The sequence below is a fragment of the Phoca vitulina genome, unplaced genomic scaffold (assembly GCF_004348235.1).
Source record: "Phoca vitulina isolate PV1807 unplaced genomic scaffold, GSC_HSeal_1.0 scaffold128, whole genome shotgun sequence".
Lineage (NCBI taxonomy): Eukaryota > Metazoa > Chordata > Mammalia > Carnivora > Phocidae > Phoca > Phoca vitulina.
The window spans coordinates 233,541-347,417 of record NW_022589831.1 but is presented as its reverse complement, the minus strand read 5'-3'; the positions used below and the strand labels follow the sequence as shown (position 1 = coordinate 347,417).

Here is a 113,877-nt window from a genome sequence, read left to right as displayed (position 1 = left end):
AAGAATTCCTCATATCAGTGAGGTCATATGATACATGTCTTTCTCTGTTTGACTTATTTCGCTCAGCATAATACCCTCCAGTTCCATCCACGTCGTTGCAAATGGCAAGATCTCATTCCTTTTGATGGCTGCATAATATTCCATTGTATATATATACCACATCTTCTTTATCCATTGATATGAGGAATTCTTAATCTCAGGAAACAAACTGAGGGTTGCTGGAGTGGGGGTTGGGGTGGGAGGGATGGGATGGCTGGGTGATAGACACTGGGGAGGGTATGTGCTATGGTGAGCGCTGTGAACTGTGTAAGACTGTTGAATCACAGACCTGTACCTCTGAAACAAATAATACATTATATGTTAAAAAAAAAGAAGAAGAACATAGTAAGAAGGGAAAAATGAAGGGGGGGAATCGGAGGGGGAGATGAACCACGAGAGACTATGGACTCTGAGAAACAAACTGAGGGTTCTAGAGGGGAGGGGGGTGGGAGGATGGGTAGCCTGGTGATGGGTATTAAAGAGGGCACGTTCTGCATGGAGCACAGGGTGTTATACACAAACAATGAATCATGGAACACTACATCAAAAACTAATGATGTAATGTATGGTAATTAACATAACATAATAAAATTAAAAAAAAAAGAAATCCAAGGGAGAAAAAAAAATCAATGTAAAAATGGTAGGGATATGGAGGTTCCTCAAAAAGTTGAAAATAGAGCTACCATATGATCCAGCAATTGCACTACTGGGTATTTACCCCAAAGATACAAAAGTAGGGACCCGAAAGGCTACGTGCACCCCGATGTTTATAGCAGCAATGTCCACAATAGCCAAACTGTGGAAAGAGCCAAGATGTCCATCAACAGATGAATGGATAAAGAAGGTGTGGTATATATATACAATGGAATATTATGCAGCCATCAAAAGGAATGAGATCTTGCCATTTGCAACGACATGGATGGAACTGGAGGGTATTATGCTGAGCGAAATAAGTCAAACAGAGAAAAACATGTATCATATGACCTCACCGATATGAGGAATTCTTAATCTCAGGAAACAAACTGAGGGTTGCTGGAGTGGGGGGTGGGGTGGGAGGGATGGGGTGACTGGGTGATGGACACTGGGGAGGGTATGTGCTCTGGTAAGCGCTGTGAATTGTGCAAGACTGTTGAATCTCAGATCTGTACCTCAGAAACAAATAATGCAATATATGTTAAGGAAAAAAAAAAGAAGAAGATAGCAGGAGTGGAAGAATGAAGGGGGGGAAATCGGAGGGGTAGACGAACCATGAGAGACGATGGACTCTGAAAAACAAACTGAAGGTTCTAGAGGGGAGGGGGGTGGGAGGATGGGTTAGCCTGGTGATGGGTATTGAGGAGGGCACGTTCTGCATGGAGCACTGGGTGTTATGCACAAACAATGAATCATGGAACACTACATCTAAAACTAATGATGTAATGTATGGGGATTAACATAACAATAAAAAAATTGAAAAAATAAATAAATAAATAAAAATGGTAGGGAACTAAAACTACAGAACTCTTACAAAAAAACATAGGGGAAAATCTTCAAGACATTGGATTTGGTGATAATTTCTTACATATTACACCACAAGAATAGGCAATAAAAGAAAAGAATAGATAAATTGAGCTTCATCAAAATAAAAACTTTCATATCAAATGACAACTCACAGAATAGAAGAAAACACTGGCAGATGATATGCCTGCTAAGGATCAATACCCAAAGGTATAAAGAACTTTTATAACTCAGCAACAACAAAACAAATTTTTAAATGGGCCAATTGCTCTAATAGGCATTTCTCCAAAGAGTACCTATAATGACAAATGAGCGTATGAAAAGATATTCAAAATCTAGTCATTAGGGAAATGCAAATCAAAACCACAATGAGATACAACTTCACATCCATTACAATGGCTACAACCACCACCACCACAAAACCCCAGAAAACAGCAAGTGTTGGTGAGGATGTGGAACCCTCATGTATTGCTGGTGGGAATGTACAGAAATACAGCTGCTTTAGAAAACAGTTTGGCAGTTCCTTAAAAAGTTAAACATAGAATGATCATATGACCCAGCAGTTTCATTTCTATCCAAAAGAACTGAAGCATCCGACTCTCGATTTCAGCTCAGGTCTTGATCTCAGGGTCATGAGATTGAGCCCCTCGTTGTCGGGCTCCACGCTGGGTGTGGAGCCTGCTTAAGATTCTCTCTCTCCCTCTGCCCCTCCCCGCTTCTGCCTCTCTATAAATTAATTAATTAATTAATAATAAAAAACTGAAGGCAGTGAGTCAAACAGAATTGTGTAGATCAATGTTCGTAGCATTATTCACAACAGCCAAAAAGTTGGACACAATCCTGGCGTTGATTGAACAGGTGAATAGTAAATAAAACATGGTATATACCTACACTGGAATATCACTGAGCCAGACACAAAATGTGAGTTCCACTTATACTGAGGTATCTACCCTAGGCAAAACCACAGAGACAGAAGGTAGAATAGAGGTTACCAGGGGCTGGCGGGAGGGAGAAATAGGAGTAATTGTTCAATAGGTACAGTTCCTGTTTGAAATAATGAAAATGTTTTGGAAATAGATAGTGGTGAAGGTTGCACAACACTGTGGATGCAATTAACACCAATGAATTGTACACTTAAAAAATGATTAAAATGGCAACTTTTGTATTATACATATTTTACCACAATTTTCTAAAAGCTAAAAACAAAGAATCAGTGCAGAATTGTAATTATAACTCAAAATCTGTTCAATACAAACTAGGTTTGCTTCATTTTTAAGTAAATGTTCTCAATTAGACCTTTAATTTAACACGTACTATTAAATGTTTACCATGAACTGTTAAAGGACTTTTTTTTTCTGGTGGTGATTTTCTGCAGAGCATTTCTGCTCAAGGTATATCTACCCTCTACTCTCCCCATGCTTCCTCCGCCTGCCTGGATGTGTTCCTGCAAGGGGAGTTTTTGCCTGCACCTGCTTGTGCCCGGAGGCCTCACAGAGCGGAATGTGACACTGGGTATGAGCAACGGGAGGAGAAGACAGGGCAGCCCACAACAAGGCCAGCTGTCCCAGATGGCTGTACACGGGACAAAGGGCTTCCGCTGGGGCACCTGAGGACAGGTGCCTGGGCCAGGGTGCTGGCAGAGCTGGTGAGCGTGGGCATGTGTCACAGTCGGCTGTGCAGGAAGGTGTGAGAGTACACAGAGTGCCTGCGACTGAGTGTGTGCAGGCGCCTGACCCTTGGGGCTGTCCCAGCATCCAGGCTGGGGGGTGAAGAGGGCCTGCAAGGAGCAAGGACCCCCCAGGGCTTCACCTGCCCAACATCAGGCCACCTCCATGCCACAGCACCCTTCCCTCACACCTCACCTCTGCCTGACCGCAGGGAGAAGCTCAGGGTGCGCTTGATGCCCTCACAGTTGCCCGGGTCTTCATTGATGATACCTACATTGGTGTTCCAGGTGGTCCAGTTGACCTCATCCACCCTGCAGGGCAAGGAGACAAGGGAGCTAGGAGCTGAGGGCCTAAAAGCCATGCCTAGCTTCCCAGGTTGAGGGCTTAGTGCCACAGGCCAATCCCAAGAAGCCCATAGACCAGGATCGGGAGACATAGCTGGTAGGGGGAGGGCTGAGAGGGGCCTGCTTTTTGGACACCACCCCCAAAGCTGTGTTCTCGGACCACATCATGAAGCCCAGGGACTTTAAATGCTGGATTCCTGGTTCTGACCCTGATCACTGGATGACCCCTTTTGGACACCTCACTTTCCAGTAGGTCTCCTATGCCCACAGTAAGTCCCTGATGCCCACAGCTGAGCCTTGGGGTAGCCCTTGTACCTACCTACAGCTGGCCTTGGGAGAGTCCCCTATGTTCATGACTGGTCCCACGAAGCCCTGAGACAGGTTTCTCTATCCACAGCTGGCTCTAGGTGAGTCCCCTATGCCCACAAAGCCCCAGAATGGCCTCTGTACCCATAGCTGGCTCGGGGTAGATCCCTGATATCTATAAGTAAGCCCCTGAGCTCCCTAAGTTTGATTTCTTGCCTGGGCATTACCTGAAACACCACCTGTAGTCATCCTTGCCGTCAGGTGTGTACCCCACTTGCAACAGCTTGCCTGAGCGGAAGGCCTTCCTCATACACTTAAGGAAGCTCTTCTCCGTGTCCAGGATGGTGATAGCTCTCTGTGAGAAGACACAGAGAGCAGAGGGGCAGAGGGCTCATCCCGGGGCTTCCCTTGGCTGCCAGTGGGGCTTCCAAGATCAGCCTCTCCAGAGTTTCTCCCAGCCCCCGTGCCCCTAAGCTAAACCCCAGGGCCTTCTATATCAGGCTTGTTTCTGTAGCCTGGCAGGTGCACAGTCCAAGCTCAGCCTATCCAGCCCAGACCTGCCCAGGCACTGCTGGTGCCTGCTAGCTCGGGTCGGGGCAGGGCCTCCCATGAGTGATGTGGAGTGTCCAGCCCCGGACTCTTCCCCGAAGTGCTCACAAAGGGGCAGATAGTGTAGTAGCTAAGAGCAGGGCCACAAGATGGGACCGCTTGGCTTGAATACTGACTGTGCTACTTACCACAGATAGTCCCCAACTTACGATGGTTCAACTTAATGATTTTCAACTTTACGATGGTGTGAAAGCAATACGCATTCAGCAGAAACCATACTTCAAGTTTTGAATGTGGATCTTTTCCCAGGCTAGCAAAATACGGTACAATCCTCTCTCGTGATGCTGGGCATTCCCAGTCAGCCATGCGATCACAACGGTCAACAACCAGTACACTTACAACCACTCTGTACCCATACAACCATTCTGTTTCTCACTTTTATTATAGTATTCAATAAATTTCATAAGATGTCCGACACTTTATTATAAAATAGGCTTTGTGTTAGATGATTTTGCCTAACTGTAGCCTAATGTTAAGTGTTCTAAGCACATTTAAGGTAGTCCAGGCTAAGCTGTGATGTTCAGTAAGATGGGTGTATTAAACGCATTTTTAAATTATGGTGGTTTATCGGAATGTAACCCCATTGTAGGTTGCGGAAGATCTGTAGTTACCTTGGACACAGATACCTAACTTCTCTAGGCCTCAGTGCCTTTATCCAAAAGTGGGAACAGTAATGGTAGCCACTTGATAGCATTGTTGTGAGAATTAAATGAGAGGATGTAACACACTTAGAACAATACATGGTATATAGAGTCAATGCTACTTAATAAGAATGACACTTTTATTATTAGGTGGGAGGGTAGATGTGGACCAGGGGCCTCAAAAATGCAGCTGTTAGGGCTCACCCCATTCTAGCTGCTGCCCCCAAGTCTGGTGTCTGGTGCCCACCCTAGACCAAGCTCCTGTGAGGTGGGCACCCCATGGGGCTGAGCCCTCCATCTCCTGACCCTGGGGACTGCCCAGCCACAGTAAGCACATGCTGTGAACACCAGTTGGGGATGCTTGGGAGGGAAACCCTGAAGGAGGGCCCAGAAGGGAGTCGACTGGGGGAGAGATGCTGCTGCTTGATCCCCCAGGGCTGCCTGGGCTCTCTGCCCTTCCTCAAACCCTGCAGGAGCTCACACACCTAGCTGTGTTAAGCAGCAAACAGAGCTGCAGACAGCCTCCTGCTGCGCACACCCCACCCACTGACCCACCTGTAGCTTCCAGATGTTCTTGCTCTCCTGCGCGATCTTGTTGACAGTCTCACCCATAAGGGCAATGAGCATGTTGAGCAGAAGGATATAGGTGAGAATCACATAGGCCAGCAACAAGATGATGAAGACAGCCTTGAAGTCATAGTTCTCGGTGAACTCCAGGTCGCCCATACCAATGGTGAACTTGAACAGCTCCAGACACGTGGAGTACAGGCTGTTGTAGGAGCTGTCGGGTGGCCGGCAGCCAGGCCCTCGCCACCTGTGCGATGTGGACTCAGCCGGCACAGAGTTATTCTTCCCATCCTCAATCAGTGTCACCACCGCTACAGGGCATGGAGAGGGACAGGTGCAGCTGGATGGAAGCCAAGACAGATCCACCAACAGACATACCCCATATCTCAGGATGGGTCTGCAGCAGGAATGCTGCTTGGCCATGGGACACTTTTTTGTGAATTTAAAAACAGAAAAACAACCCTCTTCTTCAGAACTATCAGCAAACTGTTGTAGTATAGTTGATCCTTGAACAACATGTGTTTGAACTGCATGAGTCTACTTATACACAGAATTTTTTCAATAAACACAGTATAGTACTGTAAATGTATTTTCTGTATGATTTTATTAATAACATTTTCTTTTCTCTAACTTACTTTATTATAAGAATACAGTATATAATATATAATATACAAAATATGTGTTAATTAACGGTTTATGTTATTGGTAAGGCTTCTGATCAGCAGTGGGCTATTATTAAGTTTTGAGGGCGTCAAAAGTTATTTACAGATTTTTGACTGTGCAGGGAATTGGTGTTCCTAATCCCCATGTTGTTCAAGGGCCAACTGTATACTGTTCTGTTACAATAAGAACTTTATCATCCTCCGCTAGGAGAAAACTGTTAAAATAAATATGCAAATCTATATATACAATGTGAATACAGTCACCTTTGTGCAGCACACAACCTGCCTAACTTTACATATCAGTTCTGAATCCATACCCAGCTTCTCAATCACCCCCTGTCTGCCTGTACCCCTTAGAGGGTGACCCAGAGCCAGCTCATTCCAGAATGATAGGGACTAAGCAGCTCAGAGCAGAAGAGTCTCTTGCTGCTTGCTACACCTTTCTTTGGGAAATATAATCTGGAGCCTGAGAGCTTCTCTAACAGTTGTGCCCCACGGTTACTGTGTATCCGGTATCCATTAACCCACTTCCTGTGGGGACCGACAGACTGGGTGCCAGAGCCCACACCCACCCCTGTCAGTCAAAGCTCCTAGTCAAAGCTGTCCATAACTCTGAGACAGAGATTCCAAAACAGGCCGTGGGGTGGGGACAGGGGAGGGTGTGCATATGAACCACGTAACTGCAGGACTCAGATGAGGATCAAAGCAGAACCAGGTGTCCGGAAATGCTGTGCGTGTGTCAGAAGGGCACAGGAACCAGCTTGGAGAGGCCCCAAGTAAATATGATTACTCAGACAATCTCAGCGTCAAGATAGGTGGTAATAGTAAAGATTATGACCCATTTAACAAAGTGAGAATCCACGAAAAAGAAACAAAACCAGAAAAGAATCTGTGAGGCCATGCTGATGTAAATAATAAATGAATGTAGGAGAATGGAAAGCTCCTCCCTACAATAGAATACCAGCTAATAAATGTCGAAGGGATGACGGAGTTAGAAAATTGTCGTCTAGCAACTATTAGGATTAAGTGATTCAAGTGAGAATCATCAGTGGATGTTAAAACTACCAGTCGAAAGTTTGATGAGAAATAGGATATCTACCTAGTCTCAAAGCATCTCCTCACAAATTACTTATTGATTCCAAAGGGAAAGGTAATTACTTGACAGTAATCTAGCAGACCTGTCAAAACCAAGTAATTAAAGCTAACATCACCAGAAATGGACTAAACAAACATTGTGGGACTCCTGATACAATGCACTGAGGAAGACACACATTACTTCCTTGACATTCTGATAAAAAAATGCATACCTGAATCTAACTGTGAGGAAACATCAGACAAACTCAAATTGAGAGACATTGTAAAAACTAGCCTTTACTCATTAAAAATGTTAAGGTCACAAAAAATAAGGAAAAACTGAGGAACCACTCCAGATTAAAGAAACCAAAGAGACATGACAACTGAATGTAATTCCTGATCTGGGATTTTCATTTCTCTAAAGGACGTTATTAGGACAATTGGTGAAATCTGAATAAGTTTGGTAGATTAGCTAATAGTACTGTATTGATGTTTATTTCCCTATTTTGATCATTATACATTGTTTATGTAAGAAAATATTCTTGTTTTTAGGAAATGCAGGCTTTATCCAGTGGTAAAGGGCTGATCATGTCTGCAGCTTACTTTTTTTCTTTTTAAGTATGGTGGTGGTGGTGGTGTGCATGTGCTCATGTGTGTGTGTGTGTGTGTGTGTGTGTGTACCAGGGAGAGAATGTGATTTTAAAATGTGGTAAAATTTGGGATAATAAGTAAAGAAGTTATTTGCATTATTTACAAGTTTTCTGAAAGTCTGAAATAATGTCAAAATTAAAATTTAAAAAGGGGCACCTGGGTGGCTCAGTTAAGTGTCAATTCCTGATTATAGCTCAAGTCATGGTCACAGGGTTGTGAGTCAGGCTCTGCGCTAGGCATGGAGCCTGCTTAAGAGTCTCTCTCCCCCTCTCCCTCTGCCCCTCTCCCTCTCTCTCAATTAATTAATTAATTAATTAAAAATAAAAAGTTTAAAAAAATAAGCCAAAATGCAGCTATACTTTAGGCAAGCAGCATTTCATACCTCTAAAATTGCTTACAATGTTTTATGAATTACATTTCCAGGTTCTCCTGCTCATTTCTCTGTGTTTTTTATTTTCCAGCTCTGTCACCTGCAGATACACACCCCAGCGGGCCTCTCCCCACCCAGCCCCTGCAGAGTCCTCAGGAAGCTGAGGTGAGCAGGATCTCTGCCCACCACCAGCCCTGAGCAAGCCCATTACCTGTGGAAAACCCGAACAAGAAAACAAGGTAGACAAACATGAAGCGACACAGGTCTCTCAGGATCATCTGCAGGAGAGAGCAGGCTTGTCAGAACCGAGTCCAGTCCCAGACAAGGCCAAGGGAAGGGTCAGGACTATGTCAGCCTGGGGGTTAATCTTGAGCCCAAGTAGAACTGGAGAACATGCAGGAGGGTTTGGTTTGGTGGTTTTCAGTTCTGGGGTCATACGGACGTCACCCACAACTCCCCCCTCCTTGGCCTTTGTTCTGGTGGGAGATGGGGGCCTGGTATGTAAAGGGGTCAAGTTTCAGCGGAGCCCCCAAACCTGGGTCAGGGCCAGATAGCCTGATTCTTGAGGAATTAGCTGGGAAAGTGGGTCCTGAACTAAACCAACACCTCCCCAGACATTACAGAGGATGGACAGTTTGTAGACCATGTCCCACACACCCATGGTATAGACGGGCTCTGTGGAGAAACTGCTTGGACACTGGCACCCACCTTCTCAATCATAACAGCATAGATGCCCATCTGCTGGAAGCCGCGGGTGTAGTAGAGCATGTTGGTCCAGCCCATGGCCAGGGAGAACACCATGGAGGCCACGTACTCCTTGTGGTGGGAGAAGTACAGCACCACGGTCCCCAGCATGAACAGTGACTGCACAAAACTGAAGGTGGAGGGATAGGAAGCTCTGTCTGTGAGCACCCAGAAGACCTGGCACCCCTCAGAAGCACAGACCACAGGCTGTGGTAGGAGCCAGGGTTGGCTGTCCTGCCTCCTTTAGCCAGTGGGAGCAACAGCAACCCCAAGAGGGCAAAAGTTGGTTAGGGGGGGTGCAAAATCTTACTCTCTTTTTGTAGAAAGCACAAATATTAACGCAGTACATAGACAACTATACAGTATATTTGTGGTACTAGATTTCATGGAAGGGGCAATTAGGAAAAAAACATCTAAAAAGGCAATAATGAAAAAAGGCTGACTTTATCAGTAAGGAGGGGCAGGCCATGCTCTCCTGAAAAATCACAGTGGAGTCTGCAGGTCACACCCTCAAACTCAGAAGCAGAGCCAGGGAAGATGTCCCTCAGCAACTTGGCCTGCTGAGGGCTACCTAAGTAGGATCCATGGATAAGGTAGAGTAAATCTGATAATCCTATGTCAGAGTCTGCCCAGGGCTCCCTTCTTTACATATTCATCCCAGGTCTCCTGTTCATCACAGCCTCCTCCTGAAAGTTCCCCCAGCTACCTTTACACTATAGACCACACTGACCACCTCAACTCCCATTGGTAGGAGAGAACCCAGCAAAAAGCACTGATGTGAGTTTACTGCAAATTGATGTCAGTAGACTGGCTCATCAATTCTGCTGCAAAGGAAAACTATTCATCTGTATTTGCAGAACTTTATTCCTCTGTATTTGCAGAACCTTAGCCAAGATAAGAACTGACACCAGTTGAGATAGGTAAAGAGTTGCCTTGGGTGGCAAATGGAGCCCCCACATATGAATTTGGGAAGCAGTGGACAAATGAAAACTGACTTAGCAGATGCAACAAAACCAAATCCAAATCTGTAGGGGGGAAAGTCTCAAAAGGCTTAGGGACTGCTGGAGGAGAGATGAAGAGACCTAAAATAAGGAAGAGTGGAGGTTTTGTCTCTGAAGAAGATAAAACAGAGGATCTTTGGACCCACTTTCATCAAACAACAGTGAAAGCATTGGTATTTTACCAAAAGCAGGAGACTATATGATTTTTATATAATACAGATTACAGAAATCCCTCTTTTCCACTCAGTTCTCAGAAATCTGGCAACCAGACTTCTTCCCTCCAAGTAGAAAATTGAAAAGATACAATCGACTAACTTTGGATATTCTTCAATAAAGAGCTTACATAGACTAGTTTATAGTGAAGCTCAAAATTGATAAGCCCTATTCACGCATTAAGAGCTTCTAGGGGCACCTGGGTGGCTCAGTCAATTAAGTGTCTGCCTTCGGCTCTGGTCATGATCCTGGTGTCCTGCGATTAAGCCCCGCTTTGGGCTCCCTGTTCAGTAGGGAGCTTGCTTCTCCCTCTCCCTTACTGCTCCCCCCACTTGTGCTTTCTCTCACTCTCTCTCCTGCTCTCTGTCAAATAAATAAATAAAATCTTTTTAAAAAATTTTAAAAAGAGCTTCCAACCAGCTTTTCAGTCTTCCACTCTTACCCATGAGCAGCCAGCAAAAATTTCCAAATATCCTCTAACATGAAAGATAGAGCAAAACAAGAAAATGGGAAACAACAACTTGGAGAAAATAAAACCTATGCAAAAAGAAAAAATTTACCAAAAACTATTTTAACAGTCTCAGAGAGACAAAAAAAGATTGCATCAATGAAACAAGAATAGAATGCTATAAATAAGGAACAAAGAATTTTTTAAAGAGTACTTAGAAATTAAAAACATGATACAAAAAATAATAAATTCAATAGAAGTGTTGGAAATTAAAGTTGACTTGAACCTCCCAGAAAGAAGAGCCAAAGATAAAGAGATAAAACCCAAGTGGGAAAAATACAAGAACTGGTTCAGACTAGGTCAGGAAGTTCAATATATATATCATAGGGTTCCAGAAGAGAAATCAAGAAATAAAAGATATAAATTTCCAGATTGAAAGAGCCCCCTAAGTGCCCAGAACATTGGATAAAAACACATCCACATCAAGACACATCATTAAGTTTAAGAACACTAGGAACAAATGGAGGGTACTACAGATTTACAAAGAGAGAAACAAAACAAGGTCTTAAAGGAGGATCCAGGATCAGAATGGTTTTGGACTTGTCATCTATAATACTGGACGCAAGGAAACAATGGAGAAATATCTTCAAATTTTTAGAAGAATTTTATACCCAACCAAGCTATCAACCAAACATGAAAGTATAGTAGAATATTATCAGACATGCCAGATTTAAAATAAATTTTACTCCCCCCTTCCCTACTATGTGTCTTCTCTCTATGGCTAAAGGATGCCTTCCCCCCAAACAAGGGAGTGAATCAGTAAAGAGGAAGACATAAGGTTCAGAAAATAAGGGATTCAAATCAGGAGAGAGGTGAAAGGGATCTCCAAGGTGCTAGTGAAGGGATAACACCTTGGATGTATACGTGGCAGCAATGAGACTCAAGAACCAGGTATGGAAAGCTGTCATCACTGTGTTCTCTACCATAAGACCATCCTTTTCACCAGATGACAATACTGAAGGATGTGCTCAAACAAAACAAGGAGGAAAATCAAGAAAGAGACAAGAAGTCTAACCCAGGAGGAAAGCAGTGAGTATCCCAAGGCTGGCAGCAAAGAGGAGTCCCAGGATGACAGCTAAGCAGCAGGCCCAGAGAGCAACCAGCTCAGTTAGAAACAGAGGACAGCACTTCAGGAGGAAATCTCTCAAGGAAAAAAAGAAAAGGAGCAGGGGATTCCGATCATATAATTTAGGTGACTGATTTTGAGAAAAATTGTACTGAGAGACTTCAAGATGTGTGGGACGAGTTAACAGTGGATACAAATAAAACTAAACAAATAAAAACAAGACAATTACTAACTTTAGGAGAAACAGGAAAAAAAGAAATATAGTATATCATGAAGCTTGACTGTGATTACTACATGTAGAGACGTAAGAACATAAATTACTCAATATCCAGGAAAACAAAAATTACTATGAACCATATTAGAAGGCTAGAGGAGTGGAAGCAGAAAGGAAGGAAGTACAAAGATGCTAAATCGTCATCTACTGGGTGAGTAAACATCAGAAGAAAGTTACGAGAATGAAAAGTGATTGTCCCTGGGAGGGAGGAATGCAAGGAATGGGAAGGGTTAAGATGAGGGACTCATATCCTGGCTATAAGCTTTTTAGTGCTCTTCAGTGTTTCCCTATGTGCATGGGTAGCTTTGAAAAATTAAAATAAAATAAATTTCTAACCTGCCTACAATGGGTATTCCTAGAAATAGAATCAAGTTTATTGGCACAATGCTATGTAGGAGAATATTGCTTCTCTTAGTAAAGCAAACCAGCATTGCACTAACTCTACAGATCCTGTTCTTTGGGGTTAAAGTGTAAGTATCTCAGAGAAAGACAAATACCATACGATTTCACTCATATGTAGAATTTAAGAAACAAAATAGATGAACATAGGGGCAGGGAAGGAAAAATAAAATAAGATGAAAATTGAGAGGGCAGCAAGCTGTAAGAGATGCTGAACTCTAGGAAACAAACTGAGGGTTGCTGGAGGGAAGGTGGGTGGGGGGAAGGGGTAATTAATTGGGTGATGGGCATTAAGGAAGGCACTTGATGTAATGAGCACTGGGTGTTATATGCAACTGATGAATCACTAAATTTGACCCCTGAAACCAATAAAAAACAAAACAAAATAAAAGTGTAAGCATCTCAAGATTATAGTAAAAGGATGGGGTTTGTGAGTCTTAGGGACAAGCTAGCTACAATTGGATGAGAATCAACTCCTTGCATTTGCCAGGAATAAAGAAAGAGGCCTCAGGAATGAGGGAAACCTGGAGATCAGAGTAAAGTCCATAGAAGAGATCCTAGGAGAAGAATCCATCCCCATCTGAAGACCCCCTCTGTATCCTGGGTCTTGCAAGGAAACTTCCTAAGGTTCCAGTTTATTTTGTGAAGGAAGGAGGTTCTCAGTGACAACCACATTGTTTTATAACTCTGTTTTTGCTCATCTGTCTCCCCATAAAGCAGTGTACCTCCCCAAGTGGGGGGCATTTGTCAATATCTGGATACATTTTTGGCTGTCAAGACTGGGGGACATCTGGAAGGTAGAGGCCAGGGATGCTGCTAAACATTCTACAATGCACAGGACAGCCCCCACAGCAAAGAGGCATCCAGTCCAAAATGTCCACAGTGCCAAGGCTGAGAAACCCTGCCTTAAAGATTGGAAATTCCTTGAAGATAGGAATCATATCTGTTTCATCTCAGTATCCCAGTGCCAACTCAGTGAATGCCAAATGGTCGGACGAATGTATGAAAAAAATGACCAGGAGCGTTCCGACTGTAACTCAGACCCCAAGCCACACAAGCCAAGCCCGGTCATTCCCTAGCACCTGGTGCATATCTGACATAGAGAAGAGCCTCAGCATCCACTCACTCAACACACATTTACTGAGGGCCTTCCATCGTTCATTCAACACGTTTGTGAGGTCCTACTATGTTCCAGGCCCAGCACATGTAAAAGGATGGGTGAGAACGGAGGGCTCTAATCTTAGGACGGGGCCAGAAGATGCTGTGTGCTGCTGAGGCATGAGAGTCAAAAGGTCACGTACAAAAGCATCTCACTGTAGCTGTCCACAAACAAGGTCTTCATTGATGGCCGCCTCTGCAGGAAATATTGAATCTGTAGGCAAACAGAGAGAGTGAGATCCCAGGAAAGGCTACATGGTGAACACTTGCAATGTTCCCTAAAGAGCCTACAATGGAACACAGGAGTGCATCAGAGCAGAGACTCTGAAGAGGGTAGAACAGTGAGGCTAACAGGTAATGTTATGTAACTCAGTTGGGAGAGATTTTTAAAAATAGAGAGTGGAATTACAACTATAGCTAGAAATAAAGACAGGAAGGAAAAGCATCAAAATATTATTAATTGCTGTGTTTGAATGATGAGATGGAGAGATTTTTTTCTCCTTCTTAATATGTGCATTTTTTCCTAGTTTTCTCTAAGAACTGTGCATTAGAGTAAAAATTTAATCAGCCTCCACTGACCTAAATCCCCAGACTAGGCGGGGCTCTCCACTCCCTGAAATCATTCTGACTGATGCCCACAGTGAGTGCTGGTGGCTAGGAGATCCTCTCCCGGACACGCACACACTCCACTCCCTCCCACCGGTTAATCCTGCTTGCCGAGAGTGCTTTTTGCCCACTACAACTTGCTACTGTGGCTTTGTATTTTATTATAATGGAAAATACGAGTGCAAAATAAAGATAGTTGCTTCTGTGAAGACAGAGTCCAATGATTTGGAAAGACTCCTTAATGGTGAGTCACTAAGAAAAATTGGGTGTAGCTTAGATCAAAAAGATTAAGGGGAAAAAAATCACAATAATCTCCAATTATTTGTAACAACGTAACCTGTAACAGTGGTCCCAATTTCAAAGAAAAGACTGTTCGTATGTTAGAAAAATTGCCAAAGAATATGCATGTATTTTCAGGTAAAATAAAATGATACCAGTATATGTGTAAACTTCTTTCATTATTTTGAACTTTAACAGACTGTTTGGATTAATTGAACAACTACCAGTCATGATCCTGTCACTTAAGACGCTTCCATTCTACTTCTGTAATTAAATATTACAGTTGATCCTTGAACAGCATGGTTTTGAACTGTGAGGGACCACTTACATGCAGTTTTGTTGTTGTTGTTGTTGTTTTTGGTAAATACAGTACAGTACTGTAAATGTATTTTCTCTTCCTTATGATTTTCTTAATAACATTTTCTTTTCTCTAGCTTACTTTATTGTAAGAATGTAGTACACAATACATATATCATACAGAATATGTGTTAATTGACTGTTTATGTTATTGGTAAGGCTCCCAGTCAATAGTGGGCTATTAGTAGTTAAATTTGGGGGAAGTCAAAAGTTATATGCAGATTTTTGATTGTGGAGGCAGTTGGCGCACCTAACCCCTGCAGTGTTCAAGGGTCAATTGTACATTCAGTGAGGGGTCCTGACTGTCTTCGAACGTGACTACCCTGGGCCTGCAGGAACCCACTGGGCAGACCCTCAACCCCCAGTCGTGAATGCTTGGAGGGCTCTCATCTTCACCTGTGTATCTCTCCCATGAATTAAAGAGTGAGTGAGCAATGAGTGAGTCTCTTGGCTTTTTGTTTTGGTGATAATGGAAACTCACAGTGTGGGAAGGAATGCTTACCCCTCGGAAAAAAAAGTAGACTCCCCCTGATACAGAAAGAATCTCGCCAGTGACTCGGAAATAGTCCCCAACGGTGTGTTTCAGCTTATAGGGAGGCTGCAAGGTGCAGAGAAGTTAGTGACTCCATTCACTTATTTATTCACTCAACAAACATTTACCAAGCCCTGCGATTGAGAGTCAGCCCCTGCCCAAGAGGCTCACCCTCTATCAAGAGAGAGGCATAGGGGTGCCTGAGTGGCTCAGTTGTTAAGCGTCTGCCTTCGGCTCAGGTCATGGTCCCAGGGTCCTGGGATCGAGCCCTGCTCAGCAGGAGGCCTGCTTCTCCCTCTCCCACTCCCCCTGCTAGTGTTCCCTCTCTCGCTATATCTCTCTGTCAAATAAATAAATAAAATCTAAAAAAAGAGAGAGGCATAATTAAAGACCATGCATTATTGGGGACAATTGCAAGGAGGCCCCTCTGTGGGACCCGATTCCCCAAGCGGCAGCCCCTAGGTGCCAGGCAGAGCATCCTCACCGTGCTGTGCTACCTCCCAGACAGCGTCCCGGCCCGGAGCTCTGCCGAGACGGGCCTGATGGCGTAGCTGCAGATACTCCTACAGACTCAATGCCATGTGCTTCCCGCTGCTCCCACAGCCACGCTGGGCCCCTGTCAAGGCTGCCCGCGGATGGCGGGAGGTGGGACGTCCCCCACACTGTGTCATCCTTGTGTCTCCGACACTTTCCTGGGGTGGGTTTCCTTTCTGCCGGCCATCGGTGGTTTGTAAACACTGCTTCACTAGCTTGTCTTATTAGCATGTTTCTCTTTTCTCATAAAATGAAATTATTAAATGGCCCTACTAGGTGGATAGAAACCAGGTTCTACCTAACTTGGAAGTGGAATTTTAAATCAAATTTATAAGCAAGGCACCCTGGAAATAAAGGCAACAAAGTAAGTGCTTCGGTATCGAATAGAAAGGATCCAATTCAGTAACTCAAAGGAGTCAATAGCTCCTGGCAAAGGAAGAAGTCTGGTCTTAAGCTGATGTGAAGGATGGCCCAGGGCCTGGCACAGAAGATGTGCTCAAGGGGCGCCTGGCTGGCTCAGTCGGTTAAACATCTGCCTTCGGCTCGGGTCATGATCCCAGGGTCCTGGGATCGAGCCCCGTGTCGGGCTCCCTGCTCAGTGGGGAGTCTGCTTCTCCCTCTGCTGCTCCCCCTGCTTGTGCTCTCTCTCTCTGTCTCTCTCTCTCTCTCTCTCTCAAATAAATAAATAAATAAAATCTTTGAAGAAAAAAAGAAGATGTGCTCAAAAGTAGACAACCAGGGAATGAAAAATGAGCGAGTGAGTGAACAAAAGTGGGCAGGTTAGCAGGATGGCAATGGGCCCAGGGCTCATGCTAGCCCATGACCCTGCAGACAGCCAACCCAAGGAAGAGCTGCTTCTGGAGCCCTAATTCCTCCATCTTTTCTAACCTGTTATCCCTCCTCTGCCATCAGGGACCTCGTAGACCACACACTCGGCCTCACAGAACCAGGAGGCTAAAGGAGGGACCGAGAAGGCTGGGGGAGGAGTGTTACCAGGACAGCCTGAGAGGTGGAGGGCTGAGCATGGGTACATAAGGAGCTCCAGGTGATCTTTTTCATCTCTCCACCAAGCTGGGAAGGAGTTCAGGGCCTGGCCTGGGCCTGGGTCTTGGGGGTCTTATAAGAATGCCCATCGCTCTCCCCACTCCCCTGTCCAGAAGCTGAGGCTCAGTCCTCACCAAGCCATCCACAGGCCTGTAGTAGGCTGCCGTGGTGAAGATGATCATATACAAGCAGTAGACGAAGAAGTTGAAGTAGAAGATGCGCTTGACAAATCTGTCCCATTTGTCCTGCAGGAGTCGGTTCAGAGGTTCCACCAAAAGCATGTCGTGGCGATTCTAAGGGGAGCAGAGAGAGATGAGGCTCACTCCCCAGCCAGAAACCACAAAATCTCATATCCAAGAGTCTCTGTTAAAGTTCCAGCTTCCCTAAGATGGATGAGCCAAAATCAGGTCATCCTAACCTTTGCAGGCCATCAAGTCCAACCCCCAGCCCAAGCTTAAGCTCCCCCAGTGAGGTCTCTGTTCAGTGACTTCTTCAATAGCTTTGGGGATAGGAATCGCCTTGCTGCCTCACACAGCCTGGGGAGAAATGGTAACTGTCAGGAAGATTTATCCTCTGGAGTAAAGTTGGTCTTCTCTGCTTTCCACCAGTTGTCCCAGTTCTGTACTCAGGGACCCCAGTACTGAATTTCTGCCCAAGAGAGCCTTCAGAGACATGAAAATGGCAGCCATGGCCCCACAGCCCTCTCCTCTCTAGGTCAAACACCCCAGCCTTTTTGGAGCCATTTCGGACATGGGCCAGCCCTCTCCAAAGCCCAGCTTCAGCGAGGCAGCCCAGATGGAGGCTGGCAGGGCGGAGCAAAGCAGGCTAGACCTCTCTCTCCCCTGAACTTTGCCCCTGTAAACACAGCCTCTGTCCTGTGAGATCCTGTGGCAGCCCCTCCTCACTGACAGCCCAGACCCACCCCCTGGGTCTGCCTCGGGGGCAGGTATCACCTTAGAAAGAATGGACAGGGAAGGTGGCCTTTCAAAGCAGAGGTCGTAGGACAGACTTTTCATTAAGTGGCCCTGGAGTCCTCATTTGGAAACAAAATAATTAAGTAAGATGCCTACCTCACACCTACACAAAAATAAATTCTAGATAAATTAAGGAACGAAACATAAAATATCTACAAAGGAGCTAAACAAAAGTATTGAAGGATATGTGTATAATCTTAAAATGGAAAAGGCCTTGCAAAGCAAGATACAAGTCACAGAAGCTATAAAGGAAAAAGACTAATTAATTTGACTCTCAAAATGAAAAACTTTTATAAGCAAATGATGCCTTACATGAAGTTAGGAGGCAAGAGACAGACTGGAAGAAAATAAAATATTTGCAACTTATGCAGTAGAGAAAGGATCAATTCATTCTATAACAAGAGCACCTACAGACCAAAAGGAATGGGGCCAACAGTCCAGTAGAAGAGATGGCTGAGGACAATGAATAGGAAATCTACCAAAGAAATATGAATGGTCAGATAACTATACGAAAAATTATCCACCTCACGTTAGTCAAGAAAATGAGAGTGAAGACATCAATAAGATAGTATTTTTGGGCCCAAGAACTTAAATTAGTTTCTGAGAAAAGATTGATGATACCCAGGTTGACAAGGACATGGGTAGATGTATACCCATTGGTGGTGGGCAAATGAATCGATGCAGTCTTTTTGGAGGATACTTGGCAGGAGCTATTAAAACGTTAAAACAGACATACTTTTTTGATTTAGCAATTCCAATTCCAGGCATCCTAGAAAAATTCCCAAACCCATGCCAAGTGGCCTGCAGCATTGTGGTAGCAAAAAACTGGAAATAACCTAAATGTCCTCCAATGGACGTTTACTCCCCATCCCTACTAGGGAACACCATGCAGCCGGAGTTTTTGAACGGAGCAGGCCCATATGTACAATATAAACTGATCTACGGACACACCAGTAAGTGAAAAAACTGCTTGTTCTACATTTTGTATAGCATGATCCCATTTATGTAAACAAAATGAAGCCACGTGTTTTTATATGGTATAAAAAGAGGGTTCTTTTTGTCTCTCTGAAATATTTATGTTTTTATGGGAAAACTAGCCTACATTATTTGTACGATGAAGGAAAACATTCAGTGGGAACAAATGGGGAGATGAGGCATCAGGGCCTAGGCCCCAGGCAGCAGGTTTCACTGATGAAAGGACAGGCAAAGCTGGATGGGGGCGGGGGCGCAGAGAGGCCAGAAGCCCGCCCTGCCCAGGCGCCACCCAGGCCCACTCACGGGGGTCTCACTGCTGCTGTAGGCGATCACCTCCAGCACCGAGTTCTTCTCACAAGTGTCGATGCAGGACAGGTCGTAGAGCGAGGAGTGCACGGGCCCGTACGCCCATTCGGTGAACTTCCTGGACAGATGCCTGCACTCAGGCTCCTGGATCTCCCTCTGGAGAATATAGGCCAAGACCTACCACAGGGATACAAGAGCCTGTGAGAGACCAGCCTGGAGCCCCGCCACGGGGGCATCCCCCCCAGGCCACCGGCTCTGCCTCAACAGTAGGTCTGCTTCCTAGGCCAGCTGGAGACCCAGCCCAGCCCCAGGAGAGCCCTCACTTCTATGCAGCAGCCTCCTGACCAACCTGCCCACTTACTCAGACCCCAGCTGTAGCCACATCAGACCCATCGTTGCCTGATCGCACTTGGCTGATCACACCCGGTCGCATCCATTTCACCCTTGGCCAACCCACCCCCACGCCCAGGCCCCAGCACCTCACTCCCACTCCGTGTCTGGCTGGTGCTGCTCAGAGGTGGAAACCGGAGAGAGCCAGGGGTGATGCCTGGCTTCTGCTCAGCATCTCACAATTCCTCTGGCTTACTCTAATAGCCCCCTACCCCCCACCCCTACAGGCTAGTATCACAGCAGCAGGGCTCTGCAGGGGGGTGACGCCAGGTGTGCAGCAAGGCAGGCAGTGCCCTCCCACAGCACCCTCGGAAGTCACGCCCCCAGCTCAGGCATGAAGCCTCCCCCGTACCCCAATTTTCCCACTCCTGGCGGCCAGAGCCAGTGGTGTCAGCCCCTTCTTGTTGGTGAGCTCCTCCAGCTTCAGTGTAGGGTGGAGCTTGGCCCCTAGGATCAGAATCTCGTTGTACATGCTCGTCACAAACTTGGTGTTGTCCGCTGTGTTGTCGGCCACCTCGACCAGCGCGTGCAGCACCGTGTTGCCCACGGAGTCCCTGGCGCTGATGTCTGCTGGCTGCCAAGAGTTCTGCAGCAGGAACTTCACAATGCCCAGCTGGTTGGTGCATGCAGCCAAGGAGAGGGGCAGCTCACCTGTGGCCAACACAGGCATATGATGGGCCCCAGGAATAGACTAGCTTGGTCCCTGGGCCACCCAGCCTCCAAATCCCTCTGTCTCCACCCCAAACCTCCCCTTAGCAATTGTCAAAAAGCCAAGTGTCTGCCATGTGGTCTCCCTACCAAAGTAGAAGCCAGGCCGCCCTTTGGTTTTCTTAAAGAAGTCCCCGTTGGCTGCAGCCTGGACGTCTGCCCCATTCTCCACCAGGAGGGTGACTAGTGCCATGTTCCGCCTCTCAATGGCAATGTGCAGGGCCGTCTGGCCTGTGGAGATGCGTGCCGTTGGCTTTGTGCTCACAGTCCTGTGCTTGGACAGGTGCAAGGGGGAAGACTTGGGCAGAAGATGCCAGATGACTCCCCCACAAAAGAGGAGAGCAGGCCGGAATGCCCAAAGGGGGCCCGGGGAGTCCCTGAGGCAGGAGTAGAGACCCCCAAGGGAACACCAGACCGGGGACTGGAGTAGTTAGAACTGCCCAACGTCAAGGAACAGTAGCAGAGAGAGTAGCCATGGCTTCCAGAGGCAAAGAACACCCAGTCCGCAGAGGGGAGGATGGGACCACCAGCACCGGGAGAAACCAAGTCCAGCAGGTGGGGGGGGCGGGAGCAAGGACCCGCTGGGAGCAGGACATGCCATCAGTGGCTGGTGCCGGGAGCAAGGAGCCGAGAGGCTTGCCCAGGCACGACAACGCCTCTGGGCTCCGGGTGTGCTTGTGGACAGAGCCGTGCCAGACCCCACCCCCTCCTCACCCTTGTAGTAACTGTCCGTGTAGCTGGCGTTGACTAAGTCCTTCAGGCTGTCCGTCTGCCGGGCAATCTCCAGGAGCAGGGGGATGGTGTCATTCTGCCCATCGTGCAGGTTGAGCATGGCTTTCAGCAGACAGGTCTTCCCTGTCTCTGGGTCTGCAAGACAAAGTGAGGGTCAGAGCAGGGCACGGCGGCCTCGGCCCCTCCCAGGAATCTGGCTGTCCGGGGCCACCTTTGAACTCGCTGTCCATGAGGTGCTTCTTGCTCCTCTGCAGGAAGAGCAGCAGGCTCTGCAGCTCCTCAGAGTTATTCTGAGCGACCGCTTCAAAGATCTTCCTGCGATCATAGAGCTTGAGGCTCTTCTCAGGTGCAGCAGTGACAGAATCCTGGGACGGCTGCCTGTGGGCCGGACAACACCTTCATCGGACTATTGTGATTTGCCCTCAGCGCTTGTCAGGGAGCACAGCGAAAGCCCAGGGCAAACCAAAACGGGGGAAAACGTGGTACAAAACCCATCCCTTAGTCTAGGGGACGGTCTGGGAAACTGATGTAACAAGGAACTGTGGAGTGCATGTGCCCTCAGTCCATCCCCACCCCGTCTGTAGGCACCATCTAGAAAGTCTTCCCTGCCCCCGCTTCCTCCAATGCCCTGGCCCCTCACTTCCCTGCTTGTTCAGCAGCTGGGGCTCTGGAGGCAGTCGCCTGGAGGGGGCTGGAGGCAGGGGTTTCAAGGGTTTGGATGGCCACTGCCAAGTGAAAAATTGTCCCCACGCTGGCCCGGAGGCTAGCTAGTAGTTAGCAGGTCACCCTCCCTGACCTGCCTTGGCGGAGGCAAGAGAGCTGGTGGGCTCCTCACTAGAACTGTTCTGCACTCTAACTAAAAGCATCCCGGCTTTGAGCTTTTCAACTGAAAGTCTAAATGTTTGGGGCTGCTGAGCATTCGAGGCCCGGACACCTACAGATCAGCCGGCAGCTAAGATCAGCATATATGCCAGCATCCATGACCATGTGTCCCAAAGCTCCTATGAGTGCAGATCCTGGGCCACAGGATTTCTGAAGGCCACCGGCTCCCTGGCTCTAGAACCTGCAGCCCAGAAGCTCGAGCACCACGTGATCTCCGTCGCTGGGGCCTTAGCCAGGTGAGCCCGTTCGGCTCCTGGTGAGGAGAGGGCCCAGGCTCCAGATACAGCTTACCTGGCAGAGGTGGGGCCGTCCTCCTGCTTCTGGATGATGACAACAGGGCTGACTGTGATGGCTGGGAAGGAGGCTGGCTGGCCTTCTTCATAAGAGCAATCCATCGGAGAAGCCTCCTCTGAGTCGCACTTCCCGAAAAGCCGGCTACGGCTCTTAGCCGTGGGGAAGAACTGGGGCTTGGCTGGAGCTGGCCTGGAATTACGGTCTCCATCCAGGGGGTCTGGGCAGGAGTCCTCTTGGGGTGGGTCCTCAGACTCCCCTGAATCTGAGCTCCCCCATTTCTTCATCCTTGCCAGATCCTTTGTGGACTAAGAGGCAGCCTGCGGGCAGCCACCAAAATCAGGTTTGTTCCCAGCTCGAGGACTACATGATTTGAGACCCCATCTGCCCTCCTTGCAAAAGCCCCTGTGAAGCAGTGCACCCCAGAGGTCCAATAGCTGTTGGCACTGGCCCCCCAGAACTGAAGCTTCCAGAGGTGCTGTACCTTCTAGCTCAGAGGCCCCAGGGGAGAGAGCAGGCCTAGCAGCCCCATGGGCATTGGGCTCAGGGGTGAATGTGCCCCCCAGCTTGGAGCCATCAGGCTCTGAAGGACTTGAATGTATTGCTCTCCTCTCTGGACCTCAGGTGCCTCAAGGGCAAGGTAGGATGGTAACCGCTGCTCTGCCTCCCTCCAAGACCAGAGTAAGGGAAACAATGGGAGTGGCCGTCACCGACTGCACATTCGGGGGAGAACTCGGTGATGAGGATGTCTCAACCCCAAAGAGCAGGGCAGGCTGTGTCTTCACGAACAAGGCGAGCGGCGTGTCCCTGTCACTAGCCATGTGCTCTCTTGCCTCTGCTCTTCGACCCAGGGGCTGCAACTGTCGAGTTGGTAGATTTTTTTGCACTTGTCGTCATTTTTGTGAAATTAGTATATTTCAAGCATCCCTGAACTTTTAAACTTTAAGTGATTCAGGGCTGGTCCAGGCCTTCCAGCACATATGGCTGTGAACTCGTTTTGAAACTGTTTTCCACTCGCTTCCTAACCTCCTCTCCCACTCTTCACTCCATCCAGTGGGGCATCCCCGCTCTCTGGTGCCCAGGGCTGTCCCACGTCTCAGGGGCCTTTGCTCCTGCAGTGCCTCCACTTGGGGTGCTTTTTTTCTTTCTCCTCCTCTTGCCCAAATCCTACCACCTTTCAGATGCCACCTCCCCTTGGAGTCCTCCACACCCCCAAACTCTGCACTGGCCATGCTCATAAACCCCTGCAGAGTGGCCCAGTTGGTTGTCCATCATCCTTCAGGGCCTTCTTAGCAACATCCATTATGCACTCTAGCAATTTCTATCTGGCACTGCCTTATCTCCCCCACACCCTGTGACCTCCTCCTGAGCAGGGAGCTCGCCTGATCCCCCTCCTTATGAAAAAAAGCTGTGCTGGTCACTGTGGGGGACATGAAGGAGATCAGATACAGACCTTTTTTGTTCCCATTTGCATAGGAAGTAAGTGAGAGTCATGTCCCAGCAGTGGCTGGATTCCAAAAAATAGCCACTGAAGGAATGGGAAGTGCCCCAAGGCCTGCATTTTCAAGTGCAAGTTCAGACAGTTATCACTCAGAGCACATGGTTGGGCCTTGGCAATAAACCAGCTACGATCTGATGCCCAGATCCTTGGGGGAAGAAAATGAGGCAGCCTCACCCTCTGCATCCTGTGAATGAGACAGCCCCGTTTTCCCTCCTGCCTGTTGTTCCTCTTTCAGGAGGGTCCGAGGCTTTCTCTGGGTCGTCCATCAGATGGAAACCCTGCAGCAGGAAGTGTGCCCGGCCACAGGGAATCCCACTTCTGACCACTCACCCATTTGTTCATTCCATCACTCAACACCCATCTACGGAATCCTACCGGGAACCCAGGCCTGTCCTGGGGGCACAGAGAGCGCTCAGGCCCCATCTGAGACAGAAACCGGGTGCTGGCTGGGGCAGGGCTCTTTTAGGAGGGGCCAGGGTACTGAAGAAGGCTTCATGGAGGAAGTGACAGAGGATCTGGGCCTGGAAGGAGAGCAGGGTTGGCCTGGGACTGGGGGAGACGATGGGGATCGAAGACTAGCTGATGAAGAGGAAGCCAGGGGGACTGGAAGACAGGCAGCAGGGTCAGAACCAGATGGCTACTGTCCTTGAATGTCAAGGAACAAGATGTGGATACAATTGTGTGGATGGTAGGAAGCCATGAGAAGCTTCAGAAGCGTGAAGACCGGCACTCGTCTATGCTTTCAAAAGGTAACTTCCTGTCCAGGACTGTTCATACTATGGGGCGCCTGTCATCTTCAAAAGGCAACAGGAGGCTAGTAAGAATGAAAATAATTGACCTGCTTGAGCATGTCCTGCGCAAAAGTGGGTACCATTCTAACACTTCACATGCACTCACTTCACTTTCCCATCTCTAAGAAGTAAGTATGTGACAGGTGAGGAGACTCAGAGTAAGTATTTGACAGCTGTTACATGAGGCCACACAGGCAGAGGAGGAAGCTGGATCTGGTGCTCGGCAGCCCGGCTCCTAGAGCTTCTCCAGCACCCCACCACCTCTCTGAAGGCTCAGGGCTCTTCTCAGCCATTAAACTCAGCCCTATATCTCACCCCGAGGTGGGGGGCTGATCAGACCAGGGTTCCCCAGCCCTGGGGCCAGGCGGGCAGGGACAACACCCTTCCCATCCGAAGCCCCAACATGTAGCACCTTCCTGCTCAAACAAGCATCCCAGGAAGCTCAAAGCCCAAAATGAAGTCTGAGTAAGATCCAGGCCACATGCCAGGCCTGGCTCTCCCAGGGCCATTCCCTTGGATAAGATTGGCCACAAAACCAAGAATAAACTTGCTGCCTTACTCACAGCTCTTAACATCCCAACAAGAACACCCATTAGCAGGAGTCTCCACAAAATCATTCTGCGATGTTCCTTTTTGCCTCTTCCTCTGACTGGTCCAAATCTAACCAAACCCAAGAAACATGAAGCAGCCCACACAGTCACATCATTCAGTAGATCAAGAAACCCCAAATCTGCACTGCATGCCTCGCACCTGATTCCCTACTGGAAGCCAGGCTTCTTCAGGAGCAGAGGGAAGGACAGGGACTGAGAGGCCATTTGCTTTGGGTTGTGGGATAGGACAGGGACAGGATGGCCTGCCACTGCCAGGCCTGGGTGTGTCTAGCACGTGAGTCCCGTGGCAATGTATCTGTCACAGCTGAATGTTCTGCAATGATGGGGGAATTTCCAGCCATGACTTGGGGTGTCTGATGGAGATGGTGGTTCTGGTTTATGCAAGATTCACAAACACCAATCCGGACTAAGGGACAGTCCTGAAAAAATGACCCGGCTCAGCAAAGACTTGGTTTGGCCTCTGGGTCTTCCTCAACTCCAGAGCCAGCAAGGACACTGTCCACCCCCTGGGAGAAGCCTTCCTCTTCTCCCCAATCCAGATGAGACATCCTGGGGTGCGACTCTCCTACTCCCTCTCTGCTCAAAGTATCTGTCTGCCTCTGGCCTCCCTGCAAGCTCTTGGGAGCTGGTCCAGGACCCAGCCCACATCGGTCTTGCCCTCTTGGCCTATCTGAGCATTTTCTAAAGAGGAATGGAGATCTGGGGGGCTACCCAACCTATGCATGAAGAGCCAGAGGAACTCTATGCAAAACAGAGAGTGATTGGAGCCTGGACAAGAACCCAGGGCTCCTGCCTCCCAGCCCAGCGCCCCGTTGGTACAGAGAGGGCAATGTGGCGAAACCTCCAGCCACAAAGCACTGGCCTCAGCAAGACCCATGGCCTCTTTGCTCCAGGATGAGGGTCCAGGATGACTCTGGTGCAAATAATACACATCGACAGAAGCAACCTCCACTATCACTTACCAAGTGTTCGTGATTAGCCACGCTAAGTGCACGATAGCTATAGCTTGACTTCAGCATCACCACGACCTTTGAGGCAGTCACTGTGATTACCCCATGTTCAGATGGGCTGGCTGAGGTGCTAAGAGGCTGGTTGAACCGCTCATAGTCACACAGCTGGACAGAGGCAAGGCCCAGCTTTCGACAGCTCACTATGCCATTCTAAAAGCTAACGACACTGGCCATCAAACAACAAAAAGGACTCACCAGCTAGACACGGCGGGTCCCGGAGCTCCGAGGCCGTCGTTCCTTGAGGGGAGAGCTGGAATGGTGTGGGGAGAAGAGTTGCCTCCCCAGGTCGTGGTGACTCGGCGCTGCAGGGACGAGCTGTGGGTCCGCTCTGGCACTCAAGGAAAACGTTTTCCAGCAATGGCCGCAGCTGCTGTTGCCGTGGCTCTGATTCCCAGAGGACCCCAGAGCTTTTCCCATCGTTTCTGCCCTTTTTCAGAAACCACTTAGCTGCTGCCCCGCCTCCCCCCGTGCCAGGGGCTGCAGTGCACTTAGCCACCCACAGCCCAGAACCAGCCAGAGCTTCCTCACAAGGAAGAGGAGGGCACTGCTCAGGCCTCCCAAACTCCACCAATTCACTGTCACGACCAGAAAAGCCAACCCCAGCACCATGTAGGAGGAATGGAAATGGTCACGTCACCCATCGTACAGTCCTGGCTCGGCATCTAAGGACTGGTCTCGAATGCCGCCTTTGCCACCAGCTCTGTGCGACCTCGGGTGAGTCCCTGCCTCCCTTGGGCCTCTCATTCCCTGTGGCACCCTGGTGTAGGCACTGAGGCGGGAGGCTTCTGGGTCTACCAGGTCCCAGCCTGGCTCAACTGGGATTCCTCGTGGAACCACAGAACACAGAAAATAATTTTCTGTGTCTATTTCCTTGTTTCTCTTAGTGCCATCCTAAACGCACAGGAGCAAAGTTAATACAGTAAGGCTTAATTCCCTCCCAGAATATGGCGGAGAAAAGCTGCAAAGTCTTTCTGGGTATGCCTGCAGTCGGCAGCCCAAAATGTCCTGCAGAACCCATCCTGGAAGCTGCCCACAGGAACCCTAGAGGACCCCACAAGCCACAGGCCCCACACAGCCTGAAATGAGCAGCCACGTACCAGGAAGACCCATCATAGCCCTACTTGGAGTAGCTCACAAGGATGACCCCTGAGTCAAGAGAGTAGAGTGCAGACGCTGCACGGGTTTTGCACGACATTTTACAGTTTACAGAGAGGCTGTGCAAGCTCACTCTCCCAGGCCACACAACACCCTGAGCGGGGGCAGGGCGGAGATTGCCGTGGTCATTTTACACGTGAGAAATCGGCGCAGCTAACTGACTGCCGGGTCGTGCTGGGGGTCTGGGCATGGAAGCCAGGCCCACCTCAGCACGCCATACCATGCCCCCTGCTTGGGCACCTTTTTACGTGTGTGCCACTTCATATGGGCCACTTCAGCTTCAATTAAAATGAACCTTGGAATTCACCTCTTTTTTTTTTTTGAAGTTTTGGTAAAATCCATATAACATGAAAAATACCATTTGAAGCATTTTAAGTGTACAATTTAGTAGCATTAAGTACATTCATATGCGGCCATTGCTGCCATCCATCTCCAGAACCGTTTTCATCTTGCGAAGCTGAAACCCTATACCCATTAAACACTAACTCCCAATTGCTCCCCTCCCCCAGCCTCTGACAACCATTCTACATTCTGTGTGTGAATTGGATTACTCTAAGACCATCATGTAAGTGGAATCATGCACCATTTATCTTTCTGTGACTGGCTTATTTCACTTAGCATAACGTCCTCAAGATTCACCTGTATTGTAGCAAATTGCAGAATTTCCTCCCTTTATAAGGCTGAATAATAATCCATCATACGTATATGGCACATTTTACTTAGCCATTCATCTGTCAATGGACACTTGGGGTGCTTCCAACTTTTAACTGTGGGATGAACTATGCTGCTGTGAACATGGGTGTACAAATAACCTCTTTGAGTTACAGCTTTCAATTCTTTGGGGCATACACCCAGAAGTGGGATTGCTGGATCATGGAATTCATTTTTTTTCTTTTTTTTAGTTTTGATGACCAGTTTATTAAATAATATAATAAAGGATACCAATCAACAGCCAGCTGAAGAGACATATAGGGTGAGGCCATGGAATTCATTCCTTCCCTGACAGCTTTTCCTCAACACACGGGGGCTCCCCATGACTGACCCTTACATCCTCCTACCCCTTTCTGAGACCCCCACTCCTCCAAGGACCCATCTGACATTCCCAAGCCAGGGACTCCCTCATCCAGGGGTCTAGCCCTACCCTCTCCCATGAGCTCCATCCCTATCTCCTGGAATGTCCAGATGAAGACCACAAACCCCTTCCACTCAGCACATTCAAGTAGACACCTCTGCCCTCCACATTCCTTCCCCTCGATGTTCCTGCCTAGAGAGGCACCAGCTTTGTGTGGTCATCAAGCCTGACATACTTTGTCATCTCCAGCTTCTCCTTCTCTGTCCTCACTGTCCTCAAATCCACCCTCTGTAGCTGGCAGCTACTTCCTCTCACCCGAGGCTCCAGAAGTGCCTCCCTTCCCTGGCCCAGCACCCCGACCCACCACCTCTCAATCCCCAGTCCCGGAACATTCTCCTGACCTTGCCCCCTTACTGAACAAGGCCTTATCCTTCAGCCTGGCACCCTGAGCCCATTCCCACCATGGCCCAGCTGTCACCCGGACACATCTCCTCCCTAGTCACACTAACTGTGCCTGCCTCCATGCTCTTCCCCTGCCCTTCTTCTATCCAACATGTTTGCTCTATGCATCCCACTTAACCCGTCTTTAAGGCCCAGGGGGCAGGTGAGAACTGTGGATGCCGAGATTCTATCATTCAACTCCCACCTCCTCCAAAAAGCCTCTCCACCAAGGGCCCAGCCAAAGTGCTCACCTCTAAACTCCTACACAAATCTCAGCGTATCACTTCCTGTAGCAACTGGTGCGTGTGATCACAATGACAACAATAATAGCAGTGGATGCTTATTAAGCCCATGCAGTGTGCCAGGTTCTGCGGTAAGCTCTTTGGGCATTAACTCATCAAACTCTCACAAAGTTTCATGAGGAAAGTTTGATTTTGGATTAGGAAATGAATTGTAGACAGGCTACATAACCCGCCCAAGGACAGTGACAACATACCAGTCTTGTCTGAAGCTTCCTAAAGCTTGTATTGAGCTTTAACTTCTCTGATGTTTATCTCTTAATTCACAGATTTTAATGGCTTCAGGGTGACAGGGCTCTTGTCCCCTCAATTTTCCTTCTCTAAGCCTACCTCCATGCCTTGCCCAAAGCAGCACACTGTAAATATTTATTGGCATAGTTTTATCTGAGCAAAATCTGCACTGAGTGGTTCTACTAAAACTCATGAAATGGTGGCAGAGACAACACCTTAGGGTTGAGCACTGCTGCCATCAGCCTAGTTTTCTGGGTCATAATGTGCAACAAGGTGTTCTTTCCCACCTCCCCGCCCCCAGCTTCCCTAACTCTTTAAGGGTGTTCTTGAATCTATGTAATGATGTACCCATCAAAATTCTTTGTAAGTAGATCACGTTTAAATGATGAATTCTGGGAGGGGGCACTAATTCCAAGCTCTGGTCTGATGGGGACAAGGGGCAGTGGAGGAAGGTGCTGGAGGCCACACCAGCAAGTGGGTGGGCGGAGTCAACGGGAACCCCCATCACCAATAGCTGCAGTTCTGCCATTGTTACCACCAGGGGGCACATTGACTTAAACTGAGCCCTTGACTCTGGCCATAGAAGCCTCATTCATTTTCTTCATCCATCTGGGTCCTCACCAATTTGAAGCCAGACTTTCTGGTACAGCTAGAAACCAGCAAACTCTCATGTGCTGAAAAAGCCTGATTACGCAAATCAGGAACTGTCAGCCTGGCATTTCTGGGTTCTAGCCCCAGGGAAAGTGGTTAAGGACACTGTAACCCACCCAAGGACAGTGTCAGCTCTACTAGTCTTGTCTTGAGCTTTCTAAATCTTGTGTTGACATTTAACTTCCCTGATTTTTGTGTCTTGCCTCCCAGATTTTAAATGGCTTCAGGGATCCCAGGTGCAGATGGCAAACAGCAAACCTACTTTCCTTTCTGCATTTGGTCTGTGCATTAGCATCACCAGGTACCCACGTGAGTCAGTTCCTGTGGAGGGCAGGGCTCTGTGAGAGGGGTCAGTGCACTCCAGAAGTGAATGGAGCTGGCCACCTAAGCCAGGGAGGGATGAGGCATCCACTCAGCACCCAAAAACTGAGCCCTGCTCTGCAGAGCTGGGACCCAGGGTGGGGACTGGAAACAAGAGGGAGAAGAGATCGGAGGGTCAGGAGCATGGGCAGAGAATGGAGGCGGGAGAGGAGGTCCAGCTGTGCCAGACGCCCACTGCATAAATTTGGGCTGATAGCTGAAGCTCTGGGCCTGCTTCCTCATCCACAAAATGGGTGAGAGCACCTGCCCTACCTGCTTTACAGGGCTTTTCTGGGGATTAATAAGGATGTGAATGGCTCTGTGGGCTGAAAGCTCTAGGCAGGCATGAGGGATTATGGTTCTCATCCTCATTATTTCAAATGAGAACCACATCTGCTGACTGTTGAGCTGTATCCGGCCATTAGCTTGAGGTTGTGACTAATTGTTTTTTAATGAAAAAAAAAAAACAAAAACCCCAAGATTTGCTTAATGTTTCATGACTCACACAGTGAGCATCTCTAAACCCAGAATCTCTCAATTTCAAAGATGTGATCTGTCCATCTGTGGCTGAGACAAGAGGTCAGGTGCAAACTGCCCTCTTTCCTGAAGGACCACTGAGTACTAGCAAACCCACAGCAATTGAGTAGGGTGAATAAGCTGGTCTCTGCCCTCAAGGAGGCCAGGATGCATGAGGAGGAAGACCTGCTAGGCTCTCTCTGACGCTTTACTGGGTGGGGGGCCCTGTAACAGGCACAAGCCAGGAGCCAATAGGCCATGCCAACAGCAAACACTGAGTGGGGTCCCGGATGTCAGCTGCAATCATAATCCAGTGAGAAATATGCTGCCAGGGAGTCTGTGTAGCAGGAAGATGGCATTTGAGCTGGGCCTTGGTATAATGTTCTGCCCCAGGAGGACATTCCAAACATGGGCATCAGCCCAAGATTAAGCAGAAGGACAGATCAGAGAACAGCTTAAGAGGAACCCTTCCCTCGAGCAGCTTTCAGTCCAGTTGAGAAGAAAAATAGAGAACATGAAAGCCACATAAACATATGGATCTAGTCATAGTCAAGGGCCAAAGGAAGGGTAAGGGAGACAGCCTCTGCCCCCAGGCTGGTTCGGGCCACCATGTCTCACAGGCTGCTTTCTAGGCCCCTCCAACTGGGCCCCTGCCTTCCGCAACACCCGTTCTCCAATCTAGAGTCTGCACACCGGCAGTTCTACTCCTGAAGCCCGTGAAGCCTGTCCTCCACTCCACTGCCCACAGGAGAAAGTCCGAACCCCGCCATCTGGCACCCAAGACCCCTCACAGTTTGGCTGACATTTCCAGTCACAAGGGCTACCACACCCTTTCATATGCCCTATGACCAAGTTACACCAGACAATTCATCACACCCTGCTCATGCCAGTCTTTCATGACAACACATTTGCTCTCTCAGCCCAGAACACTGAAGAAAGTGGGCTCTGGGGTTGAACCCTAGGGTTGTGATCTTGGGTGGGTTACGTAACATTTTTGTGTCTCGGTTTCTTCACCTGAGAAATGAAGATAATAGTACTCACCTTCTAGGATCACCATAAAGATCAAATAGGTCCAAACAAGTGGAGTTTAGATTAGCTCCTGGTACAAGGCAGGTACTCAGAAAGTGTTAGCTGTTGTTGGTATTGATGGACTGAAACTCTCCAAGGTTTAGCTCAGTGTCACTTACATAAAGAATGAATTGCTCCTCCTTCTGCACACACATAAATCTGTCCTAGTGTTTATTTCATTCCCTAGTGATGGAAATTCAACAACTCATCACTGTCCTGACAGAAAACCCAGCTCCTAGTGGGTGTTGATAAATGTGTCAGTCTGTGCTGGGTACAGCTGAGCCTAGGTACGGTCTCGAAGGCGGCTGTAGTGGTCAGGGTACACTAAGTTATGCTGTGGTAACAAACAACCCCCAAATCTCAGTGGTTTCAAACATCAAAGGTTTATTTCTTAGTCACACTGCACATTGCTCATTCGTTGGTGAGGGTTCTCCACCACACTGTCCTAACATGGAACCCAAGCTGACAGAGCCCTTCTCTGGGACACTACCAGTCACTGGTGGCAAAAGGAAGGGAATGTGACATATCACACACTGGCTCCTAAAGGCCCACACAACTGGCCTGAAGGCACAGAACAAGTGGCACACTTCTGCTCACGTTTCACTGGCCAAAGCAATCAGGTGGGAAAGCGCGAGCCTACCGTGTGCCTGTAAGATCCGGACACGGGCAGGCAGTCCTCAAGGCCAGTTCCTCATATGAGGATCGTGCTGGTATCAAACACTTACTGGTACCTTCCAGGAATGACAGCAAAAGCAGTGAGTGGTTTGTGACTTCAGGCTGAATAAACGAGGCCCTGGGAGCTGTGTTCAACCCCCCTGCAGAGGCCCAGGCCACGTGCAATAAATACAGCAGCAGGGCTCTGAGCTGACAAGCTTGGACGGCACGAGGCTCAGCCCTCAGAGATAGAGGGGACATGTGGAAAGGGAACAGGGAGTTCCAGTACCACACTGGGCACTGGGCTGGGCTTCCTGGCCTTGCATCCATGTTCTCATCTTACGTTGACAGACTCCATCCACAGCACTCTGAGGACGCAAGACAGGCTGCCTCCCTGAAGCCGGAGGGCCAATTCCTCCTGACAGACAGGGCTGTTATCTTTCGGCCTATCCCAAGGTGGCTTCTCTCTCATAGGCCTGCCACAGGGGCTCCAAAATAATGGTGTTGACTCATTCTAGCTGAGAGAAAACTCACATGACTTTCCTGAGTGATCTTCAGCCACTTGTCCTGGCAGAACTGTGGGGCAGGCAGGGGTTTTCTATAGTACAACCTACAAATGATCCTCAGGGCTACGTCCAACCTCCCAAACCAAGCTCTGCAGCTATGCCATAATTTACAACAATCCCAAAGAAGACAGGTGTGTCTTATTAAAGGTACAAGTCTCTGGCAGAATGAGCTTTAGTATCTAAAATCCAATCAGCATGGCTAGGCAGATTAATCTAAGAGCTTCGGACAATCACATAATTCATAAAGTGACATTTACAAAGAGACAACAAGACTGCTTCCCAGACTCATAGTTGCCCAGGTGCCTCAGAGTCAGGCCTGCCTGAGCCTTGGGATCACTCTTGGGAGTGTGGAATTAGATGCAGCAATGATGGCTTTCTCCTGGAAGCCATGCCATCCATGTTCATGCCTACCAACTACTGGAAGGTTTAAGATGCTCTGGGATCCCTGCAGGGATGCTGACTCCAGGGGAATGTTTCTGTGGGCCAGGACACATAGTGGCCAGGCAAGGCCTACAGCAAGAGAAAGAAAGGCTAGGGCCGCAGGATAAGGGGTTCTCTCTGGGTAAATGTCCACCCTCTCTGACAGGAGCATGCCCAGCCACATCCCTCTGTTGGAAAGATTCCCAAGAATGTACAGGGCCAAAAACACACTGCTGCCCAGACACACCCTGAAAAGGGGTCCTACTGGTGCCTGGTCAGACTCTTGGGAACAATATGCCTGAATGGTGGGGCCACGAAGCATCCATCTCCCTCACTAGTCATGCTACGCCCCCTTTCCTTCCCTGCTATGTGCCTTCGAGCCAGTTGTGTTAAGGATCTGGAGCAGCTCCAGTACAGTAGGCTCTCCTTGGAAGGGGGAGCACACGGTGAGAAGGCCAGCACAGACCCCTGCATCTTCATCTCAGCCAGTCTGCTTTACTATCTTGGGCCATACCCTGCCTCAGCTAACCAGCTGTGACCAAGGGAGAACAAGAATGGGAGGGGGACTGCAGGGACACATGATACAATCCAGTAGGGAAGGACTTTTCCAACAGTGCATGTGAGCCAAGTCTGGGCTTCATGTCCCAAAATACAATCATCCCAAAAGCTGGAGCAGCAGGGAGTGGGGGGTGGGGGGGGCCTTCTTTTCTTACTTGGAGACTTTTTGGTGTCTGAAGTCACATTTATTTTCTCTTTGTCTACAGGTGAATCACAGAAGAGCCTGCTGACCATGATGCTGGGCTACTGTCCCTTTTCTTTCTTTGTCCCTCTCTCTTTTTTCCACATTTACATTTGCGACCAATTCCCAAGTGAGTCTCTTGGAAAGCACTGATTTGGGATCTAGTTGATGAGTCCTGGCTGCATTATTAGAGGATGAAGGTAGGTTCTTGGTCAAGATGGTGCCCTGAAAACAAGCTTTGCTTAAAAGCTGCCCACAAAACTGTCCAGGAAAAGGATGACTCCAAGGTCATGTCAGGAATGTTAGTTAGATAAAATCTGCAACAGTCTTTTGGCCAAAGGATGCCCTGACTAAGACTCCCTCTGGTTAAGATTTCTCTGGAGCATGACCACAGCTGCCCCCACAGCTGCGTCCACATCCTGCCCAAAGGACACTGGGAAGGGAAAAGCTCTCTGCACCTCCTGCTTCAGCACCTCATTCCTGGACAGCGCACTCCCACTGCCAATCACCCGCTCCACACCCCACTCCTTGAGCTGTTGAAATGGAAGCATGGAGTGCAAGTTTTGAACAATGCCTCGGCACAGGGCCCGGGTCACGTGCCCCAGGGAGAGATCAGAGGAGGAGATTCTGGTCACTGAGGCCAGCTGGTCCGGCAGGTGCCTCTCGCCCAACACCGTCGGAGTGATAGTTAGGCAGGTGTCTCTTTGCTGTGCAGCTGCCTGGATCATACATGAATACACAGTGGATTCTTCGACCTCTAGACCTTCCAAGAACAGAAAAGACTTGTGTGAGTTCATGCACCCCTTGCTGTAGGCTGAGACAGTATAGAATTCCCAGGGGGCAGCATAGTTGTGTGCCTGGGGTAGGCCCCAAGATTCTGTAGTTGTTCTCCACTCCTAGAGGAAGCCAGTGCTGCTGGCCCAAGAACCACACTTCTGAAGTAGAAGGTTCTAGACCAGTGCTTACCAACACTTAAGGGCATAACAATCACCTGAGGAGCTTTTATAAAATGCCTACCCCACCCCACCCCATGGCCAAATCATCAGCATTCTGCAGGCAGGACTAGGACATCAACATTGTTTTTAAACCTTCACAAGTGTTTCCAGAGTGCAGCCAGTGCTGAGAGCCACCACCCCAGTGTCACCGTGAAGTCTCATTGGCAGCACATTTAACTTACACAAACTCAGCTATACACACTTGGGAATGAGAGAGAGGAAGAGGGAGAAATAATTTAAATATCATAGTCAAAATGTGATCAGCAGAACTCTGGTTAAATATGCCAGAATCAGGGCACCTGGCTGACTCAGTCAGTAGAGCGTGCGACTCTTGATCTCAGGGTTGTGAGTTCGAGCCCTATGTTGGGCATGGAGCCTACTTAAAAAAAAAAAAAAGAAAAAAATGCCAGAATGAATATTAGTGCCTTTCCCCTCCCTCTAGAAATTCTACTAAAATCTCAGAAAAATCACATGCTTGATGAATAACCTAGCACATGTGTACAAGTATACAAATCCGTAGGACTGAGTCCTTGGAGAACTGCTGGTTCAAAAGATATGCACATCATAATCGCCCCTTAGAAGCTGGACCAATTTACACTACTACTGCAGTGTATAAGAGGGATTATCTCTCCACATCCTAGGAAACATAGTGCATTGAAAACTTCTAAAAGAATAAAGAATATAAAACCATAAAATTATGGGAAAAAAAGGGAAAGAAGATGAAAAAGAAAAAAAAAAAAAACAGATCAATCAAATAGAAAGCTTTCAAACAGAAAAGCTCCACCTGACTGGCTCAGTCGGTAGAGTGTACGACTTTTGATCTCAGGGTCATGAGTTCAAGCCCCACATTGGGTGTAGAGATTACTTAAATAAATAAAAACTTAAAAAAAAGAATAGAAAGCAGAGAGACTGGAGATATGATGATTAAATGCAATGTGGTATCCTGAATTGGATCCTGGAACAGGAAAACGACATTAGTGGAAAACTGTCAAAACCCAAAGAAAGTCTATAGTTAAAAGAAGAAAACAATAAACGATGTGTTTGTATGTCCTTAATAAAAATTCCCAAAAGGATGTTAAGGAAATGTGAAAATAAAGCGTTCTTCCTCGCTGGAAAGCATTTGAGCCATGACCCCAGCCTTGGGGGGCACCTGAAGGAAGGAGTCTAGCAGCTGAAGGCCTCAGAGACCTGGCTTCTAGCCCTGTCTCTGCGTCCCTTGGCTTACCACCTCATCCAAATCTACTGTGGGGATTAAATGCTATGAGTTGCCAAATATTCACATCACAGGCTTAGACCCACAGGCCATCAGAGGTGAAAAAAACACCGAAGGGAAGGGACTTGCCAAAGCCACATAATGACTTGACAGAGCTGAGAACTGAGGCACTCTCCCGGGTTGTACCACCACTATGCTTATTTAACAAGCAGTTATACCACACTTATTATGGGCCAGACATCATTCTAAGTGCTCTGCAATATAACTCATTTGATCCCAGTTATTTAAGGTACATCTAGGATAATCCCTTTCCAGATGAGGAAAGTGAAGAACAGAGGGGACAAGTAACCTGCCCCAAAGCACAAGAAAGTGGCAGAGCTGGGATTCAAACCCAGGCCACCTAGCTTCAGAGTCCCTACTCTAAACCGCATGAGGGTGGAACTCCCTGTTTTCTAACTTCTGGAAAATAATGCAAACCTAGGGTATTCTGAATAGAGAGTTTTATTTTTATATCTTATGCTTTAATATTTCCATATCTGGTTAATAAATGTTATGTCTCTTATCTCAACAAACCTTATTGTATTTGCATCTATATATTTTTTAAAGATTTATTTTATTTATTTATTCATTCAGTCATTCATTTATTTTAGAGAGGGAGGAGGAGCAGAGGGGGAGAGAGAGAGAGAAAGAGAATCTTGAGCACACTCCCTGCTAAGCACGGAGCCCGACGCTGGGCTTGATCCCACAACCCTGAGATCATGAGCTGAGCCAAAATCCAGAGTCAGACACTTAACCAACTGAGCCCCCCAGGCACCCCTATTTATTTATTTTAGAGAGAGGGAGAGAGCACACGTGAGCAGGGGAAGGGGCAGAGGGAGAGAGAGAGAGAGAATCCTCAAATAGACTCCATGCCAAGTGCAGAGCCCTACGGGGGGCTGGATCCCAGGACCCCGAGATCATGACCTGGGCCAAAATCAAGAGTCAGACGCTTAACTGACTGAGCCACCCAGGCACCCCGGCATCTATATATTTTTTTAATCAAATGACATTATTGTAGAAATTTCTTAAAAGGTTAAGTTACATATAATACTAACCTTCAAAGTCCTCAGTTTCATCAAAACAAGAACCATGAAAATGCAAGGGACTTTTCTTTTTGAAAACATCTTACAGAGAAATTAAATAATATTACCATCTCTTTCAGGGGTAAAAATAACAGTCACTTCTGTGTAATGATAAGACCGGTAGGTCAGCTCAGTCAACAATTGATAGAGCCAAACAGTTAAAATAGTATCTAAATACAGGGCTTGCCTGAAGGTTCTGATGACTGGTTCTGCATCTTTTTTTTTTTTTTTAAAGATTTTATTTATTTGACAAAGACACAGTGAGAGAGGGAACACAAGCAGGGGGAGTGGGAGAGGGAGAAGCAGGCTTCCCCACTGAGCAGAGAGCCCGATGTGGGGCTCGATCCCAGGACCCTGGGATCATGACCCGAGCCGAAGGCAGACGCTTAACAACTGAGCCACCCAGGCACCCGACTGGTTCTGCATCTTGAAAACCTTTTCTGACACAAGGCAAAACAAAATCAGAGTTCTGTTCTCTTAATGATGCATTTCTGAGGGGATCTCAGCCAAGGGTCAGAATTCCCCTGAAATCCTGACATCCCTGGCCAGCCGGAAAGCACTGACATGGGTCAGCAACACTTGTCTGCACAAGCAGTGTGAGCTTCCCACGTGCTCCCTACCGCCCATGCCTCACCTTGTTACCACGCTGAAAGCTTCCTGGCGTGACCTGATTCAGAGCTCCTACAGGCGGACCAGTGATTTCCCCAGACCTGCATGGCTGACCAGTGATTTCATTTCTACCTTAAGGGCTTGGAAAGGGAACCTTTCCTGAAAGGAGGCTACATGTTTCTCTGCAAATGAAGAGCAGAGAAAGGCCCGATCTAGTCTACCCTGAAGAAAGCAGAAGGGCATCAGACTTTTCAGGGATCCCTTCCAAGAAAGGGAGTCAGGAACCACTTGCCAGGAATAAATGCTATAAGGATTTTATAATATTGTAAAATACCAGGAGTCTTTTCACTCATCCATGTTTGATCATTTTATTTTCAGCTCTCTGCAGTCATCAGAAAGGGATGGTGAGCTACTGACAAGTAACCAGTGGGCAGGGGAGAGCCAGGAGACCAGTCAATGTTAGAGGAAAAGGTGCTCCCTCAGAAAAAAAGAGGTGACGGCGGCTCAGAAGATGAGAGGAAAAAAGGCTACAGGCCCAGATCCCTAAAGAAGGAAGGGATGTGCTGGAGCCGGGCTGGGTCTGACACACGAATCTAGAAGCTTAAGTAACACAGGCAGCACCAAGACACTGCCACATCGAAAGGCCAAGCAGGGAACACATCACCGTGTGGGCGACACCTTACCTAGATCCGCCATCCACTGGACCAGCATGTGGACAAACGTGGCCAGCACGTTGCCCCCATTGAGTGACGCTGCCACCGCCAGGTAGGTCCTGTCAAAGTACGGGAAGTAGGTGACTGGAGCCGCAGGGTCTGGAGTCTGCGCCGGCTGGAATCCTGAACGCATGGAGGTTGCCAACTGAACTGAAGTGCTGATGTTGAGAACTAGGGTCCAAGGGAAGCAGAAGTTAGGCCTGTCCGGCTGACTCAGAGGTCACAGGTCACAAGAGGGCAAGGGGAGAGTGTGCTGGTTTACAAAAAAAATGTCGTCAAATTCTTTGAGACCCCTCCTTTCAGGAGGTAGAGCCGAACTTCCCCCACCCCATGAGTGTAGGCTAGACTTGGGGACTTGCTTCTAATTGAGAAAATAAAGCAGAAGTGACCCTGTGTGACTTTGGAGCCCAGGTCATAAAAAGGCACTGCAGCTTCTGTCTTGATCACTTGCTCTGGGGGGAGGCAGGCACCATGTCATGAGCAGCCCTGTGGAGAGGTCCATGTGGCAAAAAACTGAGGCCTCCTGCCAAAAGCTACATAACTGAGCTGAGAGGTAGATCCACCAGGCCTGGTCAAGCCTTTGGATGACTGCAGACCCAGCTAAGCAACAGCTCGACTGCAATTCCAGGAGAGACCTTAAACCAGACCATCCAGCAACATCCAGATTCCTGACTCTCAGAAACTATGAGAGATAATAAATGTTTGCTGCTTTAGGCTACTAAGTGACTTGTTATACAGCAATAGACAACGATGTACAGATAGTAAGACCTCTCTCAGCCCAAGTATTTCACTCTCTGGGGAGGTTTCATTCATTTTCAGCAAGTGCCACCTCCTTCTCATATCCATGGTGTTTTTCTTAACCTCCTCCACCAGCAGGGGAAAAGCTCCCAGACTCAGCACAGAGGGGATGATTTTCTCCTCTGGATTGAGGCCAGGGCCTATGGACTACCCTGGAAGTCTCTTCTCTTCCATTTCTCACAAGACCTGGCCAAAAAGCCTGTTCTTCTCAGTCTGTTGGGGTCTGAAATAACTGAGATCAGCATGTAACTCTCCTACGTACTAGGAATTTGGAAGCTAGGAGACTGAAAACAATCTTGGAAAGCCAATAACCTTTACTTTCTGCCACATCAAGCCTTTCACCATGACTCTATACCAGAAGCAACATGCCCTCCACCTGTCCCCTCAAGTGGAGGTGTCAAGGATGGAGGCCACCCAACTTTGCCCATGGACACAGAACAAGTGAGCACTGCCAGCAGACCCAGTCTGGAACCAGAGACTACAACCAGCTCAGTGAAGAGGGAGCCTAATACCTACTTTCTTCCCATTTGACTAGCCCCTCACTTACTATAGAGAAAGCACATTTGCATCCAGGCACAGGACAGCCTACGATTTGAAAACCACCAAGGTAGAAAGAGCCAGGCTCTTTATAGGCACCATCCCAGTGTGTCACCACAACTGTCCCATGAGAAACATATCATTGCCCTCATTTTGGATGATGACAAGGGCTCAGGAAAAAAAGCAACCTGTCCAAGGTCACACCGAAGGAGAAGAGGGGCTAAATTCTCACCCAGGCCAGTAGGCTAGACTCCAAAGTCCACGTGAGTTCCCTGACATTCACACTTTGAGATGAAGGGATATAGGCAAGAGATGACGTATTAGGAAAATTAAAAGTCACAGAATAAATTTAGCATATTTTCCTGAAGCATTGATTTTAGTTTCACTCATTTGTGGAACATAAGCAATAGCACAGAGGGCTACAGGGAACGGAGGGAAAACTGCAGGGGGAGAAATCAGAAAGGGAGATGAACCATGAGAGACTCTGGACCCGGGGAAATGAACTGAGGGTCTCAGAAGGGAGGGCGGTGGGGGGAGGGGGTAACAGGGTGATGGGTACTGAGGAGGACATGGGTTGTGATGAGCACTGGGTGTTATATGTAACTAATGAATCACTGAACACTCCATCATCAAAAACTAATGATGTACTAATGATGTAATGTATGGGGATTAACATAACATAAAAAAAAACTAATGATGTACTATACAGTGGCTAACTGAACATAATAAAAAAAATAAAAAAGGGGGCTGCTGACATATGAAAAAAAACTGGCGAGAAAAGGTTTTGAACAACTGTTGGCCTTAAAAGATTTCATCACATATATGTGCAAACAAAATAGGTAGAATTTCACTTTTCCCTCTCAGCTAATTTTGAAATTATGAATTTTATGAATAATGCTGCTAAGAACATCTTTGTGAAGTGTTTGTGTGGACATGTGTCCAGTTCTCTTGGGTGTGCACCTGGGAGTGGAAATGCTAGGTCAGGTGCTAACTCCATGTTTCACTTTTGAGGAACTGCCAGACTGTTTTCCAAAGGGGCTATAGCATTTTACAATCCCAGTAGCATGTTCTTACATTTTTTAATGGTTGAGAAGAAATCAAAAGGAGAAGAAAATTTCATGACACATGAAAACGCTATGAAATTCGTATTTTAGTGTCCATAAATGAAGTTTTACTGAAACACAGCTATACCCCTATTCATTTATGTATTAGCTATGGCTGCTTCACGCTTTAGCAGAGTTGAGCTGTTAGGACAGAAACTATATGGCTTACAAAGCCTAAAATATTTACTATCTGGCCCTTCACAGAAAAAGTTTACCAAGCCCTGCCCTAGACTCCGGCCTCCACCTCACTGTGACTCTCTTACCCTGAATGCAGAAAGACTGCACTCCTCATCAGATCGGATGGAACTTCCATTGACAAAGACACAATAACAAAAAACCCTAATCTACTAATCTACTTTTTGGGTCATGGAGTTATGTAGAAACCAGCCAACTAGAGAGAGTCAATTCCCTTACCTGGCCCTAAAGAAGAAAAACATAGACTGTGGTCAGGGACAGAACTTGCCCTGCTGGATTGTAAGCTCCAGGAGGGGCTTCACCCGCAGGAAGGAGGCTGTTTTTCATGTTCACAGAATAGCGATCAATGGGATGCTGAGGCTGCTGGTTATGGGTGCCCCTTGGGCCCTCACACAGAGCTGGAGCTTAGGAGGCACCAGTAGAAGTCTGAGGAGCCAACAAAAGCAAGACTTACCTGCATCTGTCCTTTTGGCCATACAGGAATAGACGGAGGCCTGTAAATCACCCAAGGCCACGCCCACCCGTGTCCCCTGTGGGATTTCAAACCAGGCATGGGAAGTTCTGCCCGCCACACTGCCGGCCTCGGCGATGTCTGGGAGCAGGTGCGTGGGAAAGCCTGAGGCCCTCAATCTGCAATCCAAAAATGGACAGTGCATTTACCCGGAGCTGGATTTTTGGGTCTTTGTTGCTTCCAGGAAGCTCAATGAAGGAAAACCCTACAGGACACACATACAAGAAGGGAGGGTAGAATCCAGTGTTTTGACAGAGGGCCTCTGTGGCTTTTTTTAAACAATGAGAAACAGACTTGCATTTTTTAAAAAGTGAACACTGGCTTTCAAAAGCTTGGGATTGGCCTTCCAGGGGCGAAAACCACCAGTTTAAGCAGGGGTGATCAGGAAGAGTTAGAAAGAGCCAGATGTCACCACTATCCAGCCTTCTGTGTTTGAAGGGAACATACTCTGCAAAGGGAGACAGAGTTTCAGCACACAGTCATAGTCAGTTAGCACTGGCCAAACCAAAGTCAGACCCGTCAGTCTCCTGAACACCAACTGCATTCATCACTCGGGGTTAGTAAACAGGGGACTGTCAATTTTACACAACATGCTAGAAAGTCCTTTACCTGAACTACCAGGTGCTTTTTGTTTTTTTACAGAGCTCAGAATTTGGACCCTGAAGGAAGTGAACTTAGAGGGCACAGGATTCCTGGATCTGAAATGGCAAATAATTCCTTAAAAAGAACTTTAAAAGACATCCCTCAAGACTACTACTTTCACTTCTTAACCTTATTTTAAAATTCATTACACTGACAGTTGTTCTTTAAAATCTGCAGGCTCGGTCCGAGTCACAGAGAACGGGCAAGCCCAACCTGGGTCTGGGCAGCTGTAGGGGAGCAGGACAGCAGGGTGTAAGAGGTGTCCCCCTCCGAGGGTTCACTTACAGCCAGGCCCACCCTTGCCTGGTGACTGGACAGGCTGAGGGGCAGGGGAACCTGATTCCTAGGCTCTTGGAATCCTCCACTATTGTTCCCAAATGGGAAAGCCCCACTAAACCCCTCACATTCAAGATTCTGGCCGTTAGCCTGGAGCCAGCTTGCAAGGATATACTCACATTTCCAAGTTCCAGCTTTGGCTCTGAGTGTTGAAATATCCCCAGCTAGCAGCATTCTGGTCGCACATCAGGGATCTTGGCAAGCCACACAGCATGGCAACCACATAGTCATGGATGGTGCCAGCAGCATCGTAGGACCTCAGGAACTCTGGGCTAGTTTTCATATCAAAAACAATTCAACATAGTCTAATAGCAACTTGAAAGCCTGTACCACACCTAGCTGCAGGCAGTGGACTCGACATGGCATAGCTGGGTGGCAGCAAGCACCCCACATGCTGAGCTTCCCAGGGTGAGGACCTCCCAGCCACTCACAGCAAAGCTGGCTGGAGTCGGCCTTCAGGGAGTGGTCTCAGGGGAGGATGCACCACGCTTGAGAAAGCAGGACACTGGCTGTTCTCAGCAGCCCTGACCCCACCATGAACTTACCATGGAACCCTTGGAAAGTCCCTTGCCCTCTGCCTTTTTCTTTCCCCCTCTGGTTTAGAATCAGATAACCAACAAAGAGCCTTCTGAGAAATGAAGCAGTTCTAGACCAAGTCTCGGTCTTGCGACCACACCCTGTGCCAGGCCACCTCACTGAGGGATGCTCCAGCAGTTGGAGGGATGCTGACCGGCTGCAGGTACAGTCCCCTGGCCACTCTCGTCTCCCTGGAAATTCAGCACCCGATTCAAAAATCAGTTGTCCATACCTATTCTCCAAAAGCCAGAAGATGGTTGCACAGCCAAACCCTGAGGCCACTCTGAGATGGGACTCTGGCTGGGGCAAAGAAGCCAGGAACCCACTGCTACACCGGCCATCCTGCCATGTGACCAGGTGGCTCACGGCTCCGGGCTCAAACACAGGAGAGGGCCCTCCCTCTGTCCATTCACAGCCTGGAACAAAGGAAATTACCAAAAACAGAGAAAAGAACATCTGACCAGCAGCAACATGTCCTTGAGACCACTCTGCTAGTGAGGTTACAGCAATGATAATACTTCACTCACGCACGTGGGTTCTGATATCAGAGCACCTGGCTCCACCACCAATGGCTGTGTGACTCATGCCAAGTCACCTACTCCCTCCATTTATCCCACTTCTTCTATGTTCCCTTTAATTCATTTTTTTAAAGTTGATATTATATCCCCTCCCACCCTGTAAGAAAAGAAATTTGGCACACTCAAGTCCCCTAGTCTCTGTCCTTCCAACCCTTATCATGATAATATTAGCTAGACTTGATTCTGGATGATGATGGATATATTTTCTCTTTTCCTTTGGTCTTAGCTAATTGATTTTTAGACATCAACTTTACTCAGGAATCTGGCCATCTTTACTTAATTTATCTCATTTAGCTCTTAAAATCTAGATTTTTTTTCTCTGCTCTTATTTAAATATTTTACCCCAAACTAGTTCCAGTGTAGTTCGTTCTGTGGCAAAGCATCTAGAAGCCTACATGGCTCAGAATATTTTTGAAGGATGGCTGTGATATTCTAGGTTCTAAGTTCCCTTTCTTCAATACTTAAAAACACTTTGTAGATTTGTGATAGATTGCCACAAATCCCTTGCTACTCCTCCCATTAAGGGGTAGGGTCTAAATCCTCTTTCCTTGTATCTAGGCTGGCCTTGATGATTTGCAAGAGCAAGAGAATGTGGGGGGAGTGACATCCTAGGACTGCCAAGGCTAGGTCATAAGAAGACTTGCAGCTCCCACCAGAGCCTCCTGGAGCACTCACTCTAGGGTAAGCCAGCCACCAGGTAAGAAGTCCCACTACCCTGAGGCTACCATGCTAGAGAAACTATGTGGAGAAATCACATGCAGGCATCTAGCAGGTCATCCTCAGCTGAGTCTAGCCTTCCAGCCTTCCCCACCAAGGCATCAGGCACTGAGTAGAGCTACTCTGGAACCCTCCAGACCAGTCTGTCCACGAGATGAATACTCCCAGGCAGCCTCTGTCAACCCCATGTAGAGCAGCTCAATCCGATATGTAGAAGTAGATCATACAAGATATGATAAAATAGTTGCTGTTTTAAGTCATGGAGTTTTGGAGGTAGTCTGTTATGCAACAATAGAAAACCAAAATATGATTCCATTGCATTTTTACATAGAATGTTGCTGTTGAAAACTATCTAGTCAATCTGCTTCTAATTTTTATATAGGATCTGGTTTTTCACTCTGTAAGCTTTTGGAATTTTCTTTGTCTCTGAAATCCTTAAAAGTTCACTATAATATATCCAGCTATGAGGTTTTCCTTCTCTCTCTTCTTTGACATTCTATGGGCACCTTTGGTCCAGACTGTTATATCTTATTTTGTCAATTATGGTAAGTAAATTTTCTCCATTAATTCTCCAAATATTTCCTCCTCTACCACTGTTATTTTTCCTTTTCTGGATCTCCTAGTATTCAGATGCTAGTGCTTCTACTTGTATCTTCAATATCTCTTACCTTTTGTTTTATATTTTCTACTTCTTTGTTCTTTTCTTCTTCCTTCTGAGAGGTTTCCTAAATTTGCATCTTTCATTCTCTAATTTGTTCTGAAGTTCTATCCATTCTGTTATTAATCCCATCTATTATATTCTTTATTTCAACCATTATATTTTTTTATATCTAATATTTCTGCTTGTTTTTTTTTTATGTTTTCTTCTTATTGTTTCTTGCTAATATTCTCCTTTCATATATTTTAGTATGTATGTCAGGCTAATTTTAAATTCTTAGACTGTCCATTCTAATAGTTTTGCTTCTGAAAGAATCTCCATCTGGGGTTCCTGGGTGGCTCCAAGAGCATCCAGCTCTTGGTTTCAGCTCAGGTCATGATCTCATGGGTCATGGGATCGAGCCCCATATCAGGCTCTAAGCTCAGCAGGGAGTCTGCTTGAAGATTCTCTCCCTCTGCCCCTTTCCCCACTCACACTTGCTCCCTCTCCCTCTCTCCCTCTCTAAAATAAATTTAAAAATAAATCTTAAAAAAAAATCTCCATCAAATCACCCAACACAATTTTTTTCTTGTGAAACAGCTGTGAACTTGAAACATCTTATTGTCCTGGTCCCTGAATTCATTTTGTTCTGGGAGTATTGGCTACTCTGTCGGGCAGTGTAAATGAGCCAGACCTCAGTCCCTGCCAGCTCCCAAAGGTCTGGGGAAGATGGATGAGACCTGGGGTGAATCCACAGCTAACCCATCCCACCCTGAAAAACATCTCTTCGGGTCAGGGCTTCCACTCTGCCCCCCCAGGATGAAACAATGTTTTGAGGATCCTTAGATTATAGGTCACCAGCCCTGTGATTTGGGGAGAGACACCTGCTTTTCTCCACTGCCTTGATTTTATTCCTGAAGACACCTCGCTATGGACAAGGTGCTGCTTGTCCCAAAGCCATGACAATCCAGGGGAGCCAGCAGTTCCTTATCCTCCCACAGGCAAGGCTGGTTGCGTCTTGCCCTACACCCAAACCATCAACCTACACACACCAACTCCAAGTAGCCCCATCACCCTAGGTTCTCTCACAGTATTCTCCCCTTTCCTTGGTGTTTTTCTCTTACGATTCTTCTGAAACCAATCTTGGGGGAGAGAGCCAACAATCAAGCTAGTTCAGCAGCTTGGTGGCAAGTGTATCTGGAAGTCCAGGGCTGGAGGACACTTATAACTCTTTCCCGGGTCCTGGTATCTCTTCCTGCCATGTGTTGACTTTACTGTCAAACTAGTAGCAAGGGGAAGGGTTAGAGTTAGGGTTAGGGTGTGTTGTGCGTGTTGTGTGTATAGGGTTGTGTGTATTAAATGAGTTAACACATGTAAAGCATTTAGAACAGTATCTGACACAGTGAGGACTCAATTAATGTTAGTGATGATAATAATGAAAATGAACCTTTACCTTCTAAACTGTCCATGGTCTAAGACTTCCAACAGTCTTAAAGAAAGAGAATACACCCCCCCTACATTATCTTTTGTTCTTTCCTCTCCTCATACAAGGGAGATTTCTCACACTTCCACACAATATTAATATAACCATTGCAGCAGAATGGGAAAAGAATGTTGACATTAAGTGCCAGTTGAGAAAAGTTATCAGCAGCAAGAACACTCCAGACCCAATGGACAGAGATGGGAATCTGGCTCCATGTGACATGAGGTGGCCTCCAGATGAGAACAATGTCTGCCATGAAGCAAAGCAGGGCAAAGCCCCACAGGCAGCTGTTTCATGGCTATGTCTGATCTCAAGTCCCAGATTGGGAGCCAAAACCATTACATTTTCTTATAAATACGTTCATTAAGAACCAAAGAAAGAGGGGCGCCTAGGTGGCTCAGTTGTCAAGCGTCTGCCTTCAGCTCAGGTCATGATCCCAGGGTCCTGGGATTGAGTCCCGCATCGGGCTCCCTGCTCGGCAGGAAGCCTGCTTCTCCCTCTCCCTCTCCCCCTGCTTGTATTCCCTCTCTCGCTGTGTCTCTCTCTGTCAAATAAATAAATAAAATCTTTAAAAAAAAAAAAAAGAACCAAAGAAAAAGGGGTGCCTGGGTGGCTCAGTTGTCAAGCGTCTGCCTTCAGCTCAGGTCATGATCCCAGGGTCCTGGGATCGAGCCCCGCATCGGGCTCCCTGCTCGGCGGGGAGCCTGCTTCTCCCTCTCCCACTCCCCCTGCTTCTGTTCCCTCTCTCGCTGTGTCTTTCTCTGTCAAATAAATAAATAAAATCTTAAAAAAAAAAAGAACCAAAGAAAGAGACTTAACTGCCCCTCCCCCCGGGTTCCAGGCCACGAAACATCCATCCATTTATTCATTCATTCATTCATACTTGCATGATTGAATGACATGTGTATTAAATATCTAATATGTATTAGGCACTGGTTCTAGTCCCTGAGAATACAGCAATGATCAAGGAGAAGTCACTACTTTCATAAAGCTTATCCACTAGGGCTATAAAATATAAACAAGCAAATATATAATACCAGATACTTTTCATTGCTGTGAAGAAATATACAGCAGTGATAGATATTTGGAGGGTGATCAGGGAAGTCCTCTCTAAGGAGGAGGGACCTGAATGGAGTAAGGAAGTGAGCCATAAGAATGTCTAGGGACACATGCTGCGGGTAGATGGGTCAGGGCAAAGGATCTAAGGGACCTTGTCAGTCTCTGCTTGGTATCCCTGGCCAACAGCCAGAAAAGCAGAGGCACGTTACAGATCATGCACCTAAAGCATATTAAGTTTTACTTGGGGTGAAGGGCTCCTCAAAGCAGTGCACCTTCATAACTGTATACTACATCTGTACTTAAACTTCGAGCTGGATTCTTATCCCAGCCCTAAACCTGGATCTCCGCAGCTTTTTTTCAACCCCTGTATCTGCTTCAAAACTCTGGTCCTTTTTCAAAAAAAAAAAAAAAATTTAGATTACCATTTTTATTTTGTTTGTATTATAAAACAAATATGGAGTTCTTACCATGTACCAGGTAGTGTTCAAGCACTTCAAAAATATTAATTCACTGAATCTACATAATAGCCTTATCACATAGGTATGATAATTATTCCCTTTGTACAAGAAAAATGAAGCACAGAAAAGTTAAAAAAAAAATTGCCAAAGGTCACATAGCTACTAAGTGGTAGAACCAGGATTCTCAGTATAAGATGTTCAGATATTAAAGATAATTCTCAGTATAAGATGTTCAGATACTACAGATAAAGCCAAAGGCCTGCTTATATCCCCACCTGGGTCCCAGCCCCCTTCCTGTCCCTGTTAGCCCTTGTGGGTAACCATCTAAATAAAGTTTTTACACTGGCACAACATATTGGGTTCGGTTTGGTTGACTTTATTTTGTTTTTGTCTGTTTTTTAAAAACAAATAGCACTATACTGTATTTCTTTTTCTAGGCGTTGTTTTTATCATCCACCAAATGTTCTGGAGTTCCTTCCATGTCAGTATACATGAATGCACTTATTCTTTCTAACTACTGCAGATCCTTCTGCAGCACGGGCACACCAACATTTATCCATCCATTCCCCTGAGGTTAAATGCCAGTTTTCACTACCGTAACAAGAAGGCAAGGAACAACCGTGAGTAGGCATCCTTACGCACATCCATGTGCAAGTAATTTTCCTGAGCAGACTCCCAGTAGCAGAGCTGCTGAGTCATAGCAGCTCTCTTATTTTTAACAGGCCCCATCAAACTGCCCTCCAAACGACTATGCTAATTTACACTACTACCAGCCATATTTAAAAGAACCAATTTTCCACCCCATCTGCCAACTCTTGGCATTTTCAGACTTCGATTTCTTATAATCCAGTGGGTAGGAAATGATTTCTCTTTGTTGTTTTCATCTGTACTGCCCTAATTACTAATGACATCGAGCATCTCTTCATGGGCTTATTAGCCACTTGTATTTCCTCTTCTAGGAACTGCCCGTCTCGGTATCCTTTGCCCATTTTCCACAGAACCACTTGTCCTTTTCTTTGTTCTTGGTTCTTTATTATGTACCCATATTCACACTGGCAAATGTTTTCTCCTAGTCGGCTGCTTGCCTTTTAGCTTGGTTTTATGATCCCCACTTCTCTCCTGCTCTTACTGAGCCTGGAAATGGAGTCTGCGGGCATAAGCACAGGCCTCTCAGAACACACTCTGCCTTTCCTCTCCGCCCGCTGGCTGGCCTGTGCCCTTGTGGAAGCAATTAGCTCTCTGCTCAGCTCACCGGTGCCCGTCTGTGTCGACGGCCTTGACTGTGCCCTGGAGGATGAGGGCTTCGTCTGCTCATATCTATGTCTCCCGTGGGGTCTAGCATGGAGTCTTATATGTTGTAGGTACCGAAGCCAAACTAATCTATGGCCACCATTAAAAACACAATGACTTGATCCCAAATATGATTCACTCTACTCTACTAAGCAAGTATTATCATCGTCAAAGAGTGGCTTCCCTCCTTCCCAGAAGCAGAAAACAAAACAAGGAGGCATGTGGGCTGGCTCAATGAAATATTAAGCAGCTCTCTCCAACAATGTGGGCAATGGTTTGTGTGGTTGTTACAGAGTCCAGGAAACGGGCAGAAAGGGAGGTGTATGACCAGACCACAATCTTTAGATCTCTGTTGTCCTCTTCGGGAAGGATTTTAGTATTAAAAGGACATTTATTCTCATTAATGCAAAATTAAGGAGTTTAAAAAGCTTTTACAACCTAGACTCCCTCTGAGAGGCCAGCTCTAACACCCTAATCAGCCTTCTCCTCCAACTACTAATTAGAGTCAAGCAGGTCCTGTGGTTCCCAAACAGCCTGACAACAGGCAGACAAGAAGGAGGGAAGGAGCAAGAGATCCTGCACTGGCTTCTACAGTCACCCAGGCCCTCCTGGGGACTGATCAAAGGATGCATCGCTAGACACCTGTCCCACTGCTGAGAGGCAGGTCACCACTCACTTGGCCCAGGAGAACTGGAATCACTAACTCTCCAGGCAAAAAGGGGTGAATCCAATGTTCAAATCCCCTGAACTACAGCCCCCAAAGTAGCCATCCATCCTCTACTTAAAATACCTGCCGTAAAATGTTGGTAGCTTTGAAGGTGGGTGATGGGTATGTGTCGGTTCATAATATTCTCCCTACTTTTATGTCTGTATAGAATTTTTTAATAGTTAAAAAAAGGCTTTTTAATGCTTGCTGTAACAGGAACTCATAACATCCTAATCCTTCCTTGGACATTCTTTTGGGAAGTTCCTCCCTTCATTGAGCTACTGCACCCACCTACAGCTCTGGTCCTCCTAGAGGCCTTTAAGAGCTCAGTGTCTAAAGTCAGACCAACCTGGGTTCAAAAGCTGGAGTCACCACTTGCTGCCATTTGACCCTCAGTATATTAACTTCTCTGAACCTCCACTTTTCATCTGCACAATGAGGACAACAATGTAACGTACATCATAAAGATGTTGGGAAAGTTTGATGAGATCATACAGGTAACACCTTTAGCCCAGCACCAAGCATGTAAAGTACTCATTGTTATTTTGCTGGCTTAATAAGCCTCCTCCTGGAGGCCAAACAGAACAGGTCACCTACCTCTGCGTGTGGCAGACCTGACAGAAGACGACCAACTAAATAATACTCAGCACCTTGAGCCCATAAAAAGGATGCCCTGAAATTTAAAAATCACAAACATCTGTGATTATGGCAAACAACAAACATTATGCCCAAATTCAAGTCTCCTCTGTGTCTTGGCATCTCCTTCAACTACACTAATCTTTAGTTGTCTGCATTTGATGCTCTGAGACACCAACAGAAATAAAGAGAAATCTGTGGAAAATCCACTCCACTGAATCCTACAGAGAATCGGAGAGAACTCACTTTTCCCTCACCCTGTTTATGGACAGTGTGTGAGTGGAGAGTTCGCTTACTCATTACACATTTGTACAAGAAAGGATGCACACAAAATACAAGAGGCAGTGTAGGCCACTTCGTTCCCACTTCAGGGTGACCTGATCCTTCAGAAGAGAGCCCTCTGCAGCATTTTGCTATCCCACAGTGATTGCTAGGAGCACATAATCATCCCTAGGGCCCAGCATACCTTGGCCTGTTTTCCAAAACATGACTCCATGCATTTGTCCTGACACTCCAATGCCACAGACGTCCTGGAGCAGCTGCCGAGGAAGGGCAGCAAGGCACTCATTTAGGGCTTGGATGATTCTGCTCACATCCTGCTCCTGCCCCTGGAAACAGAACAGGACATGGTGGGCAGGGGCACACAGACAGGAGGGAGGAGGACAGAGGCCTCCAGGAGTTTCCTGGGTAGTAGCTGCTGAGCTAACTGCACTGGGGTCCCTTCCGGGACCCGCTGACTGGCCTCAGGGGTGCCATGTGGGACTGAGGGTTCTCCACCACCTCCAGCAGGGCCTGGAGCAGGAACGTGGTGATCAAGACTCCACTCCCTCCCCGCACAGGTGAGGCGCTGCTGTGGATTAGGTTCAGAAATGGCCAAGGCTCTGCCCTCCACTGTGGGTGAGTCTGAGCTGGGGAAAGCACTGCTTCTGCCATAGAGGAATGGACAGTCTAGCAGGAAGGATAGCAAAACACAGGAAAGACCGTAACGTAAGAAGTTAAGGGTCTATCACAAGGCACACAGAAGGTTGGGGTAAGGGAAGGATGGAACACAGCAGGGAGGAACCTGGCAGGAAAGTTGTAGCCAAGCAAGGCCTCATGGACTAAAGCACTTTAGGACAAGCTCTAGCGTTTGCTTCTACTTAGACTTTAGTTCATCCATGTGGCAAACATTTCCTGAGTGTCTTTAGGGCCAGGCCTTAGACTTGGAAACAAAACACCCACTAGGCAAGGCAGGCAAGGAGGTAATGTCAAGAATACCTGGGCAGAGCGCCAGGGAGATGGTCCATGCAAGGGGCTGGCGGCAGATGAGGCTATAAAAGAGGACAGGCTGAGCCCAGTGGGGGACCTCGAGCCCCAGGGTGAAGGGCTCCTCCTAAAGCCAATGGGGAGCACCTCGGGCTTTCTGAATGGGACAGTACCATCATCGGAAGGTTAATTAGGCAATAGTATAAGGTACCCAGAGAGAGACTGATAGTATAGAGAGATTTTTGGGGGGTGGAAATGAGATTCAAGAAAGTCAGGACCATCCTTTCCTGATTTGCCTTTTCTTCTGATTTGCTGCCTCCTTAAGAATTTCTCTAGGCAGAATAACCTTGAAAAACAAAGTCATGAGAAATAAGGAGAATCAAACAGCATACTATTATCTATAAGTCAGATGGTCCTAAGAGACAAAAATATGAATAGAATGCAGGATTTGAAAAAGGTTAAAGGTCTCGAATCAGAAGCGAAAACACATTTAGGTATCTTAGAGATAATGAAATGCCAAAACCAATTAAGCAGTGTATCTAAATGGGTGGGAGGTCCAGACTAATATAACTTTAAAAGTAGGTGACTCACACCAAAAAACATTTAGGTTCCATGACCATCTCTTCTTTCAAATTATGAAGTCCCTGTTAAAGACTAGAAATCGGACTCCAAGATCCCATCCCATCCCAGGAGATGCTTCTAATCAGTAAGAAGTCTCAAAAAGCTAAGGAGGCCACCACAAAATATACACTTGGAAAAGAAACCCAGATGACATAATTGTTTTCTCAATGATTAAGTAGATTTCAAGTAGACTCCACACCCAGTGTGGAGCCCAACGTGGGGCTTGAACTCATGACCTTGAGATCAAGACCTGAGCTGAGATCAAAAGTTGAATGCTTAGCCAACTGCGCCCCACGATTAAGTAGATATCAAAGAATTCAAAATCAAGAATTAAATATGCATGTTTAAAAGAGTCATACCTATCTGATTAACATTTGTGCTTAAAGAAACTTCTGAGTATTTGGTATTTTAGGTAAATTTATATGTTTAAGAGAATTTGGCCTAGGTTACCTCTGTAATTGAGTAACTGATCTAGATTTGTGATTATAAATTCAAATCTCACTACTGTACATTTATAAAAGGATTTTAAACATACAAAACATTTAAAGTTTACGTAGCTATCCATTTAACTTATTAGATTTATAAGAATTATTTAAGTGTTCTGAAAAGCTTTGGGTCAGGCAACTACAATACGTATATGTGTGTGTGTGTGTATAACTAATGTGTAACTAAGGTACTTAACTGAAATGGCATTAAGTATTATTCAAAGGTCCTCAAAAATGATAGTTACATGTTAGACTTATAAATGGAAACAGATTTATAGGCTAAATTTAAAAGCTTAAGAACTAGGGTTCTGAATTTAATAAATTGAATACTTATTTTTATTTCAACCAAAGTAAAATGTTTCTGGCACACAAATTATCTCAAGGCACAAAATAAACTTATACTTAACAACTAGAAGAACCCACGGAAAACTCAAGCCCCAGGCTACCCAGCCCAAGGCAGAACACAGCCTTCGCCTCCTTGGGACAAACCCCTCACTTGCCCTGTCAGTCTGCCGGCCTTGGGAAGGGGCAGTTCTAGGCTCCAAACAAGCATGAATAAAGGAGCAGAAAAAAAGGAAGGTGAGGATGGGTAGGATGGGGGAAGGAGTGCAAAGACAGCACAAACCATTTTCCTGAGGATGCAGCCCCAGATTCTAATAGGACTCTTTATATATGGGAGAGACTACGGCAGAACTGACTGGGCAGTGAGAGACCAGCAGAGAGGAGGTGCATGGCTGTGCACCTGAACTGAGATGTGTTGGGAGTATAAAATACATACCAGACTTCAGGTTTAATATGAAAAAATACACAATATCTTATTAATAGTTTTATATTATTATATATTGAAATGATAGTACATTGGATACATTGGACTAAATTAAATATGCAATTAAAATTAATTTCAAATGTTACTTTTAATACTAGAAAACTGAAAATTACAGGTGTGGGTCACATTTGTGGCTAGAATTCCTTTTGGATGCTGCTGAAGAATTCCCACACAGCCTCAGACGGTGTGTCCCCCCAAGACAGAGGAGCCACTGTTTCAAATGGGCCCAGGGTGGGTGAGCTGCGTGGGTGGGGATAGTGGAGGGAAATGGGCCAGGTGGAAGTGAAGACAAGGGGGCAGTCAGTGTTCAGCAATTAGTTTGAGTTTTAGTGGTGAGTGTGATCAGGGAGTAGCTCTCAGACAGTGCGCATACCCACAATGTAACAGGAAAAGTGCTGCCCCCATTCCTTGGTTCAGAATATCCATCCCTCTACAACCAAATCAAATCCTAAAACTTTAGATTTGAGAAAGAACTTAGAAACCCATTCAACCTTCCTCCCCCACACCCCTCTTTACAGATGAGGAAACTGAGGCCTAGAAAGAAGAAATTAGTAACTCAGAAAGGGTCACAGAGATTCCCTCAAAAATCCTGATATTTTAAAGTTGCAAATACCTAAAAGCCTGACTTTCCATACAGCTGCCAAGCTTGACCTCGGTGTATACACTACTTCTCAAGAGTAAAAAGTATGGAAGGAAAAGGAAAGGACAGAGTCATCAGGCATTTCTGTAGCTCAGTGGTCCTCACCCCAGGGGTGATGTTTGTCCCCTAGGGTACAACTGGCAAGATGGAAACATTTTGGGGTGTCACAACTGGGTAGAAGGGTCTATTGGCATGTAGTAGATAAAGGCCAGGGATACTGCTGAATATCCTACAACGCACAGGACATCTCCCCACAACAAAGAATCATCTAACCCAAGGTATCAACAGTGCCAAGGTTGAGAAATCCTGCTATAGATTAAATTACAGCAATACTGTTTGTCCCAGAGCACAAAACACCTGTGGAGGATGCAAGGGGGGGCTATTCCTGGCCTCTCCTAAACCCCTCATTAGGCAGGTGTGGCACATGGTGTGCCTGTAAACACAGAACAGCCTGCTGAATGCTGTGGGAAGCGGGGAAAGTAGTTTTCAAGAAGTGACCCTATTTCGGGGCCCCTGGGTGGCTCAGCTGGTTAAGCATCCAACTCTTGATCTCAAGCCCAGGTCTTGATCTCAAGGTTGTGAGTTCAAGCCCCGCACTGGGCTCCACGCTGAGCAGGAAGCCTACTTAGAAAAAAAAAAAAAAAGAGTGGCTTTATTTCAAGAAAAAAGGGCAGTGCCTAAACCTACTCCCTATAATCCCAGCTCTGCTGCTCACCCCCACAGGGTCAGAGCTGAACATGCCTCCATTTCATAGTCCATGTGGTGAAATAATCATTCTAAAATACCCTGATGCCCTAATCAAACTAATTTTGAGTCTCTATGAAAATGCAAAGTGCTCCTGAACTCTTTACCCTCTAAAATGTTTCTGAGCAAGACGGACTCTGAACCCTAAAGAACTGAGTTAGATAAGCAGCAAAAGATTGTGAAAAACAAGCCCTTGGGAGTGGGGCTTAGAAAACCCAGGTTTATGGCTGGAAAGCGCCTTAGAGGCCACCTATTTCAACTGGGAGAACAAGCAGAAATCCAGAAAAAAAAAAAGTCATAAGGTTACACAGAAAGTTCCTGGATATTAATTTCTATTGTCAATTAACTGAACATAGAACTACCTTTTTCAGAGAATTCATGGAATCCAGCTCTAAGAACTGATGATCTTCCTGAACCCACATCTCCAAACAGACCCCACTGTGGCGAAATTCTCCATTTCTACCCTGTAGCTTTCACAAGACACTGGTTTTAATGTATAATGATCCATCCGATCTTTTTCTCCCGTCTCTGTCTGAGCAGTCCTTCCTCCAAGGTGTCTCAGCCTTTGGGTCCTGGTGTCTTTGCTGACCAAGTGTTTGAATTCCCCAGTCCACCTGCCCAACGAGAAGAGCCGCTTAGGCCCTGATTCTACAGTCTTAGTTCCTGAGGAAAACCCAAATTCTGCCCTGGGGAACAGACTGAATCCTGAACTTGAGGATACCGGCAGGTGTGAGGTGCAGAGGGGTCAAGAACAAGAGGGAGGCCCGAGGTCACACAAGGAGCGCAATTTCCCCAGATCAAAGTACAGAAAGTGGAAGGCAGAGAGCACGGGGATAGAGCGCCGTTAAGCAAGGCCCCCAGAGGCCAGGGAGCCGGATCGGGGTCAGCAGGTGGGAAAAACTCCTGGGACGAAGCCTAACGGACCAGAAGGAGCTACAGCAGGCAGGCAGAGGCCAGGCAGGCTGGAGAAACCAGGGACACTTCCTTGGAGAAGAGGGCTGTCGAGGAGGCGGCGCCGCTCCAGGACACTGCCTCACCTGGGGCCCTGCCGCCGCGCTCTGGGCCGCCGCCTCGGCCCGCGCAGCCCGGGCACAGCTCGCCAGGACCACAAACCCCGGTGGGTCGCCGGGCACGGCCTCCACCAAGGCCGCCTTCACAGACGTAGTGCCCAGGTCGATACCGAGAACGACGGGCCGCGCAGCCATAGCCTCGGAGCGCCGCGCCGCCGACGTCTGGGGGAGTGGCGCCCCCTCCGGCACGCTCCGGCCGGTTCCCAGGCGCCGAGGCGGGGCCGGTCCTTCAGCCACACCCAGCATGGAGGCTTCTGGCCTTCCCATTGGTCGAGGAAGGCGGAGCCCCGCGCGCCGTCCCGGCGGGCCCCGCCTATAGGCGGAGAGGCGGCGGAAGGCAGGACCTAGGGGGCCCCGTTCCACGCGGCGGCCGTTCTAAGACGGCGGAGCGCTCCCGCGGCCTTGCTCACCGTGGCATCGCGGAGTTCGCCGACAGGCACTGGGGGCTCCGGGAGGCTCTGTGTCCCTAAAAGTGGTTTAAGTCTCCCACACACCCCAGCCCCCATCCCTGCCAAGGCGCCTGGGCCCCTCTGCTCCGCCGCAGCCCTGCCCGACTACAGTTCCCAGCGTGCATCGCACCGAGCTCCGCCTACCGAGAATCAGGTGGCTGGAGTCCGGTGACTTCTGGCCCGCCCCCATCCAGACCTGGCTGCCGGGGGAAGCCGGTACAGTCCAAAACGGATCCGGCGTCCGTTGTGGTCGCTGTCCTGAGCCTAGAGGATCTCAGGTGAGCGTCGGCGCGGCCCCAACAGCCTCCCCCATTTACCCGGCGGACCCCGAGAGGGCTAAAGACTGGCAGTGTAAGTCGGTTGAGGATCTTGCCGCGCGTCTAGTCCCCCCTCCAGCCGCGCTAGGGTTCCATCACCTACCAGCGGTCCCGGCCTCGAGACAGCCAGCCTACGGGTTGGAAGGCCCGCGTGCTGGTGAGCGGAGGCAGGGGACCCTGGGCTGCCGAGGTGGTGTGGGTGGCCCTACTCCAGTGCAAGTCCGAGCCCCCTCCCCGCCTCCTGGTTAGTTGCCGCCTGAATCCGGGTCGCGGAGTTGGCAGATTACTTTGGAGAGAGGAGGTGCTGAAAAGCCCATTCCACGAACTCCCGTTGGTGTGCTCAGCGCGGGTCTGGGTTCTGGGGGACTGGTCAGAATGAGACCCCGCCCTGCGTTCCGGGACTTTCAGGCTGGGGGAAGGGAGGACAACTGACTGGCTACCCTTTTAAACGGAACTGAGAAAAATAACCACCTATGCTTTATGAGAGCTTGCTAGGTGCCGAGGCAACGGTAGTAATCGTTTTACGACATTGTTTCTCAACCTTTTTTTCCTAATGAACTCCTCCCCACCACCATGAAATTTTAATACCACTGATTAAGTCTGTTTGTGTACTGTGGCCCTTTGGAGGGCCACAAGCCATGTTATGCTTTTCATCTCCTTTAAGTCCTATGATGTAGTCCCACTGTCTTGTGTTCATATTAGGAAATTGAAGCTTGAGGAGGTTAAGTAGCACCCCAAAGTCACACAATAAATGGGGAGCCCAGGTTCAAACCTGTGCAGTCTGTCTGCAGGGCACACATTTTTGACACTTTCTGTGTCCTACAAGGGAAGGAGACTCAAGGTGTTCCAGGTTGTAAAACAATTGACAGGATCAAGTCAGATACTTGACAGGAGCTGGAGACCCCTGACCCCAGGTTGCTCCGGGGGTGCATGGTTTGGGAGTGGAGACCTCTTGAAATGGTATCTGAGTGACGCCTGGAAGATAGAACTTAACACAGGAAGAGGGGCATGCCCGAAAGAGCCCATTGTCGTGAAATTCTACATTTCTACCTTGTAGCATTCACAAGACATAGTTTTAGTGTATAGCTATCACTCTGACGTTTTTCTGACATTTTAATCGACTTATTTCTCAATGTCTATCTGTCCTGGTGTCTTTCCTGCAAGGTATGTATCTCAGACTCTGGGGCGGGCGGGGGCGGGACTTTTGCTGACCAAACATTTGAGTTTCTTAGTCCACATTCCGCTCCTGCAGGATGAGAGGAGCTGGTTAGGCTTGATTCATATCTGATTTCCGGGGGGGGAACCCAGACTCTACCCTGAGGGACATTCTGAATCCTGAACGTAAGGACACAGGCAGGTGTGAGGAGCAGAGAGTGGCAAGAGTGAACGGGAGACCCGTGTTCACTCCACAGACACAGCAGAGCAATTCCCTGCAGGTCAGGGTACAGAAAGTGGGTGGTAGGGAGCACAGGGATACAGCACCAAAGGCAAGGAATCCAGAGGAGGCCAGAGACAGAGCAGGTCAGTGCCAGCAGGTGGGAAAGCTCCTGAAGTAAGACCTAACAGATCAAAGGGAGCTGCCCAGGCAGAGAGGCCCCCGGAGGAGACAGGGACGGCAGAGATCAGGCAGGCTGGAGCAGTCAGGAAGATGTCTTTGAAGGGAGGGGTGTATTAGGAGGTTCCCTGAGGCCTTTTGGGAAAACTGAAATCAGAGAGGTGTTTCCACACAGACCTCTCCTAGCTCTCCCCACGGGACTCCCCAGAGGCTGTCAGGTGGGAGGGCCTAGGCTCTGCATGCCAAGGCAGTATGTACAGACCAAGTTACAGATATCCATGCTGACCTGCCCCATCTTGACACGTGGTTCACCTGCTGTGCATTGGGGTTATAGGTGTTATGTAGTGCATCTCCCTCACTTAACCAATGAGTTTCCCCTGGGCTAATCTGGGGCTCCTCCCTCACTGGGTCCCCATTATGAGTGATCCCTGCCAGTCCTGGAGAGGTGACACTTGTCAAATGAAAAAGTCTTAACCTGGTGTCAGTTGGTGGCATTAGCCCCTTAGGCTTTTGACCCAGGACAAGGAATGAAATTAATTTCCTTAAGGTTCGTAGGTTCACAGAGTCGAATATCTGACCACAATTTGGATAACTTTTTGAAAAAAAGGACCCCCAGCCGATAAAACTGCATTCTTTCTTTTTGTTAACAAGCTTACAAGAAGCAGTTGAAGAGGGAAAAATTTGGTGTTTGTCTTCTTCCTCAGAGTGGAGCCTTACACAACACACTTAGCCTCTCTGAGCCCATGGCTCCACATATCAAAGAAAGCTATGTTCCACACACCCCACCCCCCAGTCACCTGGTGATGCAAAGCATGTGAGGTCACTAGTGTGAGGTGAAAGCCCTTTAGGAACTGTCTGTGCCGTGGTCCATTTGTTGCTGAGCTGCTCCAACTTTAACCTGAACTTCTCTTGCTGTTTGTTTTTCTTCCTAGTTCTTTGAAATTGAGGAACATGATAAGGAGTTGGCTGATTATTTTTATCCTTCTTCCCCTGAAGCTCATAGAGAAATGTGGTGAGTTTAGAAATGGGTCATCAACTTTGTAAAGAGGGAGATGGTGCAATAGAGTAAGTAGCCAGACCTGTTCGTAGCCAAGGGTTTAGGATTGTCCAGACTGCATGTGTCTGCTGGCTCCTTGGCCAAACGACCACTGAGTGGTGGAGCAGACCCAGGTCTGGGGTTCAGGACTTTCACAAATAATTGACCTTCTTCCATGGGGTCCCTATGACCTTTTCTGTACCACCAAAGTCAAACTGCAGAGCTTCAACAACTCCCTGTTCTGTGGACCTCACAGAAGGAATTATAGGTCCTAGGAGATGCTGCAGAAGCAAATGACGTGGCCATCTTGTTGCACCTGGTTCTTCTGTCAGGTTCAGATATCTGAGGAGTCTGCCAGGCATCCCCTTGGAAGATGGAAAAACCTTCTTTTAGAGAGAAACCGAGGAACAGGATGCAGCAGCCCAAGGGCGGCTAGGGGCCTGACATAACACAGGCTGGTTGTCAAAAAATACCTTGGGGTTTGGGCATCCTTGTGAGGTTTGTAAGAGCAGCAGGGCTGTTAGAGGTCTGCATCATTCTATCACTTCTCCCACTGCCTAAAACATTGCTGAAATTCCTTCCATGAAGAGGACGGAAAGTGTTTAGCACTCCTAGGATGGCAGGCTGGTTATTTTGATCATCAGCTTGGCTGTTGTCAAAAATCAAATATATCTTGGGGCGCCTGGGTGGCTGTCGGTTAAGCATCTGCCTTCGGCTCAGGTCATGATCCCAGGGTCCTGGGATCGAGCCCCATGTCGGGCTCCCTGCTCAGTGGGGAGCCTGCTTCTCCCTCTCCCTCTCCGCTCCCCTGGTTTGTGTTCTCTCTCTCTGTCAAATGAATGAATAAAATCTTTTTTAAAAAATCAAATATATCTTAAAATCCCTGACTAAGGATTTCAAATGACCCTTATACAAACAATACAAATCCTGCAGAAGCTTCCTGAGAGCTGTACACAGTGGCTGTACCATTACAGTTATGTGGCCTCTTGAAGGCTCTTCTAGGTTTGTTAAACAATCAGTCATGTTACTTTGCAATCACACCTTGTGGATAAACAATTTCCAAGAACAGAAAGGTGGTACCCTGAAGCCTGGTATTTCTCCATACAAATTCCAGAGCCCCATTCCAGACCTGCTCTGCACTGTCAGGCTTTAGATAAAGCCCAGGAAAGAAGAGCACATCTGGCCACCACCACCGCAGTTATACAGAGGGGAAACTTCGACCCAAAAAGTCTTCCCCAAAGTCAGAGAGTCCCCAAAGGTGGCACCTGCATAGGATCCCTGCTCCGTTTTACTTCTTTGCTTCCTTTCCTGAATGTCATTGAAAAAGAGTAATGGAAACACCATAAAATCAAGTGACTAGAATTGGGATTCTGAGCTCATTCTGCTTGTCTTCTTCTTCTTTGCTTTGGGGATTGGTCATCAAGGACCGTGGATGAGATGATCGGTCTCTGACGTCTCTGGGTGGAATCTTGAGGCACTGCCACCTAGTGCCGAGAAGCTGGGCCTTGGGCCAGACGGGCCTGGGTTTGAATCCTGCCTCCACCATGTCTGAGCTATGTGGGCACTTGCCCTCTTGGGATTCTGTTTCCTTATATCCGAACTGGGAAGGATAATACCCACCTCTCACTGTTACAATAATTAGAGAATGGGTTAACCATGAGGCAGAGTGGGTGGGATGGGGAGCGCAGTGGAGGGTGCCAATAAGTATTCCTTTGAAAAAAAAAAAACCTTCCTTAGGGGAAACTTCGGGTGGTTTCATGAAGACTTGTTTGGTAATTCTGATGTGGTGTCCCGAGACTCTTGCCCAAGGGCAAACTTTAAAATGTGCTCTCTCTGGAAATTATGCCTGCTTCATAACTGCCTTCCATCTTGGGCTTGAAAATGTCCTAGAGTGTTTACATGATGAGAACAGTCACCAGCAATCATCTAGCACTCAGGCCACATGGGAAGTGTGTCACAAACACTCCCACACTGTGTCTTCACGGCGCCATGTGAAATACGTAGTGACGTGCTCCCCATCTTACAGGTGAGGAAATAGAGCCCCACAGAGAGGTTAAGAGCAAGGAAGGGACAAAGCCGGGGTGGACCGTGTAACTTCAGAGCCTAGTCTCTCAGCTGCTAAGAGCCAAGTGAGGGGAAAGTAAACATTCCCTGATCTGGTTCTCAGGCGCTCACAGCCTCCTCTTGTAAAGTGCAAAGAATATGGAAGAGCGGACCTCTCACCGTGACCACAGCCCAGCAGAACCTTCGGGCCCCAGAGGTTATGGGTTGCCCCAGAGGTGTGGGGGGCTGCCTGGCATCACTTTCAGTATCTCTGTCCTGGGCACTGTCTCGTCAATGGTTTTGCTTCTCTGGTGTGGTCCTCAACTCTAGGTAGAAAGTAACATCAGGGACCTTAAGTCCTACTGCCCCCCAGCTGTGCAAGCCCAGAACAAAGCCTCAGGTTGCTGTCAGACCGTGAAAAAGAAGGGGCAGAGTTGCCAAAGCTGCCTCCGGGCCCTGAGGCTACACATAAGGGAGGGGTCGTCCTACTCAGCTGTGAGAGGCGTGGCCTTTGCAGGGGCCAACATGGGAACATGCCCACTCAGTGGGACGCCAGGCAGGTGTGAGGAGAGTGCTGAGACTAGAGACCTCAGGCTGTGGGAGTCTCAGCTTGGAGGCTTGCGGGTGCAGGTGACAGAGCCTGTGTGCACATTCATGTCTGCGGGGTTGTCGTGGAGAAGGCGGCTCTCAGAGCCAGGCCCAGAAGTACAAGTGCCAGGCTGGCCAAATCCTTTGCAGGAGATGAGGTTACCATTCTTGGGAGGTGTTTAGGCAGAGGAAGGGCAACTTCCAGGTAGGAGTAATGAAAAAGGGGATCAGACAGTGGAGGTTATATCAGGGAACTTTTAAGTTCCCCTCCAACCTGAACACCTAAAACTTCAGATCTTATTTATCTTCTGCCTAGAGGGAACTGGGGAGAGAGAAACCTGGGCCCTGCCTGCAGCCGCTCCCCCTACAAGGACCATCCTAATCAAGTTAAGCTGCTTTCCCCTATGGGCTCCCTTCCTGCCCAGTCTAGCTTCATGACCACTCCTTAGTCCTTGCATAACCCTGAAGGCCCTGAGGTAAGGGAGGTGAAGTGGACAGGGGCCTGGGGCTTTGAGTGCACCTGGGAGTAGGGTGGGGTGCAAGTGTGGGCTGCCCAAACAACACAGGAAAAGGTCAGAGAGAGGCTCACTCACTCTGGTTCTATGGCCAAGTTGCTCTGGGGTATTTGGCCTCCCAAACCTGCTTCCTCCCTCACTCCCAAGGCCTATTTGGCTACCTTATTCTGCATTAACACCTTAATGCCAAGAAGAAATCCCTGGTAGTGAGACTGTGGTATACACCATTCTCCCCCCACTCCCCAGCATAGTCAGTCTCAGGAAGGGGATTAGTGAATGGGTTTGGCTAAGTTAGTACAGAGCCCATAGGCGTTCTTTAGAAACAGGGTAGCTGGGCCCTGTGTGTCTCTGAGAGTACAGGAAGGGGCTGGACCAGTTCTGCAGGGCCATTTTGGCTCCATGAACAGAGGAAACCCCTGTGCTTTCCCATCTGAAGAGGTGGCTCAAGTCCACATTTTTCAGTCCCAGATCGATGCATGAATTCCTGTGTGACAATTTTGGGGCTCCATTGTTCTAAAACTCTGGATAACTCAGCCTCAAACCTCTCAGTGTGGGGAAGAAGAAGCTACAGTGTTTCCTGCTCAGGCCTGTGTCTACCTCTCTCTGGCAGCAGAAGGGGAAAGAGCATAATGAAGGCTCAGGTTTCCAGGCCCATCACTACCCTCTCAGGACCTCCATGTCTTCTTCTAGAAGATGGGGGTTGTCATAAGTCAGAGCTCATGAGTTCAGATGTTGAGGAGCCTCATCCCAGTTTTTCCTTGTGAGCCTGAGTTCTCTGACCTAACGATTTGTCATTGGTTTGGGTCCTTCCAGAGTCGACATTCGACTTCACTGTTCCTCCCACTGTGAAGCTGGAAAATGGAAGCTCAGCCAACATCAGCATCACGCTTCAGTAAGTTCCCGGGCCCAACTCTGTCATCAGCCCAGTTCATTCACCCCATGGCAGGTCAAGGCTGACCCCTGGTTCTGTCTGTTCGTATTTCAAATGTGATACCTTTGCCTCTTCACTTTAAGACAAGCCAGAGAACCCTAGGGCCAGTGGATATTCTGTATGGTGGTATCAAGTCCCTTCTCTCCTGAGAAAATAAAATAAGCTTTAAAAAAAAAAAAAGGAAAAAAAAGACAAGCCAGAGAAAGAGAGGTGATAGTAGGTGGTCTGCAGACTCAGGTCCTAGAGTCTCTCTACTCCCGGCCACTGAGTCCTTGTTTCTGGTTGGAGGAGGAGGAAGGGGGCTTCCCCCTAGAGACATGAACCTTTTCCCCAGCTGAGAGATGGCCTTGAGTGACCAGCAGTTGATGCCAGACCTCAGAGTGGTCCCTTCCAAGGCTCTAAGTATTTGATGAGAGCCCTGAAGGTCAGGGGGCAAGGAGCTGAGCTGTTCGGCAGCACTTCCGAGATCCCTTCTGAAAGCAGAAGTGAGCTTATTGAGTAGATCCCATTCATGGTGACATTCCCGCTTGGCCTTTTCTGAGTGTCTTACTGGTTAACCTCTGCTGGTTCAGGTGTGAGGTGCCGACCTAGTACAGACCGCCAGAGAGCCTGCCTCTTCCCTATCCTTTACTGCTTCTCCCTACTCTTGCCTCCCCGCTGTGAGGATTCCCCAGGACCTAGAACCTTGTCCTTTTCTCTTTACCCTTCTTCCTTTTCTTCACCTCTCCTAGGAAGTCTGATCTCAAACCAAAGCTTTGATAGCAACCTGCATTCCATCCCAGCTCCTGCCACCCCTCTACATGGACACCTTATAAATCTGACAAGCCTTCCCCTCACCATATCACCCCTCTCCAGAATCCTCAAGGGGCTTTCCATGGCCTTCCGAATTCACTCCAGGTCTGTACATTCACACTTGAGGACACCACCAGCTACTCCCATCGGACATGTCTCCTGGCTTTCTGGGGACACACTGGTCCCTGCTCAGACCCAAGCCCTTTAAAGCCTTCTCTACAAGAGCAGATGGCTTGGTCCTCTTGGCCTCTGGACACCTGATTTGGCAGTCACAACCTGTTCCCCACCTTCTCATGTTCTCACCTGGCCCCTGTGGGCCTCTTGTCTCCCGAAACTGATGGAAAGCTCCTAGGAGCAAGGACCCCACCTCTACCACTCAGGGCCTAGCACATAGCACTTAATTATAATTGCTTGAGCAGTGACAGGCCCTATGTGAAATCCAGAGGGTTGGTTGAGATCTCACAGTGTCCAACTTCTCAGCAGTAATCAGACTCTTATCCTCCACAGGCATCCATTAAATGCAACCTTGGTGATCACTTTTCAAATCACATTTCGTTCAAAAAATGTTACTATCCTTGAGCTCCCTGATGAAGTAAGTAATGAATTTTAACTGCTGGGTAATAAAATACTTTTTAAGAAAGTGCTTTTAGAAATAGGCCACCTTGTTTTTATACCGTGGGCTGCTCCTGTTCCATCATTCTAAAAATCTCTGATTTTGGCTTTGTTCATCTCTTTGAGGATGGGCATTTTATGCCATGTAGATGGAATGAGGAAGGTGGTAGTAAGAAATTTGAGGCAAAAATGGTTCTGGGAATGTAGAAGAAATTCTTAATAAGATAGCTTTCTAAAGCTTGGCTGCATAGAGGGCATTGGTGGACCAGCAGTACTGTCCCTGCTGGAAAATCTTTTAGAAATGCAGAATCGTGGGCCCTATCCCAAACCTACTGATTCAAAACCTGCATATGAGCAAGATGCCCAGATGATTTAAGCCCCCACTGAAGTTTGCAAAGCACTCTTCCGAGATTCCATTGGTTGAATGTTATTTCCAGAAACCAGTGCCAAATGCTAACAATAACTATTCATAGTCCTTCTGCATTTATCTGTTAATATACACACTGCTTCTACCTTACCAACATTTGAGCAATTACCAATTGACTAGATAAAAAAATATCACTAGGGAAGGCAGCAATGTAGAGAATAAACAAGAGTTTTTGTTTTTGTGTTTGTTTTTATTTTTTATTGTTATGTTAATCCCCATACATTACATCATTAGTTTTAGATATAGTGTTCCCTGATTCAGTAAACAAGAGTTTAAAAAAAAAATAGACAAGCTGTATGCAGGGATAACTACGCAGCATGTCACGAGGCCCTGTGTGGTTGTAGAAATGGGCTGCAGGTTGGCTGTGAGGCTCCGGCGAGGAAACAGTCCTGAAGCATGTGATCAGATAAAGGGTGTCAACCCAGAAGGGCCTTGCGTGGGAAGGCAGTCCTCTCTCACCCTCTGGTGAGCACCACACCTCATTAGACAGAGCCATTTCTCACAACTTTCCCCCTGCCCCGGGGCATGAAGCCTGCTGCAGGGTAAGAAAAGGCATGGGTTCTTAGAGCAGACTGTGGTACCCAGCTGAGGTCTGGTTTGATCCACAGATCAAATTTAGAGTCTGAGGAATGACGTTAATCACCTTGTTTAGGGCCAGTAAAAGTCAGACATGATCTTAAGCAAAAAAAAGGCTGATGCAGAGAAGCCTGCCCCGTACGCTTCCTTGGGCGTGAAGTGCAAACACAGGCAGGGCCAGTCCGTGGTGTTGGTCAGCATAGCAGTCTCCCCTTGGGGATCGGGTGTCACTGGAAAGGAGCAGCATGAGGCTTCGAGGGTGCTGGAAGTGCTCCATTTCTTGACCTGAGTGTTTGATCTTGGTTTGTGGTTGTTACTTCATCAAGCTGTGATGTGTGTACTTTTCTGCACATTATGTGATAATTCAATTTTATATAAATTTAATGGTGGATAACATTGTATGTCAACTATAATTTTTTAAAAATTATATGGTGGAAAGTCAAATCCAGTTATAGAAATGATCTATATGGGCGCCAGCCCACTTTCCAGGGGCCAACCTATATGGCCCCTCCCCATCCAGCTCTAACCATTCCTATCTACTCCCTGTGCCTTTGGAAACCACTGGTTAGAACTTGGGGGTCAGGTAGTCTAGAAGCCTGACCCGTGAGCCTTGGATAAGGTACTCCACCCAATACATCGCAGATTCCTCATTCGTAGACATAAGGTTAGTAATGTCTACTTGACAGGGTTGTGAGCATTAAAAGCTGGAGCAAGTATAAAATGTCTAGAATTGTATCTGGCATGTAGAAAGAAAGCACTCAGTAAAAAATAGTGATAAATTTCGCTGTAGACCTAAAACTGTTTTCAAAATAAAGTTTATTGGGGCGCCTGGGTGGCTCAGTCGGCTAAGTGTCTGACTCTTGATTTCAGCTCAGGTCGTGACCTCAGGGTCGTAAGATCGAGCCCCGCATCAGGCTCCGTGCTGAGTGTGGAGCCAGCTTAAGATTTTTCTCCTTCTCCCTCTGCACCTCCCCACTTGTGCGCTCTCTCTCTAAAAAAATTAATTAATTAAAAATAAAGCTTAATAATAATTTTTAAAAAAGATAGTGATAGTTATGATTTCCTTTTGCCTTGTATCAGTTGATTTCCAGTTGACCAGTTTTCTTCCTGCCTAGTTCCTGAAGGGACTTAGTGGCCACTTACAAATATACAACCAACATTGCCAAAAAAAAAACTTGTTAAAAATAAGAAAAAGTAGCCGAGAGTAGTACATGTCATGAGGATGTAGCTTGCAAGAGGTGAATCACACTCTGGGCTTTGCTGCAGCTGCTTATACCATTTCACTTGTTCTGCCAAAGCCCCCTGATTTCCGGCGCTAAAACCAAAAAGACGGTCCTTCCAGGGTCCTCATAAAGAAGCCACTGAATTCTAATGGCTGCATCCTCACAATGCCTGTGGTATGGGTTGAGGTCTGGGGCCCAGAGCAATATCCAAGGAACAAAGAGGGGGAGACAGTTGGTTCAGGGAAGGTATCATTCTGCTCCCTGCCACACTTGGGAGATTTGAGAATGTCGGGGGTGGGGCGGGTGACTGGGAGATCAGATATTGCAGGCAGGCCTCCGAGTACTGTTTCTCAGAGCAGAGCTTTTGATAAGTGTTGGGCAGAAAGGAGGGTAAGAGTGTTCTGCCTGGCAGGTGTCTGTCTTCTGTTTTGTCACTTGGCAGCCACACTGGGCATGGGGCAGACATCGTTTGTGGGTATTAAGGAGCCTTCCGTTATAACAGAAGTAGAATAGCAGTCATGGTATTTATGGACATTATGCCATTCATAGCAACCTTGTAAGGTAGACACTTCTGTTATCCCCTTGTACAGGTGAGCAAACTGAGGTCAGAGCTTGAATAACTTGCCTGAGATCGAGCTATCCCACCTTCCCTGGTAGTTGAGGCAGGGGAGGGCCTAAGGGCAGGGCTGTTGTTCTGCTCAGAACGTCTAACACACGGGTATTGGGGGGGGGGGGCAAGTAGTTGGTCCAGTGTTTCTCCTTCCTGTTAGTAAGCTCTTGGAAGGCAGGGACTGTGTGTGATCTGTCCCATCATTCCCTAGAGCGTAGCCTGGAGCTGGACACTCAGTGAGGTCCTAATAACTGTAGCACCAGATCAAATTCAGTTTTCTTAACAGGTTGTGGTGCCTCCCGGAGTGACAGATTCTTCTTTTCAAGTGACATCTCAAGATGTTGGACAAGTTACTGTTTATCTGCACGGAAATCATTCCAACCAGACCGGGTAGGCTGACCTCAGCCCACGTGGACCTTAAATGATAAGACGGGAGGCAGGCAGTGTTGGGTACATGGGGGTTTTCCTTCAGGCTCAGCCTCAGCTCATCTCAGTCCCCAAATTCTTTCTAGCCCGAGGATCCACTTCTTGGTCATCCACAGCAACGTCGTTAGCATCATAAACCAGGTGATTGGCTGGATTTACTTTGTGGCCTGGTCCATCTCCTTCTACCCTCAGGTGATCACCAACTGGAGGCGGAAAAGGTAACCTGCTGAGCTTTATGTGAAGTCACTTGAGGCTAGTAAGATGAGAGGCATTCCAGAGAGGCTGTAGGCAGCATGGGTTCAGACTTTCCTCCTCTGCTGTTCTCTCTTCTTGCCCTTTCTAGAAAGTGTCCAGTGTGAAAGCTCTAAGAGCCTGTGGCAGGACTTGCAGCTCTGGGCATTTGGTCTGCGGCCCAGTTCAGTTCCTCCATGTGAAAGCAACAAAATGGGGCTTTTCAGGGAAGTGGAGACTGGGCAGGGTTGGGGGAGTGCACCAGATCTGCTCTGTTCTTGGTCCACCCAGCCCTGGAGGGGTTAGTGGCCGGTCTGCTGTGCCGGAGCTGGGTCCTTCAGCCTCGCAGGCTAAGGTGCCCCACCCTGACTTTAAAGACAAAGTGGGCCTGGAGTTGTGTCTGCACAGCAAGAACTCCAGCTCTCCTGTGGTCACCCCCATCAGATGGGCCTCGTGGGGGGCTGCGGAGCTGGGAGCCAGGTGTGGGGGGAAGATGCTTCCTCTGTGGAGGAGGCTCAGGACTTCCCTCTGGGGCCAGGACTTGAAGAGGCAGGAGACGAGGGAGGGAGGGAGGAAGGAAACTGGTTCCCAAGAGGGTGGGATTGGGTGGCGTTGATTGGGGCATGCAAAGGGACCTGAGGACAGTGCTGTCCTTGGGAGAGCTGGGCCCTCCTCCCCATGCGTTGGGACCTCTGTCCCCTCCCTTCCCCCCAGTCTCAACCTTTGCCCTGCTTTGTCTCTTCATTGCTCCCATGCCACAGTGTCATTGGCCTGAGCTTTGATTTCGTGGCCCTGAACCTGACGGGCTTCATGGCCTACAGCGTGTTCAACATTGGTCTCCTCTGGGTACCCTACATCAAGGTATGGCACTGCCTGCCCACTGCAGCCCGGCCCCAGCTGCTTGGTAGCCTGGCTGCACCTCACCCCCAAGCTTCTCCCAACCCCTCAACCAGGAGCAGTTTTTCCTCACATATCCCAATGGGGTGAACCCCGTGGACAGTAATGATGTCTTCTTCAGTCTGCACGCAGTCGCCCTCACCCTCGTTGTCATGGTGCAGTGCTTCCTCTATGAGGTGAGAGATGAATCTGGTGCCCACCCCCCCTCGGGCTCCCTGGGCCAACACCCACCCCCACCACCTGTTGGCCATACTTCCCATGTTACAGAAGACACAGAAAGTCAGCATCTACTTACTGAGGCTGAGAGAGTAGACCCGGCCCTGTGCTGGGTACAGGGAACACCCATGAACCCAAGCTCTCAGGACCCCAGGTCTGGGGTGAGGGACACAGAGAGGCAGTGATGACCCAGCAGGCTGAGAGCCGAGCGGGAGGGGAAGACACAGGCGGCTCACGGAGGCCCTGGCACAGCCAGGGAGGAGAGGGAAGGAGGGCATCAAGGAAGTGGCATGGGGTTGTGGTCCACAGTGAAAGTGATGTTGCCATGGGGATGGGGCAGCGGGCCAGGGTGGGGCAGCCCCAGCTGGAGGGCAGAGCTGTGAAGGCCAAGGAACAGTGAGAAGAACTATGAGCAAATGGGTGTGGCTGGGGCTCGGGGTCTCCTGAGGGGTCTACAGTGCCATGCTGAGGAGACCGGCCTTAGCTGGAGTGCTGGAGGGCTGTTGGGCGTCTCAGCAGAGAAAGGCACCATTAGGCCGGTTTTCAGGGAATCACACTGATAGGTATGTTTTCTCTCACTGGATACACTGCTTCCCTCGGGGAGCTCCCTCTGCACATGCGAGGTCAGCCAGGGACTGCTTGGCTCCTACCTTCACGAACTTTCTAGGTTTTCTTACCCTTTGCTTTGAAGCTCGGTGAAGGCCTGCTCTGGGGAAAGGGAGGGGCGAGGGATGGGTTCCAGAGATGATCAGGCTCCACCTGGATCATGGAATGAGGCACAGGCCTCCAGTGTGTTGCAGGCCACATTCCCAGCTCCTGGTGGCCTCCAATAGGCACTCAGTTCTGCAATGTGGGAACGGGAAGAAATGGGCTCTGGAAAGTCTAAGAAGGACTGCAGTAGAGACCCTGCTAGTGACAACGGTGTGATTGGTACTGGGCTTTCTGTGCCCACCCCCCCCAACCCCTACCACCTACTCCCTTTCCTTTTCTCGGTCATCCTCAGCGAGGCAACCAGCATGTGTCCTGGCCTGCCGTCAGCTTCCTGGTGCTCTCCTGGGTCTTCGTGCTCATCACCGTGATTTTGGCTGCGGTCGGGGTAATCCCATGGCTGCGATTTCTCTTCTGTTTCTCCTACATCAAGCTCGCAGTGACGCTGGTCAAGTATTTTCCCCAGGTACTCTTCACATGGCCATTAGCGTGAGAGGGATGAGACACAGGGCCTGGGTGCTGCTCACATGGGGCAGCTTCTAGCTGGGGTGAGATGTGCCACAGCGCAGGGCCAGGCAGAAAGCTGGCCGTAAGTACTGCCACTCTTCCCTGGAGCCAGGAACCACCTGAGGGTCAGTGGAGACTTCTCTGAGCTCAGGCTCAGCTCTGAGAGTCAGGTCGTACGGGTCACTTGTCTCTCCATCCCAGTTTTTCCTACGGACATCAGTTCTGCCCCCCATTGCTACAGCCGGTGACCCGGATGAGCAGCGGCAGGATACTTGGGAAAGCAGCCCAGCACTGCAACCTCTGACCTCTGTCTCCCATCCAGAGAGGTTTTCTTCAGAGGTCCCATCCGGGGTCCACCTTAGGGACCCTCAGCATGCTCCCTCAAGTACTGGGTCCTATTCAGATGCAGAGACTTAGAGTCTAGCACATCTTCCCCCTTAGCCCAGACGGCCCAGGACCAGGGGAGGCGCGTGGGACAGCAGCCACTGGCGGGCTCCACCCCGGAATCTAGGGCCTCCTCTGACTTGCCCCATTTCCCATGGAGGAGCCTCCTTTTCAGTTTCCCCAGTGCAGGGAACCTGGTATTTCGTGGGCTCAGGAAGGAGAGCATTTGGGCCAGAGTCCAGGCCTGTCTCTTGGAGGGCTTGGAAACAGATCCAGGCTCTTAAGGATGAGCAGGACTTAATTTTGTGGGCAAGAGAGGAGGGGGCATTCTAGGCTGGGGGCAGTCTGCACAGTCAGAGGAGTGTGGGAGGTACCAAGAAGCACTGTTGAAGCTAAAAAGGTAGGGTCAGGCCTTAGGGGGCTGGGGAAGAAGGCTTCGGAGTGGGCGGGGGGAGGTCTTGAGGGAAGTAGGGCCCACAGTCCCTGAGTGTGGGAAGGCTTGGGCCTGGTCAACCCAGGAAGCAGGAGCTCCACTTGCAGATGTTTGGAATTGTCCCAAGACTAGAGAGGTGGCCACAAGCATGAAAGAGGGGGGGAGAGGATGAAGAAGGGGACTTGACGGGAGGCTGACTGAGGGAAGACCACTACAGAGGCCACATCCTCTTGGGTGATAAGGAGGTTTGCCCCAATCAGAGAAGTCCAGAGGGTTCTGGCTTTGGAGGAAGGATGTGGGCAGTGGCAGCAGAAAGTGGAGGGATGTCCAAGTGGACCCACCCACTAGACCTAGGAAGCCTGAGATGGAGTCTCCAGAGCCCAGCCAGAGCTGAGGGGGGAGTCAAGTCCAGTCTACAGATGGGGAAAACTGAGGTTAGAACTTCAGTAACACTCCCAAGATAACCTCCCTCCAGTGGTGGAGCTGGGATGCCAGACCAGGAAGTTGACACCTAGCCCATGTTCATAAGCACAACATGAAGTCCAGTCTGAGTTTCTCCTTCACTGGAAGTGAGAAGAAAAATCAGTTGCTAGAAAACCAGGATAGGGTTTCACCCCAGAACAGGGAAGGATAAAGAAGATGGAGAAGCAACATCTCCCCCTCCTTTGCAGTTGTGAGGTGCAGGGATGCGAGGAGAAGAGCTGTTGGCTGTGCACCCACATGAGACCCTGGGACCCGCCCATACTGTTCCCTCTGCTGGTGGGGACTTGTCAGAGCCCAAAGGTCACTGTGTTCCTTGATGCTGAGGCCCAAGCACATGAGTGGGAGGAATGAGAGCTGCTCTTGTTTGGAGTGACAGTCACAAGGTCTAAGAGGCAGCCACCCAGCCCCCTCACTGCTGTCATTCTGTCTGACCCAGGCCTACATGAACTTTTACTACAAAAGCACCGAGGGCTGGAGCATTGGTAACGTGCTTCTGGACTTCACTGGGGGCAGCTTCAGCCTCCTCCAGATGTTCCTCCAGTCCTACAACAATGGTGAGTCAGCCAGCAGGCTGCCTGCCCATCTGGTGGGCTGCAGGCACAGGGTGGGGCCAGGCTTCCTGGGATACCTCTCCACCCCCCCCCCCCACCTCCCAGCCCTTCAGCCTGGGAATCCAACCCAGTCCCAGCACCCAGGGGAGACTCACCTAGGGGCCTTTGCAGCTGGAGGATTTGTGGTTTTTCTGGGCAGATGAGGACACCTCCCCACCCCCACACAGCCCCGCTGCCCCACATGCTCCAGCTGTTTCAGGAGCTGCCAACTTAAACCCAAACTCTGTCCCCTGTGACTGTTAACAGAGCAGTGGACACTGATCTTTGGAGACCCAACCAAGTTTGGACTCGGCATCTTCTCCATCTTCTTCGATATTGTCTTCTTCATTCAGCACTTCTGCTTATACAGAAAGAAACCAGGGTATGACCAACTCAACTAGCACCCAGGGACCCAGCATAAATGGCCACGGGTCATGTGCCCACCAGGAAGGCTGAGGCAGAGGCTGGAGCGCAGGGCTGGCTCAGTGTGCTGACAGTGTTGAAGTGCTCTCTTCCTCAGGGCCAAACGTCTTACACACAAACTAGCCTGCCTTCAGCCAGGACTCTCCCAGGCCGGGCTGGGGAGGAGCCTCCCCCTGAGACAGACACCAGACTCTGCTCTGAGATGGAAAACCACACTGCTGACGGCCCCTCCCAGGCCTTGCCAGCCGGGCATCTGGCCCTCCTGCATCTTGATGCCACCGTCTCTATTTTCTTTAAGGCTTCAGGCAGACTCACACACGGGTTCGGACAGCTGTCCCAGGCAGGATTGGGTGCTGAACTTGGAGCCGAAGGCCTTGACCTAAGCAGTGTTTCTGGGAGCAGCTTGAAGGACTGACCCCACAGTTGTGAGCCAAGGGTGCTTTGCTGCCACTGCTGTGTTCCCAGAGACCCAAGCAGCCAGGTGGTGTGGCCAGTGGACTCAGAGGTGCTGGTGCTGATGCTGGTGGCAGAGGGGACAGGACTGATTGGGGGTTAGGCCTTGGGGGGGGGGGTCCCTTCTCTGAAGGCCACATGCTCTGAGCATTCATCTTCCTGACACTCATTCTACATAATTCAACACCCACAACTGTAATCACAGGTGGCCCAGGCTAGGGTCTGGTAAAGAAACTGGATTTCTGAGCCTTGAGGTGCCCAACAGATTGGTTCTGAGCTACGCTTATGCCCAAACCCTCTGGATCTTTATCATACTACCCCCTTTTGGATTTTTTGGAGGGATGTTTTGGAAGTGAGTGGCTTAATTTCTTCACCTTCTGCCTACCTCTACTTTCCCAGAGTCAGGGACCCTATGTACCCCTTCAACTGCTCCTTGTGTCTGAGTATAGGACACGTGTGCGCATGCACACACACACACCATTCTGTGCCTTAGAGGCCATAAGACCTGCCAAATGGTGAGAGTAGCTCCCCTGTAGGGGAGGGCTGGCCCCCTTCCTTCACTTACCCCAGACACCTTCCTGAGACTCACCAATTTTTTGGCTGTTCAGGAGCCTCACCTAAGGACTTGAGACCACCTCACATAGTCCTCATGGGCCCAACCCTTATTCCAAACCTCTTTCCCTCTTTTCCCAGGCAGCTATCCTTCCTGTGGCAGGAGGGGAGGGTCCCAGGATGTGCCTTGTCAGCTCACTCTCAGACTTTTTACTACGAGATTAATGAGGTGCTTATATCCTTAATTAAAACCTGATTTGTTTCCTTTCTGCACACGGAGCATTTTGCCAGATGTGGGAGGACAGGTGTGTTGGCTTCAGAACCAATCCTTAGGGTTTAGGGAGACAGCCCTACTCACTTCATGTAGGGAAACGCATGGGTTGCAAAGTATGCTGATGGCGAGGTAGCTGCGTACTGACCTGGCAGTTCGTCAGGGGAAGCCTCTTGGGTAGTGCAAGATGCCTGCCTGCTCAGGGCCACGTGGGTCCCACGGGTGCCATGTCTCTGCAGGGCATGGTGCTCAAGCTGGGGTTGTGAGCATGGGCTGGATGGGTTAAGGGCACTCTCACTGAGGGGGAAGGGGGGGTGTCTTATTTTTCAATGATTCCTCTATCCAAATTATCAGAGAATTTAGGATTTTGTTTCCCTAAAGCAGAGATTGTAGAAATGGGAGATTTCAGATTTGAAACTTTGAAAAGCCGGATTTGGCAGTTGTAGGTGGGTCCACGAATGACAGTAATTCCAAGAGCTGGTAGGGCAACCAGTGCTGGGCCAGGCAGAGGCCCCGGGCGGGTCTCCAACTTAGCCCCGTCTCATCAGACCACAGTCTCTGGAAATGTGGAGCCCCACTCCTGTCTGTGGTAACTGTACGTGTCTGTGATAACTGTAAGCTCTCAAGAGTCTTAGGGGGTAGGGGTTTTTCCCATGAACCCCGCAGTGCCCAGGAGCCCCTCCCGGGTGGAGCACAAGCTGAGTTACACAGGGGACCTTCCAGTGAAGGTGCTCCCCGATGTTCCTACCAATGTGGCCCTGGCCGCACAGCAAGTGGCAGGCCTGGCATCAGCGGGGCTTCGTCTCAGAAGTGGTTGGGGGCCAGGGTAGTCAGCCCTACAACCAAAGCTCTAGCCACCATCGACCCCCAGACACCCCTACCCTGTGCCTCAGCAAAAACCCCTTGTGAATTCCAGCACTGTTTTATTTGGGCCCAAGATGTCAGGTATGGGGCAATTTCATACTACCCCATTTCCACAGGAACCAAAGCAACGCTGTTATTCCCAGATGTGAATTAGTAAGATAAATTTAAGAGTAGAATTGGCATTTCCAAATAGTAAGGTAAAAATGCTTTTGTATCAAAGTTGTGATTAAAAAAATATAAAGTTAAACCCACAGGCATAGAAGGAAAAGGCAATCCTGAGAACTGCCCTGAAATGTCAGCCTCGAACTTCATCTAAATCTTTTGAGCAGGTGAACCCTGGGGAGGCCAGCGCCCCTCGGGGGGGGGGGGGGGGGGGGGGGGGTCAACTGTGAGCCCGCCTGGCTTCCATTTGGGCCAAGCTCTATAGTGCCTCTGGCCGTCTGTCAAGTCCCTGCTGGGGAAGGCAGGAAAAAACATGGGGTACAGTCACTGCAGAGCTGAGACACGGGGGCCAGGCCAAGCCCTGCAGCCAGGGCTCAGTGTGGGAAAGGCTGGCCCCAGCCGCATTCCCCAGCTTTGTGGTGGCTCTCAAGAAGTGGGGGGCCTTCCGCCCATTTGGGCACTGCTAAGGCCACACAGCAGGGGTCTGGGGGCCAAGCCTGTGGTCGCTCTGGCCAAGCCAGAGCTCGTCCCAGAGCCTCGGGCCGGTGGCGGGAGGTGGGGAAGGCAGGCTGGGTCAGGTCCCAGGGACAGGCCTCCGGGACCAGCTCTGGCCCTTCTGAGCTGGAGCGCAGTACTCAGCAGAAGCCAGGGTGAGGGGCACACAGAGCGTGGAAGTGGCGTCACCGCAGGCAGGCAGGCACGAGCCCGGGACCGGGGCGGGCCGCTAGGACAGCATGGACTGCTGCACGGCCTTCTGCAGCGACTGCCGCGTCACCAGCAGGCGCACCACCTCCTCCGAGCGCTTGGTGAGCCGCTTCCGGGCTTGGTCGTGCGTGACCATGGTCATGTCCCAGCCATTCACCTGGCCCGAGGAGAAAATACAGCCTACCTCAGTTCTCTGCCGTCTGCGATCTGGAAGCAGGACGGGCTTTGGGGTCGTGGGTCACCCAAGCAGGCTCCCAGGCTGATGTGTCCGGGCTGGGGGTGCGAAGCCCCACAGGTGAGGCACACAGAGGGGCGAGTCCGCCCCCTCTGGGAGCAGCGCCAGCATGCGCTCCTGGCGGTTTCAGGGAGTCTCCCAGCTGCCTCAGGAGGCAAGGGCAGCCCCTGACCCCGAGTGCTTCAGACCCTCGGGCCCAAGCCCTGTTTTCCTCCTTTGGGACATGTGTTACCTGCATAATCTTGTCTCCAATCTGCAGCCCAGCAATTTCAGCAGGGCCTCCTTCAGATACTCGTGTGACATAAATGCCCTGGAAAGAAACAGCCCAGGTCAAGCCCCAGTGTCACTGGACTGGCACCTTATCCAGAGAGCAAAGCCCAGCATGGCAAACTCCCAGCCATCCAACTGACTCTGCACCAGGTCTGCCCCCCAGTGCAGGCTGTGCCAGGACAGAGCCGCCCCACCATGCTCTGGCCCCTGCTGCTGGCCCCTTCCTGTTCCTCCTGGGCTCTGTCTGAGTGAGTCTTCCTAGGGCTGGGAGCTCTACTCCCCACCCCCATCCCTACTTATCATTTCTTAAACCTTCCTAGGACTGTTTGACACAGGTCTGCTCCTTCCATGAAGGCCCTAGAAACAGAGACCCACACCATCTCAGGGCTTTGTCCCCAATGGAAAAGTCCCAGGACCCTGGTCCCCCTCACCTTGTCTGTCTTATCTTCTGAGAATGGATTCTGGGAGGGATCCTGGTCAATTCCACCTCCAATACTGAAGCCCAGTATTAAATTCTCACCTTGACGCAGCTTGTGAATTTCAACTCTTTGCTGGCAAAGGAAAAAAGGAGTTGGGGGCAGGTGGGTGTGTGGACAATGAATCTGGTCTGTCCAGCAGCAGCCTCAGGCTGCTGGGCCAGCTCAGAGCCATGCCAAGGGGGTGGAGCCCAGGGCCCTCTGCAGGATTCCAGCTGGTCACCACCCTGGGAGACTTGCGTTGGGGGGGGGGGGGGGGGTAGGTTGAGACTCAGTTCTCAGCTACAACAACCCACCTATGCAACCTTCTGTCCTAGCCTCTGTTCCCTTCCTGTTAGTCTCAGGCACCAGCCTTAGTCAACATGTACTCCTGGTCCAAGAGCCAGGATGCTATAGATGGGGGGGCTGTGCCCCAGGGGAGGAACCACACAGGGCAGAAGGGGTCAGGCCCTGGGGAAAAAAAAAAAAAACGCAGGTACCTTGCTGAGGCAGCTCATTGCTGAGCCAAACCTGTCAAGGGCAAGATAAGAGAAGCTCCAAAAAAAGAGAAGTTCAAACTTGCACAGAAAGGAGAGGAAGGGCTGTCCTGGTCCAGGGACAGAGGCAGAGGCTTGAAGGTACTATGGATATATGTCCATGAGATGAGTGTCCACTACAGGACTGGAACTGGGAGGTGAGGTGAGGCTAGCGCTAGCTCAGGAAGGCTGTGGAGTGCAGGCCCAAGAGGCTGGCCCTGAGGGAGGGGGTTTCTCTGTCAGCCCCAGACCCTGCTCTTGTGCAGTGGAGGAGGCAGAAGAGGGTTCTAGAGCTCTCCCACCATACTCTGGGGCTGCGGTCCCCAAACTGCTAGGCTCCTTTCAAAGCCCTCAGCAGGCACCCTCCAATCACCAGAGCATAGGGGCTAGACCAGATCACCCCACCCCAAAAGTTGAGTTTACAGGAAGAAGGAAAAAAACCAAAGTGACTTGATCTGGACCTGAAGAGTTTCAAACCAGGCCTTGAATGACAGGAGTATGGACACCTGACTTTGATTCTGGGCCCACTAGAGCTCTCAAGAGTCCGGAAATAAGGTTGGTCATGGTCAGGTTTGATGCTAGAATGACCACTTGGGTAGTTAGGAGGGGAATGGATGTCTTCCAGCGGTGGGATGTGGAGGCCAGGGGACATGACTACTTGGAAAGTGAGATCAACAGATTTGAGGACTGCTTGTGGTGGAGAGGAGTCAAGGGAAGCACCCAGCCAAGTGGCCTGGCTGAACACAAACATCTCCCAGCTGGGGACACTGAAGAAGCATTTTGGAGTGCCAGGAGCCACCCAGGCAAATGTCCAGAAGGCAAATGGACCTATGGAGCCAGAGTTCAGAAAAGCCAAAATGGTTTTAACATTCTCAAGATATTAACTACATGGGATAAGGCAGGGACCTGAGAGGAAGCCTCCCCTACCCCATCCCCAATCCAAAACACAAGAGAGGCCAAACCCCACCCAGCACGTTCAGACACGTTCCTAGTGTTAACAAGAATTGGGAGGGCACGGTCTTACAGTTCTGAGGAAGGCCCAAGAACCTGCCAGGACAGGAGAGAGAGGAAGCAGGAAGTGTGACCCCTGAAGCCCACTAGACCGAGATCCTTGTGCCCAAAAGTGTGAATTCCTCCAACACCTTTGCACACCTTTGAGCCACCCTCAAGATTAGAAGGGAGTACAGGCCCTTGGGCTGGAAGACAAGGCCCTGTCACTGACTTACTAGGTGCGATCAGGCAGGTTACTGCCCCTTTCTGTGCCTCCCCTACACCGCCTTTCCTCCCCCCCCCCCCCCCCCCCCCTTAAGAAGCAAACCTGGCCCCTCTGAGGCAGCTAGGGATCTAGAAAAGCAAGGCTGGTGCAGTCAGGGTGAAGCGTAGGACAGCTGTCTGCAGGTGCAGAAATGTTTCTTAGTAGCCCAGGCCAGAGCTGGTTCTCTTAAGCCCAACCTCACATGCCACTTTAATCAGTGACTTCACACCCTGTCAGCGCCTGACTCCCCTGCACACCCATCTGAGATACTGCAGCCGGTCCCGTGGCCTCAGGACTGGGACTTCCATCTGACCCAAAGCCTGCCCAGCAGGCATTTCTTCTCAGAGATCTGGGTTCTTCCTGTGGGCTTCCTTTAGGGCTGGACGTGAACAGATCTCTCTCTGGAACTCAGTTCCTCCACCTCCGCCTCAGAGTCGGCCTCCACGCCCCACTCAGCTTTGGCACTGGCGTCTGAGTCTAATGTCCCAGTCTCTCTCCTTCCCTTTGCCTATTCTAATAGCACTTGGCACCCAAGACAAGCCAATGGCGAGAGCCAGGGGCCTGAGCTAGCCCCACAGGGCCTGGTCTCCTCAGGCCCCAAGTGCCTGGCGGGGCACCCGGACTTTGTCCCAAGGGCTGGGGAGCCAGGGAAAGTTTGGAGCAGGAGCGAGCCAGTTGCGTGCGCCTTCACTCTGGAGCGGGCGGCGCTGGGTCCGAGCAAGCAAGGCTGGACGGGAGGGATAAGGGCCGGCTTGCTACTCAGGGCCCGGCCACCTCCACCCCCCGTCTCCCTCTGGGCGGCGGCGGCGTCTCCGGCAGGGGAGGAAGCACTTCCTCATTCCAGAGGCTGCGACTCACGGCCGTCGGGGCTGGCGCCCGCCCCCCGCCGCTGCCCAGCTGGGGCCTCGGGCCGGGGAACGGGGGCGCTCTCCCGATACTCCCACAGCTGGGGATTCTTCTCCTCAGTCCTTCCCGCCTCTGCCGGCTGGGTGGAGTCCAACGAGCCGGCGGCAGTGCGCGGGGTCTGGTCGCGACTCCGGGTGTTCCGGGGGCACTTGCGCCCCGGCCATCTCTATCGCCTGGCTGGGGAAGACCGCGGTCCCGCTGGGACAGAGCCGGGACCGGAGCCCTGGCCGCCGGTTTGCAACAGCCCTGGGTTCCACGCTTTGTCAACCTGTTCGGGGTGTCAGTTTTCCTATCTGCAAACTGGGGCTAAGCCAAGACCGAGAGGAGCCCGCGAGCGCACTCACCACCACGGCGGTGACCGGCTGGCCCGGGATGTAGGACATCTCGACCCCAATCTGGAAACCAAGCCCAGCTCAGGGAAGCCCGCAGCGAAAATCCCAACAGCCGCGCCCTCCCTGCTTAACAAAGGCACCCCGACTCGGGCCGCCCCTTCATGAATACTAACAAAGCCCCAGCCAGTCACCGGTCGGAGCGCTGTTCGGCTTCCGGAAGTCCCCGTGCGAGCGTAGAAAGGCGGGGAGGGGGTGGGCGCCCGCGTCAGGGGGCGGGAGCGAGGTTTTGGCGCATGCGCAGCGTGGGTCCTCCCAGCAACCTCCAGCGCAAGATGGCGCCGGGAGGCTCTTTGCCGCTGGCCGTCTGACGGGACGCCAAGTGTCTGTGTCCGCCGCCGTGTTGCAGGTAACTGGGTGAGCCTGGGTGGGCCGGCCCGAGCCCTCGGCCTCCTCTGCGTCTTTTGAAGGTCCGAGAAGCAGGAGTGGTGTGAGGTGTTGGAAGTCCCGGGGGGAGGGGCGGCGTTAACGTAACTCGCCAGGCTCCGCGGGCCACTTGCAACTTGGTTTTCTCCGCAGCTCCGCGAAAAGACAGAGGCTGAGCCCGGGCGAGTGCGATGGCCGCTGTGGTGGCCAAGCGGGAAGGGCCGCCGTTCATCAGCGAGGCAGCTGTGCGAGGCAACGCCGCCGTCCTGGATTACTGCCGGACCTCAGTGTCAGCGCTGTCGGGGGCCACGGCCGGCATCCTCGGCCTCACCGGCCTCTACGGCTTCATCTTCTACCTGCTTGCCTCCATCCTGCTCTCCCTGCTCTTAATTCTCAAAGCGGGAAGGAGGTGGAACAAATACTTTAAATCACGAAGACCCCTCTTCACAGGAGGTCTCATCGGAGGCCTCTTCACCTACGTCCTGTTCTGGACGTTCCTCTATGGCATGGTGCACGTCTACTGAATGGGGGCAGGGATGACTTTTTTTAAAAAAACAGATGGGGAGGACTGTCGCCAGAAATTAACACCGTGTAAACTTAGTTTTTAAATTGTTGAATTCGCTGCTTGTTCTGTAACGTTATAATTTATATCTGAAGACGAAGAGCCTGTAATATTCTTCAGATTAAATGAAGCGTGAGACACTTCGTGGAGTATTTTCGTACCTTCGCTCATACCCCATGTCTGCCGTGGTGCAAGACGCCAAGTTTTGACTCCTAGAGAGCTGGGGCTGGGTCTTAGCCTTCTGTAATTTCCTTGCATTTACACGGAGGCCATCCAGAGAGGGCCAGTAGGGCCCAAGTAAAGAGAACTTACTGTTAACATCTTAAGAACTAGTAACAGTTAATATTAAGCATTTCCTATATGCCAGGCATTGTGCCTTGTACCTTTTACACCCGTTACCTCATTTAATTCTAGCAATATCCTCATGGGGTCGATAGAATTATTATCCCTCATTGATGAATCTGAGGCTCAGGTTAAATATACCTGTGCCGTAAGAGGCCCAGCTAGAAAGAGAGCCAAGTTTGAAATACAGGTCTTTAATAGCTCTTGCTGTACTGGCTGAGTGTACCTTTTCAGATGCCAGCCGCCCCTCTCAGTAACCACCGCTTTCAGGTGTGAATTTCAGTTCCATTTCCTCTAGTTACAGCTAGCTGTCATTTCTGTTTTAAATACATTCAAGCTTTTTTCTAGAATATGTCTAATGGAGATTAAATAGAAGACATTTAAGCTAAACTTTGGGCTTGTTGAGAGTGTAGTGTAATGCTTCTGTCTATGTGCTAACCCGTGATCCCTGCTTGTCAGAGGGTATCTTAGAATAAAGTACATACATTTGAGAAATACATATTGCATTAGAGTCATAGTAGTGAACATGTTGCTCATGGAATTTGTAGTCTAACTGGGAAGACCAGTATTACCTATTACCTAGTTGGTTAGGTGTCTGACTCGATTTCGGCTCAGGTCATGATCTTGGGGGGGGGGGGGGGGGGGGGCGCGGGGGGGGGGGGGCGGTGGGGGGGTGGGGGGGGGGGGGGAGGGAGCCTTGGGATGGAGCCTGCCTTAGGCTATGAGCTCAGCAGGGAGTCTGCTTCTCTCCCTCTCTGCCCCCCTCCCTAGCGCGTGTGCTCATGATCTCTCTCTCAAAATAAATCTTTAAAAAAAAGTCTTCTTTGAGGAAATTCCATCTGAGACCTCAAAGTTGAATAACAAGTATGAAGAAGGGGCTACTTTCAAGAAAGCACATGTGTGAGGACCACTGGGTAGGAAGGAGTTTGGCCTGTATATGGAGAGTTGGAGAAGAGGCCAGGACCAGTAGTTGGACCAGATCATGGAAGGCTATAGTGGAGATTTTGGCCTTAATCCTTAGAGCAATTGGGGGAAGCCTTTTGGAAGTTTTAGCCAGAAGTGATGTGATCACATATGGATTTTTTCAAAAGAATCCGTTTCAGATCAGAAGAGGATCTGAGCTTGAATCCAAGTCCCCTTTTACAAACAGTATGTGGCCCATGGCCAATAACAGAGATGGATCTGGGACTCAGACCTCCTGAAGGCTTTGGGGTTCTGGACCACATGCTTGCACACGAAGGGAAGAAACAGGTGAGGCCACAGTTTTGCCTCCCTCACCCAGTGACCTCCAAACCCTTTCTCAGGACACCACTGAAGAGGCTCACAAGCATGGTTTGCATACTCACCCTTCTCAACCTCCCTGTCCTCTCAGGGCTTTTCTCTCCGTGGAAAGGGAAAGTTCATTCCTGATGTGGAGTAAAGAGGCAGTCCTACTGGATGGGGGGGGTAGTGCGAAATAAGTGAGCTGATTTACTTAACCATTTCTCTATCACTAGGCAGTAAGGTTGTTTGAAATGTTCACTATTTTAAAAAATATTGCAGAGACTGTCTTTATATCATTTTGAGGGAACAATAAACTCCTAAAACAAGGTAAAAACTTGATTCCAAATGCTTTCCAGAGTTTTATCTGATAACACTCATTGAATGAAAAAGTACCAGTTTTATGGTGCCTTCCTAGCCTTTTAATGTTTGCTCATTTAGAGTTTCCTTACTTCCATTTGAATTTCTTTGCAAGATAATAGGGAACATAATCTATTGCTCACTGATTGTTCCTGTGTCTGCCTCTTTTGGTCTCACTGTCTCCTTACATTTTCCTCTAAAACACAGGGTGACCAAGAAGGTATGAAGGGGGGAAAAGAATTAAGATACATTTAAAGTTAAAACCTTTTATTGTTTTATAACCAAATAAAAATATCAGAATACGTTTATAGGGCAGGTCCCAGACAATGGCTGCCATCTTTCCTCCTTTAATTCTGTGCACTGGCCTAAGGGAAAACAAACAGCCGGGAGAAAGGTGTGCCTTTTGAAGAGACAGTACTCTAGGGTCCACTGGAGAGTATGCTCTGAGGAAAGTTGCATCACTTAGGTGGGTGGATTGTAATCAAGTGGAGCCCTTTTTCAGACATGCAAGATGCCATTCCAAGTGGGGTGATTTAGGGACTCTGCAGAGCACTGTAGTCCTTAGCTGGGGTGCTCAGATACCTGAAGGAAGTCCTGTTCCCCCTTTACAGCACTGAGAAGAACTGATGGGGTGGTGGGGGCAAGAAGGCAGCCATGACTGGTCAGCCCTGGTGAGGACACTTCGCTCTCTCATGGCTGGTCCCCTTGATAGTAGCACCCAGTTTACAGATCCCATTGGCCAGCATCATGGCACTCCCAAGGCATGGACTTAATCATGAGGAAAATACCAGGTGGATGGCTTTAGGCCAGGGCCTGAGGGTAGGCATAGATGGTTCAGGTGATCCTGTAATAGCATGGAAAGGAGCTCTGGAGAGGCTGATATGCTCATCTTCCTGAGGAGGCAACTGGTACCCTGAAGGGAAGGAGCCTTCCCAAGTGGGGCTTAGGTTCCCACTTCACTTCCCATTTCAAAGCCAGTTTCTGTAAGATTCAGGAGCCTCCCACTCATGCACCGAGATTATGCACACACACACAAAAAAGAGGGGGGCTGTGCAAAAGCAAGGAAACTGGCAGTATGCAACACTATCCAGAAGCTGGACTGGGGTCACTGGCTTTTCTGAGCCCGGGACCCAGGATGTGTAGGGGAGGCCACCTGGAAAGCTTGGCTGGACTGGAAGCTAAGTCCTCTGTGACACTGAAGCTGAATGGCAACCCTTAAAATTAAAGTCAGTGGATGGAAGGAAAGCCTCATAAAATCAGATTCAGTCACACTGTCTCCATCCAGTTCCTCAGTTACTCCTTCTCATGTCAAGGTGTTCATTTTACACATGTGCTTCCCTTACCTGGAATGTTTCCCCATGGCCTAGACCGCTTTCAGGTTTCAGCTTACATGTCACTTCCTTGGGGAAACCTCTGGCTACCCCTTACTGAAAATGCAGTTTGTGGTCATAGGCGTGACCACTAAGGTTCACCTCCTCCGAGACTGTACGCACTTGGACAGGGACAGTTTCTGTGTTTCTCACAACTGTGTCCCCATATCTAGTCCAGCACCGGACAATACGTACCCAATAAATATTTACCGATTGAATGAGTACTGTAGGGAGCCATTCTGATCCCAGGGTAAGACCAATAGTATAACTTTCCCTGATTTACGTGGCCGCTGCCAAGCAATTCTAAAAATGGGCTCACACAAACCAGACTGACTCCTAGCAGCCAAGGCACCTGCCCTTTTTACTTCCTCCCGAACGTGAAAGTACCACGCTAGATTATCAAACCCTAGGGTTTGCCTTAGTGAGGAAGTGAACACCATAGTGGATCACCCGGATTTTTCACTTTCCATTCAGAGAGCAAGTGGGCTTGTTGACAGGTTACTCGACAAGGAGCAAGCTTCCTGTTTGGGGGACCATGCTTCTTGGCCCCAGGGGCACAGCCTTCTTGCAAGTCCCTCTGACCCTCTCCAAAGGCTTCAGTGGAAGGATGCTTCCCGCCTCCTGTGCGTGCAGAGAACCAAACCCTTCTGACTTGGCGGAGGCCCAGAGAGCGCACTTCCAAAGAGGACGCTCCCTAGCGTCCCGGTAGGTGTGCGAACAAAGCACCGGGCTTGCTGGGCCAGAGGCAGCACCGGGGCCTTTGCTACTGAGCAATCAGACAGCAGTGAGTGATGAGTTCTAGGTCTCTCCTCTCGGCTTTACACAGGGACTCCTCAGACGCTGGGAGAGGGAGAAGTGAGCTAGCCGACTCCCCAGCCCAGTACTTAAGTGTCCCCCATCGTGTCCCTTTCTGACAGAGGACACTTGGCCTAATGTTGCAGGCATCAGGAAGAGTTCCTGAGTGAGGGGACAAGTAACCAAGTAGATGCTCAGCGAAACAGGAGAGCTTCTCGAAATGGGTAACACAGGCTGCCTCGGGAACAGGGGTGGGAAGGGAGCTCTTCACTGTCATCTTTTGTACCTTTTAGTTTTTGAATCATAGAAGTATTATCTAGTCAAAATATTTTAATTTAAATACACTGAGCTTGCCACTTTCCTGGGGGTGGGGGTGGGGAATCCTCTTGCTCTCAAAGTACACTATGTGTAAGTCTGACCTAGACATTGGCATCACCTGTCAAAGCGGGCCTTCTCCTCCCTGGGCACCAGGCTTGGCAGATCTCCTTAACCCGTGCTCTCAAGCAGCAATGTTCACACGGATCACCTAGGAATCTTCCTGAAACACAGGTTCTGATGTAGGACAAGGGAGGGGCCCTTGACTGCTATTTCCAACACGCTCCCGGGGAGGCCGCTGGGCCACACTTGAAGAGAGTCTCTACAGCCAGTAGGGGGGAAGCAGCACCGTTCTGCAGGGTTGGGGTGGGATGGAGTGGGGCGAGGAAGGAGAGGCTGGGGTGAGGGGTGAGGGGCGAGGGCCTCCCTAGTAACAACTGCTTCCACCTGCCACGTGAGCGCCACCTAGTGTAGTCACCAGCCCTTCAGACCCAGCCTTTGAGGAGAAAGGGAGGGGGGGCCAGGCAGAGTCACCCAGCTGCACAGAACTGCGAGAGACAGACAGAGGCACACGATCTCCCGTTTGGGTGAGACGCTATGCCCGAGGCCTCCTGATACTGGGCTGGCAGACTGGAGCAGAGGCCTCCCTGCCTCCCCTTCCCCACCTTAGCTGGGAGCCCTCGGGGCTGCATCTCCCCGCAAGGGCCAGCTGCCTCCTCACAGGTCCATTCCTTTCCTCGTGGCCTCCTGGGCCACCTTTTTTATCCCTGAGGGCAAGGCCAGATGTCCCCATGGATGTTGGCCAAAGTCTTTCTCTGAAGAGCCAGGGGTCTCAACAGGGATTGTGGAAGTCTGAGCTAGAGGCTGGAGGAAGGCCAGGCCGGCCGAGGCTGGCTGTGACGTCTGCCGGCTCTGGAGGGAATTACACGTGTGCTCTCCCCGCCCCCGCCCCCGCCCCCGAGGACCAGGTCAGCGTCTCATTTAAGCATCTCTTGGATGGGGCACAGCCCACAGCAAATAACGTGTATCGTGTGAATGAACGAATGAATGAATGAACGAACCAGGTTCTCAGAAAAATGAAAACACTCTAGTACCACCCAGGCCCGCGGCCTTCCCCCACTTGGCTCTCCAAGGCCTCCTCTTGCAGCTCAGAGCCACGCCGGCCGCTAGGAGGCCCCCCTGCCCCCGCCACAGCCACGCACACAGCACACCCAGCACAAAGCCCGCAGCGGGATCCCAGGCAAACACACGACACTGCTCAGTTCAGAGCTGCAGGTGGTTCGGCCCCACCATCTTCACCAGATCTGCTCTCAGCCGCCACCTCTGGCTATGCGTCCGTCTGCAGGTTCTGTAGCTGATCCACATTCACCTCTCCGTTCCCCAGGTGGCCAGACCTGTGTGTGGATGGGGGGGGGGGCACACAGAGGACAATCGGGAACCCTGAGAACAGGGACGGCCGCCCTAAAGGCAGAGCCCACCCGCAGCACATCCAGAGAGGGGCCACCCGGCGGAGCCCCCCGGCCATAGCCCAGCCGCATGCGGATGCTCAGGTTGGGGTCTCTGGGGCCGTAGTGAGCAGCTGCCACTGTGGTGGTGCCCGGAGGGCACCGAGAGCCCCCACAGCAACAGGCAAGGAAAGCATCTGATGGGGGGCAGCAGAACTGGGGGCTTGACGAGGCAGAAAAGCCTGATGGAGAAGAACTGGATCCCAGAGACTTACTGCCTGTGTTCGAATCCCAGCTCTGCCACGTATTAGCTGGGACTTGAGCAAGTTACTTAACCTTCCTTGCCTCCGTTTCCTCGTTAGAAGAGGGACAGTTAGTGTGCCCCCCAATAAGTTGCCGGAACGAGTTCATACATACAAAGAGCTCGGAGAAGTGGCAGCAGAGTAAGCCTGAGGGAATGGTGGTGCCGGGAGCGCACAGTAAGCGGGCGGCCTTGTGGTCACTTGGGGGCATGGAGGGAATACCAGGCTAAAGCGCCTCCTCTCCACACAGTCCAGCGTGGGTGGGCTCTCCTGGATCCTGGACGTCCTGCTTCGTAGCCAGGTCGCCCTGGAGCAGGCAGGAGAGGAGAGGCCCACGCCGTCTCTGCAAGGCTCATCCCAGGGTCCTCTGCCCCGCTGCCCCTCACCTGGGGGGCTGGAGGCGCTGCTGGCCTGCACAGCCTTTCCCCTTCCGGCCGCCGCCTCCGAGATGCGCCTCAGGCTGCCCGGCCTCCTCTGCCTCTGGGGTCCTGCCCTGCTGCGAGGGCTCTGCAAGCCCCGGGAGAACCCGGAGGATTCTGGGCAGGACAGGACCCAGGTAACCCTGGCCTACAGAGCCCAGCGGGGGCAAGGGGGGCACCCCTCTCCCTCCAGCCATGAGGGAGCAATGAGGGCTCCGTCAGGGTCAGGGTTAAGGGCTCAGCCTGCCTCAGGGCCGGTTCAGTCCGGGGAATGATGCGTTGTGGTGGGCACAAGGGAGTGCCCAGGTGCCCATCCGGAGTCCACCATCTGCAATCCCCCTTCTGATCCCAGCCCCTCCAGAACGGCTGGGCCAGAGCCTCTTTCCCTTTCCAATCTGCCCGCAGACCTCAGGATTTCCCACTTACACTGTGTTCTACTGCTATGAATACGCACATAACACACCACCAAGCTCAGGGCCCAAAAGAGCCTGGAAATAGAACCCCGCAGTAAAAAACAAGAAATCCATCTTTTTCTTCCCTTACCACTCCAGCTTCCCTTAACCCCAGTCCACCAGGACTACCATGTCCAAGAATCCTAAAATTTAAGTGCTCAAAGGCTCACAGAGAGGGAAACTGAGGCCCAAGGAAGCCTGGGGGGACTTGTGTGAAGTCACATGGCAGACAGTGGCAGAGTCAGGCTGGGACACCAAGTCTCCTGCCCGTCCTAGGCAGGCCTTGTTTTCTGCGGCTGCTATGGGGCAGGATCCAGTTCTGTAAAGCAGGTTCTCCAAACATCCCACCTTCCGCCGCCCTTCTAGGGGGGCTCCCAACGGTGCAGCCCTGCCTCCCTCCACACCCCAAGCACCACCAGCCAACCAGGGTAAAGTTTCTAGTCCGGGAATGGGAAGGCTGGTCAAGGGGGCTCCTCAAGGGTCCCCTCACACTGCTGGGGAAGCATCACTGACCTCACTTCCTCGTACTTCTTATGTCGGTAAAAGTGGCTCTTCTTGATGAAGTAGATAAGTACCAGGTCACAGAAGAAAGCCCCCTGCAGCAAAAGAGTTGGGGTTCCTGACTCAGAATCCTAGACTTCCAGAAAGCGGCCTGCCACTTGACACATAGGACATCCCCCCATCTGATCTTGCACCAGCCCCTAAGGGGCATCATTGTGCCCCAATTAACAGGTGAGGAAACTGGGCTCAGCAGGAGGCACCTTTGTCAAAGGCCACGAAGCTGGTTCACGGTGGAGCCAAAGTTAGCCTGGGGCCCATCTGCCCTATCAAGCCAAGCACCCCTCACTACCCTGACCCCCCTCAATCGTGTCTTCAGTGAATGTCTGCTGAGCACTCACCATGTGCCACGCACTGCACTGGGGTGCAGGAGGATTAAGACAATGAGACCCTGTAGGGACTGTCCCTCTGGTGCAGGAGACAAGCATGTAAATTATGACAGTGACATATCCTATGATGCGGACAGGAGCAAGGAAGCAGAGAGAAGACAGGACTTTACTCAGCCTGGGGATGGATATCTGGGCTGAGTCTTGAGGGTTGAATGGAATTTATACACAAAAAAAGGAAAGGAAAAGAACAGACAAAAGAAAAGGAAAGAAAAAAAAGAAAAGAAAAGAAAAAGCCAGCCAGCCCAGGAAGGGCATTGCCCAGGTAGCAAAGGACATTCCACAGGGCCTGTGTTGCAAAAGTGAGAGACACTTCCGGAGAGGTGGGATGGGGACCAGCTTGGTCAATTTTCTTACAATGCCTTTGAGGCCTCGGTCCTAAGCCCTTAGGGGAAGACACTGAAGGGCCTTGCATAGGGGCAGGATGTATTAGAAAGGTGGGTTGGTCCCGTAGTCACTTTGAGAGATGGGTTGGAGGGGACCTAAAGAACAAGGCCGACAGGGGTGGTCAAGGAAAGATGGACCCAGCTGGGACCCACCAACAGCCGTTCACAGGAGCCTTGGACCAGAGTGCATGGGGCAAATCACAGAGGGCCCCTCCGCCCACAGCCCCGCGGGGAGGGGTGTGTCCTGCAGGGCTGAGGAGTGGGTAAGGGGGTTTGGGGGCTGAGGGACGGGCTCATAGGTGAACCCAGGCCTCTGACTCTGGGTACTTCACGGCTCTCCCCCTGCTCCCCACCGAGGTGCCCAAATGTTACTTATCACTTCCTTGTTGCACAGAGAACATTCCTCCACCCAACCCGCATCCACACCACACCCTGTTTTCTTTATTTCACAGGTACGGACCCCAGGCCCTGTGTCTGACTTACCCACAGCAGGAGGAAGTCATGACTGACAGAGGCCCAGCTCTAAGAAAGTCACAGAAGCACACGTGCAGGGCTCCCTAACAATGCTGGTTTGCGGGAAAGAGGACTCATTTGGAGCTCACTTTCATGCACCACCTCTCAGGAGAATATGGCCTTGTTGCATCCTGTCCCCCTAGTCTTCATAAAAAGTCCACCCCAGGTCCTGCCGGAAGCCTCCAACAGGGCAGAGAGGACGAGGCTGCCGGAAACCCTGGCAAGGAGCTTGCCGGGAGGGGCACGAGCCACTGACAGCTCCCACGTCTTTAAGAAAACTTCCAGAAGAACAAGGGGGCACGACAAGAGATTCGGAGGAAACCTTTGCCTACCCTCCAGCAAGTACTTCCTGTCCGGTGAGCCCCCTGGGCTCAGCTGAAGGGACAGATCTGAGGGAGGCCTGCAGCCTGACTTCCCTGCGCTCATCTGTGAGCCCTGTGCCTTTCAACGGGGGTGTGTGCGGTGTACGTCCCATCCTGAGGCTGGGCAGGCCCGGGGGGCATGTTGGGAGTCCCTGGAAGCCTGCTGTCCACCTGTCCCATGTTCACCCGGCTTTGTTTTTGCTCCCCAGGAGACAGGCAATTTCTGGAGACGTTTTTGGCTGGGGAAGAAGGCAGTGCAGGCTTCTAGTGAGTAGAGGTGCCCAGCGCCATGTTGTTAAACGTCCTGGAGGACACAGAGGGCCCCACACAAAAAAGAATTCTCTGGCCCAAAACGTCCACAGGGACAGCTGAGAAACCCTGCAGATAGCTGGGTCCCGTCTCTTCTCAGCAGCAGCACAGATGAGCCTTCGGAAGTTCAGGGACTGACCCTGGATCCCAGAGAAGCCCAGCCCCGCCCCCAGCGCCAGAGCGCCAGGCAGATGGCTCTCTGGCTCTGGAAACAGAAACTCGGGCTGTCACTGCCACCTGGGGGCTGCTGCCAGGTGTCAGGTCCCAGAAAGCCTGACCTGCATCCCACCGACCTCGCCCGCTCTTGTTCTTTCTGCAGCATCAGAACGGCACCTCCCGAGCGGTCCCCCCCACCCCCAGGCCAGTGCTCAGAGGGTAAAGGTGAAGGGGGAGCAGTACTCACAGCACCCATGAGCGCCACGCCAGAGCCAATGTTGACGACTGTGGGGATGAGGCTGAACTTCCCTGCCTGTAGCACAGAGAAACAAAGCAGGGTGAACATGGGACGGGTGGACAGCAGGCTTCCAGGGACTCCAACATGCCCCGCCCCGGGCCTGCCCAGCCTCAGGATGGGACGTACGCTGCACACACCTTGCCGTTCACCATCACATCAAAGCGGATCCCATAGGCTTTCATCAGGGTGCGGAACTCCACCCCAGCAGCGTCTCGGTAATACTTGGCAAACCTAGGGGAGACCTTCCCTGCTTGGCAACACATACTTGGCTGCTTTGGAGATTTGTAAGCACCCCCCAAGACCCTGCTCTTAGCAGCCTTGGGGGAGGTTATAGATCCTCTTGCCAACACTGCGGTAAAGATTCATCCAGATCTTTGAAATCCTTACAGACATTCCCTAAGAGGCAAGGGCTTTCCCACTATATGCTGGGCCAACCCAGGGCCACCAAAGCACTGAGGGAGGTGACCTGGTTAAGAAGCCAAGCCTCAGCTTCCTGGTGAGCCCACAGGGTGACAAAAACTTCTCTCCTCTCCCAGCGATGCTCCCCCCTGCCATCCCTCACCTCTCCTCAGCTCTTTCTCCCTATACCTCCCACTCTACTATCCACCCCAATAAGGGGTGTCAGAGTGCTGGCACCCAGAAGAGGACAAAATGTGGGCAGGGTAACAAGACAGCAAGTCTAGCCCCACTTACCTGAAGTTGTACCCAGAGGAGATTGAGTTTTCTGAAAATTTGTTGTCCAGACGGCTAAAAGAATAGTGAGGGTTGCATTCAGAAGGAGCTTTATCAAGATCACAATCCCATTCAATTTGAATTCCTATCACACCACCCTGATGAAGAAGAGACAAGAATCAGTGCACAGAACTTTGTGGAGTGGACAGAAGGCACAGACCAGCTCCTCACAGGGAGCTGGACAAGATGAGAAAAGTACTCAGGCCAAGGGTCAGCCCCCCTGGAGCATCCTTCCAGGAAGAAGGTGGAAGTTCCAGGGTCCTAGCCCCACCTTTGGCGTGGCTGAGGAAAGCACATCGCCAAGAGCGCCCAACCCCAGAACCCTCCTGTTTCATGCTTCCATGAGCGAGCACCTACAAAGGGATGGGCACCTCACACGAGAGCCAGGATATGCCAATGGGGTTCCCTCTGGCTCAGTTTCAACGGATGCCCCGAGGACTGAGAACCCACAGCAGGTGCTCAGCGTGCCTCCCACTGATGCCTGAGTTCTGACAGACTGTGTGTCATAGCTAATTCTGAAGACAGTGAGTCCCTGGGGCAGGGGACTTTGTCCATCCCACCCCACAGGTCCCCCCTACTCACCATCCTCTTCGTGACAGAGCCCAGACCCAGAGCTCTTGGGCCCCCAGACCCCCGGGCACGGCGCCCTGAGTGCACGCCACTCACCTGCACAGCTATCTCCTGGAAGTTGCTCCCCGTCCAGCTGACCACAGACCCCAGTCGGAAGATGGGGCAGTAGGGGTTCTTGGGGCCAAACTGACAGGACTTCAGGAAAGCTCTGTCATTGGTGTCCAGCACATTGGTCCTGGATGGAGGCCACGAACAGACAGTGAAATGAAGCTGAGACTTGCCATTCCCAGGCCAGAGACAGCCTGGCCCAGGAGTCGCTGGGCCTTTACCTGGCCCAGGCTGAGTCCCTGACTTTAGCCTCGACTCAAGTCCTGACTACTCCCCCCTCAGCACACCCCACTAACCTACTGCATTCAAGGACAGAACCCCACTCCCACAGCAAGGGGAAGGGGTGCTCCAGCGTCACCTGGTGGTTCATTCACACACACCTCCACACCATGCACACGGGCCCACACACAGTGACAAGGACGCAGATCCCCAGGCACCAAGTCCCACGTACTTGGAGAAGTTGAATTTGGGGAAACGAATGAAGTTCTTTATGTAAACGGTGAAGTCTTCAGCCTTGCCCAGCAGTGGCTTCCTGAAAACGAAGCCAGGACAGCCTGTCCAGGAGGCCCTGCCCCTCCTCCCCCTGTACGTCCCCCCAGGACTGTGGCAGGGCTGGGGCCGGCCCGCTCCCTGCAGCCCCTGGAGCCTTGGCCAAGCATTCATTTGCTCATGTTGGGGTGGTCCTAGGGCTTGGTAGGGTGTCCTCGGAAAGAGGATCTCAGGGTAGAGGTGTCTCCACCATCAGGCTGAGACCCACTCACTGCCCAAGTAGCTCTTCCGGGTCCCGAGGCCGGAGCCACTCACACTGGTCTGGGCTTTGTCTCCACAGGGCACCAGGCGAACACCTCACAGGTGCCCCTCTGCATGCTGCCCACCCGCACGCAACGGCCAGTCTTTATTCCTGTAGGATTGGGGCAGAGATGATGCTAGAAGCCTCCTGGCTCCATCCCCCACTGTGCTCCCAGCCGTGGCCATTCCAGGCCTCACCATTTCCAGCCACAACAGGCTCCCCAGGGGGACAGTCACTGTCTGTGTAGCACCAGGCATCCGGAATGCTTTCGCTCTGTCAGAAAGAAAGGGCACCTGGGTGGGGGAACTTCCCTGCAGGGGCCCCAGTTCAGAACCAGGTCCCACCCCAGGAATTAGGACAGGGGTTCCCCTGAGTGGGGCCACACACCCTTTGAGAACCTGCTTCTCTCCCCCAAACACTGCAGGTGCGTGCTCTGGTACACATATCCCCTGGGGCACTTGGAGGGGGTAGAAACCCCTGCTTCAGGAGAAGGGTAGAACCCAACAACCGCTGGAGGCTCTCCCACCCCCTCCCCCGCTTTCTGCACCACATCAAACCTCAGCACAGGTTTCCTGCCGCTGGTTGGCGGTCACGATCAAGTTGGTGACTACGAAGAAGACGTTCTCTCCCTGAGGAGCCAGAGAGGAGTTGAGGGACATCCTCCTGCCCTCTTGGGGACCCTCCTTCCCAGGGCTTCCTGGCAGGGGTTGGGTCTCTGCATGGGTGTTGAGGACAACGGGGCCACAAAATCAGTGGATCCTACCCATCTGCCCACTGACTTTGAAGTCTCTGAGCAGACATCCTTTGATAGGTCCCTTTCAGGCCCACAATCCCAAACTGCTCCCTCCACGAATTCCTACTCTGACCTCAGTCCCTAGGATCCAAGCCCAGATCTGGGAGAAGAGGCCCAGACGGGGTGGCCCAGGCCCTGGCCCAGGCCAGTTGTGAGCAGGCCAGGGAGCCATTCCCAAGGGCAGCCCGTGGCTAACACAAGGAAGCAGTGCTCTGTGCCAGGCCACCTGACTCACACTGACCTGAACGTTCTTGGGGCCCCACTTGGTTTCTACAGGCTCGGGGTTTATTGGGAAGGGACTGGTCTCATGGCACAGTCAAGGAGAGCAGGGGGTCGGTGTGGAGGGAAGGCTCCGGGCACGGTCTCCATCTGCAAACTCTGGCAGCTGTCCTGGGCCAAGGGAGTCCCTAGGTACCTGAGCACCTTCCTCTGTGACCCCCCCGCCAAGCCAGGCCCTGCTAGCCCGGGCCCTAGTGCTGTGTGGGACTCAGACCTGGGGTGGGATGACATAGTCGGCAACATCCCAGAGCCGCTCCCCGAGCTCCGATGTGTTGGTGAAGGTCACACCCTTGACTTTGGTGACAATGCTGCTCTGCAGGGAGGTGTCAGTGTCTTGGTAACCCTTCTTCACCAGGAACACCCAGCTGCGGGGAAAGGGTCGGCAGGTGCGCATCAGCCTCATTGCTGTCCTCAGGGAATTTTCCCCAGGGGCTTCACCTTTCCCACCAGCTCCTGGGCAGGGGTCACAACTCCACCGCCGCCTACAACCTGGTTCTGCAAGCAGCAGAGGTGACAAACAATCCCAGAACAGGGAGACAGCTACTCTCAGGGGCTGAGGCCCTGAAAATGGCCCAGGCTGGGCCAAAACCTGCTCATGCATGCACTGGGGATGTGACCTCGGGAGAGGCAATGAACTCTGGGAGTTAACACAGGGTAACAGTACCTCCCCCCAGGGGTGTGAGGACAGTTAAAGGAGACGGTACATAACCTGAAACTATTCACGGACAGACCGCAGACAAATCCAAACTAAGGGGCATTCTACAAAATGAGAGTACAAATCCTACATTCTGTGACACCCCAAACACACACAATAAAAGAAAAAACAGATAAGTGGAACTTCATCAAAATTAAAAACTTCTGCACAAAAAAAATAAAAAACAAAAAATAAATAAAAACTTTTGTGCATCAAAGGACACTATCAAGAAAGTGAAAAAATAATGCACAGAATGGGAGAAAATATTTGCAAATCACATGGTCAGGGTCTAGTACCCAGAATATATAAAGAACTCTTACAACTCAGCAATGAAAAAGACAAATAACCCAATTTAAAAATGGGCCAAGGATTTGAGTAGACATCTTCTCCAAAGAAGATAAACAGATGGCCAATAAGCCCATGAAAAGACGCTCAATGTCGTTAGGCATCAAGGAAAAGAAAATCAGAACCACAATGAGATACTACTTCACACCGAAGAAGATGGCGGTAATTAAAAAATATATAAAGGAAAATAACAAGTGCTGGTGAGGATGCAGAGAAATTGGGACTCGCTGATAGGAATGTAAAATGGTGCAGCTGCTGTGGGAAACAGCTTGGTAGTTGACCCAGCAACTTCCTGACAAAATATATACCCAAGAGAACTGAAAACATATAACCACACAAACACTTGTAATGAATGTTCTTAGTAATGTTATTCGTGACAGCCAAAAAGCAGGAAACAGGGGCACCTGGGTGGCTCAGTCGGTTAAGCGTCTGCCTTCAGCTCAGGTCATGATCCCAGGGTGCTGGGATCGAGTCCCACATTGGGTTCCTTGCTCGGCGGGAAGCCTGCCTCTCCCTCTGCCTCTCCCCCGCTCATGCTATGTCTCTTTCTCAAATCAATAAATAAAATCTTAAAAAAAAAAAAAGGTAGAAACAGTCCAAATGTCTGTCAACAGATGAATGGATAAACAAAATGTGAGTATTATTCAGCCATAAATGCAATGAAGTACTGATTCACGCTATAGCATGGATAAACCTTGAAAACATTATGTTAAGTGAAGAAGCCAGACCAAAAAAAAGACCACATGTTGTATGATTTGATTTATATGAAATGTCCAGAAGAGGTAAATCTATAGAGACAGAAAGTACATTAGTGGTTGCCAAGGGATGGGGGTAGGGGAGAATTCCGACTGACTGCTAATAGATACGGGTTTCTTTTTCGGGTGATGGAAATGTTCTGAAATAAGACAGTGGTGATAGTTGTACAACATTATGAGTGTACTAAAAACTACTGAATAGTATAATTTTAAATAGTTGAAATGGTGAATTACATGCTAGGTGAATTATACTTCAATTAAAAAGTTGTAATAAAATAAAAATCCTGTACTTTTCAAAAAACATCAGTGTCAGGAAATACAAAGAGTCTCAGGTACAATTCCAGATTAAAGGAGACTAAGAAGACAAAATGAATGAATGAATGCAAGGCAGGATTTCAGATATATATATATTTTTTGCTATTAAATGTAATTATTAGAGCAATTTACAAGAGGTCCATAGGTTAGAAAATAATATTGTTTCAGTGTTAATTACCTAATTTTCATAGCTGTACTTGGTTAAATAAGAGAATTCCTTGGTTTTAAGAAATACGCACTGAAGTCTTTAGTAGTAAAGGGGCATAACGACTGCAACTTACTCTTTTTTAAAAAAGAGTTATTTATTTATTTATTTGTTTATTTATTTCAGAGAGAGAGTGCAAGTGGGGGCAGAGGGAGAGGGAGAGCGAGAGAAGCAGACTCCCCGATGATCAGATCTCACACCCGCAGACCATGATCTGAGCCGAAATCAAGAGCCAGACGCTCGGGGCACCTGGGTGGCTCAGCCGTTAGGCGTCTGCCTTCGGCTCAGGTCATGATCCCAGGGTCCTGGGATCGAGCTCCGCATCGGGCTCCCTGCTCGGCGGGAAGCCTGCTTCTCCCTCTCCCACTCCCCCTGCTTCTGTTCCTGCTCTCGCTAACTCTCTCTGTCAAATAAATAAATAAAATCTTTAAAAAAAAAAAAAAAAAAGAGCCAGACGCTCAACCGGCTGAGCCACCCGGGCGCCCCTGCAACTCACCTTAAACAGAAAAAATTGCATATACACACACATGATGTGTATGTGGAGAAAGAAAGGGGAAAGGACAACACAAATGTAGTAAAATGTTAACATCTGGGGAATCTAGGTGAAGGACGTTTTAAAAAGTTTGTACTATTCCTGTCACTTTTCTGTACATCTAAAATTTTGTCGAAACACAAAAAAAAATTTTTTTTAATGAGATAGCACATGTAAATTGTTTAGCACAGTGAGTGCTGGGCCACGGAAGAACTCAAAATAGGCTCTAAGCAGCCTATCGTTGACGTTTACTGTTAAGGTTAGAGATCGTCCAGGTTAACCCCTTGGGAAAGCTGGGCAAACGGGGTCCAGGGGGGGCAGGAAGCTGCCTGCCTGAGGTCATGCAGGAGTGGGAGGGGGTGCCCCGCACCTCCCAGCATGCCGGGAAGGGTTCTTTGTATAGCAGGTGCCAACCAAGATGTGCCCACTCTCTTCATCTCTGGGGCAGACCTGCTACATCCTAGGCCCTAGACTCTCCTGTCCCCAAGGAAACCTGAGAGCGTTGTGACAATGAGCCAACCAGCCATTTAGTAGGGACACTGGGCCCAGCCTGGACAGAAACATTCAGCAAATGCCCAAGGAACAACGCGCATTCATTCATTCATGTCACACATACTTCCTAAGCAGTTAGGTGATGCCAGGCCCTGCCTGCCTTCATGGTGTCCCCCCCCACTGGACGGGAGGCAGACAAGCAAACGATCCCTACGGAATGTATCAGAGGAGTTATTCAAGAACCTGGGTCTGAAGGACAAGTGGGCTTTAACCAAGTAGAGGAGTAAAGGCGCACCTGGCTGAGGACCGACATGTACAAAGGCCCTGGGGTGGGAGGCATTCAGGTGCCTTAGGGATGAAGCTCCATGGGCATTGGCCTCCTAGTGAGGTCAGGGGGCCCAGTCAGGAAATAGGAGGGACTCAACAGCATTTACTGAGGCAGTAAAAGAGGCACATTAGCCTCCTACTCATCTGGTGTCATTTCCTCCTTCCACCTGTCCCTCCCTTCTTTGGCATGGGGGGGGGGGGCCTGAACAGTGCCTGGTTGAGCAACTCCAAAGAGCTACCCCCTCCCCTGAGGGTGGGAGGGGGAAAAGGGGAGGCAGACAGTCCAGCTGGGAGCGGGGTAGTGGGCCTCTGAGCAGGACCCCTAGCTGGACACCAGAGAAGCCAGCCAGGGGTGGGGTGAGTTGACAGAAGGGAGTGCTGAGACACGCCAGGCTGACGAGTTGCCCCAGCCAGGAGCTTGGCACATGAGCTCGGTGATTATAAATAACCCACTCAGTGCCCGGGCCTGCGCCAGGCCAACGGACCAGGGAGGCTCCCAGGGCAACAGCTGGAGCCCAGCCCCCCTGCACCTTTGCCCCCCTCGATGGCCCTAACACTCAGAGCTCGGCCGGAAGGAAGGAGCAGCCCACCGAGAGCCTCATAAATGAAGGAAAGCTGAAGTCCCTGCCCGCAGCTCAGCACCCGCAGAGCCGGTGGGGAACCAGAGGGCTCCCCCTTGACCTGCCCACTCGTACACCCAAGAGCCCCTTCCCAAGCACAGGGAACGCACGTCCAGTTCCCGGGCCCCGGAAGGGCACAGCTGCGGCCCAGAGCCCCCCCCCCCCCCCCCGCCCACTCCCCGAAAGCCCCCGGAGAACTCACACCACCAGGTAGGTCAGGATGGAGACCTGCAGCAGCCGGTAAAGCAGGCCCACCTTCTTGTTCTTGGCGATGACATACTTCTCGGTCTTGTAGTCCAGCAGCGACTGGGAGAGCCCCTTGCAGCCCGCCTGCCCCATGGCGCGGGCTCACCTGCGCCCGCTCCCCGCCGGCCCCAGGCCGCTCCCCGCCGGCCTCCCGCGCTCCGCGCCGGCCCCAGGCCACTGGGCACTGCGGCTCCCGGGGGCGCGGCTCCGACGCGCAGGGTCGCCGGGCCGGGCGCGCGGGGCAGCGAGCACGCGGGGGCGCGGGCTGCTGCGGACGACGCTGCGGAAGCCGCCGCTGGGGGCCGGGGGCGGAGGGTGGCGGCGCCGGGCCTCCGCTGCGACCTGGCCCCCGCCTCTCCCTCTCCCTCCTCCCGGGCGGAGGACACGCCTACGAGGGCATTCCTGAGGCGCAGGGCCCGCACGTGAGGCCCCCCAGCCGGAAATCAGAAATCGGGCGCTGGAGGAGCAGGGGCGAGGGGATGAGAGTAGGAAGGGCTGCTTTTCAAGCAACCCCACTTTTTCTACTCCCAAAGCAATCCTGCGGTGGGGATTGGATAGATTGAATAAATGGGGAAACTGAGGCCGGGGAGGCGGGACCTACAACACAGGAAGTGAAGAGAGGGTAAAGAGCGTTTGTAGGCAAACACCCCGGGTTTGATTTTTCCTGCTCTCTGGGGGACCCTGCTTCTCACCACACAGGCTGAGAGAGACTGAAGACTTGCCTGATCCGTGGCTCCTGTGTCCTCTGTGAATCAGTGGCTGTCCCTACAGGGACAGTTGCTGCTCGCTTAAAACCAAACGCTCCCAGGGAGTCAGTTGCCAAGCAGGTCCCAGCGCCCACAGCATGAAGACCTCTGTACCAGATTTGGGACAGACAGATGGGCTGGGGCTGCAGAGATGTAGGCAGAAGCACAAAATATGCCTGGAGGGAGTTCAAACCAACTGTCCGAAACGTTCCCAAAGCAAGAGATGGGCCTAATCTAGGGTGCTAAAACTGCACCCTCCTCACAGCAGGTGAAATTAAATGAGAGGGCGTGGGCACTGGGATGAAGGAGGGCATCTCTGAGATCAGTTTTAGAACTTGTGACAACCACAGAGAGGCAGGCCCTGTGTGTTTCTGCATCCAGCCTTCTGGCCAGAAGCGGTCCTGCTCCTCTCTCTACCCAGGCCTTCACACACATAGAAGTTCCCCTCCCTGAACCACAGGCTCCAGGGGTTGGAAGGGTCCCGAAAGTTCACCAAGGTGACTCTCTCTAAAAGTAAAAGCTATAGGGCAGTAGGTGTCCAGTTTTAGTGTGCATGGGAATCATTTGGAAGAAAAATGCAAATCCCTGTGCCCTGCCCCTAATATTTTCATTCCATAAGTCTAGGATGGGGCCTGAGGATCTGTATTTTGCTCTCAGACTGTCATTTGGGAAGCACAGATCTTTGCATCTTTTCATCAAATTCAAATGCCATTTCCTCAAAAGGTGTATTCTTGTTACCACCCCCCAAAATTGGCCCCCACCCCAGTCACTTTCTATCCCATTACCCCTTCTGATTCCCTGAAAACACTTGTCATTCTTGGATAGGATCTTGTTTACTTACTGGCTGTGTCCCCCACTAAGACCCTAAGCTCCTGGAGCATGGGGACCTTGCCTTTGGACATCTCTGTGTCCTATACCCACTGCTATATCTGCCAGATATTAGCTCAATATGTATTTGTCAAGCGAGGGAACAAACTCAGGCCTGATTTTTTAAACAGGAAGTCATGACTGGGGATTTTAGAAGCTGATACCATCCTGGGGGTAAGGTTTGGGAACTGTCCCCAGACCTTCCTTCCTCACTCTCCCACCAGCCTCTTCCTCAGCCCACCTCATACGGAGCTCTCCAATCCTGGGGCGGGGGGGGGGGGGGGGGGGGGGGCGGTGGTGCAGCCTCGATGGAGTCATATGACTCCTGTGAACATTCCATCAACCTGAGCCTAGGAGGAAAGTAGCCTTTCAGGGTCTCAAGATCTGGTCTGAAGAAGAGCTTGAGGCTGAAAAACACACCAGCAGGGCCCCTTACCCTTGCATAAGCTGCATATAGGATGGTGCCACATTGGGTCTCTCCACTCCCCGAAGCCAGTTCCAGGCTTTGTGGCCTGGCCTGTTTGTTCTGCTGGGAGATCCCCAGAGACCCAGGCCTTCATTTCTCAGGTCGGGTAACTGAGGACCCAGGTCATAGGGCAGAGCCTACAACAGGCCCCAGTCCAGGGCACTCTCCCCTGTTCTTGCTTGCTCAGCCCTTTTCTGAGTACCTACTGTGTGCTGCTGCTAAGGCTGAAACGCAAGGCCCCCTGTCCTCCGTGTGTGGCTCATCCTAACTGCCGCTCTGGCTTTAGAGAAGGGGCTCTGCTCTTGTTTGCCCAGCAGTGCGGACAGCCCTCCCTGAACCCCCCATGACTCAGCCAAGACCAGCCTGCAGTTTCTGATAGAACCATCGTAAAGCTTTAGGGACCACATGAAGGAGTACTGCAGGGGAAAGGGCCACTCTCTCGGTCAGGCCAGACCCCTCCTGTGGGTTCCCTCATAGCGCAGCTTCTTAGACTACTAGGTCCAGACCCATCAGTGGGTCGTGATATCCACTTACTGGGTTACAAACAGCATATCCCCCTCCCAAAAAGAGAGAGAGAAATATCAGTGTGCTTATTAAGGAAGTAAGGTAGGCAGAGTTTCATGAAACTGTTGTTTGGAGTATGAGTGTGTGTATATAATGTGGAATGTATTTCTTCCTGGGGTCATGGTCAAAACACTGTGAAAAATGCTTCTGGAAAGCTACAACCCCAAGTCTCTGCGATCTACGTCCACATGGGAGGCCAGCCCACCACCCCTACAAGCTCAGCTCGACACTCAATATACCCGAAGTGGGAGAAGGGGCCTATGCTTTTTACATTTCCATTATTATAAAATTCTAAGTCAGGGATGTTTCCAAAAGTACGATGTATTCTCCACTTGAAAGAAAGTTGCCTACTGGTTTTGAGTGACAGTTTCTCCAGTTCCTACCTAACCCCATCTGCACAGTCTTACAAGCCCCCCAGGCACCCTGTTCCAGGGATCGTCACCAGTGAGGGAGTCTCAGCACGTACTACTTGCTCAGCGTTCTACATGCATTACGTGTATGGGCTCATTTAACCATCACAACCCTAACACCTACGTGGTCGGTGCAATCATTATCCTTATGTTTCCCTAAGAGGCTAGATGAGCCAGAATTTGAATCCAGGTGATCTGGCTCTCCAGCCCAAGCAATGATGTCCACTGTCACCGTGAGCACAGTGCTTTACAGTTTCCACATCAACTCACGTGACTCACTCTGTGAACCCAGCCGGAGAGGTAACTCTCAATCCCATTACCCATTTGATGGAACAAGGTCCTGGGTCACCTGGGAAGCTAAAATTAGTCCTAGGTCTCCCAGCCATCCAGTCAGGGCTCAGTCCTCTAGAGCCTGAGGTTTCTCTGGATGACACTTAGTGTGTAGCTCGCACATTTGCCCTGCCACTGTGGAGGGAGGCCGCTGCTGAGACCCAGTCGTATAGGGCTCCTCAAAGGGCAACAGACTCTCTCGTGATGCCATATCAGTGTGAGGGGTCAGTCAAGAGAATGGGCACCATCTGTGGGAGCTCCCACTGCTGCTGGGGCAGAGAGCACCCTGGCATGCCAAGAACTGGCTGAGTGCCTTGAACCCTCACTTCCTGGGTCAGGGGTCAGGGGTGAATGGCCTGTCCTCAGAGTAGTCAAAACCCCTCCCTGCCTCACCGCCACATCCCTTCCCTCTCCTTTCCCAAAGAAGTCTACATGATGCTTCATTATAATGAGTGTTGTCCACCTGAAAGAAGGATTGGCAGTGGGTGAATTTATCCGTTCTCATCTGGTTCACAAGACTTTGTCTAGCTGAATGACCTAAGGTACCAGCAATAAAGTGATGGGGAATTATAAATTGAATTTCTAAAGGACCTTTTTTCTTATGTCATCTCACTTACTCCTAAGACCTGCCAACATTTTAAGCCTATTGTTCTGTGTGGTTTGGACCCACTGCTGTGGCCATCTGGGTCTGCTCTGGGTCCTGGGACAATCTCTAGTTAAAAATATGGCGGATCCACAGGGCGCCTGGGTGGCTCAGTTGGTTGAGCATCTGACTTGATTTTGGTTCAGGTCATGATCTCCAGGTCCTGGGATCGAGCCCTGTGTCAGGCTCTGTGCTCAGCGGGGAGTCTGCTTGAGATTCTCTCCCTCTCCCTCTGTTCCTACCCCTGCTTGTGCTCTCTCTCTCACTCTAGAATAAATAAGTAAATCTTAAAACAACAACAACACGGTGGATTCTCAAGTGTTGGAATGGAAACAGACAGAGCTCCACATGTCCCCCCAGAGAGATGTGTTGGACTCTCTACTTAGTGGAAAGCAGCCCCTCTGGACTCTGATTCCAACCTTTCCCCCATACCATTCTCTCTTCCTTCTCCTATGAATTTTAGAGATTATAAGGGAGGAAGGATGGTGCAATAGAGTGAGCCTTAGAGGCAGGAGAATTACAAGGCAATCACCCCTTTCATCAAGAAAAACTCCCATTCTGTGGGAGATGAGAAGGAGCTTGCAGGAGGGAACCCGTGGGCTGGCTGCAGGTGGGTGGCTGCCTGAAGGGGGCCAATAGCATCACTGTGTTTCCATCAGAGGCTTGCAGGTATCATTTGGTCACCCTGTGGCCCCGAAGACACATGGTTTCCTCCTTTTCTCTCCAGCGCTGGAAAGGGCTTCCCCCAGTACTAAAGCTTTTCCTTTAGCCTGAGGAGGCTAACAAACCCAAAAAATGTTCTCCAAAAAATTAAAGGAAGACAAATAGAAATTTAAAACCCCACAAAGTCCATAAAATAATATGGCTCTTGGAGGTTCAGTTATTACTTACACATAGTGAATGTGTTTCTACTTCCCACCCCAAGGAGAGGAGGGTTCATGCAAGGCCTAGAGGGAGGAGATTTGAGTCTGTGCTGGGGCACAAAAGGAAGTCACAGCAACGTTAAGGAAGGCCTCTAAGGACCATCTGCAGACCCGGCCTTCCTTCAGCGTCCTAAGTATCCTGGATGGCACAGAAGGGACAAGAGTGGGAAAGGCATGGTGTGGAAAGGGTTTAACAAAAGGTCCCACAAAGCAATTTATCCTTTAATTTTTCTTTTGCTCTGACAGTCCTGCTATGATAAACACATTCCATTAATAGACATTACTCGTCCATTTAAGAAGCAGCAGATGCATTATTAATGTCATTTCAATACGGTCAACAGGAAGAGGAAGATCCTCTCTGTGGAAAGCATTTCTGAGTCCATCAGTGGCTCCTGTGACCCATCTTAATTGATGGCTTGTTATTCATTACTTAGTTCTCAAAATGCAACCTGGGGAAAAACTCTACAGAGATCTCAAATACTTAAAAGAGTAGAGTCAACTATTGGTCTACTGAGCACCAAAAAGGATAAAGGTTCAAGTCAACCAATCTAACACGGTATGTCTTAGAGCAAGCTCATCTTGTTCTTCCTCCTGCTCTCTACAGTGCTTTCTCCCACAGCCTTTGTGAAATTCCTCACACCTGTCCCCTCCACTCCGTTCCACTCTCAAATTCACAGAACTAAAGTGGTAATGAAATGAGAATGAGCAGAAAAATACACCAAGAGTAGTTGTGGCTTCCCAGTTCCTTATCCACAATTCTTCCTTAGGTTATTCTTTATTGCAGTTACTGTCCCCACCTGCTTACCAGCCTCACACACCCCATTATGCACACTCCACTTCAGCCCAATTGGCTCACATGCTTTACCACATCCCTCATTTTCCCACCTCCATGCCTTTGCCCACGGCTGGTCTCCCCTCCGTCCTCCATGGCTTCAAGGGGTCTGCCTCCTTCATGAAGGCTTCCAGAATCCCTCGTGTTCTCTAAATTCCCAAAGGACAGGATCTGTACAATTTAGGGCGTTACCATTGGGTACGTATCTGTCATATAGGACTCTGAGTGCAGGAAAGTGCTTTACCACTCTGTACCACAGGGCCTTCGTGAGTAGGTGGTCATGGGGCCTTGTGGAATGATAAGAGAGGGGGAGGAGGACAGAAAGGAAGGAAGGAAGGGAGGGAGGGAGGATGGATTGATTCCTGATCTCTCTGCCTCTGGCCATTAGCCTGCATATTTGAAGTGTCTGAGGACAGAGTGACTAAGCCTTTATTTTTGTGTGCATATTCATAGAAGATTTCAGAGATAATTCTGCCAGAGCATTAAGTTAAATTTGTCTCCTGAGGCAACCTCATCATCATCAAGACTCCCAAGTCTGTGCTAAGGCCTATCCATTGACAAAGTATAATCAGATAAACAAACCCTGATCTCACAACTCATATCTTCCAGGGGGTGACACTTGCATGAAAATCATCTGGAGTGCTTGCCAAAAAAGCAGATTTTCAGGCCCAAGCTGGACTAGAGTATCAAGAGCCTTTAGTGGACAAGGTCAAGGAACCTGAAATGCTGAGCTCCACCCATAACTCTCGTGCCCAGCAAAGTCTGAAAGCCACCACTCTCCCCAGGGCTTTCACCTCAGCCTTGCCAAGTCTGTCAGGAAGCTTTTATGGGAAAAATCATTAGATTTGGAGATCCAAAACTCTGCTGCTGTTCCAACAGCTCTGCTATATACTAGACTTGTGGGGTGGTTTCTTCCTCCATAAAACAGAGCTAAAACTCTCTGGAGTGATAATTAAGATTAGCTGCAAAAGTACAAAGCCCAGGGTAGGACACTGCTTTTCTTAAATGGACCAGAACATGTAACATAGGAGATCTGTGAAGTCGGATGAAAAATATGTTACCTATTTTTTTCCTGCTCTTTAACTGAAATTTAACATTTCCTTTAATTAGGAATGTAGGCAACAAACCATAGCAGTATTAGAAATATCTGTATCTTGGCACCAATAGAAGTTACAGCTATCTTCCCACATTACAGTTATCGCAGATATCTCAAAATACATTTTAAGCTCATCACTACCTTGAAAGAAGGGTAGTTATTAGGCCTGCTGCTTTAACACTTTAATAAAGAAGCACATGTATCTCCATAAGAATTTTTAAATATTCTGATCATTGTATTTCAATATAATTGGTTATTTGTAAACTTTTATTGTATGTTTTTGAAAACAAGCTGATAGATGGATAGATGGGAAAATATGTGATAAGGCGAGCCTAGTGTAAAATGTAAATGGAAGAAACTAGATGGTGGGTAGACAGGTGTTCACAATTGCAAAATTCAACTCTTCATATTACGATGTTGGGAAAAAATCTGAAAAGGGGTCCCTAGGTTTCACCAGACCACCAAAGGGGTCTATGGCACAGAGAAAAGTTAGAAACCCCTGACCTAGAGGTACTGGTGTCCTTCACTAGCTAGCTGATCCACAGGGTGAGTTCATCATTGGGCGAAGTACCCCAAGCCCCAGTGTAGAATGCCAGGAGTTAAGCTGGTGGCCTTTTTCTAGACTACGAAATGTCAAAGGTTTGCAGAATCAAAGTGTTTCAGCGGTGTTTTCTCCCACCCCAGCACTCCAACCTTAATCTCTGACCTCACAGCTCTAAAGAGAAAAAAGATGACCCCAGAGTAGGACACTAGTCAAACCCCAGAAACCAAGGCCAAGAGCCCAAGAACATCTGCCAGCACTCTAGGCAAGGTGAATCCAGGCACCTTACCCAGGCCCTGGAGAGAAGAGGACGTATCCCCGGAGACCACATCTTCAATCACCTCCCTCCCAACTGTGCCCTGAGGACTTGGACTGGCTATCGGGCCCCAGAATCCTGTTTTCAGGGTGGAGGGAGAGGGAGGAGCAGAACCTCCAGCTGGATCTCCTGGAGGTTGGCCCCATGGTCCTGGTTCTTTGGGGTACTTAGGAAGAGTTTCTCTCTCTCTCTCTCTTTTTTTTTTTTAAGATTTTATTTGAGAGAGAGAGAATGAGAGAGAGAGAGAGAGCACAAGAGGGGGAAGCATCAGAGGGAGAAGCAGATTCCCCACTGAGCAGGGAGCCCAATGTGGACTCGATCCCAGGACTCCAGGATCATGACCTGAGCCGAAGGCAGTCAATTAACCGACTGAGCCACCCAGGGGCCCAAGAGTTTCTCTTTTAGACAGACTACCAGTAAGGACTACTACTTCCTAATGCTCACCAGCAAATTTGTATGACTCAGTTCCCCCATTCTGGAAGTCACATTGCTCCAATTCTGAGTCAAATCACCCTTACTCCCCCAGAGGCTCCAGAGTTCCGAGGGAGAAATACTTCTCTTACTTCTATCCCAGAGGATGGTGCAGTTCAGAAGAGCTAATGAGAAAATACCAGGGCCATATTTTAACTTGACAAGAAAGAAAAAGTAAGGCACAGAGGGGAAAAAACAAAGTAATCTTATTTCATGGGAAAATACATGGTCTTGCCAGCAAAAGGAAAGTAAACTAAAGCTATGATCATACACCCATCAAGCAAACAAGTTAAGTAAAAACAGAGATCCCAGAACATGTTCATGCTGCTAACCATGTAACATGGCTCAATCCTTCTGGAAAGCTCTTTGGCATTGTATAGCAATTACAAAAATGTCTTTAATTGCACTTTTGGAAAAAGTTGAAAGGGCCTCTTTATGAACTGTAAAGAGCTATGCAAATTTAAGTTATTAATTCCCCAAAGACACATTAACCTAAGGTGTCACCTGTCCCTATCCACTCCACTCACAATTGGCAGCAGTATTTTTTCTCTGACACCGGTTCCTTGAAAATGGTCACAAATTCTCACAAAGGGCAGAATATATGATTCTATTTATGTAAAAGAAAACAAAACCCCAAAACTATATACTATTTATGTATATATGTGAATATTTATAAATGCACAGAATAAAGCCTGGAAGGATATATGCTAAACCAGTTCACCTCAGCTTCTAAGCAGGGGCTCGGATGGGGCAGGGTGTGACAAAGGCAACTTTTCACCTTTTTTTTTTTTTAAAAAAAGATTTATTTGAGAAAGAGAAAGAGCATGAGCAGGAAGGGCAGAGGGAGAGGGAGAGAGAATCTCCAGCAGACTCCACGCTGAGAGCAGAGTCCGAGGTGGGGGTTGACCTCACAACCCTGAGATCACAACCTGAGCTGAAACCAACAGTCTGACGCTTAACTAACTGTGCCACCCAGGTGCCCCAATTTTTCACTTTTTACTATGATCTTACTATGACATTGTTATTATTTATGTACTTTTCAAAATATCGTTCTATTTAAATCTTTTTTTTTTTTAAGATTTTATTTATTTATTTGACAGAGAGAGAGAGACAGCGAGAGAGAGAACACAAGCAGAGGGAGTGGGAGAGGGAGAAGCAGGCTTCCTGTGGAGCAGGGAGCCCGATGCGGGGCTCCATCCCAGGACCCTGGGATCATGACCTGAGCCGAAGGCAGATGCTCAACGATTGAACCACCCAGGCACCCCCAAAATATTGTTCTATTAATCAGTCAAGTTAGTTAACTGAAGTTGGGAATTGTCTATTTAGGTGCATCCAGCTACTTCCTGAACTCTGATATTAGAACTACTCTCCTTAAAGTGGTTCAATGTTTCCCTTGATTCCATTTACTAAATTTGTTCTTAAAGTAATGACACGGCTGGCTGGCTCAATCGGTGGAGCATGCAACTCTTGATCTCAGGGTTGTGAGTTTGGGCCCCCTGTTGGGTGTAGAGATTACTTAAAAATAAAATCTTTAAAAAAAAAAGTAATGGTAGAATTCTGGCACTATTACAAGGTTCACCGTTACTAATTATAGCTAGGAGACCCAAAAATACCTAGATCCTGATCTTAAGTAAATACCCCTCCTTGAAGGGGTAGAGATGTGCATAGAGTATACACTATTTGTGGATAATGTAAGGCTGTTGGACTTGGCCATATGAAGCAATCCTTTCTCAAAATTTAATTAGGCCTAAAAAGTTTGACAGATTTAGGTTTTCACATCTGCTTGATGTCATCCCTCCAACAACCAAATCCAAAGTTCCGATGGTATCCCAAGAGAAAAAGGTTATTTGAATCTGTACTCATTAGCCTGTAACAGGGGAAATGAAAACAGAGAAATCACAAGGGGCATTTTCCCCATGCTGGGGTCAAGCTGACCTCATGCTGGTCCTTATCTGGTTAGGACAGTGGCCGTGACCCACTGTCCTTAGATCTATACAAGCTTTGGCACTTCCTGTTCCCAGGCAGAGGAGGGTAAACAGGAAATGGAAAATGCCTGGCACTAGAAAGGCATCTTTTAGAATAAAGACAAGGCCTTGGTCCAAGCTACAGCACATGAATTTGTAAAATCTAATCATGTCTCTTCAGAAGTCTCCTCCCTTTTCAGGCCAGTCCCTTATGTAGTCTCTTAACTACAATTGCATTGGCTTAACTCCAATCCAATCAGCACAGCTGTCAGTCAACAGATCATAGGTCCTCAATATAAGGCTTGACGGTTACAATCAGAGTAGGGTTTTATTTGTAATAAAATAGTATAAAAGCAAGGGCTGTAAGTCACCTATAACACTGAAAATTTGGACATAACTCCTGAGCCCAACAACAGAGAAATATCGAAGCAAACTTACCTCTTTGCCCTCAAAGGCAAATGCTCTGAAATAACTCAAGAAATAGAAAGAATGAAGAACTGTAGCATTGGAAACAGAACGATATAATAAAGGGACTAAAAATATGAAGAAATTCCTGAAAGAAGTGAAGCAGATGGAATCAGATCAACAGAAAAGTTGATCATGCCAAAGAGCCTGGTGATTTAACACAATAAGAGGCTCCGTGAGAAGTGGGTGGGTTTTCCAACCAAAGCCCCAGAAATTGCCCAAAGGCAGGATGGCAGGGAGTGGGACCATGGGCAGGCTGTGGGCCAGGCAGTGGAGGGTACAGAGCAATCCCATTAACTTCTCAGAGCTCTACAAGTTCTAGTCAAAGAAATAAGGGTGAAAAGAGTATAAATATAAGACTCCAAATCACCATTATTTCCAGATAGCATTTTCTCCTTCGAAAATCCGAGAGAATCAACTAAGAAGCTATTAAAAAACAAAGTACAGGGAACGCGTATGTGGCTCAGTCGTTAAGCGTCTGCCTTGGGCTCAGGTCATGATCCCAGGGTCCTGGGATTGAGCCCCGCATCGGGCTCCCTGCTCAGTGGGGAGTCTGCTTCTCCCTCTCCCACTCCCCCTGCTTGTGTTCTCTGACAAATCTTTTTTTTTTTTTAAGATTTTATTTATTTGAGAGAGAGAGAGAGAGAGAGTGAGAGAGAGTGTGTACGAGAGGGGGGAGGGTCAGAGGAAGAAGCAGACTCTCCACTGAGCAGGGAGCCCGATGCGGGACTCGATCCTGGGACTCCAGGATCACGACCTGAGCCGAAGGCAGTCGCTTAACCGACTGAGCCACCCAGGTGCCCCTCTTTTTTTTTTTTTTTTTTAAAGATTTTATTTATTTGAGAGAGAGAGAGAACGCACATGAGCAGGGGGGAGGGGCAGAGGTAGAGGGAGAAGCAGGTTCTCCACTGAGCAGGGAGCCCAATGCGGGGCTCAATCCCAGGATCCTGGGATCATGACCTGAGTCGAAGGCAGATGCTTAACCGACTGAGCCACCCAGGCGTCTCTGACAAATAAATCTCAAAAAAAAAATCTCAGCAAGTGAAAAAATGTCATATTTCTGAGTAGGAAAACAATACCGTAAAGAAAGCAATTCTTCCCAACCTAATCTGTACATCTAAATTAAAATCCCAAAGGGTTTCTTTTGTGAATTTGAAACACAGATACTAAGAACTATCTGAAAAAATATAATCAGTAATTTTTCTTAAGAATGAAAATGTCCTATCAGGTATCAAAATTTACTGCAATGTTATAATGATGAAAACTGGTATCAAAAACAGGATACCATTTTTTACAATGAGCAGGTTAGCAAAATAAAGTTTGATGGTGCCCAGTGGTGACAAGGTACATGGTGGCACTTCATATACTCTAAGCATGGGTATAAACTGGTAAAAACTTTTTGGAGGTTGCCATCATCTATGAAAAAAAATTTAATTGAGGGGTGCCTGGGTGGCTCAGTCGTTAAGCGTCTGCCTTTGGCTCAGGTCATGATCCCAGGGTCCTGGGATCGAGCCCCGCATAGGGCTCCCTGCTCCTCGGGAAGCCTGCTTCTCCCTCTCCCACTCCCCCTGCTTGTGTTCCCTCTCTCGCATTGTCTCTGTCAAATAAATAAAATCTTAAAAAAGAAGATTGGGGTAGATCTGCAGATGTTGCTTTTGAAAAATACCTAGAATCTATTAGATGAAAAAGCAGGAGGTGGGACACTAGGTACAATGTAATTCCATTTATATACAGATTTGTATTTGTATATATATAAATATATCTAGAGAGAAAGCTTATGCTGGTATATGCATAGGAATATTTTTAAAGAATATCTAAAAATTTATTAACAGTGATTGCATTTGGAAAGATTTTGGAGGTGGAGAGGAGAGGGAGACTGACATTTCCTTTTTTAGATACCTTTGTGCTGTTTTGAATTTATCATTTGTGTAATGCTAGAAAGTGTCCCTTCAGTTGTGGTACTGGTACAGGAACAAACAGGCCAGTGAAACAAAATGAAATTTCCAGAATTTGTATGTATGTGTATGAATTTCATAAGGAGTAACAGCAGAATTTCAAATTATTAATGAGCATTTCAATAAATGACATAGGGACAACTATTATTCATTGGAAATAATATAATTAGACTCAGGGTCAATAAGAAAACAGAAGCCACTCTAGATATTTCAAGCAGAAAGGGATTTAATAAAGAGAGTTATGTTTCAAATCTGTCAGGAGGGCTGGAAAATAAAAACAGGAGAGCTGGTATCACCCAGAGTCAGGAGGTGCGGGAAGCTGCCACCACTGCCGGAGGCCATGGCAAAAAGAAACACTTCTTTGCACCTTCCAGTCTCAAGCAAGTGCCTCTCACTGGCAAAACCTAAACTAGAAACCCACCGCAAGGGAGTCTGGGAAATGTTTAAAGACTTTCAGCCCCTGTGACACAGGAGAGTGTGGATAAGCAAAGGAGGTGGTTATTTCAGTAAGTGGTGTGGTAAAAGTTATGCTTCTGGGAGAAAACAAACAAACAAAACTGAAACTCAGTCCCTAATTCATACCTTATACACATATAAATTTCAGAAAAATAAAATAAAATTTAAAAGAAATGATAGCATCTGAATGAAAGACAAGGATTACTTTCTACATTATATACTGATACACCATTTAATTTTTATGCAGTAACTTTTATGATCCATGAAAACAAAGACTGCTCCATTGCAGGGTTAGGAGTAGGGAGATGGGTCAAGTTTTAACATGGGGCATAAAGATAAAGTAAGATACTAAGAACAAAGCCAGCCTGTAACGAGGCCCTAATCTCTGTGCCCCCAACTCCCAGGCCAGGTTCCATCTCCGCCTGTGCAACAGTGCTCTCTCCCAGTGACAGTATTTACCAAGGAACAAAAGTCTCCCTGAGCAAGTCACTAAACTGGAAGCTGGGTAAGCATTAACACAGTCTATTAAATACAACAGAAATGAAACTACAGATCAAAGTCTTCGTTTTCTCTTCGCCTCCCTAGTTCCTGTTTTGGTGACTTTTGTTTTTCTCCTTTTTACATTTGTTATAGGCGGTGCTTTTTTATGGCCTGATTTGAAATAATAGGCAACATCTTAGGATCTTGAAAATGCCAGACTAGGAAATGTTTCTGACCACTGTCCCTCAAGAGGTACTTTGTAGAAGACTACATTGGGAGACATTAATAGAAATGCCAAGAAAAAGCATTTTTAGGCAAGTAAGGTTGGAAATTGCTGTACCTCCTCTTGGGGAAAAAGGTATCACAAAGTATATTATGTTTCTGTGTTAAAGGCACTTCTAAAAAGAAAACAGTTTAATTTTATTTAATATCAGATGTTTACCAAGTTTATTTTCTGCACAACACACAGACACTTTCAGTACAATGTATGGTTAAAAAACAATATTCCACAATTAATTTGTTAGATTCTACTCTAGATC

At 49.4% G+C, this 113,877-nt stretch overlaps 6 protein-coding genes across 15 annotated transcripts in view; 2 read left to right on the top strand and 4 right to left on the bottom strand.

Annotated features, from left to right (window-relative positions):
• The window catches only part of TRPV1 (transient receptor potential cation channel subfamily V member 1), a 32,330-nt gene extending 9,643 nt beyond the window's left edge, over positions 1 to 22,687 (bottom strand). The window contains exons 1-14 of the mRNA XM_032399102.1: positions 22,401 to 22,687; positions 21,439 to 21,605; positions 21,210 to 21,362; positions 20,586 to 20,726; positions 20,140 to 20,438; positions 19,395 to 19,574; positions 17,277 to 17,435; positions 15,535 to 15,630; positions 13,934 to 14,004; positions 9,136 to 9,301; positions 8,639 to 8,705; positions 5,659 to 5,981; positions 4,081 to 4,208; positions 3,399 to 3,514 (exon numbers count right to left, since the gene is read on the bottom strand). Coding sequence (XP_032254993.1) covers positions 3,399 to 3,514; positions 4,081 to 4,208; positions 5,659 to 5,981; positions 8,639 to 8,705; positions 9,136 to 9,301; positions 13,934 to 14,004; positions 15,535 to 15,630; positions 17,277 to 17,435; positions 19,395 to 19,574; positions 20,140 to 20,438; positions 20,586 to 20,726; positions 21,210 to 21,362; positions 21,439 to 21,605; positions 22,401 to 22,687 — 2,353 coding nt within the window. The remainder of the gene's footprint in view (positions 1 to 3,398; positions 3,515 to 4,080; positions 4,209 to 5,658; positions 5,982 to 8,638; positions 8,706 to 9,135; positions 9,302 to 13,933; positions 14,005 to 15,534; positions 15,631 to 17,276; positions 17,436 to 19,394; positions 19,575 to 20,139; positions 20,439 to 20,585; positions 20,727 to 21,209; positions 21,363 to 21,438; positions 21,606 to 22,400) is intronic.
• A 9,779-nt stretch (positions 22,688 to 32,466) lies between these two features.
• SHPK (sedoheptulokinase) lies at positions 32,467 to 58,878 on the bottom strand. Of its 4 annotated transcripts, none has more exons than XM_032399069.1 (7): positions 57,899 to 58,878; positions 51,865 to 52,006; positions 44,067 to 44,250; positions 43,378 to 43,530; positions 42,224 to 42,399; positions 39,107 to 39,307; positions 32,467 to 35,248 (listed from the first exon to the last, which is right to left on the bottom strand). In XM_032399069.1, exons 2-7 carry the CDS (start codon positions 51,896 to 51,898, stop codon positions 34,836 to 34,838), a joined length of 1,161 nt encoding a protein of 386 aa, XP_032254960.1. In that variant the 5' UTR covers positions 51,899 to 52,006; positions 57,899 to 58,878; the 3' UTR covers positions 32,467 to 34,835. The 4 variants fall into 4 exon arrangements, with proteins under 4 accessions (XP_032254960.1, XP_032254961.1, XP_032254958.1 ...); XM_032399070.1 differs by lacking the exon at positions 57,899 to 58,878 and adding an exon at positions 57,623 to 57,659; XM_032399067.1 differs by lacking the exon at positions 57,899 to 58,878 and adding an exon at positions 56,997 to 57,251.
• Positions 57,664 to 75,878, top strand: CTNS (cystinosin, lysosomal cystine transporter). Of its 3 annotated transcripts, none has more exons than XM_032399073.1 (11): positions 57,664 to 57,756; positions 60,283 to 60,362; positions 64,346 to 64,424; positions 65,763 to 65,847; positions 68,990 to 69,093; positions 69,216 to 69,347; positions 70,122 to 70,221; positions 70,314 to 70,433; positions 71,477 to 71,647; positions 73,425 to 73,542; positions 73,846 to 75,878. In XM_032399073.1, the coding sequence occupies exons 2-11, from the start codon at positions 60,302 to 60,304 to the stop codon at positions 73,977 to 73,979; spliced, it is 1,104 nt and encodes a 367-aa protein (XP_032254964.1). In that variant the 5' UTR covers positions 57,664 to 57,756; positions 60,283 to 60,301; the 3' UTR covers positions 73,980 to 75,878. The 3 variants fall into 3 exon arrangements, with proteins under 3 accessions (XP_032254964.1, XP_032254963.1, XP_032254962.1); XM_032399071.1 differs by having other exon boundaries at positions 57,674 to 57,829; XM_032399072.1 differs by lacking the exon at positions 70,314 to 70,433 and having other exon boundaries at positions 57,673 to 57,756.
• Positions 75,879 to 76,183: 305 nt separating this feature from the next.
• On the bottom strand, positions 76,184 to 81,217 carry TAX1BP3 (Tax1 binding protein 3). 2 transcript variants are annotated; one of them, XM_032399075.1, is made up of 4 exons: positions 81,010 to 81,217; positions 77,945 to 78,064; positions 77,476 to 77,553; positions 76,184 to 77,165 (listed from the first exon to the last, which is right to left on the bottom strand). In XM_032399075.1, exons 1-4 carry the CDS (start codon positions 81,046 to 81,048, stop codon positions 77,028 to 77,030), a joined length of 375 nt encoding a protein of 124 aa, XP_032254966.1. In that variant the 5' UTR covers positions 81,049 to 81,217; the 3' UTR covers positions 76,184 to 77,027. The 2 variants fall into 2 exon arrangements, with proteins under 2 accessions (XP_032254966.1, XP_032254965.1); XM_032399074.1 differs by having other exon boundaries at positions 76,184 to 77,553.
• Positions 81,218 to 81,263: 46 nt separating this feature from the next.
• Positions 81,264 to 82,123, top strand: EMC6 (ER membrane protein complex subunit 6). The gene is made up of 2 exons (XM_032399076.1): positions 81,264 to 81,403; positions 81,574 to 82,123. Exon 2 carries the CDS (start codon positions 81,612 to 81,614, stop codon positions 81,942 to 81,944), a length of 333 nt encoding a protein of 110 aa, XP_032254967.1. The 5' UTR covers positions 81,264 to 81,403; positions 81,574 to 81,611; the 3' UTR covers positions 81,945 to 82,123.
• Positions 82,124 to 84,243: 2,120 nt separating this feature from the next.
• Positions 84,244 to 99,949, bottom strand: P2RX5 (purinergic receptor P2X 5). Of its 4 annotated transcripts, none has more exons than XM_032399079.1 (12): positions 99,770 to 99,947; positions 95,497 to 95,647; positions 94,768 to 94,839; positions 94,408 to 94,483; positions 94,225 to 94,321; positions 93,872 to 93,952; positions 93,409 to 93,547; positions 92,704 to 92,840; positions 92,148 to 92,241; positions 91,960 to 92,025; positions 89,556 to 89,638; positions 84,244 to 87,818 (listed from the first exon to the last, which is right to left on the bottom strand). In XM_032399079.1, the coding sequence occupies exons 1-12, from the start codon at positions 99,904 to 99,906 to the stop codon at positions 87,752 to 87,754; spliced, it is 1,200 nt and encodes a 399-aa protein (XP_032254970.1). In that variant the 5' UTR covers positions 99,907 to 99,947; the 3' UTR covers positions 84,244 to 87,751. The 4 variants fall into 4 exon arrangements, with proteins under 4 accessions (XP_032254970.1, XP_032254971.1, XP_032254973.1 ...); XM_032399080.1 differs by having other exon boundaries at positions 99,823 to 99,935; XM_032399082.1 differs by lacking the exon at positions 92,148 to 92,241 and having other exon boundaries at positions 92,704 to 92,757; positions 99,770 to 99,949.
• Positions 99,950 to 113,877: the final 13,928 nt, after the last annotated feature.

Excerpts from the sequence above, each read along its gene's own strand:
- EMC6 (XM_032399076.1), top strand. The coding sequence starts at position 81,612 with ATGGCCGCTGTGGTGGCCAAGCGGGAAGGGCCGCCGTTCATCAGCGAG.
- TAX1BP3 (XM_032399074.1), bottom strand. The coding sequence starts at position 81,048 with ATGTCCTACATCCCGGGCCAGCCGGTCACCGCCGTGGTG. Across the intron at positions 78,065-81,009 it reads AGCCGGTCACCGCCGTGGTG|CAAAGAGTTGAAATTCACAA; the intron begins GTGAGTGCGCTC and ends TTCCTTTGCCAG. Across the intron at positions 77,554-77,944 it reads CAGAAGATAAGACAGACAAG|GGCATTTATGTCACACGAGT; the intron begins GTGAGGGGGACC and ends GTTTCTTTCCAG.
- CTNS (XM_032399073.1), top strand. The coding sequence starts at position 60,302 with ATGATAAGGAGTTGGCTGATTATTTTTATCCTTCTTCCCCTGAAGCTC. Across the intron at positions 69,348-70,121 it reads ACCAACTGGAGGCGGAAAAG|TGTCATTGGCCTGAGCTTTG; the intron begins GTAACCTGCTGA and ends CCCATGCCACAG. Across the intron at positions 70,222-70,313 it reads TCTGGGTACCCTACATCAAG|GAGCAGTTTTTCCTCACATA; the intron begins GTATGGCACTGC and ends CCCCTCAACCAG.
- P2RX5 (XM_032399079.1), bottom strand. The coding sequence starts at position 99,906 with ATGGGGCAGGCGGGCTGCAAGGGGCTCTCCCAGTCGCTGCTGGACTAC. Across the intron at positions 92,026-92,147 it reads ATGTGATGGTGAACGGCAAG|GCAGGGAAGTTCAGCCTCAT; the intron begins GTGTGTGCAGCG and ends TCTGTGCTACAG. Across the intron at positions 87,819-89,555 it reads AAGAAGTACGAGGAAGTGAG|GTCTGGCCACCTGGGGAACG; the intron begins GTCAGTGATGCT and ends ATCCACACACAG.
- SHPK (XM_032399067.1), bottom strand. The coding sequence starts at position 57,164 with ATGGCTGCGCGGCCCGTCGTTCTCGGTATCGACCTGGGCACTACGTCT. Across the intron at positions 42,400-43,377 it reads CAAAGCTGGAACTTGGAAAT|ATTGAGGGCCTCAGGCTTTC; the intron begins GTGAGTATATCC and ends TTTGGATTGCAG. Across the intron at positions 39,308-42,223 it reads GGCCAAAAGGACAGATGCAG|TTCTCAACATCAGCACTTCA; the intron begins GTAAGTCTTGCT and ends CTTGGACCCTAG.